The sequence below is a fragment of the Simochromis diagramma genome, unplaced genomic scaffold (genome assembly GCF_900408965.1).
Source record: "Simochromis diagramma unplaced genomic scaffold, fSimDia1.1 OVJJ01000079.1, whole genome shotgun sequence".
NCBI classification, from domain to species: Eukaryota; Metazoa; Chordata; class Actinopteri; order Cichliformes; family Cichlidae; genus Simochromis; species Simochromis diagramma.
Genome location: NW_024387075.1, coordinates 646,470 through 790,648, shown reverse-complemented (window position 1 = coordinate 790,648; position 144,179 = coordinate 646,470). Strand labels below are relative to the sequence as shown.

At 40.7% G+C, this 144,179-nt stretch overlaps 3 protein-coding genes across 4 annotated transcripts; all 3 read right to left on the bottom strand.

Moving 5' to 3' along the window:
- Window positions 1-47,382: 47,382 nt before the first annotated feature.
- Window positions 47,383-65,966, bottom strand: slc6a5 (solute carrier family 6 member 5). Its single transcript, XM_040045594.1, has 16 exons — window positions 65,086-65,966; window positions 63,610-64,083; window positions 61,707-61,857; window positions 61,099-61,230; window positions 60,758-60,931; window positions 59,156-59,306; window positions 58,135-58,267; window positions 57,053-57,187; window positions 56,845-56,948; window positions 55,840-55,964; window positions 55,596-55,708; window positions 52,205-52,336; window positions 51,847-51,946; window positions 50,546-50,646; window positions 49,391-49,558; window positions 47,383-48,207 (listed from the first exon to the last, which is right to left on the bottom strand). The coding sequence occupies exons 1-16, from the start codon at window positions 65,086-65,088 to the stop codon at window positions 48,052-48,054; spliced, it is 2,352 nt and encodes a 783-aa protein (XP_039901528.1). The 5' UTR covers window positions 65,089-65,966; the 3' UTR covers window positions 47,383-48,051.
- Window positions 65,967-69,829: 3,863 nt separating this feature from the next.
- prmt3 (protein arginine methyltransferase 3) lies at window positions 69,830-124,702 on the bottom strand. Its single transcript, XM_040045526.1, has 16 exons — window positions 124,627-124,702; window positions 124,349-124,472; window positions 122,444-122,526; window positions 122,302-122,351; window positions 122,047-122,152; window positions 121,191-121,344; window positions 120,514-120,655; window positions 118,632-118,697; window positions 116,107-116,228; window positions 113,027-113,126; window positions 99,764-99,842; window positions 92,130-92,317; window positions 88,074-88,160; window positions 80,861-80,911; window positions 80,177-80,264; window positions 69,830-70,053 (listed from the first exon to the last, which is right to left on the bottom strand). The coding sequence occupies exons 1-16, from the start codon at window positions 124,646-124,648 to the stop codon at window positions 69,944-69,946; spliced, it is 1,572 nt and encodes a 523-aa protein (XP_039901460.1). The 5' UTR covers window positions 124,649-124,702; the 3' UTR covers window positions 69,830-69,943.
- A 5,720-nt stretch (window positions 124,703-130,422) lies between these two features.
- Window positions 130,423-134,181, bottom strand: htatip2 (HIV-1 Tat interactive protein 2). Of its 2 annotated transcripts, XM_040045577.1 has the most exons (7): window positions 134,093-134,181; window positions 133,769-133,992; window positions 133,241-133,430; window positions 133,047-133,154; window positions 132,407-132,544; window positions 132,266-132,327; window positions 130,423-131,414 (listed from the first exon to the last, which is right to left on the bottom strand). In XM_040045577.1, exons 2-7 carry the CDS (start codon window positions 133,891-133,893, stop codon window positions 131,198-131,200), a joined length of 840 nt encoding a protein of 279 aa, XP_039901511.1. In that variant the 5' UTR covers window positions 133,894-133,992; window positions 134,093-134,181; the 3' UTR covers window positions 130,423-131,197. The 2 variants fall into 2 exon arrangements, with proteins under 2 accessions (XP_039901511.1, XP_039901510.1); XM_040045576.1 differs by having other exon boundaries at window positions 133,769-134,142.
- Between the last annotated feature and the right edge of the window lie 9,998 nt (window positions 134,182-144,179).

Sequence of the window (144,179 nt, the reverse complement as noted above, 5' to 3'; positions counted from 1 at the left end):
CCACCTGAAATCACCTGATTGTAGTGCAGATGAACAGGCAGAAAAAGTTGTTTATTGATTTTTTTTTTTCCTTTCTATCTGCCCATCTTGTGGAAAACTGAAGAACCTCTGTAATGCAAGTAACAACCTAAGCGTACCCGTAATGAGATTAGTGAATTAAATACAGCAATGTGTTACATTACTGTGTTACTAAAAAATGTGATGTGATTAACATGTTAATCCCATGTGTGTTGCACCCAATGATGATGATGACTTATAGCTGAAACCCTTTTATTTGTTGCAGAACAAGAAAAAAGATTATTTATCAATTATTTCCAACATGGTGTTTGTTCCCATAAGCTGGTGCTTAAACCAAGCAAGCTGATTTATTGTTTGATTTTCGAGTGTAGCATGGTGCAACTTTTTAAGGTCCACTTGAACCCTAGACAGAAAGGTCACTGCCAATCAATATAAAGTTCTTCTGAGTGATTATCCTTTGATGAAACAATACCATCCTGATTGGAGTGCTCTCTTTCAGGCTGACAATATCCCCAGTGAATAGTTTTATGACAAATTATGTCTGGCTTTGCAATCATTAGATCTCGACCCAGTTGAACATGGGAGACATGTTTGACAGCTGTTTCCACTCCCACCACATAGAGACCGTCTCTTGAAAGTGTGTGTGTGTGGGGTTTTTTTTTTTTTTTTCTAACACAGTGCTCAAACTTGGAGAATCAATGCAACTGAAGCTGTCCTGCTTTTCTGTTGTGTGGCCATATATAATAACAGGATGCTAAAATGTTTCTCCAAATATTGTCAGCTTCAGTGTTTTGTCAATGTCTTTTTTTTTTCTTTTTTTTTTCTAAATGACATCAGAAACAGCAGTATGCGACATTACGTGATGGCAGAGCTTCAGTTCATCCTTTGTCATTTTTTTTTTTTTTTTTTTTAATAAATAGGACAGGGGGAATGAATGAGAGAAAGAGGGGGAGAGAAAGAGAGAAAACCAAAGGGGAGAAGAGACGGTGAGAAGGGGGGGGAAGAGAGAGAAAAAAGAAAAAAAAACAAACTCCTGGGTCACCTGTATGGAGAAAGAAAAAACAAACAAAAAACAAACAAACAGAGGAGACAGCAAACAACAAAGAGCAACATAATAATAGAGAAAACAAAGCACCATCACAATAAACTAGCTAGTCATAGATATCAATAGTTACTAAATAATAAACGATATTGTGCAGCACGCAAGATAGACAGCGCACAATGTGCTTTGAGGCAGCAGCCAAGAAAGCTGTAGTCCGCGTCTGTGAATACCCGTGTGTACACCTGTGTGCATACCTGTGTGGATCAGCATGCTTGCATTCCAAAGGTTTCTCCATGTAACGATCTGCTAGGGAGTGTGGGGAGCCACAGCCCCGTCCTCCAGGGCATGAGGCAGGTATGGAGGAGATCAAGACTCCAGACATCCAGAGGCCCCCAGAACACAAGAGACCAAGGAAGACCAACAGAGGGGCAGCCGCGCCACTGTCCCAGTAAGAGCTGAGGAGAGTCCCAGATGAGGGCTCACTCAGCAGCCGCGGAGCAGAAGCCAGGGGGAGTTGCAGTGACGCGCCCGTGAGCTCCGCCGGCAGCCAGCTGTGCCTGAGTGACCGAGCCCCAGGCCGAGAGGCCGGGGGCACCCCACCTCCGGAGTGGCCCGAGCGAGCCCCAGGCTCCAGGCCCCGATAAGCGGCCGCCAAGGAGTGAGCCGGTGTGTACCCGGACGCCCACCCCCAGACACAAAGAACCACCAACGCACCGACACCTGAGGGAGTCCGCCACTGGCAGGGGAAGTGGTGGTGGGTGGAGATAGGCCTCCAAACCTTGGAGGGCCTGAGATGTCCCCAGAGAGGTGGCGTCTGATACCCAACCTGACATATAGACACAGACATACAGGCACACACAGACACAAACATCCATTCCCACCCTCATGCTCTCATAGGCACTTACTCCACACTCAACCAACATGGAGACAGACATAAAGAGACGCTGTACACACAATCACACTCCCCAAGCGTACTCTACAAACCGGGTCTAGGTACCCTTGCCCCTGGAGGGGGGAATTGCACCCAGACCCAGGTGGTGTTACCCTTTTCCCTGCGGTGGGGAGAGGCAGACCACCCCGACTCCGCAGCAGCAGGGAGGCCCCACACCCCAGACCGCAGTCGGACGGCCAACTCCTCCTCCTAGCCCCCCCGCTCCAGCGGGCCGCAGAGAATGGGGGTGGGAGAAGACTCCAAACCTCCCTCCACCCGCTCATTGTAGTGTTGATGCATATGTGTTCTAAGGTGCAATTAAAACCCAGGAGGGCATGGAGCTACCTGCCAAGGAGCAGCAGGTAGGCGCATAATCCCTCCTGCTAGCCCTCAATGACTAAGTGTATTTAAAATTGAGAGGTGGGCAACGACGTCAGGGGTGAGGTATACACCCTGATGGTAATTTGGACTCCGTGATTGTGCCCACCCCCAAGATCCTATATGTATGTGTAATGAGAGTGTGAATAATGTGAATGTCTAAGTTGTGGGATAAAATTGAGGCAGAGGCAGCCAGAAGGGGACAGAGGGGGGGGTAGCCTCCTCTGCACCCTGGTGACATACCCCTACTCCAAGGCCCTGCATGTGTGGGTGGTTGTGGAGGAGCGGGAAGAGGGAGGCAGCTGGAGATGGGGAGGGAAGGAAGGGAGGGGCAGGTAACCCCTCCCTGGGGCCAGCTCCCCCGCTGACCCCAGTAGGCACTCCCACCCTCCGCGACCCGCCAGGGAAAGGGGGCCCAGGCCCATCAGACCGGGGCCCAGTGCAGTAGCGCCCCCCGGCTCCACAGAGCCCTGGACAGTCCACCCAACCCCACCACAGAGAAAACTGCACCCACCCCACCATCCATTCATCTTCCAGACTACATGAGACAATAGACGCCCAGGCTGAGATCTTCCTCCACCTCTCCTGTGTCTCCCCCTCCTGCAGAGAGTTCCTGAGGAGAGGAAAGCTCCTGCAAGGTGTGACAATCTCCCCCACCAGTTGAAGAGCCCCCCAGGCGGCTCGACGCACCGGCGGCACCCCGCGCCAGGGATGGGCCCCCATGCACCCACCCGCCCACAACCCCGGCGACACACAAACCAGGACCCAAGGCCCCGAGGCCCGGCCCGGGCCCCAGCCCAGAGACGGAGCACCCCCAGAACCTCACGCCCATCCCGGACCCACCCAGGGGCAGCCAGGCTACCAGGTCAGTAACCCACGTCCGTCAGCACAGACCCTCCCCTAGCCCCGCTGCACGCAGCCACGAGGAAACAGTCACCCGAGAGCCAAAAGAGCCCCCACCCGGACATGACCGCTACCCCAGGTTGAGCCCCCCAAGGAAGATGCCTCCGGGGAACCCCCCGACGCCCTAAGCCTGTCCCTACCGCCACACCAATCACAACAGTGAAGGCGGGACCAAACTATGACCCCCCACCCCCACTAGGTGATGAAGCTGATCAAAGGAGCCCAGAGCAATTGATCTGATGTGGTGGCAGAGGCTGTATCAAGACTAATGTAATCTAATAGATAATTTCTATATTGGTTAGAATTAAGATTGTTTTTATTTTTCCAGTTCATGAGGACAGTTTTCTTGGCTATGCATAGGGCAGTGAAAACCATATGGGCTATATTTTTTTCTGAAGTAACATTATCTAAGCTGCCTAACAAACACACTAAGGGGGAAGTTGGAATGTTACATTTCAGACACTTTGATAAGTCTTCACATATCTCGCGCCAAAACTTCTGCACTGGTGGACAGAACCAAAGAGCGTGAGTGTAATTGTCTGGTGTATTGCCTTGACAGTGTGAGCAGTTGTTGGAAGATGTAAAGCCCATCTTGAACATCCGATGACCTGTATAGTGCACTCTATGTAGTATTTTGTATTGTATTAATTGCAGACTGGGATTTTTAATCAATTTAAAGGTTTTTAAGCATACCTGAGACCAGAAGTTTTGGTCTAAGCTGACTGATAAATCTGTTTCCCACTTTGCAATAGGAAGGGATATTGATTCATCTAATTTAGAAAGTGTTCTGTATATTTTAGATAATAATTTGGGGGATTTAAGAGTAAGGAAATATGCCGCACTTGGTGGTGTTTGTAATTCAACTTGACTGAGGTTAAATTTCTTTTTTACTATGGATTTAATTTGTTGATATTCTAAAAATCTTTTCTTGTTGATCCCATATTGTGCAACTAGTCTGTCAAATGGAATAAATTCTGTTCCCTCTAATATATGTTCTAAGTATTTAATTCCTTTACAACTCCATTCTGGGAAATTAATCATATTATTGTTTTGTAATATGTCAGGGTTGTTCCAGATAGGTGTACGTTTACATGGGATTAATGAAGACTCCGTTATTTTTAGAAACTCCCACCATGCTGTCAGAGAGAAGCTGATGTTGATACTTTTAAAGCATTCATGTCTTTTGATGTTTGAGCTAATAAATGGTAGGTCTGAAATCTCTAGATCCTTGCATAGTGCCTGTTCAACATCTAGCCAGGGCTCATCTAAGGTGGTATGTTTTGACCATTCTGAGATGAACTGAAGCCTGTTGGCTAAGAAGTATTGTTGAAAATTAGGCAGATCTAATCCTCCTCTATCCTTGGTTCTTTGTAGCGTTTTTAAGCTGATACGCGGGGGTTTATCTTTCCAAAGGAATTTAGAAATATATGAATCCAGAGATCTGAACCAATCTTGTGATGGTTTGTTAGGGATCATCAAAAATAAGTAATTTATTTTTGGCAAAATCATCATTTTTATAGTGGCGACCCTTCCCATGAGTGATATGGGTAAAGATTTCCATCTAGTCAGATCGCCTTCTACTTTCTTTAGAAGTGGGATGTGGTTTAATTTAGTTAAGTCTGAAAGCTTAGGAGAAACATTAATACCTAAATATTTAATATTTCCGGATTGCAGTGGGGCAGAGGAAGAATTATGGAAGGAGCAGTTAATGGGGAGAACTGTAGATTTTGGCCAGTTAATTGAATAATCTGAAACTCTTGAAAACCAGTTTATTAGAGTAATTACCTCAGAGAGGTTGGTTTGTGTGTTTTGCAGAAAAAGCAACACATCATCCGCATAGAGACTGATTTTATGTTCTATGTTCTTACATTTTATGCCCTTAATTGTTGTAGCCTGTCTAAATGCTGCTGCTAGAGGTTCGATAAAAATTGCAAAAAGTGAAGGGGAGAGTGGGCATCCCTGTCTGGTGCCCCTCAGGAGACAGAAGCTGGAGGATGTCTGGTCATTTGTTCTGATACGAGCTGTTGGGGAATTGTATAATATTCTTATCCAGTTTATGAAAGAGTTTCCAAAACCAAATTTGTGTAAAATTGCGAATAAAAATTTCCAGTTAACTCTATCAAATGCTTTTTCTGCATCTAGAGATAATATTATGGTTTCGATGTTTTTATTGTATGAGTAGTCTATTAAATTAAGTAATCTACGAGTGTTTGTTGAGGAGTGCCGACCTTTTATGAAACCAGTTTGGTCAGGATGAATTAAGAGGGGGGTTATTTTCTCTAATCTCTTTGAGAGAGCTTTGCAGATTATTTTAAGGTCTACATTTAAAAGAGAAATTGGACGATAGCTTGAGGGAAATAAAGGGTCTTTGCCTGGTTTTAGCAGGAGACTAATGTTGGCAGAATTCATATTTGGTGGTAGTCTGCCATTTTCCTCGATTTCCTGCAACATTCTGTGGAATACTGGTGCCAGAATTGTCCAGAATTCTTTGTAGAATTCTGCAGGGAAGCCATCTGGGCCTGGAGCCTTATTATTGGGCATACTTATCAGACCTGGTGCACCTAAACGCGTAGTGAGGGTGTGCTGGGAACGTCTAGCAGAGGCCCCAGTCCGCGAGATCTTCAACGCACACCTCCGGCAGAGCTTCAACAGCATTCCGAGGGAGACTGGGGACATTGAGTCCGAATGGACCATGTTCAGCGTCTCCATTGCCGAAGCTGCTGCATTGAGCTGCGGCCGCAAGGTGGTTGGTGCCTGCCGTGGTGGTAATCCCCGAACCAAATGGTGGACACCAGAGGTGAAGGGAGCCACCAGGCTGAAGAAGGAGGCCTATCGGGCTTGGTTAGCCTGTGGGACTCCGGAGGCAGCCGACAGGTATCGACAGGCCAAGCGGAATGCGGCTCGGGCAGTGGCTGAAGCAAAAACTCGGGTGTGGGAGGAGTTCGGAGAGGCCATGGAAAAAGACTTTCGGACTGCCTCGAAGAGATTCTGGCAAACCGTCAGGCGCCTCAGGAGGGGAAAGCGGTGCTCTACCTGCGCTGTGTATAGTGCTGGCGGAGCGCTGTTGACGCCGACTGAGAAAATTGTCGGGCGGTGGAAGGAATACTTCGAGGACCTCCTTAATCCCACTGACACGTCTTCCGAGGAGGAAGCAGAGTCTGGGGACGAGGGGTATGATCCGCCAATTTCCGGGGGCGAGGTCACTGAGGCAGTTAAACAACTCCTTGGTGGCAGAGCCCCTGGTGTTGATGAGGTCCGCCCCGAGTTCCTGAAGGCGCTGGACGTTGTAGGGCTGTCTTGGTTGACACGTCTCTGCAATGTTGCGTGGAGATCAGGGGCAGTGCCTGTGGACTGGCAGACCGGGGTGGTGGTCCCCATCTTTAAGAAGGGGGACCGGAGGGTGTGTTCCAACTACAGGGGGATCACACTCCTCAGCCTCCCTGGGAAAGTCTATGCCAGGGTGCTGGAGAGGAGAGTTCGTCCGCTAGTCGAACCTCGGATACAGGAGGAACAATGCGGTTTTCGTCCTGGTCGCGGAACACTGGACCAGCTCTTTATCCTCTCCAGGATACTTGAGGGTGCATGGGAGTTTGCCCAACCAGTCTACATGTGTTTTGTGGACCTGGAGAAGGCATTCGACCGTGTCCCTCGGGGTGTCCTGTGGGAGGTGTTGCGGGAGTATGGGGTGTCTGGCCCATTGCTACGGGCCATTCAATCCCTATACAACCGTTGCAAGAGCTTGGTTCGCATTGCCGGCAATAAGTCGGACTCGTTCCCGGTGGGTGATGGGCTCCGCCAGGGCTGCCCTTTGTCTCCGGTTCTGTTCATAATTTTTATGGACAGGATTTCTAGGCGCAGCCAAGTGGCGGAGGGCTTTCGCTTTGGTGGCCTCAGAATCTCATCTCTGATTTTTGCGGATGATGTGGTTCTGTTGGCTTCATCGGGTGAGGGCCTCCAGCTCGCACTGGAGCGGTTCGCAGCCGAGTGTGACGCAGCGGGAATGAGGATCAGCACCTCCAAATCTGAGGCCATGGTTCTCAGCCGGAAAAGGGTGGAGTGCCCACTCCGGGTCGGGGATGAGTTCCTGCCCCAAGTGGAGGAGTTCAAGTATCTCGGGGTCTTGTTCGCGAGTGATGGGAGAAGGGAGCCGGAGATCGACAGACGGATTGGGGCTGCGGCTGCAGTAATGCGGACGCTGCACCGGTCAGTCGTGGTGAAGAGGGAGCTGAGTGTAAAAGCGAAGCTCTCAATTTACCGGTCGATCTACGTCCCTACCCTCACCTATGGCCACGAGCTGTGGGTAGTGACCGAAAGAACGAGATCGCGGATACAAGCGGCGGAAATGAGCTTCCTCCGAAGGGTGGCTGGCCTCTCCCTTAGAGATAGGGTGAGAAGTTCGGCCATCCGGGAGGGGCTCAGAGTAGAGCAGCTGCTGCTCCACATCGAAAGGAGCCAGCTGAGGTGGTTCGGGCATCTGGCAAGGATGCCCCCTGGGCGCCTCCTGGGCGAGGTGTTCCAGGCATGTCCCACCGGGAGGAGGCCCCGGGGCAGACCCAGGACACGCTGGAGAGATTATATCTCTCGGCTGGCCTGGGAACGCCTTGGTATTCCCCCGGACAAGCTGGAGGAGGTGGCTGGGGAGAGGGAGGTCTGGACCTCTTTGCTTAGGCTGCTACCCCCGCGACCCGACCTCGGATAAGCGGATGAAGATGGATGGATGGATGGACTTATCAGGGCTTCCTGGAGTTCACTTGGCGTCAGTGGCGAATCCAGTAACATTGCTTGACTGTCTAGTAATTTTGGAAGAGTTACGTTGTCAAGAAACAGATCAATTTCATTTTTAGATGGGTTTATTTGTGGTGAGTATAAAGTTTCATAGAAATCCCTAAAAATGTTGTTTATTCTTCCAGGGTCATATATTGTGTTCCCCGATAAATCTTTAGCAGCACATATAGTTGTTTTTTCCTTATTTATTTTTAACTGGTTAGCTAGAAATCGACCTGATTTGTTACTGTGTTCAAAATTCTGCAAGCGAAGTCTTTGTATAAGGAATTGTGTTTTTTTATTAATAGTTTCATTTAATTCTAGTTTTGTCTTGCGTATTTTGTTCAATGTTTCCTGATCTTGGTCGCACGCGTAGGCTTCTTCTAGTGATTTGATGTTTTTTTCTAATTCCTGAATATTTTTGTTTTCTTCTTTCTTTTTGTGTGATGAGAAAGAAATTATTTTACCTCTCATCACAGCTTTCCCTGCTTCCCATAGAACAGAAGCAGATATTCCGGGAGTGTCATTAAAGTCTAAATATGAAGTCCATTCCTTTTTAAAATATTTAATAAAGTCTTCATCTTTAAGCAATGATGTATTAAATCTCCAGTTTTTACTTGGCGTAGTATTATTCTTGTGCATTAGTGTTAAAGATACAGGAGCATGATCGCTGACAGCTATAGGATGAATCTCAGTGTCTGAAATGTCACTCAGCAGTGAGCTGCTGACCAGAAAATAATCCAGACGAGAGTAAGAGTGATGAACATGCGAGAAAAAAGTATATTCCTTACTGTTGGGGTGAAGGGAGCGCCATGCATCGCGAAGGCCAAAATCGCTCATATACTGTTTGATTATATTTGTGGACTGCCAATTGCGCTGAGTTCCTGTTGTATTGAGCCTATCCATTTCTTCATTTAGTCCAAGGTTGAGGTCACCGCCAAGAATGAGTGTTCAGAGAGTGCACTAAAAAATCCGTGGAAGAATGAGGGTTCATCAACATTTGGACCATATATACTTACAATACATAGTTTTTGTATTGTAAGTATATAGTCAATGTCTAATGACAAACGTTAAAGAATATTTCAAATTTGATTTTCCACTATAGTGTATTTTCATTTTTGACCTGTAGCAGTAATAAGAGTTTAAATTATTATGTGCTTCATCCTTTCACTTCCCACAGGAAGCTAAAGACAGTTGATGGAATCCCACCGTTAACTCATTTCCTACCAACTGTTCAGACCATCGTGTATTAATTAAGTATTGTTTACTTCCAAACACAAGCACTCACTAGATTTCTGCCAAGGCTTTTCAAGTACTGGCAAAAATGCCATATCCAGAGAGGCAACACTCTTGTTTTGCCAAGGCAATTTATTTTGAAAGACTCATTCCAGGATAACATTGTTAATTTCCCAAGCATATTTTTACTAAACACCCCAGGCTTGCTGTACTACTAAATCATCATTCCATTGGAAAGAGTGCATCGATTTACAAGATATAACCTGTAATTCATTTGGCCAGTCAAAGTTTTAGTAACTAATGCTAATTTAATGTCTATATTCCTTTATGACTAACACAGCTTAGATTAAAGATAAGTCAAACTTTACTCAACTCTTTCTTCTTGCTTCCTCCACTTCCGTACCATTGATTCATTAGTGTTGAATTATCTCGCAGCTGCTCTATTCCCATGTTCTACTGCATCACTGATAGAGTTTGAAATCCCCTTCGTAAGCATGTCTCTTAACAGGTGCCATTCTGGGGTGCTTATATACACACAATGCGATAATATTATGTTGAAGCACGGTACGTGAGGCTCCTGACTATAGTGCGACCTAGGATTTTTTTGGCGGAACATTGGCACATTGGTGGAATGTCCCTACATCATTTCCCCTTTCTGCGCGTCTGTGCAGAGACACGCATGACAAACAAATCGATCGAACAGCAGCAGCACGGAGTCGGTGCTGCAGCACTTCAGCAGCGTGTCCAGCTACTCTAAGCAGCACCTTCATGATTGGTTTAGGCCACTATATGGGCATAATGTTGTCTGCTGCTGGCCACACAGAGGCTTTCAGAGTTGCAGACACTTTTTTTTTTTTTTACTTGAGTGGCTGGTTGCACCTAGGATTTTTTCTAGTTGCACCATTAAGAAATTTGGTAGCATTTGCGACCAAATTGGTCGCACTCTAGAGCAGTGATAGGATTTCCGGCTCTTTTGGCTCCGAACCGGCTCTTCAGGTTGTTTTGTTGCTTTAATTAATTTATTATTAACAATAACATAAAATTATGCACAAAATGAATTACTAATGTAAAAAAAAGTGGTTTTATTTATATATGTTTATATATAAATATATGTGGTGGCCCCTAGAGACAAAGCACATACAAACTCCAAAAAGCACGTACAAATTCCAAAGCACATTTCTAGCTTTAACTGAACTTCCAAAACAGAGCTACCTAGATCACTTAAATTACACAATTGAAAGCATATGTGTATGGTTTGTGTATTTATACACAAGCACTCATATATATTCAAATAATTTAAAAAAAAAAAAATGTTCATTTACCTGTTACTACCACAAACCAAATCTGGTCGTTGGTACGTCCTGGCTTGTGTAGCCACTAGGTAACAAAAGCTCAACACTGCCCCTAGCATCCTGGAGCACTTCTGTTGTGTTTTGTACGTGTTTTGGAGTTTTTACGTGTTTTGGAGTTTTTACGTGCTCTGTCTGTAGGGGCCACCGTAAATATACTTTTATTTATTCAGTCCGCATAAAATGTAATAAATAAATTGTATAATACAAAAAAAAAAACCTATTCACATTTCAACTTTTAACTATTTAAATTTTCAGCTTTTTCGTTTTAAACAAATTTAAAATGAAACAACACAAAACACTGCAAACCACAACACAATTAAATATAAATTATAATATGAAAACAAAAAGAAGATGCATATTCTCTGTCATATGGGCCTGCATGAATAAACTTTCTGAATCCTTTATCATCCGCAACTGAAAATAGTTGTGGATGATTACTATACCTTTCTAATGTGAAGTTGTTGTCCCTGGCTCTTTCTCTCAGAGTTGCCAGCTCCTCAGTAAGGAAAATCGCTATTGGCTGTCCTAGAAGTCGCCAAATGACGTCATCGCCTAATTTGCATAATTGGTCATGCTAATGTAATTGTAACCTACGTTGTTGGAGAGAGAAATAACATCGTGGAAGACACAAAGTGAGTAAAAAACGTCCTAAATGCAGTTAGAATTTATTTAAACTACAAATTAAATTTCTTTTAGCAATTATTGTTTTTTAATGTCACAATTCCAACCCTGCTCCTTTATCCGGGCCTGGACCGGCAAAAGTGACCCGAAATTGGCACTCTGGTGGAGTTACTGGTGGAGAGTGTGTGCTTATAAGTAGTTTTAAACCTTGTGATCCACAAAACAGCATAACAGTAAAAGAACTGACTGGGTTACAGTCAGTGCGGGAGCAGCGGCTTCGCTCATCCGCGATTCATTTGCCATTTGGATGCACAGGTGTGAACGTCTCCTGCCCTGATCGCAGCTGGGTGAGGACTATCCTCTGCCTGGGAGCGCTTTGGCATGGGTGAGGTGCCCAAGGCAGCACCGATGCCTGTTGAGAGTAAGAGCGATACGCGTTTTCACGTCAAAAAGTCGTCATAAATAAGTCTCCAGTAATACCAGAAAAAGTCGCCAGATTTGTCGCTAGTCGCTTTTTAGAAAAAAAGTCGCTAAGGGGGTCTGAAAACTCGCTAAATATAGCAGCAGGAGACGTTCACACCTGTGCGTCCAAACGGCAAATAAATCGCGCACGAGTGAAGCCGCTGCTCCCGCACTGACTGTAACCCAGTCAGTTCTTTTACTGTTATGCTGTTTTGTGGATGAATCGGCAAATGAATCGCACATGACCGCCTTCTCATTTGGCTCTCAGCGAAGGCGGTCGCACTTTTTCTCCTCTCCTCCTTACCCTTATCTTACCTGCTTAGCCTCTTGTGTCCTTGTCTTGTCTCGTGTGCATTACTTTCCCTCGAACAGTCTCTCACTGTCGTTCTCTAAAACCTAAAAGAGAATTATTTGATCAACTGGTCTCTGAATGCTATTGACACCCTTTTCTCAAAGAGAAGTCTGGGCTCGGGAGAGCCCGAGTGCTCTGGAGGGACTTTCCCTGCCAGATACACGATGGACGGGTGGCTGGAGGGTCATGTGCCTGGCGGGACTGTCGATCGAGGATGCTGAAGATACCTACCTATTCGGAACCATGATAACAGGGTTCTTGCTGATCGGAGCTGGCTTGGCCCTGACTTATCGGAGAAATAAGAGAGCGGAACCAGCTGTTCAAACCCCCCCAAGGCTGACCGCTGGAATTGAAGCGATGGGACGAGGCGCGACCTCTCACAATGAACGCAGCATGGTTAACACCTTGGAGACGCTTACGGCTGCCGTGAAGACTCAAAATAACAACATTGAGCGTATGATGGGATACATCAGAGAGAGGCCTGCTCAAATTGGATCACATCGCAGAAATGCTCACTGCAGTTGTGAGGTCTCAGAATCAAAAGAATGACCACACCACGGAACAGAAGTTTGATACCATCATGGGGAGGCTCGCGGCTCTCCAACGGGAGATCGAGAGACCAGTGTCAGAGTGTTAAAGAGTAGCTTGAAATTTGGAGCTGCTCGCATAAAGGAGAAATCAACAATATTCAACATATGGACACCATGGCGCCAGCTGCTCAGGCCCAAGGCTGGAGCCGATCAACAACTCCCTGATAACGACTGTGTGATGACTATTCTTCCCATCCCATGCAAGGCCACCTGGATTGGCTAGCAGACTGTTTACTTAGCCTGATAGGGCGAAGGACACTGTCTCAGCTGAACTATGGACACGCACACACATACACTTACACTGATAAGCACTCACACATCCCCCATCCCCTTCCAACGCCTTCGATGCTTGTTGCCTCCTGGGAACACGAGGCGGGTCTGGGCCCGCGCTGGAGAGTCGGTGCAGTGGCAGGTTGGCTGCTGTGTTGCCTGGGATTACTCCTTATCCCCTACCTAACCCTGTTGCTGGTCACGTGCTCTATAATGTTGTACTGTGGACATTTATGTGCTTTTCTGTGCAGAGGAGTTTTTTTTGTTTCCTGTTCTCATGCTGTCCTCCTGTAGCCCAGCATGAGTAGAGGTCTCTTTTTTTCCTCTTGTACCTTTCCCTGCTGTAGTGTACATTTCAGTGATGTCATGTCTGTGTTGTATGTGTAAGGTCGGGGGGCGGGTTCATTCCACTGCAGGGCAACCTGCCACTGCATGTGGCGAATAAACTTTGTCAAGTTCAAGTTCAAAGTCGCTAAGTTGGCAATTCTGCTTTCTCTGTCTCCCTCCCGCTCTGTTCCGGTGCTACTGCCAGTGTAACTACCGCTCCTCCCCCCTCTAGCCAGCGCAAAGCACAAGGCTCACATGAGTGAAGCGGGAAAAAAAAAACCCACAGCTCGCGATAAGGAGCCGGCTCGCGTCGTAGAGCCCTGCACCCTTAGCGGCAACAACTCAATCAAGCATTTGCAGTAACTGGCAATGAGTCTTTCACATCACCGTGGAGGAATTTTGGCCCTCTTGTCTTTTAGAATTGTTATAATTCAGCTACACTAGAGGGTTTTTGAGCATGAACCACCTTTTTGAGGTTGTGCCACAGCATCTCAGTCAGGTTCAGGTCAGGACTTTGACTAGGCCACTCCAAAGTCTTCATTTTATTTTTCTTAAACCATCAGAGGTGGACTTGCTGGTATGTTTTGGATCATTGTCCTGCTGCAGAACCCAAGTGCACTTCAGCTTGAGGTCATGAACAGATGGCCCGACGTTCTCTTTCAAGATGTTTTGGTAGACAGCAAAATTCACGGTTCCATTTACCACAGCAAGTCTTCCAGCTCCTGAGGCACCAAAACAGCCCCACATGATCATGCGACCACAACCATATTTTGCTGTTGGTATGATGTGTATTTTCTAAAATGCCACAATGACACACACCTTCCAAAAAATTTTACTTTTGTCTCATCAGTCCAAAGACAATTTTCCCAAAAGTCTTGGGGATCATCAAGATGTTTTCTAGCAAAACTGAGATGAGCCATTATGGCTCTTTGCTCAGCAGTGATTTTCGTCTTAGAACTCTGCCATGCTAGCCATTTTTTAAAAAGTCTCTTTTTTATGGTGGAGTCATGAACACTGACCTTAACTGAGGCAAATGAGGCCTGCAGTTCTTTGGATTTTCTTCTTGCTGTGAGATTCTATTTAAGTGATTTCTTGATTAAGAACAGATGTGGCAGTAATCAGACCTGGGTGTGACTGGAGAAATTGAAGTCAGTGTTCTAAAAATGTGATACACCGCAGTTCATTTATTAATGGTGGTTGGTTTTCCCTTAATAATAAATACCTTCATTTGGAAACTGCATTTTCCAGTCTAGCTTAGTGGGATAAACAGGTGCCCATATGTTTTCCTGTCTACCCTCACCGTACCTATCAAATAAAGACAAAGAAACTGCATTTTCTGTTTACTTGTGTTATCTTTGTCTAATATTTAAATTTATCTGATGATCTGAAACATTTAAGTGTGACGAACATATAAAAAATATGAAATCAGGAAGGGGACAAACAATTTTTCACACCACAGAACACTCATGTAAATTATTCATAAACTAAATGACACTGCATCAAACAAACGGCAATAGTTTGCCAAAAATGTAATGTAGACTGCAGTATTTTCTGTCATATTCAGCTGTGTGGAATGTACTGTAGTTATATTTTGAAGACTGAAGAGTAGAAAGCAGGAGACAGAAGTCAATCACAAAGCCAGTATTTAATACTAATTTAATCCAAACAACTGCGAAATCCAAATCCAAGAAAATATGCCATGTGCCTACAGTATATCAAAATATAGTAGCTGATAGAAAATGAAAAATATGTGTTTGCCATTTTCACCATCTGTTTGTTATGAAAGTATGCTACAGTTGAAGGATAACTAACTAACAAATACATTTAACCAGTCACAGCTTTATAGGATTAACGGTGGCCTGACTGTCTAGGGCCAGAACTAAAGAAACAGCCTTTGCTATAAATTCCTATTTTAAATCTACACGTGGCAAGAAAATGAGTGAGAAACAAGGAGCACTGCATGCTAACAGAGCTCACAATTTACAAAATCAATGCCACATTTTATCCAGTAAGACTCGAAACTAGCAATTGAGACTATAAATTGATCGCTACAACATTTTTTGAGTCATACATCAAGTGAACCATTCCTATTGACTTCTAATATTCGGTCTTCTATTTGGAACTAGAAGATGCCCCATGCTGACCATTAGAAAGAATGGTCAGCATTAACTTTAACCCTGCTGACCATTCCTCAATGGTTTCACTTTTCAGGCTCAGGTAAAGTACATGTAACAAACCTGGCACAGCCACATAGGGCTGCAGCAAATCAAAGCCTTTCTTTGCGAATAATCACCTGAACATGTTACCAATGTAATGTGCGATGGCCAACAAATAATACCTCAATCGTAGACAAAGAAAAGGCCAACATAAACATGATGTCAAACTGATTAAAGTGAAATGTGAACTGAGTCAAATTAGCCTGCTAATCTGGTCAGATTTCATGTTGACGCCAATTTCATCCAATTACCACATTCTGTTGCCCATGCTGTTTTCCCAGTTGTGCAGTATTTCAGATTTAAAGTCATGACTTGCATTACAAAGAGCTACGGACAATTCAGAGATGAGGCTTTCTAATCCTTTGTGGTGATACTGATCTCGATTTAAACAAGCTAACAGAATTTATAAAATATTAAAAAATGTACTATAGCAATCGTCCATCCATTCATCCCTCTAGTGCTTATCCAACTCAGTGTTGTATACTAGTCATCAACATCTTAAAAATGAGAATCTTTCAAATCTAAAATAAATAAATAAGGCATGATTTGCCACCTTTGGCAATGTTTGGAACTCTGCCAGCCAATTTTAAGTTGGACAAGCACCTTCAATAATTTGGTCAACGTAATTTGGTTTTGCTTGGTGGAGGAATCTTTTAATCTGCATTTGCATTGAACATAACTTCTTCAATTTTCAGAATGTTGCTGGAAAATTCTGACGTATTAGTTATGAAGGAAGAATGTGATGTATTACGGTATTTTGGTCGTGGACTAGCACTAGTCTCAGTAGACTTTCTGTATCTCTGCACAGCACACAGTTCACAAGACATCAACAATGTGAAGAGTAGCTTTGACCTCTGTAACAGCTCAAACTCGGCATGCCAAGATGGGCACATCTGCTCTCTCTGTTCTCGTTACTAAAGGAGACTATTGGAGATTTAATATCCTCTTGTCAGCTGAGCAGGTGCAGTCTGTTGAAGAGCTGTATTACACACAGTGGCACACCTCAGATGTTTTGTCTCTGCGGTCGGATGGATTGGTAGCAAACACATATTTTTAGCTCTGCTCTGCTTTCTTTAGGTCACTTTAAGCAGCTCAGGATTTAACAAAATATAGATGATGGAAAAAGGGCTTTGGAGTATTTTGAAATATTGTACTGGTTCCCGGCAATTGTTCGGAACGCTATTTTCCATCCATCAAAACACAATTTAATACAGCTTTGGTTATGCATTTTAGTCTTTACAGGCCAATGTCTGCACAGTTCTCTATTCTCAAAGCTGTCATATTGAGTAATGACAAATGAATTATCGTTTCACGAATTTCATCATTGAATTCACATTTCAGTTAAAGCACGAACGTTAATCTCGCAGTAGTTGAGTGCTATTGTCGGAAGCATCAGAAAGAGCCGACAAGTAGTCATCAGTAGGATGCTACAGTGGTAAGGAAAAAAAACTCAGAATCAAGTGAAAAGTGAGCGACATGAAATTTCAGCAGCAGGAAATGGGAATGTCTATTGCTTGTTCACATGGCAGTCAACTTGTAATTTCCTGTGGTTAGGTTAGGGTCTTAAAATTGGTAAATCTTTGAAAAGACAAGCACACGCTATAAAGGACAAACCCAAGACCTTTCCAGGTTATTAGCCACCTCTCCAAGAGAATGCAGAGTGCAGTCCAATAATTGTACACATGTGGCAGCTTTTGAGCACACCCTCTGTTTAACTTAAGAGATCATGTCTGCACTGAGATCAAACATTTGTGGAACTGCAGGTTCACTCGCAGTTCCACATAGTTCAGTTCCTCGAATGAAACTGATGAAAGTGCAAATTTTATATTTAAATCTTGATAAATATTACATCTCATATTAGAGCAGGGCGATATGACCAAAAATATTTATCACGATATACATTTGAAAATTTGCGATAACGATAACTGACGATATAATTGACACTAGACAAAATACTTTACAACTCCACAACTTTATTAGTGCAAAAACAAACCCAAACATCAATGTATTTTCACTTAAACAAACAGCTGTTTTTTATGTGCATTAAAGTTATATAAAAATTTTACAGTGCAAATGCAAATTCCTTGCTGACAGTTTAACCAAAAGGCATTTCCAGTGGAAATTGGCCGACATATCCTCAGCATAACCATGTATAATATCCACAAAACTTAAAAAGAGATTATACACACAATACGGTAATATTATGTTTAAGCACAGTACGTATCACTCCGCGAGGCTCTTGTCTACGATAGCCGTAATGCTCCGACAATCCATCAAGCGGTGCGGCTTCGTAGCTTATCATAGTCATACATAAACATTTGACAGATTTTCGAGCGCCGTGTACCACATAAAATTGTTTCGAGGTCAGTAAACACAACCAGAATTCATACATAAGGCACACGGGATTATAAGGGGCACTATCGATTTTCAGAAAAATCAAAGGATTGATTTTAAGTGTGCCGTATTTTCCAAAAAACACGGTAATAACGACGGCCCGCTAGCATGCTCTACCAAAAATAGTGCTTTGTTTGTGTATCTGACGGACAAATGCCAAACCAGTTCCACACCACTGAAGTTGTAGCATTTCTTACAAACCAATTCTGGTTCATCTGTTTCATTCAGCGATCTGCTTTCGACCTTCTCATTCTCCATCTGTGTGTATGAAAACAAAGGAACTGCGCATGCGCGTTTTACCCATATTCTATCGCAATATTTCATTTTCTTATCATTGCCCAACATTATACCGGTATTACCGTGAACGGTATGATATGGCCCAGCCCTATCTCAGATGTAATATTTATAACTGTTTTTGGAAACTGGGAGGCAATAACATGCTGTAACACTAACATTGCTTTTTAAGAATGATATGCCAAAACATAGTTATTTACACACACAGCAATTACAGATTAAGATTAGCTTTAATGTGGAGGCATGTTTCTGTCAGTGCAATATTTTTAACTTAATTTATAGTTAATATTTTCATTTATGCATCAAATCATCTTTTAAGATACCCAAATTTTGCACTGTTAAATGTGTTCCTCGACAACTTGCTAACTTGCGCGAGTCTGCTTTGGAGCTAGAAAGGGCAGTACTGTTAATTTTGGTTATTACAGCTTTTAGCTCAAAACAGCTGCTGAAAATATTGTTGTGAGAACCAGAATATTGAACCAGAATGATTGATTAATAAACCAAACAACTAAACAATTAGCTGAAACTGACTGTAAAGTAGGGCTGTTCAATTAATGGAATTTTAATCACGATTACGATCTTTCAACGATCATTAAAAATGACTGAGCCAATTATTAGCACCTCCCTCGTGCTTTACTCTCGCGCTGCTCCGTGTGGCAAATCGAGCGCACCTCTCTGCGTTTTGAACACACGTCACAACAATTAAGAGGACCCGAAGGAAGCTCGGAAAGCTAAGCAGAAGTTATTTGGAGAGGAGAGGATAATGGCTGCTGAAGAAAGAATGCCGTTGGTTGAATAGAGACGTAAAACAACTTCAGTGGTGTGGAAACATTATGGGTTCGCGGAGTCAGACGTGGATCAAGTAGACATAGTGTGTAAACTTTGCTACGGTGTCGTAGCTGCACCACAGAGCAACACTACAAATTTTTTAAATCATTTGAAGACCGCTCACAAAGAGATAGAGAAAAACTCTCGACAACACCTTCTTCATCCTCACAGACCTCCATTCACGCTACCCTGTACAACGCGATTAAATATCCCACCAGCTCCCAAAGACGCAAAGAGATAACAAACGCGGTAACGTTTTTCCTCGCCAAAGACTCAATTAACACAGTGAACAACCCCGGCTTTAAGAAACTAATCAACACTTTGGACAACAAACGGTATAACTTGCCATCTCGTCACTATTTTAGTCGAGTGGCGATTCCCGCTTTATATGATGAGTGTCATGATGGTGTCGCAAAGGAAGTGGCTACAGCCCAATATTTTGCCACCACAACAGACTTGTGGTCAAGCCGCACCATGGAGCCATATTTGAGCCTCACGCTACATTTCATTAACATGGATTTCAACATGAGAACGAAATGTCTCCAGACATTATTTTTCCCAGAAGACCACACAGGGCAAAACATAGCTGCAGGTCTGAAACAAGCACTGGATACGTGGGATCTGGAGGAGAGTAAACTCGTCTGTATAACCACAGACAATGCTGCAAATGTCATGCTGGCTGCACAACTGAATGGCTGGATGAGGCTCCAGTGCTTTGGGCACAGATTACATTTGGCCATAGGTGAGTAGGCCTAATTCATACTGAATATGATGCACGACTTTCCACGACTCTCCATCCTGGCAAAGAAATATCTTTGCATCCCAGCCACAAGTGCCTCATCCGAAAGGGTCTTCAGCACTGGTGGAAATGTTGTCAACTGCCTGCGTGCATCCCTGAAGCCTGATCATGTCAATAGGCTGGTGTTTTTGGCTAAAAACCTTTGAGAGGTTGCAGGAACCATGTTTTGTTGAGCCATTTTGAGATTGTATGGGACTTGGGCCTACTAGTTTTTATTTATTTCTTATAAAAGTTACTACTTTCAGTGTTTCATTTTATTTTTGTTCAGGCAGCAACTTTAGTTGACATACCTCAATGTCAATTTGATGCAATTGTGCATTGTGTGGCTACACAGCTTGCCTTGATGTTTGGTTATTTGTATGCATAAATACAGGGAGTGCAGAATTATTAGGCAAGTTGTATTTTTGAGGAATAATTTTATTTTTGAACAACAACCATGTTCTCAATGAACCCAAAAACTCATTAATATCAAAGCTGAATGTTTTTGGAAGTAGTTTTTAGTTTGTTTTTAGTTTTAGCTATTTTAGGGGGATATCTGTGTGGGCAGGTGACTATTACTGTGCATAATTATTAGGCAACTTAACAAAAAACAAATATATACCCATTTCAATCATTTATTTTCACCAGTGAAACCAATATAACATCTCCACATTCACAAATATACATTTCTGACATTCAAAAACAAAACAAAAACAAATCAGCGACCAATATAGCCACCTTTCTTTGCAAGGACACTCAAAAGCCTGCCATCCATGGGTTCTGTCAGTGTTTTGATCTGTTCACCATCAACATTGCGTGCAGCAGCAACCACAGCCTCCCAGACACTGTTCAGAGAGGTGTACTGTTTTCCCTCCTTGTAAATCTCACATTTGATGATGGACCACAGGTTCTCAATGGGGTTCAGATCAGGTGAACAAGGAGGGCATGTCATTAGTTTTTCTTCTTTTATACCCGTTCTTGCCAGCCACCCTGTGGAGTACTTGGACGCGTGTGATGGAGCATTGTCCTGCATGAAAATCATGTTTTTCTTGAAGGATGCAGACTTCTTCCTGTGCCACTGCTTGAAGAAGGTGTCTTCCAGAAACTGGCAGTAGGACTGGGAGTTGAGCTTGACTCCATCCTCAACCCGAAAAGGCCCCACAAGCTCATCTTTGATGATACCAGCCCAAACCAGTACTCCACCTCCACCTTGCTGGCGTCTGAGTCGGACTGGAGCTCTCTGCCCTTTACCAATCCAGCCACGGGCCCATCCATCTGGCCCATCAAGACTCACTCTCATTTCATCAGTCCATAAAACCTTAGAAAAACCAGTCTTGAGATATTTCTTGGCCCAGTCTTGACGTTTCAGCTTGTGTGTCTTGTTCAGTGGTGGTCGTCTTTCAGCCTTTCTTACCTTGGCCATGTCTCTGAGTATTGCACACCTTGTGCTTTTGGGCACTCCAGTGATGTTGCAGCTCTGAAATATGGCCAAACTGGTGGCAAGTGGCATCTTGGCAGCTGCACGCTTGACTTTTCTCAGTTCATGGGCAGTTATTTTGCGCCTTGGTTTTTCCACACGCTTCTTGCGACCCTGTTGACTATTTTGAATGAAACGCTTGATTGTTCGATGATCACGCTTCAGAAGCTTTGCAATTTTGAGACTGCTGCATCCCTCTGCAAGATATCTCACTATTTTTGACCTGTCAAGTCCTTCTTTTGACCCATTTTGCCAAAGGAAAGGACGTTGCCTAATAATTATGCACACCTGATATAGGGTGTTGATGTCATTAGACCACACCCCTTCTCATTACAGAGATGCACATCACCTAATATGCTTAATTGGTAGTAGGCTTTCGAGCCTATACAGCTTGGAGTAAGACAACATGCATAAAGAGGATGATGTGGACAAAATACTCATTTGCCTAATAATTCTGCACTCCCTGTATTATGCAGTATTTTGAAGTTCACTAAACATAGATGTTTACATTTTCCATTTATTTTTTATATTGCAAACATTTGCACTGTTATCAGTATTTCCACACTATTTTATATTATTTTTTTGACAATCTTTAAAGCCATTATTCAATACATTGTTATTGTTAAATAAATATCGTCAAATAATCGAGATCTCAATTTCAGTGAAAATAATCGTGATTATTATTTTTGCCATAATCAAGCAGCCCTACTGTAAAGTTCATTTGGGCTAAACATACCTCTAATTTTGACTGATAGTTCTCTATATGTTATCGCTACCACAAATTCTCAACTTGTCACATTATTATTTGATACACTAAAAAAATTTATTACATGCAGACATTGTAAATATGCCCTTTTTCACTATATAATAACTTAAAGCCCAAGATAATAGGCCCTTTTTAATGGCAACCAGGTTGGCACAAACTATTTTGCAATTGCAGGGCAACCACAGATGTAAGTAATAAAATTAAAAACTGCTTCCATTTGTTTTGAGGTGCCCCTCCCACAAATAAGCATGAACCTGGGAATGGGCCTATTTAAGTGGAACAGGCCATAATTAAATGTTAATGGTACAAATGTTACTAATTACACCTGTATTTACTCTCCATTGATGTGTCAAAATAACTGCTGTAAAGAGTATCAGTTTATTGGTGGCTTTAAAGTCCTGCACTGCTTCAGGCTGCCGTGAAACATATAAAATGACTGTATGTTCATTACAACAGGACTTGTCCCCCAAGTAATAAGAAAAACAGGCATGTAAGTGTCCTACTTAATGGAAGTGTCTGCACTTTGTTCAGCCAGAACATTTCAGCACAAGGCCTTCATCAAGGTGTTTTATGAAGCTGTTAAGAGTGTGTTTGTAAAGTTTTCAGACCCTTTCAACTTTGCCACATTTTGTTTGTTTTTTTGTGTGTGTGGGGTTTTTTTTGTTTTTGTTTTTTTAGAATCAAATGGGGGGTTTTTTTCTTTTCAATTTGCACACTTTGCTCTACAATAACAAATCCACAACTCCCATAAAAGTCCTGCTATGAGTAAGAGTCGAAGAAATTAAGATTGAGAAATTATATTTTCAAAAGGTTGCATTGCAAAAGGTAAACTGTACTAATGAATCCTAAAACAATGACACGTGTGTGTGTGTGTGTGTGTGTGTGTGTGTGTGTGTGCCAAAAGTATAATCATTTGAAGACTGGTGTTTTTCCAGATTTGGGTGTACTCTGATGTACCGCCTGAATGAATTCTAAGGATAAACTATAAAATACACAAAAGCATGTCTTTTTTTTTCCAGAGTCCCATAAGAGCACCGTTCACTCCAGCCTAATGAATAAATAAAACAAAAAGCTGCCATCTGACTCACCGGTAATGTTGATAAATGATGGTTAACAAACTAATAAACAACAAGACAACATAATAGAGCTACTTTAAAAGCTATTTTTAGTTCACCAGGAAAAACATGTTGTTAGCCTCTTTGCTGCTACCAAATACCTTTAAATAGTAAACAATTTGCATTGTGTGTTAGCTAGCACTCTGAACTCCTGATGTGGTAATATTGATGGCACAGCTAGCAAACTACACTTGAGTTCATAAAAGTAACAAGGCAAGATGACACGTAGCAAAGCTTGTGGAATTACGTCTGTTGTGTTGTGCACAAGCACTTCTTCTGTTTTTCAGAGCAGAATACCCCAATGCTAACTGTTACCATCTCTCACGCAAGCACGCTAACCCGTCTACCCTTCCTTATCTTCCTATCATCTGTGGCCTCACCCCATAATCAGCCTCAAGGTTCTAGAGAATAAACAGCAGCAAAAGTGTCACAGCACCTTCCCGAAGGGCCTGGCTATTTCTCTGCCTTGCGTTTTTTTTTGTTTTTTTTTTTCATAGTTTTGTAGTATCGTGGGTAGATTAATTAGAATAAAATGAGGAGAATCCATATTAAATTTGACACAAAGTGTGATAAACTTAAATATCAGTTGAAATATCAGTTGGGAGCAGTTTAAAAAGATAGTATTCCAACCATGCTGTCAAATTAATAATATTTTAATTATATTTTAAGAGCAACAATGCTTTTTTTATGTTAAGACTTATCAGATCTATTTTGCAGTTTCTTTTCCATTATGCTCTAATTTAATCAGGTGTATCTAAATATTAGCAAAGCAATTTATCATTTAGCAGAGTAAATCTAGCTTGGGTTATCATACCTGCAGGGCTACACATTAGAAAATGTGATCATTGAGAAGATTACACATATGGTGCCATGAGAAACAGAAGCAGTACAAAGAGAAAAGAAAAGCTACTTCTGGTGTAAAATGAGTTGGTTGTATCATTTTTCTATTTACAAGTTAACCTCTGCACAGTAAACAAAAATAATTACAGTGTATGGAGGATGACATTTGAAAGTACCATTGTGCTGGGACATAAAATGGGCCCGGGCATTTTGACTAGAAACCGGCCCACCAGGTATTAAAGCCATAAAGCCTTTGAATGAAAACAAACTTCATGCACAGTTCATAACTTCCCTTCAACTCATTCATGTCACCTAAAAGGTAAACCTGTTTCTCCATCACCTGTTCAGCTCTGATGATTCAGTAAGGACATCTCCTGGTTTCATCTTCATGTTTCCCTCTCACCACATATCCGAACCGATATCATGACCAGCAGCTTTTACAGCTGTGGCTCAAGCAAACATCAGCTGATACTAGAAATTAATATTAAATAAATTCTAACAACAGCTGATCAAGCTTAAACGTGCTGCTGTTGTTTAGCGCGACATCCGCTGGTGTGTGAGAGAAAAGCCGATCAGCTGATCATTGATCAGTTTCATGATTGAAGCAGCAACAGCAGAGGGAGGGGGAGAGGATGAGAGAAGAAGAAACAGCTGCGCAGCGTAAAGACAGAATAACTCCAGCTTTGTGTCTTTTTCCATTCTAGCTGAAGTCCTGGACAAAATACGAAACGCGTAATATTTTCTCTGAATACGGGACGATTCCTTTTCTTACGGGACGGTTGGCAACTCTACTAACTAACCTTAGGAATAAAATAAAGTTCACTATCAGTAACATCATAGCACCCACCCATCTGTATAGAAACTCCGTCATGCTAGCTAGGACGCAGTACGAGTTATTGTAACTGACTGTAAAAAGTCAGCACAACGAAAATAAACTCCACCTAAACTTGGTTTATATCTGACCCAGATAGACTGCAGGTCATAACTTCTTACCTGAAGTTCAGTTCACCTGACACTCGGACCAGCGGCCGCCTCGGGTCTCTCCTTCTCCTGCCTCCCCTTTCCCTCATCCACCTGCTGGCCTCTGTGAAAGCTCCGCCATAGCCACCACCAAACAACTGACTTATTTTTACACATCGGCCAGCATCTGGCCAATCCACCACCTTTCATTGTTTATGCTGTTACAAGAAAAAACAAAACAACAAACAAACAAAAAAACAAACCATTGGCCGATAAAAACAAAAAATCACATCGGCCCACCGGGCATTTGCCCGGTATACCCAATGACCAGTCCAGCTATGCCTCTGTGACATTCACAATACAATTCTGGTTAAATGCATCGTCTGCTTCAACTTGCAATAGTTACCAGAAATATTTTGTGGATATGTCATGTATTTGTGATACTTTTTTCAAGTACTTTAATACATCCTGAAGTTTGTAAAATTATTTTTAGTACAGAAACGAGCCAGGTTTAAGACTCAGGAGTCATTGTGTACTTGGGAAAACTTATCTTTCAGGGATTTTTACCTGAATTTTCTTGCACATAGCAAGCATTGTCTGAATGAGTGTAGTTTAGCCCAAAGCATCTCTTTTTCTACAAATCTAAACTAGTGATTTTGGAGACCAAATCAGAACCAAAACGAGTCTGGATATAACACTTAACAGGTGGATTGTATAGATACACAGTAAGCACACACATATTATAGTATAAATGAAAAGTTTTAGGCTATATATGTGGGTCATATCTAAATCATAAAAGCTTAAGCTTAGTCAACTTGGACAAAGTTGCATGTTTAGCTAGCTCCATGTTCAAGTTCCTGACGTAATCTTTGCCTAAATATAGTATTGCCATATTTTTGTACTCAGCTTTAAGACTGTGTACTGGATGAGACATTTTACTTTTTATGTTGGTAACTTAATCTGTTTCCAGTTGCCTGGTAACCAGACTGAGCTACTTTCGTTTATAAGTTTCTAAAGCATGTAAATTAATTAAGTCAAAGCAGTAATTACATGAAACACAGTATTTGCAGGTAGTTGCTAATTAAAGCTCAAACATTTGTAACATTTGCTAATGTAATACCTCAAATTAGCCATAATTTTGTGTGAAACTTTAGAGGTTTTTGGATATAAATTCCAGCTAGTTTTCTCCCATCATGCCTTGGCACATGTGCTACTGTTTAGATGTTCTTGTTTTATTGTTTATGGTTATGTTACTTTTAACTGGGGTCCGTTCTTCGTACCTCGCTTACTACATCCAAGATCAAATGACACATCCAAGATCAAATCATCGCGCTAACTTTGAGCTCGCTATTCCGGTTCTTCGAACACACGTGTTGTTGACGATTAGTACAGCTGGATGAAGTAATGTGAGATCACTGGGTGGCTTAACAGGGGCTACGCATCGATAGTAGAAACATTGATCGGCAACCCTTTGATTGGTCGGCGAAAATGTCGAAAGAGCGCGCTCGGTATTTTTCGGCAGCAGAGCAAGAACTCTTGATTGAGGGATTTCAGGAGTTTCAGAGTTTAATCAGAACGCAAGGGAACACTGCGAAGGCTGCAAAAGCAAGGAGAGAGGGCTGGCAGAAAGTTGCTGACAAATTAAACTCGTAAGTAATTTAATAATAACAATAATAATGGAGTGGATTGACATAGCGCTTTTCAAGGCACCCAAAGCGCTTTACAATGCCACTATTCAGTCACTCTCACATTCACACACTGGTGGAGGCAAGCTACGGTTGTAGCCACAGCTGCCCTGGGGCAGACTGACAGAAGCCAGGCTGCCATATCGCGCCATCGGCCCCTCTGGCCAACACCAGTAGGCGGTAGGGTAAATTTATTATATTACACTATATTATATTATATTATATCATATTATATTACATTATATCCTCTTTCACATTAGAGCCACGACAGGACCCACTAGAACATGGGAACAAGTAAAAGTGAAATATAAGAATATTCTACAGATTGGTAATATTTATCACTTATATTGCTTTTAGTCTCTTGAAAAGAGACCCTGAAATAATCTGTTTGTTTGTTTATAACAGCAACCAAGAAAAGGGCAGAGCAACAAAAGACAGGTGGTGGTCCTGCACCCCCTCGTCAACAAGTTGGTTAAGTAAATAATACCCTCACGGGAAAATCGATATATCTCTATGAGCACACTGTCGCGCTGAGCTAAAGGATCCTGTCTATCCCGCAATATACGCTGAGTTCTGAAAACTCTCCTTATCAATCTTGCACCTTCCGCAATGGGTGGCTCGCGTATACGGACAGGACATGGCTGCGACAGACTTCCCAAATCCACCTTCGCTTTTATAGCCGTGGTCTCTCATCTTGATTACACGAAGTAATTTACAATTACAACTCTAAAATATGAATTACATCTGAAATAATCAAATACATGAAATAGAATGATTAATAGTACATTTCCCTTTTTTTAGGAAATGACCTGTATGTATCTGTATGGAATCAATAAAAGAATCAAGTACTGCATTATCTTTAGTTACATTGATAATATTTATTTATGGAAAAACAGTGGTAAAATATCGCTGTTGCTTTCGTATACATGAAGCGGACATACCTGAGTGGCCGCGATCTAATCTTGTTTACATAAAGTAAGCCTGCTCCCGAGCAGGTTTACGCTTACGGATCTGTTGCTATGACAGCAAGTCCCGGATGAGCTTCGGAGAACCGAACGATCCAAGATCACGCGAAATCGTCAACAATCAAATCCAGCTAACTTACTTAGCGAGGTACGCAGAACGGGCCCCAGGGGTCCGTTCTTCGTACCTCGCTTACTACATCCAAGATCAAATGACACATCCAAGACCAAACCATCGCGCTAACCGTGAGCTCGCTAATCCGGTTCCCCGAACACACCTGCTGTTGACGATCAGTACAGCTGGATGAAGTAATGTGAGATCACTGGGTGTCGTAAAAGGGGCTACGCATCGATAGTAGAAACATTGATCGGCAACCCTTTGATTGGTCGGCGAAAATGTCGAAGGAGCGCGCTCGGTATTTTTCGGCAGCAGAGCAAGAACTCCTGAGTGAGGGATTTCAGGAGTTTCAGAGTTTAATCAGAACGCAAGGGAACACTGCAAAGGCTGCAAAAGCAAGGAGAGAGGGCTGGCAGAAAGTTGCTGACAAATTAAACTCGTAAGTAATTTAATAATAACAATAATAATGGAGTGGATTGACATAGCGCTTTTCAAGGCACCCAAAGCGCTTTACAATACCACTATTCATTCACTCTCACATTCACACACTGGTGGAGGCAAGCTACGGTTGTAGCCACAGCTGCCCTGGGGCAGACTGACAGAAGCCAGGCTGCCATATCGCGCCATCGGCCCCTCTGGCCAACACCAGTAGGCGGTAGGGTAAATTTATTATATTACACTATATTATCCAATATTATATTACATTATATTATATTATGTTATATTATATCCCCTTTCACATTAGAGCCACGACAGGACCCGCTAGAACATGGGAACAGGTAAAAGTGAAATATAAGAATATTCTACAGAATGGGATTATTTATCACTTATATTGCTTTTCGTCTCTTGGAAAGAGACCCTGAAATAATCTGTTTGTTTGTTCATAACAGCAACCAAGAAAAGGGCAGAGCAAAAAAAAGACAGGTGGTGGTCCTGCACCCCCTCGTCAACAAGTTGGTTAAGTGAATAATACCCTCACGGGAATATCGATATCTCTCAATGAGCACACTGTCGCGCTGAGCTAAAGAATCCTGTCTATCCCGCAATATACGCTGGATTCTGAGGACTCTCCTTATCAATCTTGCACCTTCCGCAATGGGCTGCTCGCGTAAACGGACAGGATATGACTGCGACAGACTTCCCAAATCCACCTTCGCTTTTATAGCCGTGGTCTCCCATCTTGATTACACAAAGTAATTTGCAATTACTACTCTGAAATATGAATTACATCTGTAATAATCACATACATGTAATAGAATGTTAATAGTACATTTCCCTTTTTTAGGAAATGACCTGTATGTATCTGTGTGAAATCAATAAATGGATCAGGTGCTGCATTATCTTTAGTTACATTGATGTTATTTATTTATGGTGAAACAGTGGTGGAATATCGCTGTTGCTTTCGTATGAATGAAGCGGACATACCTGCGTGGCCGCGATCTAATCCTGTTTACATAAAGTAAACCTGCTCCCGAGCAGGTTTACGCTTACGGCTCTGTTGCTATGGCAGCAAGTCCCGGATGAGCTTCGGGGAACCGAACGATCCAAGATCACGCGAAATCGTCAACAATCTAATCCAGCTAACTTACTTAGCGAGGTACGAAGAACGGGCCCCTGTTCTCTTAATTGTTGTGTTTATCCTGCGGTACAAAGTCACTGACAGTTATTATTTTATAGAAATAATGCAGTTCCATAAGTGAGTTCTGTTGTGCTGTTATTGACCCTCGAAGCACAGTGTGGCACAAGCCTTTTAATAAAGAGCTCCCCCTACCAGCTTGGGGTCAAACAGCAAGCTCAATTCCTGTGTGGTGCTTCCTTGTTAAGATTCTTCTGCTTGCCACAATACAAAAAGGATGAGAACCAAAAAGGGAGAAATGTGTGAACAAATGAGGGAGACTACAATCACAAATGTGCACTGTATTTTGTAGGCTGAATTTCTGTATTTCCCATGTGATTTCCTGGGTGCAGTTTTCATGACCTTTAAAGACTGCTACAGAAATCCAAAAAGGTGCACAAACCCAGAGTTAAAAAAAAAAAAAACAAAAAAAAAACAAAACCCACACACAAAAAGAAACTGGACACACGTGAGAGATAACAGCACACACCAGGCTGATTGGACACAGGTGAAAATAAGTGGATTCTTTTTTATTAACAGGTAAAACCAAAACTAGGGGAAGACAGGGAAACTAACACAAACACAAGAAACATTCACTTAGAAAGATGAGAAAGAATATCATAAATTTAAACAGATAAACAGATACTAAAACTAAAATGCTGAACACAACCAAGCCTGTGGCAGGTGTATGGTAAGCTGCAAAAAAATAGATTTGTTAAAGTTCAAAGAAACTCTAAATCTAAAGAACGAAGATGAAGAAGTCAGTTTTAAAAGGCGACCAAAGATAAATGAAACAGGAAGCATAAAGAATAAACTAAACTTAAAAAACAAAAACCTGACACAGACTTTAAATAAATTTCCTTTAGTTGGTAGAAGTTTGTTCCATTTAAGGAAAAGTAAAAGCCTTAACCTCACCAAGAGTAGCCTGGGTAGATGAAAAAACAAAAGCAGAGCACTACAATTTCATGCACTAAGCACACCTTTAATGTCTTCGTATGCTTTCTGTGGACTGGCCGGTAAGTGACTGTCAAAATGGTGTATTGTAGATTATCTAAAACAAAATTCAGTAAACAGTTTAAGCCTTGCTGCTAATTAGACTCCTGTGTTTATTACATGTGGAGAAACCATAGCAACACTGCTTCTGATAGCTGCCCTAGCAAATATTGACTGAAACTGCTGAAATTTCAAAAATGGATTGACTTACACCTTTTCTTGTGGTAAGAAGATTTGAAATGCGATGATACAAAACCCATTATATAGGTGAGTTTACTGACTTTTCTTTCACTGGTAACATGCTGAGACCACTGTTATAATTTCTGTTCACCAAAGAGGGACAAAAAGAAAAACCCACAAAACATCGAGCCAAATAAAATGAGGGGGGAAAGGTAGCTTTAACAAACATATGGGAGACAGTAAAAGAAGCAGGCAGGAAAATACATTATAACTAAAGGCAGCTGGGGAGACCCTGTTAAAAACAAGCTTTGTCAAAACAATAACCCACTTAAAAAAAAATAAAATAAAATAAAATAAAATAACAAGCAAAGAGAAATCCAGGCGGACACTTAAACCCACTGGGAGTAACACAGAGATGCAATGCTGCAAAGAATGCAGAAAACACAGGCAAAACTAGAAAGCAGCTAAGAACTGGAGCCCATTCTCCATTTCAAGATCAACTAAGTGATCCAGGATCAGCTAATTGTGACTATGTTAATCCAGTTTCTTCCTCGTTCCTTAAATCCCACAAAAAAGCCTAAATTGATTAACTCTTCAAACACTGCCTTTATTCTAATTATCTAATGTGTATTTGTCGATAACAAAAGTTATGATCAAACAAATGGAAGGCCACAAAGCTATAAGCAATACTTCATACAACAGATTCACAGTATAAGTGAAATCACAAAAGTAGCAAAACCAGTGAAAAAACTGCTGGAAAAAAACAAAATGCATTAAGAAATCATCTGATAGTAGATTCTTATTTAGTAATCCATGAACAGAGAAGTAATTGGAGCTAGACCCAAGTGAAGCCAGACCTGACTGCACCTTAACTAAAGCTGCTTTATTGACGAGAACGTGGTGGCACCTTAATGGGTCAATCATATATCCAGAGCACGATGTCACCACTAGGGGTGGGGTTTGATTATCGATTTATCTATTAAAATCGATTCTAGCTTGGATAATGTGATATCGATTCATTAAAATCCTGAATCGATTTTTTTATATAAATTTATTTTGCCCGAAATGCCAGAACCTCAGGTTAAACCTCACAAATTTTCAACAACCACCAAACAGCTAAAACAGTAAATGAGAGCAGGTACACAGATTCTGCACAAAGATGTAAACACAAAGCACGGACCCGCTGAGACGTTGCCTTTCTCACCCGACAGGGTGCACCTTTAAGACCGATTGTCTGCATGATCAACTCGGTCACCTATAACATCTCCAAGTTTCTGGCTTCGAACCTCAACGAGCTGGTGGACAGCTCTGAACACCACATCCAGAACACCCTGGATTTTGTTGAGAAGGTGAGAGATGTCATTATGGAGGCAGATGAAACCATGGTCTTGCAAGACGTTACATCTCTCTTCACTTGCATCCCAGTCACGGAAGTGTTGGAGGTAGTCCGTAAGAGATTACAGGATGACACCACCCTCAGCAACAGGACCACTCTCAGCATCGACCAAGTGTGTTTGCTTTTGGAACTGTGTCTTCATTCCACCTACTTCACATACAAGGGTCAGTTCTACAGGCAGAAACATGGGTGTGCCATGGGCTCCCCAGTTTCACCCATCGTGGCCAATTTGTACATGGAAGAAGTGGAAAAGAGGGCTTTGCTATCCTACCCTGGAACACCACCAAGCCATTGGTTCAGATATGTGGATGACACCTGGGTGAAAATCTGACTGCACTCAGACCAAAGGGGGCTGAATAATTATGCACACCCCACTTTTCAGTTATTTATTTGTAAAAAATGTTTGGATTCATGTATGATTTTCGTTCCACTTCTCACGTGTACACCACTTTGTATTGGTCTTTCACGTGGAATTCCAATAAAATTGATTCATGTTTGTGGCTGTAATGTGACAAAATGTGGAAAAGTTCAAGGGGGCCAAATACTTTTGCAAGCCACTGTATACAGACATAGGATACAATCATTACAGTAAGATGCTACTCACACAGCACAGCAGATTCCCAGCTCAAACTTTTAAAGGGGAGAGGAATGTGCCAGTCACAGAATCTGAAAGTAGTACAAATTAAAGACATAAACAAATTTTCTCAGGTAACTCCCAAGGATCATGCCCTCAAGTCAAGGAGAAACAATTAGAACTGGCTTTAAGTGTGGACAGAGCAGTATTCTCTAATGTAGTGCCATTTAATTATCTGAACTTTCAGGGGCAGAAAGGCAAATAAATAAAAGAGTGTATAAACAGACATCACTCAGTTATCTACACCAGTGGTGGAACAATACAAGTGCTCGCAGGAACAGGTAGTAAATAAGGTTGCTCTTTAACCATATGTTGTTCTTAACAGTGTTCTTATTTGTCAACATAACTTGAAATTGAGTATTTTACAGGCATAAAATCATTTTCCCCATCTGCTGGTGAAGTCTTCTGCTCACTAAGGTCAGCTCAGTTCCTGACTTATCTCATGAGTTTTCATCATCTGATGAGAAAAGTCTTAAATAATTTTATGACAGATGAATACAGGCAGGAAACTGTGTCTGAGTCTAGTGTCATCTAGCCATTGGGCAGGCAACTTTTAACTGATGATGAAATAAACAAAGACGCTGCCGGGCAGTGAGTGGGCAAGACTGCCCCAATCAGAGTGATAAATGTCTGTATGTCACCACCTACAAAGAAGGAGATAAAGTAGTGTCTAAAGCATTAAACTTTTCTTCTACTGTAAAAAAGTGTAAGACATATCTGTTGCATGAGGAGAAAGAAAAGAAAAACTTTTAATTTGTATGCGCTTTCAACAGATGGTAAATGATGCTAACCTGAAGCAAACAAAGGAAATTTCCCTTCCAGTTTGCAATAATTAGTCTGTTTGTTTGTTGTTGTTAATGTGAATCTCTCATTGGATAGTGAAGTACAAAATTCCACAGCCAGTGACATCTGATGAATTTAGTTTAGTAAATCTGGCCAGGTTGTGCAATTTAGAAAAATGTGTGTACTTTATGTTATTAATTTTGTGGGTTTTTTAATGCAAACTTATTCCAGACTTGTACTTCTGTGTCCTCTGTTTATACTATCAGTTATTACTCAGAGTGATTAAACATTTTGGAGAAAAATCATAAAAATCTATTAAAAGTGCAGAATATCAAAAGACAAGAGAGATAACATTCACATGCAGAAAAATCAAAGCATTCTGTAGTAAAACAGTTGAACTAACTGTGCAAAAGTTTCTCGTTTTCTTTACTTTTTAATTCCCTCTTTGCTCCTGCAGAGTGACTGCTGGCAGTTTTTGAAACAAAGCACTTTCAAAGAGAAAAACATTAAAGGTAATGAGGCAGATGTTGATTTTTTTTTCCTCTCTGCTTGATGCTGGACTTTTCATGCTGCAGTACAGCATCAAAAGAAGCATGTAAAATATATTTAAACTGGTTATTACAATAAATGTGTTAGTAACACTTTTGTATTTCCCTATGATTTTGCTTAAAAAAAAAAAAAAAAAAAAAAATCTATCCGGTCATTTGCCTCTACATTTGTTTTACATTATAGTTCCAGAATTATTCACTCACCCATCCAAATCATTGAATTCAGGTGTTCCAATCACTTCCATGGTCAGAGCAGACTAAGTGGATGCTAAACTTTCTGCAGAGCCAACTGCTACAGACCATAGAATTGATATCCATGACCAAGCAGCTGCCATGTCCAAGCCTTACATTACCAACTGCAATTAAAAGTATTGGATTCAGTGTAAAGCACACCACCACTGGACTCTAGAGCAGTGGAGAATCACCCTTCTGGCGTGATTGGATCTGGCAATCCAATGGATGAGTCTGGACTTGGAGGTTGCAAGAGGAACAGTACTTGTCTGACTGTACTGTGCCAAGTGTAAAATTTGGTAGAGGAAAATTATAGCGTGGGGTAGTTTCTCAGGAGTTGGGCTCGGCCCCTTAGTTCTATTAAAAGGAACTCTTCCTGCTTCAGCATACCAAGACATTTTGGATAATTTCATACTCCCAACTTTGTGGGTTTGGGGATGCCCCCTTCCTGTTATAATGACTCCCCACTAGTGAATAAAGCAAGGTCCATAAAGACACGGATGAGCAAGTTTGGTGTGGAAGAAAATAACTGGCCTGCACAGAGTCCTGACCTTAACCCAACCGAACATCTTTGTTATGAATTAGAGCAGAGACTGTTCTAATAACTGATGTTGACCTTCTCGTCCAGCATCAGTGTCTGACCTCACAAATGGTCTTCTGGAAGAATGGCCAAAAATTCCCATAAACACACTCCTAAACCATGTGGAATGGCCTCCCAGAAGAGTTGAAATTCATATAACTGCAAAGGGCAACCTGATATTATATGAAACCCTATGGGTTCACTCAAGTTCATGTCCATATAAAGGCAGAGGAGCATATTTTAGCAATATAGTATACTTGTAAAAGCCTGCAAAAAAAAAAAAAAAAAAAAAAAAAAACCCACACATGCTGTGCTCACAGCTCTTCTTGTATTTAGCCCTAATTCATGCTTAGGTGTTAGCATGTTCAGTTTGATGGTGAGCCTGACAATTCTACCAGCTAAACATGAGCAGGTCAGCAATCACCTCAAACTGCTTCTATCACCTAAGTTTGCATTCGTTTTAGTTTTAGCCAAACATAATCAAATATGGTTTTCATTTTTTTGGAAGAAAATATATTTGAAATGCAATTTAAATGAATTTTGTTCACACATAAAGTGTTTGCGTCAATGATAGTTTTGGCAATACTAAACTATATAAATGTATAAACAAAGACAGTTGAGCATTAACTTGTAGTCTAGTCTTGCTCAACATTGCTAAGGTCCTCTTAATTGTATGTGTGATACATAATAATGCACTATAATAATCAGTGTGTTGTGTTAAACTGAACAGGAACTGCAAATGTGTTGGATATGAAAATATGCAGATTATCTGCTATAGTGAGCAGCATTTGTATCATCAAAGTTGTAGAGTGTTATCAGCCTGACCCAGTGAACGGCTTTTATCAGTTTTTATCACACCAAGTATCACCCGTAGGCAACCTCATTTACTCCCTAACAGACTCAGTAAGTTGTTATTGCCTCATTTAACAGTGGTCCTGTCATGTTGCTGAAGAGAAATAATGGATGGCTTGTTTCCACTTTAAAAGAGCAGCCAAAGTCCATATATTATACTTTCCGTGGGTCATTTTTGACCCCAGCAGACCCTTGTGTACTCACTGATGCCGAAAGTGTTACACTATATAGGGTCCCACTATAAATTAGCCGAGTTCAAGATGTGTCCTCTGTTTTAAATTTTGTTTTGACGGACCCATTTCTTGATAAAGTTTTGGCACCACAGTAATTGTTTGGGGTCAGAATAAAGATAATGTGTCAGGGTTAAAATGATCCTTGCACAACATTAGCAACATGTCAGAACAGTTGACATCCACTGGAGAATTTGTGTATATACATTTACAAAACCAATCAGAGTTTTACTGAACTAACAGCAGCCTGTTATATAATCAGGGATACTTGTGTTCGAGAATGAGCATGATGGAAGATGAATCACCTATTAAAATACTAGTAGGGTACAAGAGGATGCCTATTAACCACACCTATAGAAGTGATTACATCAGATAATGCAGTGATTCTGTCAGTTTAAGGCTGTGTGCAGGCAGGAGTGGAAGTAGAAGGACCCAATGTGCAGACACTCGGAGGCGGAAAGTAACTCAAAACTCAGCTTTTATTGCTGGATGGCAAAAGGTGGCAAACGTAACAAAAATCCAAATAAACTTACATGAACAGGCAGACAGCACATACAGCATAAATGAGAGTAGATCACAACACAGACACAAAGAAACACAGGGCTTAAATACATAGAGAGAGCAATCAGGGAATGGGTAACAGGAGGGAAACACAGCTGGGGCAAATCAGGCCTGACGAGACAAGGGGAAGCAAAACCAGACACATTAACATCAGACATGGACTTTCAAAGTAAAACAGGAAACATAACACAGACTCACAGGCAGGCACTATAACAAAGGGAACAGAGACGTGGGACCAGGGCAGACACAGACACTGACTGGACATGGGAATACAGCAGAAAGGGGAGACAGCAACTATGGAACACAGACAGAAAACCAAAACACTAAAACTCTAACCAAACCCCACCCAGAGAACCTTAACTAAGAATAGTCCTAAAACCCGTAAAGCAAAGCTAGAATATATATGAAATAACAAAATCAAAGAACCAAAAACACAAAACACTGGGTCAACGACCCAGGGACCCTAACAGATTCCTGACATTAGGGACAAAACAGGTTTTAATTTTCTAAAATATATTTTTAGATTTTTTAAAAAAAACATTAACATATAATTGTTACACAAAGTTTTGGCTGTCTCACCATGTTTTGGTATAATCTCCCAGGTGTAACATTTTTTAATAATTTACGTTTTTGCTGGAGCAGTGCAAGGTTTTTGTCAACACCATCAGACACAAAGAAATGCAAAAATATATGTTTTAAATTAAGTTGTTTCAGCTATTTTGACTATTAGCAGCTTCTCTATTCTATTGTTTATGCACATATGTTTTCAAAGTAATTATACCACATTTAAAAGTAAGATTGTTTTGGCTTTTTATTATTAGAGTTACAGTCATACATATTTTGAGAAGCTTATATTTAATCTGTATAAGAAACAATCATATTAAGCAGCATGCAAATTACACATTTATTGAGAAAATTACGTATTTTTATTGGAAGATCATGAGGGAGGAAAATATATGGTTCTCCAAAAGAGAAAAATAAACAAAAACTCCATATTATGGAGTTGACAAGGTGCTGACGGTGGTGACACAAACCTGACGGTGGTGACACACTAGTAGAAAACAAGATATTATTTCTTTCAAAATGACCATTAAACCTTAACAACTTATGTAATATCACAAGACACATCTAACCATTCTGTTTTTGCACATGTCAAGTTCAACATCTTAATAGTTCACCAGCAAGTAGCTACCTACTACTCCTTGATTCCTAAAGTACTCTGTGGTTGTGTGTTTAGACCCCCCTGTACTTTCCCTCCTTTCGTCTCTCTGTGCTTGTTTCCAAAACCTTCTCTTCTGCCTTTTTTCTCTTCCTGGTGTTCTTTATTTTTCCCTCTTTCACTCTATTTCTCCATCTTTCCCTTTCCTTTATGAGAAACTCTTTCTTCAACTCAGGCTGGCTGTTAATCTTCTCTCTCCTTCTTTTTTGATCCTCCCTGTTCCTTCTCTTTCGTCCTGAGAAGGCTGCTTCTAACAGCTTGGACGAGTTTACGGACACTGTCACCTCCTATATCCACTTCTGCGAGGACAGCATTGTGCCATCACGCACCAGGGTGAGTTATAACAATGACAAACCCTGGTTTACTCCTAAACTCAAAAAGCTGTGGCTGGAAAAGAGAAAGGCGTTCAGAAGCGGAGACAGGGACTGCTACAGAGAGGCCAAGTACAGGTTCACTAAAGAAGTGGACATTGCTAAACATCAGCACTCTGAGAAGATGCAGCAGCAGATCTCAGAGAATGACTCGGCCTCTGTGTGGAAAGGTTTTAGGAATATCACAAACTACAAGCCTAAAACCCCCCACTCCACTGATGACTTGCTCTTGGCCAACACCCTTAACGACTTCTACTGTCGTTTTGACGAGCCATCAGGCAGCCTTCACACCTCCAACGGCCCCAACAATAGAGACACTTTGGACACTAATTCCCCCACCTCTCCCCCCTCCATAGAGCCATCACCACCTTCAAACCGTTCACCTACAACACCCCCCTCGTCACCCCACACAAAAGAGGATTTCACACCACCTCCTCCCACCACAACTCTTCATATTCATGAAGCAGATGTGAGGAAGCAGTTTAAGAACCTGAATGCTCGGAAAGCTCCCGGCCCAGACGGCGTGTCTCCTGCCACCCTCAGACACTGTGCAAACGAGCTGGCCCCAGTGTTTTCTGGCATTTTCAACTCCTCACTGCAGGCATGTCATGTGCCTGCCTGCTTCAAGTCCTCCACCATAATCCCTGTCCCCAAGAAACCTAGGATCACTGGACTAAATGACTACAGACCCGTGGCTCTGACATCTGTGGTCATGAAGTCCTTTGAGCGCCTAGTTCTCTCCCATCTCAGGACCCTCACGGCCCCCCTCCTGGACCCCCTGCAGTTTGCATATAGAGCCAACAGGTCTGTAGATGACGCCATCAACATGGCCCTACACTTCATCCTGCAGCATCTGGACTCCCCAGGAACCTACGCCAGGATCCTGTTTGTGGACTTCAGCTCTGCCTTCAACACCATCCTTCCAGACCATCTCCGAGACAAGCTTTCCCAGATGAATGTGCCTGATCCCATCTGCCGGTGGATCACTGACTTCCTGACGGACAGGAAGCAGCATGTGAGGCTGGGAAAGAATGTCTCGGACTCCCGGACCATCAGCACCGGCTCCCCTCAGGGCTGTGTTCTTTCTCCTCTGCTCTTCTCCCTGTACACCAACTGCTGCACCTCCACCCACCAGTCTGTCAAGCTAATCAAGTTTGCAGATGACACCACCGTTATCGGACTCATCTCGGACGGGGACGAGTCTGCCTACAGGAGGGAGGTTGAACGTCTGGTGTCCTGGTGCAGCCACAACAACCTGGTGCTGAATGCCCAGAAGACAGTGGAGATTATTGTGGACTTCAGGAAGCACACAGCCCCACTCCCCCCCATCATCCTGACTGACACCCCCATCACCTCTGTGGACTCATTCCGCTTCCTGGGCACCACCATCACCCAGGACCTGAAGTGGGAGCCCACCATCACCTCCGTCATCAAGAAAGCCCAGCAGAGGATGTACTTCCTGAGGCAGCTGAAGAAATTCAACCTGCCAACACGGACGATGATGCAATTCTACACTGCAATCATTGAGTCCATCCTCACCTCCTCCATCACCGTGTGGTACGCTGGAGCCACTATCAGGGACAAACAGAGACTGCAGCGTGTTGTGCGCTCTGCTGAGAAGGTGATTGGCTGCAGACTCCCATCTTTGCAGGACCTGTACACCTCCAGGACATTGCGGCGTGCAGCTCGGATCTCAGCTGACCCTTCTCACCCTGGACACAGTCTGTTTGACCTGCTACCCTCAGGCAGGAGGCTCCGGTCCATTCGCACCAGAACCTCTCGCCATAAGAACAGTTTCTTCCCCTCTGCTGTTGGACACATGAACAATAACCATATGACTATCCCCACCACTAACACATGACCCTACACTGTGTTCACTGTATCATTCCATGTTTGGCACTGATCACCACCTGCACTCATGTATATATCTTTCAACGTAGCACTCTTAATTCTTACTCTCATGTATATATCTCATGTATATCTCATGCACATATCTTTCCACGTAGCACTTTTAATTCTTATCCCTACTTTTATTTTTTCCATGTCTATTTAAGTGTTATTTATGACACCATGTTTGCACTGAAGCACCGCAGCAATTTCCTAATGTTGTAAACCTGCTCAACATTTGGCAATAAACCCCTTTCTGATTCTGATTCTGATTCTGATTCCTCTACTGACAGGTTCCCCTTTGCCATTCAAGCCTGAAATGTACCATCTTGTAATTACTATATTTATTCGGAACCATATCCATTTATACAGATTAAGGATGAATATTCACAACACAATTATGTATTAAGCAATAGAAATGCTATCCGGTCTTTAAATTTGATGTCATTAGCCATTTCCAGGTCCAAGCTCCGCTGCAGATCCCAAAGTCAAAGGAACTCTGCGGTATCACTGAGAGTTACAAACTGTCTAAATTCTTTCATCTTTAATAAAATGATCAGTGTGGCTGCTCTACCAGGTGTAACATCCAGGCATCCATGAAAACAAAATATATGAAATTTAACAGAGTTATAATAAATTGCTTGTTTCCACCTAAACATGATATACCAGCTCTGCTATCACTTCCAACATAAATGAAGACAGAAAACTAAACAGCAGTGACTTCTGTAGGGTTGCTAAAGTTGGGCTAGCTGGTATATAGTAATGTGATCGCTAGCGACACAGCTACAGTGGCTTGCAAAAGTATTGGGCCCCCTTGAACTTTTCCACATTTTGTCACATTACAGCCACAAACATGAATCAATTTTATTGGAATTCCACGTGAAAGACCAATACAAAGTGGTGTACACGTGAGAAGTGGAACGAAAATCATACATGATTCCAAACATTTTTTACAAAGAAATAACTGAAAAGTGAGGTGTGCGTAATTATTCAGCCCCCTCAGTCAATACTTTGTAGAACCACCTTTTGCTGCAATTACAGCTGCCAGTCTTTTAGGGTCTGTCTCTACCAGCTTTGCACATCTAGAGACTGAAGTCCTTGCCCATTCTTCTTTGCAAAACAGCTCCAGCTCAGTCAGATTAGATGGACAGCGTTTGTCAACAGCAGTTTTCAGATCTTGCCACAGATTCTCGATTGGATTTAGATCTGGACTTTGACTGGGCCATTCTAATACATGGATATGTTTTGTTTTAAACCATTCCATTGTTGCCCTGGCTTTATGTTTAGGGTCATTGTCCTGCTGGAAGGTGAACCTCCGCCCCAGTCTCAAGTCTTTTGCAGACTCCAAGAGGTTTTCTTCCAACATTGCCCTGTATTTGGCTCCATCCATCTTCCCATCAACTCTGACCAGCTTCCCTGTCCCTGCTGAAGAGAAGCACCCCCAGAGCATGATGCTGCCACCACCATATTTGACAATGGGGATGGTGTGTTCAGAGTGATGTGCAGTGCTAGTTTTCACACATAGCGTTTTGCATTTTGACCAAAAAGTTCCATTTTGGTCTCATCTGACCAGAGCGCCTTCTTCCACATGTTTGCTGTGTCCCCCACATGGCTTGTGGCAAACTGCAAACGGGACTTCTTATGGTTTTCTGTTAACAATGGCTTTCTTCTTGCCACTCTTCCATAAAGGCCAACTTTGTGCAGTGCACGACTAATAGTTGTCCTATGGACAGATTCCCCCACCTGAGCTGTAGATCTCTGCAGCTCGTCCAGAGTCACATGGGACTCTTGGCTGCATTTCTGATCAGCGCTCTCCTTGTTTGGCCTGTGAGTTTAGGTGGACGGCCTTGTCTTGGTAGGTTTACAGTTGTGCCATACACCTTCCATTTTTGAATGATCGCTTGAACAGTGCTCCATGGGATGTTCAAGGCTTGGGAAATATTTTGTAGCCTAAGCCTGCTTTAAATTTCTCAATAACTTTATCCCTGACCTGTCTGGTGTCTAAATCCAATCGAGAATCTGTGGCAAGATCTGAAAACTGCTGTTCACAAACGCTGTCCATCTAATCTGACTGAGCTGGAGCTGTTTTGCAAAGAAGAATGGGCAAGGACTTCAGTCTCTAGATGTGCAAAGCTGGTAGAGACAGACCCTAAAAGACTGGCAGCTGTAATTGCAGCAAAAGGTGGTTCTACAAAGTATTGACTGAGGGGGCTGAATAATTACGCACACCCCACTTTTCAGTTATTTCTTTGTAAAAAATGTTTGCAATCATGTATGATTTTCGTTCCACTTCTCACGTGTACACCACTTTGTATTGGTCTTTCACGTGGAATTCCAATAAAATTGATTCATGTTTGTGGCTGTAATGTGACAAAATGTGGAAAAGTTCAAGGGGGCCCAATACTTTTGCAAGCCACTGTATGTTAGCATAATATAAACACAGTGAAGCTGGAGGATGAATGCTAACTTTTTTCCACTTGATAAAAGTTAACGTGAGGGTTCCCGATGGTTAGGCTGACAGTGATCACTGACTGTTTTTAGCGGCTTGTTCAGATTTAATAGAACAAGATAAAAAGCATTAAAACATTTTAACAGCACAACAGGCTTAATAAACACAGAGTAGTTTAGGCCTGGAAGCAGGATTCATATTTAAAGAACAGCCCTCGGGGCACAGCTAGCTCAGTAGATGCCACATGATCGGAAGGTTGGGCATTCAAATCCAACGAACAGCGGCTATCCTAGATTGGTAGCTGCCCACTGCATCACTGAGTGAATGGGTTAAATGCAGAGAACTAAGCATTTTCCTACAGGATTAATAATGTATACATAAACAATGAGATTCAAGATAAGGCAAATTTGATAATATTTGACACATCTGTGAAGCAGAAATATCAGTAAAATACACAGGAAGTAATATATCTGAAATATTAGTAAAAAATAACTTAACATAAATGGTGAATAGCACACTTTTGTGGAATTTGTCAACACCATTAGAAAAAGGGTCAACACCGTCAGACAAAAATCCTGATGGTGTTGACATCTGATGGTGTTGACAAAATACCCTACTTTCTCTCACAACACATGTTTTTCTGACAAAAGCCATCTTGTTTTTCATCAGTTGCTTATGGCCTCTACAATCTACCTAAATTAAGCGCTTTTTACAAAAAAATAAAATAAAATCTTGGATTACATCGACTTTGGTGTTGACGCGCTATGGTTGTGACACAGAGTTTTATCAGAAAGGTGTGCAATAAATGAAATAAAAACAAATAAATTATCACAGCAGTGACCTTATAGCATGTGTATCAAACAGGAAGTGGTAAAGGGGTCTTCAGAGTTTTAGCTACCCAACATTAATTCCTGATTTTTTTGTTCTTTAAAAAAATCTGATGGTGTTGACAAAAACTCTGGACACGATTTTAATCACTTAAAAAATATTTAAAAATAAATTTTCAATTGCATATTTTGATATTATATAAGGTATTGACTTAAATACTTAGTGACGAGAGCCATGATGTTTAATTTTACATTACTTTTAATTTTTTTTCTGTATTTTAATATTATCACACCTGCTTCTGGACAATGGATTTTTAAGGTACTGGTAATGTATTGTACCATTTAAAATAAATATATATTTATAAAAAATGCAAAATCATACTTTTATTGTATAAACATTGCCTTGGTTTGTCTTTTGGGCAGTTGGGTTAACACTTGTATGCATATTTTTAACCACAAAATTGGGTTATATCTGCCGGACATGTTTTGTCCCTCATCTCAAGAATCACTGAATGGCCATTCAGTCAGTTGAGGGTATTCAATATAGGTCAACGAGTGACATGCTTGCAGGAGCTTTTAAATTATTATCATTATACTTTCCACTTCTTTGATTGTGATTTCTCAGTCGACAGCAAACAGTATGATATATTTTCATATGGCTATGATGCCTTCAGTACTTTAGCGGCTCAATGTAAGAGCAGACTGACAGACTGATTTGCAGAAGGGATTTATTGTCTCAGCCAAATTTCCGTTTTGTTATTGTTCATAGCTCTGCAAGCTCAGCATGTGTGCTGTCTGAAAAGAAGCCAGTGACAACAAGGAAAACAATAACATTTATTTATTGATTCATAGGGTATATATTTCATGATATAATAGCGATATATTATAATTGGCAAAGATACTATAATCCAATAGCATTTCTATACATAAATACAAAATCTGAGGTAGAGCCTCAAAGATTGATGAAGTTGAAAATAAATAAATGCATTTCACATATATTATATATATTTTCTTTCTTGGTTTTTTTTTTGTTTTGTTTTGTTTTGGGGGGTTTACACACACAACACATTTTAAAACATAATTGTTATAGTGTATATCTACTCTTAATTTTAAAATTAAATTGATGTCATGGGCTTTTGGAGGCACATATCTATATCCATAGGCAGCAGTACCTCACATAGAACACACAGAAATATATGACATTACTCAAGTAATTAGAAATTTAACCTATGCATTCATAGGTCACACAATAAAGTGCCAAAAAGACACAACAGACGTAACAATAGGAATACTGGTACCATATGAGACAGACAGCTATTGTGTGATGTTATTTCTGAAATACATATAATATTCTACCATAAGAGGACATCTATAAGGCCAATGGTTACCTGAAGATGTTTTGTAACATATTGGCAAACATCAAAGAACACTACATGTTATATGAATGGCAGTATCTCGACCTCCTATACGCAGATGACACATTCCTTTTTTCTTTTAAAGATTGCTTTCTGTTTTCACTACAACCCTTATATAAATTGCTCTTTCTTTGGTTACTTATACTGCCCAAAGTTGACTTGCAGGCTAAGCAAATTAGCAGTTCTTTTTGGTTGCTGTTGTTGTTGTTTTGATTCTTTCACCTATGTAAAAGGACAATAGCAACCTTCTGTTTCTTTATGTAGAACATAAAGTTACCTAAAGTAAACATGCACTGTATTATACTATCGGGAGGAAAAGGACAAAGATTATTATACATGGACATCAAGTTACAGCAACACAAACTGCACATGCAAGCTCTTCATTACATTTTATGGCTCCATGTGGTTTCAACTAAACCCTAATTTGTTTGTTTGTTTTTTTCTGAAAAATAAAGGCAGAGAATTTCTATAGAAATTGAACATAACAGGGCACAGAACAAGGCCCTGAGTGAAAGCATTAAAATCTCTCTCAGGGCAAAAAAGGCTTTAATCATTCAAGTCTTATAGCAATACGCAAACGGTCTACTACATCCAACATGATTTAAAATGCCAACCTGCTCATTTGGCCAGCCCTGCTCTAATTTGCATGAAAGCCATAGAGTTCAATGTTTTTTTTGGAGCAGATTAGTGTTCATAGTCTGCTTTACCCAGCTCGAGTTAATAATTTGTTCTCCAAGATCCCCACATCATCAGAAATGAGAACTAGGTGCATCAAACATCCTGTAAATCTCCTCTGCCTCTTTCAGCAATCTACTTTAAGACTGACCATGCAAACATCTGATTGACAGGTAAGTGGAAGTTCATTTGAACTAATATATAGACAAACACACACATACAAGCATACACAGACATACATTATTATCACATTGGAACAAATAGAGCTAAATGCACTACATATTACCCAAAGCAACACTGCCTAGCAAGCACACTATTTAACATCAGGGTATTTGTGCTCATTGATTGATCGCGTTTTGTTTTCAAACCATAAAACCTCTTTGATCAGAATCTGTGCTATGTACATGTCAAGTTCTTGAAAATACATGGCTTAGAGAAATAGTTAAGGAGACATTTAAACTCTTGTCTACTGTTATAGAATCTATACCTGCAGCCTCCATTAAGAACGCTTACGCCACTCCACAATTCATCACCTGCAGTGTTAAAAGCATAGTAAAGCCAATTAGGAATTTTGTCAGCATGAAAATGCATATCCAACTGGTCAAATTGTGGAAAGTACTAATTGCTTTCGAGTGGATACATGGTGTTACTTTGAAGGTAATTGGTTGGCAGCCCACAAAGTAAAAGTTGGCTGCCACACATGTGACATTTCAAGAGGGTGCAAAGCCTGTCTGTCCACCTGCTGAGCTTTACTGAACTGTTCTTCAAGTTGCTGTGGCGTTACATAAGGAGATGACTTTTACGCCCCCAGAAACAGTGGCTCATTTGTGCTGAGGATATCTTAACAGGATGAGTTAAAGGGAAATATGTGCTAAATTACAGCATTATGGCTAATTCTACAGGATCACAGTGTGAGTAGAAGTTGGTGAGAGCTCAGAATTTTCTTCCTTTTAGAATGAAACTAATCAGTGCATTGATGATCAACAAAACTGTTTCAAGAGCTAATTAAAGTTCCAGTTTTGAAATGTGACTTTCTTTTTAATTAATTTTACTCATAATGACCCTCCTTTAGCAGTGCACAGGGTTGGTCAAAACAGGCTAAATCACTTGTGTATCTTTTATATTCATTGCACCGAAGCAACAGCAAGCAAAACCAAAGCAGTGCTGCATTGAGATTATCTGACCTTTTGCAACACACTTCCACACCGTTCCCATTATAATTAAGCACTGGGGTGGCTCTGTTGTTTTCTGTGCACTGGCTGCTACTGTTCCCACAGCTACCAGAGTAGTCTGAAGGGATCGAGTATACCTGAGACCCTGTTTTCATGAGGACACACGTAGAAGCGAGGCATACGTCTGAAATGACAAAGAGGTCTCAAGAGCTCTACCACAAACAACAAGAGACAAAGTACACTTCCAGGATAGAAGGAGGCCATTTTCTAATCTTCATCTGCTCACATATAGCAGCAGTTCCTAATTTTTTGAGGACAGGACAACAACACACGCTTACTACTTGAAGAAAGTCTTTTTTTTGTACAAAATATTCCACAACTAGGGTTCAGAGAGGCATTATTGCCCCTCCCACACACACGCACACACACAAATGCGAGTCCCTGTCTTGCTACCTCTATCACTGCTAGCTATATATATATATATATATATATATATATATATATATATATATATATATATATATATATATATATATATATTTTTTTTTTTTTTTTTTTTTTTTTTTTTTACACTGTTACTCTACTGATGCGATGTATATTGGAAAGAAGGTTTCGTCAGATGGCTTAGCACTTTCACAAATACACGTCTAAAATATATGCACAAATAGCGACTACTAGGTTTTCAGACCTTAGAAGGTTAAATGGCCATGTTATCACCTTCTAGAAGAAGGCTAGACTACTCCTACGTTAGGAATGTGCTACTTTAAATTCTAGGACAATACAGCAGGAATACAACTTAATAAATAGACAAAGAGAGAGGGTATCACAAATGGTCCCTCGGGTTCAGAAAGAAAAATAAACCCAAGTTTGTACCATACTGTAGAGTCATCTGAGGCCAAAGTGTATCTACGGAAAGTAGTAATCAGGATGCATTCGCTACTCTACCGGGATGTAGGAGGCACAAATTGCAGATCTTATAATCTATTTTTGACAAAGCAATAGCGACTGAGTGGAAGCTCATATGAATATACATATATACTGCTGGATAGGAACAAAATGTGATAACAGAGCTTTTTTTTTTTTTTTTTTTCTTTCCAGGCAGTTGATATTATTTGTATTGCCGATGGAATTTTGTACACAGATGGAACCAAACAAAGATCCCCACTGAGCTCGTTGTGCCGTTTTTTGTTTTTGGGGGTGTTTTTTCTCTGTCGCTCAATTTTCTTTTTGTTTTCCTGTGTCTGCTTGCACCAAGATGATTCATTATCTGTACACACGAATTTGATGGCACGCACATACACTTAAACTCACGCGCGCACACACAGAGAAATACACACAACTCCATAGGGAGCAACTAGGGTGAGTCTAATATTGCAAGTGCAGTCTGAGCTGTGTCATTTTATGACACAATTTTTCTCTTGGAATAAAGATCCCTGGGAAGGGTTCTGGAGTAATCAGCGGTCATGTGTGGGAGGCAATGGTAGCCCATTAAGAGTGTACAAAGCAGCAGTGGAAGAGTAGACTCCACTTGGGCAGCTACTCCTCCCTGAGAGAAGAAAGGACATGATGCAGACATAAAGGAAGAAGAGAAGGAGCTTGTTTCCACATCCACGATAAAGCAAAGAAGACAAGAAGCAAACAGAGCAGGAGAGAGAGAGAAGGGAGAAGACGTGGGGATGGAGACGATTCCCACCACCCACCAGTGCCTCCTACAGGGCTTGGAAGTGGTGGATGTGGTGCTGTCAGGATGGCTGCTACTGGTAAGAACCAAGCTGGAAGTCCTTGGGGGGCAGCTTGAGGCCCAGGGAGCTGGTTCCCAGTGGGTCGATCATGTTCTGGTAGCGTTCTCCACGGTGCTTCATCAGGAAAGGACCCCAGTCAGGCTGAGGGGAGCAGACCAGCTTCAGGCGCTGCATGACAAGAGGAAACACAGAGCACTTACAGGTAGCGATAATACATGAACTGCTCTCTTTAACAAATGCTGGCCTCTTGTTAAATTACATTTGTTTTGGCTTTTGCCCTGACTTTTAACACATTGATAAAGCTACTTCTTGCACATTTAACATGTCCATAAATATTCACAGCCTTTGCTCAATACTTTGTTGATGCACCTTTGGCAGGAATTACAGCCTCAAATTTTTCTGAGTATGATTCTAAAAGCTTTGCACACATATTTTTTGTTCTTCTTCTTCTTTGCAGAACCTGGTTGGATGGGGGAGCATTGGTGCACAGCCATTTTCTGATCTCACAAGAGGTGTTCATTCAAAGACATTCATAGAGTGGTCCTGAAGCCACTCTTTTGTTATCTTGGCTGCATGTTGGGGTTCACTATTATTTTGGAAAATGAGCCTTCGCCTCAGTTAATGAGATGGGACTAAGAACTACATGTGGACAGGTGTGTACCTTTCCAAATCATGTCCAATCAACTGAATCACCACAGCTGGACTTCAGTTAAGTTGTAGAAACATCTGAAAGATCAGCGGTGGAAACAGGAAGGACCCGAGCTCAATTTTGAGTGTCATGGCAAAGGCTGTGAAGATTTGTGTATGTGCTTCATTTTGTTTGATTTTTAATAAATTTGCAAAAATTTCAAGAAAACTTTTTGACTTTGTCACTATGGGGCATTGTGTGCAGAATTTCGAGGTGAAAAAGGATTTGACACTGTGATGATTACGCGTTAATTATGATCAAGCAAAGCAAAGCAAATCAAATGTAGCGTTAGAGGTGTGTGATAGAGGCTGCTGTCAGATACAGAGCGCACAAAGATGTTAGACCAGAAAGGCCCGTTCGTCATCATCATCATCCATTAATCAAAGCATTTTAAAGAGACCCACAAGACTCCCAGAAAAAAATGTTCAAATTAATACTCAGCCTGCAGCCTTCCTCTCTCTGCTAATGAGCGAAGGATGAGACTATTGATTTCCTCGACAGTGCGCGCGCCTGTGTGTGTGTGTGTTTGTGTGTGTGTATGTGTGTGTGTGTGTGTGTGTGGGCGTGAGAGAGAAAGAGAAAGAGACAAAGATGCATGTGGGACAGTGTGTGCGTAGCAGACAAACCCAAAACATTACGTGACAGTTTTATCACAATTATTACCTCGATGATGGTGCCGGGGGCCAGGTGCATCTTAATGACGAACATGATGGGGATCCAGATTACAGAGCAGATGACCATGAGCCAGCCCATAACCATGGACCAGGTGGGGTAGGTGTAGTCCTCATATGTCATCACCTTCCACTGGTAGAGACTCAGCCCCAGGATGCCCTGCACACGCCCGGAAATCCGAGAAACATTTGTTAGGTGAAATGTCACAGCACGGTATTTCAACTGCTGTTACCTGATGCTGCTCAACTGTGCAGTGATTGTCAGCACTGACTGGTATGGACTGTGTAGTAGCTTAACTGCACTGACCTCAGGGTCCAAGGCTAAAACTTTGTCTGCTGTTCTATATCAATGAGAAAATTAGATCTTTAGTTGTATTATATGCAGAGAGTACAAAAACAGGAAAGGCAGGAGTGGGTCGGGGGGGTGGAAAAAGTATAAAAAAGTGAATTTGGTTTGAAAGGATTAGAATAAGACCAAAAGGAATACAAACAGAGAAAAGATGGCAGACAGAACTAGGTTAGCCGGAGGCTGTGCATCAATGAGCTCCCGGAGGAAATGTGATCTCGAGAGAGAGAGAGAGAGAGCAGCAAGATGGCCAGCCGCCTCGACCGCTGCTCCATTTGTCATCATCACCTCTGCTTTGGAGGTACAGTAGTTTCCATTACGACTACTAACATTAATGCTGGCCAGTGTCCAGCTCTTACGTGCCTTTGTAGTGAACTTCGACTACACAGAATTCTACTTAAAGACTCTCAGCTTTACAGAGACAGGTTTCTTTGGAGATATGTGTATACTCTCTACTGATCGTGTACATGTTCAGTGCAGATCAAACGCTGACACATTTGGAATTTGGCAGCTTCAGTTTTGAAATGACAATCAACGTGAGAACCTGTGACATGACGGGAATGTGAAGGAGGAAATCATTTTTCGATTTCTGAGTACAGGAGCAATTTCTCCTCTGTTCCTTTATGATTGCAAATCAATGAACTTGAAAGAAGACAGTGAAAATAGAGGCATTTTGGGCTGCACATGTTCATATGTGCCCATGTGTACGAGTGTCTGTGTGTGTGTGAGCGTGTGTGTGTGAGTGAGTGAGTGTGCGTGTATGCGCATACCAGGGAATGAGATGAGCAAAAACAAACATACCGTCAGAATGGTTGGAGTCACAAAGGCCCAGCACAGTCTCCAGAATCGGTTTGGCTGGAAACCAATCATCATTTCAATGTCCTCACAAAACCTCTGTAGGCCTGCAAAGGAAGAAGAAAAAAGAGAAGAAATAAAAGAAGAGAAATGGGTGGTTTCCAGAGAGAAGGCATGGAGTGTGACCTGGGTTTGAAAACGTCCCTTTAAAAAAAAGGATCGGTAAATTCAATCTGTCCTTATGAGCGCATGTGAATGCGTTTCTGTGGTCCCTGGAAAAAGTGAGTGAGCAGATGGCTTCATTCCTCTGCCTTTATTGACGGATAACTGTGAGTGACATGAAGTGGCAGAGTCACACAATCATTTCAATATGTCACCTGCACTGATGACAAACTGGAGGCGAGCTTTGCTTCTTGGTAACAGCCTTCTGATACACACCTGAGCTCTCTGCCTGTGTGTGTGACAGAGACTTGTGCATTACAACAGAGACTCCTAGTGGTCACCACAGGATTAACAAGTGAGAATTCGTTTCCAGCATGAAGGAGCTTTGGACGATTGTCCCCTTTTGCAGATACGCATAATTGAGATGCAGAAACCCGTTATTTTAACTATGCTGTTCTTTTCAGTTTGATTTTTTTTTCTTGTTAAAACTGCTACAGCCTGAAGATATTTTGATTTTATCTGTTTTACTATGACAAAGGATTTTAAGTTCAGGAATAGAAATGCCTCAAAAACCACCAACATTCTCTGCTGCACCCTGCACTGACAGTAATATTTTAGGGTCTCTCAGCTGATTATACAGTTCGACAGCCCTGCTGTCTGTGGAAATGTGTCACAGAAGCAAAGTCAAAGCAAAGAAATTACACACACAATATCAGATATCTAGATTTTCAGAAGAGAAAGGTATTCTTGCATTTATATATATACATATGCGTCTCTGAACACACAATCACGCTGGCACTGGCTTTTTATGTAAGAAATACAAATGGAAAAAAAAGTGGGTATAGGTATGTCACCTATTGGTTTGACTGAAAAAACAACAGACTTATAAAATAACAACTTGGCAACCGTAAGTTTGCCCAAAAGGCCATGAAATCATCAGAGAAGTATTCACTAGATCAAATTTAATCTGTCCTTATGATCTTATCTGTCTACATTTGCAACCAGAGCAGTCGCCCCCTACTGACCATTAAACAGAATGCAGATTAAAGGTACTGTCTGTGGAAAGAAAAAATCACAGCTGTGACTTCACATGCTGAACCTAGAGTGGCCTTAGAGTGAGCTTTCCTGGCAGCTCGTGTACTTACCATAGAGGTACGAAATCCCCACCAGCTCAAAGATAGCAATGATGACCAAAGAATAGGAGGCCGCAAACGTGTCCACCAACTGGAGCATGTACATCCCACTCTGTAACAAACACACACAGAAAATATTACAAAATCTATTCAGCCTTCATCCTGCAATGTCATCCCTCCTGTCACCCGACACTTGGATTTGTCCACGGTCACAACTTCCTTTTAATAAGACTCAGCCTACTGTTCCAATCATTGCGCCTGACATCTGAAGGCCAGAACTTTGCTTGACATGCAGAAAAATCAGAGTCAGAGGGTGCAAGGAGAATGCTCAAGTATCCACTGTGAACCCAGAGTGCAGCAGAGCACATACCTCTGTGATCATGGGAAATCCCAGGATGAAGAAAGAGACGCAGCAGACCAGGGTGAAGATCGGCTTGTGTTTCCTCAGGTATTTGGGGTACTCATCTGACACAGAGGTGACTATGGTCTCGATGGTGGCAAACTGGGATGGAGATGAGAAGGGGGAAATATTAAAGAGAACTAGGGAGGAAATGTGTTTAACCATGGCAGATGTTTAATAAACACGTTGTTCAAACATTGCATTTGCTGAAAACAATCACCAACTCTTTATGATTCCTATTTAATATTAATACTTTTGGCAACAGCTTACAGTAATCCTGCTTGGCTCCACTACAGAATCACTAACAATTGTCCACCCAGGCCAGGGCGTAGCAGCAATTCCACTAAATAAAAAGCCTCAAGTCAGCAAGTTTACCTCATCTGAATCCAAGCGGCTGCTGCTGTCATAACTTTAGCATCCAGCATTTGTCTTCGGTTCATCCAATAAACACATAATTTCATTTATTTCGCAAACAAATAAAGAACATTATTCTAACCCTGAGCAGAAGAACTTCTGAAAACAAATAAGTATGAAGGATTTAGTTTACAATGGATAGACTTTGATAGGATGAGCCTGTCTAGAGAATTGCAAATGTAACATGATGGTAAAAGGGACTCGGAACCCAGAGGACAGCAGCGGATGAATACATAAACATGAAAATTGAGCGAGGGTTGTATAGTGTGTGCGTATGCATAAGTTTATTGTAGAAATGGCGCTGCCATCAAGCTATCTGTCACTTCCCCACTTCTTCCTTTTCCTCCTGAGCTCCCAAAACTAATTTCCCGTCAACATCCCAAGCCTATTACTGCTGAGCTGCGTTCCACGACAAAACCACAGCAGCAGCACTCTCCTCTGTGCTGCTGCTGCCAAGGCAAAGTAACATCATCATTTACTGTTACTGTTTACTTGTGTCTTAATGCACCACTGTGCCCTCTGCTCCTCTGCTCAGCTCAGGAGCATCACAATGCACTTGAAGGAGTTTGTGTTTTATCAGGAACTGTTTACCCAGGATCATGGCGGGAGGTGCTCTGGACTTTAAAAACATCCCGAAGACGAAAAGTGTTTGTTCGCTGAAGCTGCGTGAGGAATAACTCAGCGCAGTAACCGATATCATGGCTAGTGGGTCCAAATGAAACAGTTTTGGGTTATTTTAGGAAAACATAGTGCTGACATGGAGCAATAATATAGTCAGTTTGAAGTTTTTCAGTATACTTGTCTTTCACTTTTACATTTATGGATCTGCTAGTGAAATTATTGTTTTGACATTAGAAGAATTAAAACAATTTCCAAATACAAATTGTAAATGATAGCTAAAGTAAGTAAATGTTACAATAGATCAATATCATAGACAGATATATAGTTTAAAATGAAAACCTTATAGGTTTTTTGTTTACTGTAATTCCTTTTTAAAATGTAAAGGCACAGGCCACTTTGTAAGCTATTGCTTTTTGACACAAAAATCTAACCATCCAATCATGTGGCAACAACTGTTCAAAACAACCTGCGGAAGTTCAAACCTAGTGATGCTGACGCTGAATGAAGCTGTCATGTTAAAATCTCTGAGAAATGTTTCCAGCAACTTGTTGAATTCATGAAAAATTAAAGCAGTCCTGAAGGGAAAAGGGGCCCAAAACTGATGTACTGCATTTTGAGTAAAATGCAAATGAAAAATATAAAAACAATGGTTTATTTACATGCTTAATTAATCATTAAGGAAAATAAGCTTGGTATGAACTGAAAGTATACTAATCAATTCAGTATTATTTGGCCAGCTTCCATTAAATGTAATGTTTCACATTATCCACTGAGAATTTTGGACATAAACATTTTTAGTGTAGAATAGCTTCCTGAAAATGAATTATATCTTAAATCTGTGCAGTTATTGTTGGCATTCTCCACACTCCATATGCTCAAACTCCAGCTGGAGTGGTTTTATTAATATTACGATTGATCTTTCCATCATTTCTGTGATGGAATGGTTAACAAAATGAATTCCTATCACCCACAGTGTAAAGCACTGTGTTCACATATCACATTTGATTGTTGTATTTACTTCCTGATGTTGCTCCAAGACTTTAAGGTCAACCTAGTTTCACTCACTCCAATCACACAGACTCCCCTCTGTTCAAGTACCTGGAGAGCTCAGGCACTTCAGGTGAAATCAGTCACAGCGGGTGCTGTGCATTTGTAATTATGTTAATTGGGTCAATGTGTGCAGTGTGCAGTGTTTATACATCAGCTACCAAACCCAAATGTTAACCTCGGAGCAAACAAAAGTCAAGAGACTCGTGTTTCTGACTGTCACAAACTTTGAGATCTTCAGCAAAATTAAAACAAAGTGGGCCTGAATACCTACCACAGCAGAAACAGATCATTTACCTGACAGACCAACATCTCACGACACCTCGTTTACAAACACATTACACATTAAAAATGAACACTGGCATCAAGGTCGAGATTGGTTTCCCTAATCTTGACCCTTGAACGAAACAACCTCCCCTCACTGCGCTTTTTATTCATATTTTTTATATTAATTATTTCTTGAAAATGTTTACAATTATCCCCAACTCTTCACTTCACAGAGCTTTTTAGCCATTATCAGCTCATTTTTTCATTTTATGTTTTAAGTGACACACAACTGGACTATACAAGCTTTGGCAGAAAGAGACTACTAAATATTCCTTTTGTATTTATAAGTTATATTCGTTAATAAAGAAAATCAAACTTTGTGCTCCTCGTTTGTGCTTGTAATTTAAAAAAAAACGAATATTTTAACATTCTTGTAATCTTGCTCAGTGTCACTTTTTCTTAAATACGTGTTGCCCTCGAGCCTTTTCTCCTCATTTCTCCTTCTTGCCTCCATCTCAGTTGGGACGCACTAAGATGTGAGGAAACGAGGAAGACAATCAAAGACGAACACACTGAGAGATGAGGTGAGAGATGTTTCTCTCAAGCACAAGAACAAGATCATCTCATCCTCTACGCAAACACTGTGGTGGACAAGGGGGTGATGATTGGTTTCATAGGTAGTGTGGAGCTCTTCTGCCACCAACTGGCTAAAAAAAAAAAGGAAACTCTTTTCTTGTTTACATGTCTTGCTCAGATTCGGGTAAGAAGACTGACATCATCTTTAGCAGATGGAGAGCTTGTGCAGGATTTTACTCCAGCAGTAGAGCAAAGACTAAAAGTGCTGTTTCATGTTCTTTAACATGTAAGTTCAAATAGAGTTACTTAAAAGTCATTTTATGGGCAAATTGTTTGCCTGTTTCCAGCTAAAACTTCCAAATGCCATAGCTCGTATTTAAACTTGGAACTTGATTTTTTTTTTTTTTCATTAGTATTAAGAGGACGTAAAGGTTACCATAGTATCCAGGCCAAGGGTCAGGAGCATAAGGAAAAAGATGATTGCCCAGAAAGGAGACAGGGGAAGTCTGGTCAGAGCCTCTGGATACACCACGAAAGCTATACCTGGACCTAACAGACACACACAGACAAACATATATACTACATGTATGGTATTTCAATAGGAATACATAGACACTGTCTCGAGTGCAGATAAAAGCGGTGCTGACCTCATGCTACTGCCGGCCAGTTTGGGAGCTTACCTTCATCAGCCACCTTCTCTATTGGCACCTTTAACTCATGTGCCATAAAACCAATGACAGAGAAGATGACAAACCCAGCAAATATACTGGTGGCGCTGTTTGTGCATGTCACTATGATAGTGTCCCTGCAATGAAAAGGAAAACAAGAAGAGAAAGGAGAAACGTGAAGTGAGCAAATATATTTGTTGTGACTTCAAGAGTTTTTAAGTATTTAAAACATAGAAATATGAATATGAAAACTGTCCAGTGGTGCCAAAGTCCTTCTAGAACCAGGTCTCGGGATGAGGAAGCCATCTTGCAACGTCTCTTGGCACTTATTTGGGCGGTTATTTTGAAGCATTGCCTAAATTCATTTGAATTAAAATGATCACTGGAACATAAAAATCTCATTACCATCGAGTCAAATCGGATTTTTTGTTTATTAATGTTTGCCAACTTTGCCACAGAGTAATGATTTGAAAAGCTTTTCATAAGAAGTCAAACTTCTATCACCATCTTTACGGCAACTGAATTCTCAAACATTTCATCGATCTGAGTGTCACATCCCTCTGATAACGTCTCTGATGCTCTCATACTTAGAGCCCTGTCTTGTGTACAATATTTAAAAAACACAACTGGCAAATATATAATAGTGGATAATACTACTAAGCTTTCATTTATAGTAATGAACCATGTGTATATTCAGTTAATGTGCTGATGTTGTGACTGCATGGAGTAAAAAAAAAATATATATATATATATTTCTTGTGAATCAAAAAAGTTTCACACATTTAGGCTTTTGCATTTTTTGGCTTCAAATGCTGTGGATTACTTTAGCGATAAAACAAAGCACAGGAAGAACAAATTGAGAGAAAATGAAAGAAACAGCTTGCTGCAAAAAGTCACATTTATTACTGACATTTCATCCTACCAGACATTCAGACACATTCAGACATAGCGTCATGCATCTGTGGTGACAGGTGGAATTTGTCTGCCAGAAGCATAGTTTACCTTTTATGTGTTTACCTGTAGCAGTTATTGTGGAACTTATTGTAAGAAGACAGCGTGATGAGGCCGCCCCAAGCAGCCGACAGGGAGAAGAAGATCTGAGTGGCAGCGTCTTTCCACACCTGAGGGAGAGAGGAGCAGCTGCAGGAGAAGGGCAAGAACTGGAAGGCCTCTTTTCTGTCTGTACTTTAGCGTTTGTAGAATTCAGTGAGGAAATTCTGGTTACCTTTGCATCATTTAGTTTCTCCCATTTTGGTGTGATAAAGTAGAGGATGCCGTCAGCCGCACCGGGGAGGGTCACTCCTCTGATCAGGAGGATGACGAGCACCACGTAAGGGAACGTGGCGGTGAAATACACCACCTAATGAGAAAAGAAAAGAAATGAGCAACATCAGCACACACACACATGCAAAGATAAAACAGTTTTTTTCATAAAACGGTCAAAGTCAGTAAACTTTGAAAGATCATTTATATCCCTCTCTTTGTGTGTGGCCTTTTAAACATTTAGTTTTTCAACAGTTAGCTGTTTCTCGTCACAAAAACACTATTATTAACATATATATTAGGATTATATTAGGATCACTTTTGATCCAGATTGTGGTGCAAACAGGAATTTGTACACTAAAAACATCCCAAGTTTGCAATTATTACAGAAAAACCTCTGACACAGGCCTGAAGCTCCACTCCACAGTGACAGGCTTATGTGTGCTGCAGCTCATCTCTATGTCCACCAGAGGGCACCACAATACAACAATCGCAATTTTATTCAGTTTCTGGGTGTTGTTTTGGTCTGAGACCATAAGACTGTCTTTTTAAAGCAGCTCTAACATTCACCTGGGCTTGAACAGCATTTTATATATTTATAAATTATATATTTATGTATTTATTTTTTCCTTCTTTTGCTTTCTTTAAACTAAGAAAATAGCTTTCAGTTATTTTAAGTAACATTTAAGTATTTCTTACGAGAAAAAAAAACTCAAACACGGAGTTTAAAAGAATTGCTGTGAAGTAGATAATTTATTAAATGCAATATAATGCACTTGTTTTGCGTTTCTCTAGACTCTGGGTATTTGCATATGAAATGTTTTCTTGGAAATAAACTCAGATCTGCGTTATTTTTACATTTTTGGAAATGACAGTTTTTCCTCATGAAAGGTTGTGTGTCATATACTTCATCACTAGGTGGCGATATTATCATTAAAGGGAACGCAATCAAAGGAAAACTAATAGCAGCATGTCTTCTGAGCTTCAAACTTCAAGCAGAAAGACATCGGAAGGCAGGTTTTAGTTTTGTTTTTAGTTTGTTACCTTTCCCGATGACTTGATTCCTTTGGCTAAAGAGGCGTAGACAATGAGCCAGGCCAAGAAGAGACAGCCGGCCAGAGGCCAGCGGATGTCTCCTGGATATTCAATCCCTTTGGAAATGTGCAGCACATTGTACCTGCAGGTGTTATTCAAACAGAAAGGTTAAGTCTAAAAAACAAAAAACAATGCAGATCAAAAGTTCATGCTGACACTTTTTGTTTTTGTTTGTTTGTTTGTTTTTTCATTTTGCCGAGTCATTTATCTACATTACAGAGTCCCAAACATGTCAGAGGGTCTGCCAGAGATGTAAGATTTATGTAAGATTTTTTTTTTTGCCCAACTTTTGACACAAATCTCCATAAATCATCATTAATTATATATTGCGAGGATAGCCTCGTTGTGTTTGAAGATATTGCGCTGAATGAGTGCAATAAGAGAGAACTACAAAGTCTCTGAACAGTTTTTTTCCTTGTATATAGAAAACAGTACGACTCCGGACTTGATTTCTTTCCTTCTGCTTTTTCTGTCTTTATATTGTTGTTAAAGTGTGCATAAACATGTTTTCATAAAATGCTGCAGGACTTTTTTTTATTATTATTGTGCTGTACTTTTTTGTACATTTTTGAGATTATTTTTGCAGTGTTTTACGTGAATATCTCCTATGTGGGTGATTTTGTGGGGTATGAAATTAAAAGATTAATTTGTGGCTTCAGGCAACTATCTGGACATGTACTTGTGTGTTGTCACATTAAAAGGAAATGCAAAATATAAAACAAGAAGATATAAAACTATAATTATTTGGAATAAACCTTATCTAAGTGTCCATGAACTTTTTACTGAAGCAAAATGATCACTTTTTTGATGGCTTGAGAACTGCAGAGAATAGTTTTAAAAAAATATCAGATTCTGTCTTTCATCCAGTCATAAATTTTTTTTTATTTTTTTTAAATCTGGCTAAAAATGCATAGATCTTTTTTTCAGGAATTGAAAACAACATTTTATTTTGGCCAGAGGAGTCACTCACTTGAAGTATTCCTCGCTGGGGCTGACATATGTCTTGTTTCCATCCATACTCATGTTTAGCAGCTTTGTCAGGTTTCCCGTTGTGTTTGCCAACGTACAGAAAGTGGAGTTCTTGATGGACGTGATGTTTCTGTCCCGCAGGATGCATGAGTCTGTTCCAATCAGAAATCAATACACGTCAGCTTGGAGAGGCTGGCAGAGAGCTGCTGTGGGACACAACTTACTGCCCGCTCAGGTACACACTCTGAATTGGGGTGAAGAGATGGATGTGAGTAAGAAGTGGGAGGAAAAGGCCAGATGGATACAGTGTACAGTGTAGTGTAGCCTCACTGGAAACTTCTTCCACTTGTATTTGTTAAAATCCTGCACTGCTGAATACGATTAAATAAATGTTTCTGAGCCCTGTTCTCACTATTTAAAATTTTTTTCATGCAAACAAGGTAGACAGAAGTAGGTTTAAGCTTTTTATATGACTCTATTTTCAGTCATTTCAAGCTTATATTAACTGGGCCTTAATGAGTCAGGACATTTTTTTTAATTGTGCTCTGCACACTTGTGCAACTGTTTTTTGTTTTTGTTGTTGTTGTTGTTGTCGTTGTTTGTTCGTTTTTGGAGGGGGGGGGGGGCACTCAGTGGACAACATGCGATAACATGACATGAATCCCTTATGACCCTAGACCACAAATATAGCTTTAAAAATTACATTGTAGTGTAATATTACTCCATATACATATTTTAATATATCCACATCTCTTTGGCATAAAAGGGAAACATTAAAGTATGCATATAACAGATTATTTTTGCAGAGCTTGTGCATTGCATTGCAAACCTGTTCAGACCTCGCTCACCCACACGATAAAATCATATATGTAAACACATTAACATACGTCAGGCTACATAGTTCACGTTTTTGCTCCCTCTTGTCTGCTTCATCATTCAAAAGACGCAGACATGCAGACCCGAATAGGCCTTCCCGTTTCATCCAGCAGGGGTCAGTCTCGGGCTCACTGCAGCACTGCAGCAGCTCAGCCTGTACAGTAAATTTGTCAAGCAAGCAGTTTTTGTGCTGAATTCACAGAATCGCTAAAGGCAAATATTACACAAAGTGAAGCCTTTTTCGACTTTTATTCGATGCAAATCGACGCCAAGACGCCTTCGATTCTCCGCTTTTATGTTTTCTTTGCTAAAACATAATTTTATCCACAGTTTAATTCAGTGTCAGACCACTAACAGGCTGCTTCTGCCCCATGCTGCAGCTTTAAAACATGAAGCAATGCTTTAATCTGACAGAATCACACAAAAGAATAATCGAAGATATAAATATAGCGTGTTTCGGGTGGGATTTTATCTCCCTGGGGCCTTCATCCCCTACTTTACTGGCCTCTAACAATCCAACCAGATCATGTAGAAAACAAACTGGGTGCTCTTAAGTTTAAGTATTTTTCAGAGTGAAACACCGCAGAGATCACAGGTCAGTATTCATTATACTGCAGGACACCTTAGCTGAGGGAGGCATGACGCATTGCGTATTGTGGAGAGTGGGGTGCTTTTCTAGTGTGTGTGTGTGTGTGTGTGTGTGTGTGTGTGAAGGTGTGTGTCTTACCTAACAGCAGCATGTCTTTGTCCTTACATTCCACCGTGTTCCACTCATTCCTACAGTTAGCCCATGGCAGTGAGCCCTTCAACGAAGCGAACAGGTAGTACAGTGTCCAGCACATTATAATATTATAGTATATGGCTATCAAGACAGATATTATCAACATGGCAATCCCGCAACCTAAAATAAATAAATGAGACGAAATAGATAAATTACTCTTAAGGAAAGTGGAGAACTCGTGATTATAAAATGTATTTATTTTTTATTTGGGTTTTATATGTTTATTTCTTTTTTATTTCTTTTTTTTAAATTAGATTTCTTAAAGATGAGGAGATGGGCCAGTTTACCTTGCAGAGCGGGGATGCATTTCCACACTGACACTGGCCCTTGGCTTGCAAACTGGCCGAGGGAAACCTCCATCAAAAAGATTGGGATCCCAGCGATGCCCAGCATGGTCAGGTAGGGGATCAAAAAAGCTCCTGCGGGGAATTAAAGACCAGGCTACAGAGCGGAGTTTCAGAAGCACCAAAGTCTGAACCTAACTATGGAATAAAGTGAAAATCATCAAACGTGAAGTGTGTACTTGGCTGCTTCTAAAAAAAAAACCATTCGGCATATGGGGAAAAACATACGGCAGCTTTTAATGACTTCTGCAACATTTAAGGATATTATTTGATAATAACTCCTATATAAAGCAGTTACAACAAGGACAAGAATGCCAGTTAAAATAATGAGAGTCGATTTTTCTTGCGATGTAAGCACATTATATCTGCGCACCACCAGAGGAAATCCCAACACTATAACCTATTTTTTTTAATTCATTTTCAACATAGTTCTCTTAGCATTCGCATGCTTACAGGCCTAACAGGATAAAGGAATGAATGGGGCTAATTCCGGCCTTGACTGAAATTTTATTTTATTTTATTATTTAAAACACACACACATAAAGTCTTACCTCCCCCGTTTTGGAAGGCAAGATAAGGAAACCTCCACACGTTTCCCAGTCCCACTGCATAGCCAACCATGGACAGAATAAAATCCAGTTTATTAGACCAGTTTCCTCTGGCCTTATTCTCATCTCCCCCTTCGTCATCATCTTCGTTAACCTGAGGGGGGAAAACACTGACTGAGTCTCTAAAATGTTTTTAAAAAGTAATAATAATCTTTCTTTTTTTAAAAAAAAAAAAAAAGCTAAGTGTAACTACAAGAAGAAGCACTCAGGCTAACTCATCTCCCATCAACAAAAAAGCATTCTCTAGTTTAAAAACAAATTATAAATACATAATTAAAAAGAGTAACTCATCATTCTGGGGGGAATTGTCCTTTACAGACAATAATATTACATGCTCACTGATCTAAGCGCGTTTTTTCCACATTCATCATGCTGACTGAAAATCTGGAACATTTTTATTTACAAAATGTTGACGAATCCGATCCGAAACACGTTTTTTTTGGGCCATCTACATTTTGTGCACTGTGTTCGTTATATTTTAATTTTGTTCCGTTTTACACACGACAATCAGAATTCCATAGCGGCTCTCAAAGCTTACACACGTAACTCGTCTCATCCTCTGCTACGCTTAAGGGCCGTTACCTCGACCAAACCGCTGGAAATCTTCGTGGAATTTCATGCGGAGATTAAAAACATTTCCTGAGGATCGATTCAGGAAAATTCAGGAGAACTTCTTTTTTTTTCTTTTTTTCTTTTTTTTTTACTACTACACAGCAGAACCTCATTTATCAGATTCAGGAAATAGACTGTGTTGAATATATAGATTCCGATTCACAAACATTGCGCTGCATGGGAATGTGTCTGTGTGTCTGCTTCTGTAAGTGTGAGCGTGTGAAATGGTAGGGGTGGTGGGGGATGCCCTCCTGGGGATTGGAAACAATCCGCAGTCTCCTGTAATACAGCGCTGTCTATCAGCCGGATAACACCTGGGCTTTTGGGCCATACCAAGTGTGGGCAGGGAACACCGAGAATACCGCGAGAGTATGATTCAGTTCTCTTTTTTTCATTAACCATGTTATCACCACCAAGCACAAATCAAGTTTAGAATTGTAACTAAAATAATAAGAAAAATAAAAACACCGGAAACAGCCATAGGTTTATGTCTAAAGGGGCGATCTAATCGTGAATAAACAAAACAGCCCAGTGTACGCGCTTTGTTTTCCTCATGTTTAGCTGACATAAGCGGTTTTTAAAGTTTTGATCAGACACCGCAGACTGCTGCAGAGCATCAGAACAGACGCTGCGCAAAGCAAGGACAGCAAATAGCTCAGGGTCCACCCAAATTACAACACATGCGTGATTCAACCCGGTATCACTGCGAAGAGGTTCACCATAGTCTGTTACACCTGTGGGCGTTCCGCGCGCTTACAATCTTTGCATACGCTGAATGAACCACTCTCACTCCCAATACAGGCTTTCCCGAACCGGTGCATGAAAGAAAAATAACTAAATAAAGACCACGAACTATGTATCAGACAATACTGTTTAAGCATCCCGAAAACGAACCCACAGTCTGTCCTCACAATGACGGCTCCCTCTTAAGATCCACTTTTAAAGAATCCTCTGATTCAGCTCAGAAGTTCTGGGGCTACAAATGAACAGCTTAACACGTCCGTCACAAATCAATGCCTGGGGTAGCTACCACATTTTTTTTTTAGAGTTCCACAGATTGTTATTCACAGCAGAGATATTACTAAAGGTCTGCATGACACTGTCCCCCTGTTTGGAGGCAGCAGGTTAATCCAGTCAGCTCTCCGATCAGCCACGAGCGGAAACACATCCACACCGCACCTGCCTCCACAGCGGCCGCCCTCCGTTAAGGTAACGGTTCATTTAGCTGACTTACCCCCGCCACGGTTCCAGGCTGAACAGACGTGTTCCCATCTGTTCCCAGTATGATGGTGGTCTGACTCATAGACGTCCAGTTGCCTGCGGTGTTGTTCTGCTCAGCGGTGGCCCGGAGCGGGTCGCCGTACTGGGCGGACCCCCCGCGGGCCGAACCGACGGAATCCTTCCTCAAGGCCGAATTAACGGCAACGGATCCGGGGACGGCCGGCGGGGTGTTTTTAAACGTCCCGTATTCTTTATTGCTGTCCGGTTCCCCCGGTTTATTTTCCGCGGGACAAAAAGTGTTGCGCTCGTTACAAGGAGGCGGCGGCTGAGGCGCCGGGTGATGGCGAGGAGTGGACGGCGGGCACGCTGCCGTGTTGTCCGGTTTGTTTCCTGTAAGTCCCGCGGCTCCGTCGGACTGCTGCGCAGGGATGTAGCCGGTGGGAGCGCTGGCCGGTTGTTTGGCCATGTCTCTGTGGTCAGACAGATCCTGGAATATGGGAGCGACAGATCAGCGAGATAAAAGGAAACAGCAGGGCAGAAACCATGAAACTAGCAGGCGTTTGCAGGCCATCGCTGCTCTGGGACTAAAAACAAACAAACAAACAAAAAATCATAATAAAAATTACGCTCTTTCGCTTTTCTGCTGTATGCTGTGGCTCTGGTCGCTCCATAGTTTCAGCTCAATGTCTGCCGGGTGTGTGTGTGTGTGTGTGTGTGTGTGTGTGTGTGTGTGTGTGTGTGTGTGTGTGTGTGTGTGTGTGTGTGGAGAAAGTGCTTGTGCTTGTTGGAGGGAGGGGGTTGCTTTTGCTTCTCCGGTTCTCGCTTTCTGCAAGATTCTTTAATTTTACGCCCCATTTCCCCCCTCATGTCATTCAGCCACACACATCCACTGATTTTTATGGGCAATAGACAAGCTGCTGCGGGTCTCTCGGTGGCTTCGCTCTCCCCGCAGGCATGCAAGATCGCCGGCGTTACCAGCGGTGAGCAGACCACGGGCGCGGAATTACAAATGACTCCCCTGAAATGTAACTTGGGGGGGAGGGCAACAGGAATAAATCCTTAAAAGAAAATAAAAATTACTGACCGGTTTGTTGTTTTCTTAGTTGTGTTTTTAGCGGGGGGCTAACTACCTGGCTTCCGTTTAAGTCTGTAGAGAGCGAGTAAATTGAGAAAAAAAAAGATTACAAAAATAGACATGATCAACCAAATGTTAACTTTCCCATTGAAATCTTTCTCTAAAAACGGAAATAAAGAAATAAAAAGGTTAGGTGACACAGAAAAGAAAAGGCGGTTAAAGTTTTTCAGTGTGAAACCACAGCTGCATTTCAGCACCACGGACAGCTCGAGCGCCTGAAAGCGTTAAACAGTGCCCCCCTGCAAGAAAAGTGCAATATTAGCATAAAAACAGAAGAGAATACACTCAGAGGACAGAGGATAGATAGATGAAACTGCAGGAGAATAGTTACACGAATTAGTTTGGAACACTTACCATTTTTTGCAGAGCTCTGCCAGCAGGCTGGAAACAGCTGTAAAGAAAAAAAACCCGATGAGGAGACGACTGGAAGCGGACTGGTTGTAGCTCCGCAAAGTACCAACTGCAAAGCTTTTCTATAGCTCCGTGGGAAAGAGTGGGGTTTGCGTCAGTGCAGAGCAAGGTGCCCTTCCTGTGACATTTTCTTGATAATAGGAGTTTGATAAATCATTGGCCTTGGATTCGGATTTTTAAAGGGACAACAGGAGAACAAGAAGACGGGGGCGCGTGTGTGCGTGCGTGAATTGTCTGGTTACGCACGTTGAATGCGTGAGCGCCGGACAGAGCCTTCCAAAACCTGATTAATACACTTGTCTCTAAGGAAGTGTGGGATGTTTACACGCATGCAGGGGAGCGTCCCACTTGATCTCACGTGGCTTGTCTGGATAAAGATTTCCAGGTTTGGGTAATTATTGGGGGGAATTTGAATAGACTGGAGTGCACCGAGGCCTAAGTAATGTTTGCATTGTGCTGAGCCAGGATAGGCCAGTAGTTCCAATTAGCGTAGCAACATCAAATACTTTATTTTACAGAAAAGAAACTAAGACTGTGCCTTAAGCTGACAATCAAAGATGAGGGAGTTCTTTATAGTTATTCTCATAAATTCACATTCAACAATTACAATTAGACACACACACACACACACACATTTTCAGAAGTTGTATGGGTGGAATACACCATGTGCTAAAAATGGCCTGAACTATAAATAGTTTTTCCACTTGGCGGGTTTTACGCACAAAGCTCTGGGCTCTATACGTTCCTTCGTGCGTCACCAATAGGAAACTGATCAAATACAGAGAAAAAAAAGTGGGCGAGGTCTTGACAAAGCTACTCATTTGTTAAAGTCTTACGCAAGAAGATCTCTGGGGTTTTTTTTTTTTAAGTTAAAGTCACGTGTTTTAAGGGGAGCCGGAGCCAACCACTGGAGCCTGCACTGGAAGCAGTGACACCCCAAAGAGGCGGAGGGGGGCATACTGTACAGTCTAAAACACTGCATTGCGTATTCTCCGAATCTCGCTGTACACGTGTCCCGTGAGTTGTGTTTTACCCCCAAACTAAAACCCCACTGGTGAACTGATGATTTAAGAATGGAGCGTTAATTATGAGCTTAAATGAAAACAAAGGCCACGGGACGGGTGGTAAACTGTGTCGGAAACAAGCCAAACTGGCTCCTCTTGACCCTTTCCGGCAACGTGGACATAAGTTTGCTCACAAGAGTGAAGTCAAGTCAGGTCAATCCCAGTGAACGGAAAAATAATTAGTGCGTCGCTGCCAGTCAAGTACGTTGTTTAACCAGGTAGCGTTCACTAACATGCGATATAAATCTCAAAGAGCCTCTAAAAACAATAAAATAAATAAACGAAAATAATAATTTATGTTTTAAACTAACTTGCTATACTGTGAACTGGTCGTTATGGCGTTTTTCTTCTCTAAGCACTCGGAGCGCTTTTAAACACGTCATCTGAACCGCTGTAATAAACTAGTACGTTGTCCGTTTAATGCCCGTTTAATGTCCATTTAATGCCCTGATTCTTTTTCTTTTTAAGTTATTAATTTATTTATTTATTTTGGACAGCTGGGGGAGTTTGGGGCAGTTTCTGCTCGCCCGCTGTGATCGGTGTGGTACCAGCAGGACACGCGAGGGTCTCACTCGGGGCCTTTCTTTCGCTTGCTATGCACGCCGGGCTGCTTGCGCTTGTAAATCTCCGTCCGTTCCAGATAAGAGTCTGGAGCGGCTGTATTAGCCACAGCCTTGAGTTTAATTATATTGTCAACAGAGAATAATTGTAATTGATTTCTGCTCCTCTTTCAGAGACCGCTGTGCGCGCGGACTGACACACATACACACGCGCGCGCACATACACGCCCACTGCCAAAAAGACCCCGATTTGTTGTATTTTCTTCAGAGACAGCGTGGTTTACACTACTTGCACACGCGCACCAAAGTGAAGAAAGTGCGCATTAGATGCGTCACATCCTGCAACTGTTTAAATTCTACTGTGTCAGCATATATATATATATATGTTTTTTCATTACTTTGAGCGGACTGCATCCTAACGGAGGATGTGAACTGCCTCTCGCCGAGTGTCTCCTCGTGCTCGTTAATTATGTGAGCTCTTGTAATTAATTGATCACTCCCCCTGTCGCCTGAGCGATAAGAAGCCGCACCAATTCTAACGCCTGGGAAGCCGTGATTCAGCGGAGGGGGGTGAGCTGGGGGGGGGGGGGGTCATGCCGAGGCGCACGACTCCCATTATCAGCATCCTCATCAGTCGGGCCTGACAGAGCCTTCACACACTGCAGTTCAAGTTCGTCCAGTGACAAAGACCCCAAGGTGTTTATAAATAAATTGGGTTCGTTTCATTTAAGGAGCTATTTCGTTGTAAGTAAAGAAAATTCTTTGAGCTTCAGGATTGTTTTCTCCTTCTGTTTGACGTTCGTTTTCATTATTATTTCAGACACAGTGATCCAACCCAAAGCAATGAATGTGTCATAAATATGTTGCTTTGTAAATGAGCGTTTAAGTGCAATAGATTTACAAAATTGATTACCTCTCAGAATGAGCGTCATTTTTTTACAGAATAATGTGGAGAAAACGAATGGCACAGGCTGTGAGACAATAAACATAATCAATTGTGAACAAAGGCGCGTTATTAGGCTCTTTTAAGGCTTTTAATCACGGCGGTGCCAGCTTTGTGAATTCTTTTTTTCGTCAGTTTTATCAAAGGACACATCAGTGCTTGTTTATTATGAAACAACACCGCAGAAAATGTGGGAATGATGCTGAACGATTTCCGTAAAAGTCTCTAGATGCAGGTCCCTCGCAGTCCAGCCAAAAATGACACTACTGAATGGAGCGTAGTTAAAGAGCTGACTCCACGCAACCAAAATCCCACGAATCCAACTTTGCAAGAAAAAATAAAACATGTACACAAAAAAGGCATTCGCCCTGTTTGATGTCACCTTGTACAGCACACTGTAGGAATAGAATGCCAGAGACGACAGGGAAGCGGTAGAAATGTGACCGTCAAATCATCATTAAGACAGGGAGCCAGGCCCAGAGTCCGCTGCTCCTCCTCACAGATGACTCCTCTTTCTCGGAGGGGGGGCTTTAATTGTAAGCAGAGCTGCTCGGTGAAGTATGTAAAGAGGCTTCAGTCAGCCTTTTTAAAGCTTAAATTCATTTTTGCATTGTCCCAGTAAACTCACGGAAGATGGATGATGCCCCTGCTGAGGTATCACACAGCTCAAAGTAGGACAATAAGGAGGGATACCTGGCAAACGCACACAATCTGTAACAAAGAGCAGCCTCCTTTGGATGAGGCAGAGATGCATGTGAGTGATGATTTGAAGAATTAGTGAAATTAGTAAAATTGCGGATTTGAAGAGAAAGACTTAAGGTTGCACCTGACGCTGTCTTTAACTGTTAAACAATCTTCAGACATCAAGGTTGCATGTACAGTGGCTTCAGAAAGTATTCAGCCTCTCTGATTGCTGAACTGACTTTAAATGGTTTAGACAAGAGTTTGGCCAGCTGATATCCTCTACTTAATGATCCCCAATGGAAATCTTTTCATTATAAAAAATATACTCTGCCTTTGGTGCTCCACTTTGTGCTTCTTGATTAACATTGACTGAATTTGATTTGAGACCCTCTGTGACACATAAAAGTCTGGATGTATTTTAAAGGCAGCAAACATTCACACTGCTTGTGCACACTGAGTCATGATGTCGATGGAACACTGTAGAACTACAAGATGACTGTGATGGTTTCCACAAGCACAGTGATTACCCAAGATTACCCCAGGACCATGCATGAAAGGAAAAAAGATTCTAATTATATTATAAGATAAATCTTAAAAACTCTTTTGGGTAGAACTCAAGCAACTTTGAGCCACTCATTTTTTCTTTACATCTTGATTTCTGGGCTTCAGACTTGTAATTCGTTTTATTGACTTGTTGACAAAGATAACTTAAGGCATGAACCAATGCTGCGTTCGCAAATAACAGACAACTTAGTAAAGAATGAATTTTAAATGGTATGTTCAGGCCAAAGCGGCCAAAACTTCATCAGAAATGGTCTTAGTGGAAGGATGGCCATCAAGAAGCCATCATTAAGAAAGGGAGGGGAAAAGGCTGAAGTATACCAAATTACACCAAAACTGGACTGGAAATCTGTGGCAACAGGTCTGATGCAGTGATGAACTCAAAAAGTGTCTATAGCTATTTGTAAAACATGGTTCCTGGTGGTAATATGATGCTACGGGCTTGATTCTTGGCAGCAGGGACAGTGACACTCATCCTAACCGAGAGAAGAGTAAATTCAGGCATAAACCTAACCCAGATAAACCTGCGCTAAATGTCCACAGAACCTGTGGCTGGTGTGATGGCTCCTGTTTCAGTATGACAGACTTGAAGCTATAACTGTGGGGGGGGAGGAAAGTGGGACATTAAAGGTGGAAAATGAACATTTTTTACTCTAATGGGAAAATGTCAATTTTATCAAGGTAAAATTAAATAAATAAAACAATTAAGTGCACAAAGAGCAAAGAAGCCTTGATCCTTTGTTAACCATTTGCAGTTACTATTTCAACAGCATGCATTTGGCAGTATGTGTAAAAATAAACACATAGTCACGCTGAATGTGCATTTTTGTGTAGTTACACTGAATGTGCACAAAAAGACACTGACAAGGAGGAAATCTCATATTACAGTATGTTTTATTTCAAAAGCCAAGAACAATACCAACATTTAAAACGCTTAAGGCATTAATTCTTTCGAACTACTCGTGGCAAGGACCATGCGATGGTTGTCCTTATTGGAGGCTATAAGTCTGCTTCCTGTCTCGGAGTTCAAAGGTAACCCACAGTGAGCGTGGATCCTTCTTGTTTTTGCGCACAGTGATCTTTCCCTGAAGCTCTTCCCCTAAAGAAAATATCAAAGACAGCGAAATATGAGTACAGTACACCTTTTTATACTGAAGTCACATTACATTTAACTGGAGGGTCTCTCCCTCTTTCTCTTTGAAGGGGTGCGTCATCATTAACTCATCTGTGAGCTGAAATCTACCCCTGAGGAATAACTTTCCACAAGAAGTAGAACTTTGCTCAAAATATAAAGGCTGTTAATAAGACACATTACAGCAAATCATCAGTTTTGATGTAATATGAATTAAAAGAAATCAAATATAAACAGTTACAGCCAAAAACCACGTAAAAATCTGCAAATGAAACTCAGAGTTTAAAGAAAGACAAGATTTTTACCATCAGTTTGTCTTAATATATTCTAGTCAGGTAGGATTACTAACAAAGGCAGGAAGTCCCAAAGCACTGAACCAAAACTGAGAGAAAAAAAAGAGCATTTTTTGTAAAACGAAGGACAGTGTTTCAGTATTTTCTACATTCTATAGTGTTAGCAAACAACAAAGAAACACCAAAACACCAAAATGCTATAAAGTATACATGCAGCTACATATGTCATATTTGCTCAAGTGCACTACTGATGTGTGTGGATTTTGTTTTTATTCACCTTATAGAAAGTTCAGGGAAATAAAACTGGACATATCATGCACTGATAAAAAATAAATAAATAAATGAATAAATCAAAAGACAGAAAACAGTTAGACTGAAATCAATCCGTGTGTCCATAGTAAACCAGAAATGAGTAACTGCTCATAAAAACAAGTCTTCCTGATGCCTTGCAGCACTACAGTGCTGCTGAGCTCAGGCCTTTGCAGTATGAGTTGAACGCACTGTCGCTTACAGAAATGATGATGTGTGTAAAGGCAATGTGGTTTAATGTATGTTAATAAGCAAGATTGTCTGTGAGCGTGCGTGTATGAATGCAGATGTGTCGCGATCCCCAGATGGCAGCAAGGAGGCAGCGCGTCTACAGTGCGATGCACGAGTGATCGGTGAGGCTGTGAGAAGGCGCTGCTGATTATGACGCATAATCACTCTGATTAACTTCACGTTTGACTGCTGGAGGTAAATGAATGTTTACCCAAATGGCAAACAAGCATCCTCTCACGCTCTCCATCCCCGGCCTGCCTCCTCTCCGCATGCTGCGCGCTCCACATAGCTGGAGGTTAGAGGAGGACGACGAGAGAAAATGCTGACAGTGGAGCTTTCTCCAGCAAACTGTCCGCCATCGCTGCTGTCATGTCTTACTCGTTTCCATGCCAACGGTGCTGTCACAGAATCTGCTGCTGGTGCTGTGCTCTGGGGCTGTCACTTCACTACAAGGAGGGCAAACAGCCGTGGCGTTTCTCTGTGGGGGCTTTTTCCAAAAACAAAAACCACTGTGTGACAAATTGTAATGGAACATAAGAATATTCCATATTTGGGTGTGGAAAGTGGGGCCACTGCTATGTTGGGAGAGAACAGTGGTGGAAACTTTCTAGTTTATTACAACCTTATTACTGAATCACTTTCAGAAAGAGTATTTAAAAACAAGTAACCAAACCAAAAGTACACATGACAAGAAATCTTAGAGGAGAATATTGTTTGGCGCTGTCTTACTAAAATAAGCAAAGCAGTCACTTGAAGGGAGTGATGCTGCTCCAAGACCTGCATATATCATTCAGCATTAACACACCAGCACTCACAGATGGTAAAGTTACCCATGCCATGTGCAATAGTGAACACTGATCCCACTGGAAATGCTCTCTTTTTAACTGTGCGTTGATAGCATATGTTTATATATTAAAATTGCCCATAGGTGTGAGTGTCTCTCTGTGTTAGCCCTGCACCAGGTTGGTGGCCTCTCCAGGGTGTACCCCGCATCTCACCCTATGGTAGCTGAGCTAGGCACCAATTGTTTTATTAAAGCTGCTCCTTTAATCTCCAAAGATCATCAACAAATAACCAAATTAATTTTCAGATGTTCCAACGGGTATTTTTCAGCAGCTTGTCCAGTCTTTTGTTGCCCTTGATCTGTTTCTAATTTGTGAATGGCAGAAAAAAAAGGGTTTACACAGCATCGCAACCTTTTTAGGAAATAAAGTTGTACTAGTTAGTTAATCATTTATTATTAATCTCTGTCTCTCTTCCATAGCACATCTTCCTTCCCTCACTCCCAACCGGTCGCAGCAGATGGCCGCTCCTCCCTGAGCCTGGATCTGCTGGAGATTTCTTCCTGTTAAAAGGGAGTTTTTCCTTCTCACCGTTGCCTGTAGCACTTACTCATAGCGGGTCACATATGATTGCTCGGGTTTTCTCTGTCTTCTTTGTATTATTGTAGGTTCTTTACCTTACAATATCAAGCGCCTTGAGGCAACCGTTATTTAGATTTGGCGGTATAAAAATAAAATAAAATTGAATTACTACACTGGTTAATAACTTTTGTAATGTTCTTTTTTCATGCCAATCATCCAGTTTTTTTTTTTATAACTAATAAAACTTTACCAAAAGATTTCTACAAAAGACAATACACAGAAATGTTGCAAACCTGAAAACAAGATACATCCCATAGTAATAAACTGAAAAACACCATTCTGCCCCCGACTCCACCCCCAACTTAATAAACTTGGTCATCGGTCAACAATATAGAAGCAAAACTACCCAACTGTGAAGGAAAAGGTCACTGACACACATGCCTAGTTTGTCTTTTCCTGTGTCTCTACAAAGGCTGAAGTCTGGTCTCTGTGCATTTGACTTATAAAATGAGACAATTTCCACAATCTAAAGCTGAAAAAGAAAACCATTAGAAATCAGTCAATGATAGCTATGAAACAAACTCTCTTTCCTTATCCTTGTTTTTTAGGAACTGAATATACCTAAGCCATAAGTTTCTAGAGGACTGGGTTTTGCCTTACTGGTAGTCTTGTGACGGACTGTGGTGGTTTTGGGAGGCTGCAGTCAAACTTCACTTGGTAAGAAGTTGATAAAGGCCAAAGAAATAATTGCTTGACCTTTGGTAACCTTTTGTTAAAACAGCACTGAAAGGAAAATAAAAATGTCTTGTGACCAAAGACTCATGCTCTCTAAGCTGTCCGTCTAATGTCAGCTGTGTATTGCAGCATACAAACAACCCATGACAGAATGTCTTTTCAGTCACGGTGTATGCAAGCAGCTCTGCTGTAATCAGTCAGTGCAAACTCCCAGTGGAAGAGGGCCTCGTGCTTTCAGTAAACTGGCCGTTCAGAACCTTGGAGAAAGAGTTAACCATGTGTGGAAATGAGTCGGGGAACGGTGTCGGGCTTTCACTGCGATGTCATACATCACCGTGCCAGTATCATTAAGCACAACCAGGCCCACAGAAAGCGCCCATGTCAGCCCAGTGCAGCGTTTCTCCATGAAATTACACCAGAGTTATATGTGATTCATTTAAACTGTTGTCATTCACATTTCACTTAGCACTCCTGTAGTCTCCTGTAGAGCTAGTACCACCATCTCCCTCTAAAAATCTTTTTCTAAAAGTGTAAAGAAAGGGAATACAAGGAGAGGAGGGAAAGTCGCAGAGAGTATAAAGAGGGACGCGTGCACAGTTAATTTAGCAACACAACAGAGCTAAAAATAGTTCATTTCAAGCACATGTTCACTCTTAAAGCTTCTGGGAATCCTTCTGTCATCCTGATGTATATTTTTATACAAAAGGGCAAGCCACAGCAGCTGACTTCACCTGACACTGATGTGATGCTCATAGCTACATTTCACTCACAATTCTCTGGCATACTCCCTCATGCTCCAATCTGCTTTCATCTAATCCTTTTCTGCTTCTCAGGTCTCGTTCAGCGCACAGCGAAGAGGCAGAGGTGCAGAGATGATGGATTGTATATCCCGAGCACCGGTCTGCACTCACAACTGGTCCATGTGTTGAATTACAACCCTGAAGAACTTTAAGCTTAGCTCGGCCACTGCTGCTCGACAGCTCAAGGACCCTCAGAGTTCAAACAGGATAGAGGGGGAGGGTTGAGGAGGTAAAGAGGTGTTTAAACTGTGCCTGGAGAGGTGAGGCAGGGAGGGAGGGGTGAGGATATTTGGAAGAGCTACGGTTCCACTCAGGACACACGAGGTGAGTCATGAAAATGGGGGCAGGAATAAAGACTACCTGACTGACCAATGAAAGCCTGGATGATGATGCACGCCCATGTTTTAGCTGCTCTGACTAGCTCTGAGCACGTAACCAGGGCACTGCTTCAGCTCAAGGTACTTTCTTGGACTGAAACAAAAAAAAGGCAAAGAAGAAAATGTGACCTTTCTCCAGTGAACATTAAGCAGGTAAAACTGTGAAAAACAGACCCTCCTCTTCAATACTAGAGCTACACAAACACACCAGAGCATGACAAATGATTTTCTGTTTAATTTATTACGCTGCCAGTCGGGAGGATTTGCAGCGATGTTTTGTTCCAGGCTGCTGCGTGCCTACTCTCTCTTGAGCAAGGGCCTCCCACAGAAGTGCGGCCTTAGAGTTAATTACTGCTGCACCTCGTACAAACACATCAAATAAGATTTGGTCCCGCCACGATAAATCACCACAGCCTGAGCCAGTATGAAACACAACCACTGGCTGTTTATGCTCAGCCCTTACTTCGGCCAATCAGAGCTAAAAGTGCTTCTCAGTCATAACCCGAGAGGAAAGGCCGTTGTGTGTGTATGTGTGTGTGTGTAACAGAGACTTTTATCATCTTCAAGGTGACTTTAGAAAGTTTTCTCTTACAGCCAGGGGGAAGTTTAGTACAGAACTATGCAAAAACAATTGTGCATTTCAGTGTGTAAAGAAGAATGTGTGTATATGGGTGTTGTAAAGTACACCATGGGAGCCTAGCAGGCAGCCGGTGAATGCTGTTAAAAACTCCATTTCTGGTTTACGGCCCCTGGAGGAGGCTGGAGACCGTTAGGGTGCTGGGGTAGAGGAAGCACATCAATAACCTGCTTCTCCCTTCATTTTATTCTTCCATTTAACTTTTTCTGCTTGCACTGCTCGGTTCAAGCTTGAGACGCATGCACAAACTGATGGATCTTTATGGACTTAATCTGTCCAATTTGAGGCAGAATCTTCTAGGCTGAAAAAGCTCAGGCTACAAACACATCTGTGTCTGTGTGTTTAATGGTGCAACATGACATTATGCCTTCTAGATAATGCAGGACTAGGTAAAATAGGCACTGATCAAAGAAGACCAGAGTGAGACAGAACATGTGTAGAGGTGGGAGGAATGAACAAGATTAAGTCTACAAACTGAGGTCTAGTGGCCTCTAGAGGTAGTCATATCCATTACACTCCAAAAATAACCAGAGCTCAGAAGTTTCTACAGGAAAGGTAACATCCTATGAAGGATTACCAGAGCCAGAAGTTGATGGCAGCACATGCAAAAGAGGAGTATACCTAGACACACCACCAGCCAGCTGTCTTAAAGACTTATATTCAAATCTGCTCCTTCGTTTTAAATTGTAATTTTTTTAACCCAAATTAGCAAAAACTATAACTGTCAGCTTGTAGATGTTACTGTTTGATTTTCTGACATTAATATGCTCAGTGAACAGACTGGCCATTGGCACATGAGGTTTTTTACATTTTTGGTGTTCACCGGTTGTGTACAGGATAGTTGTTTATTGGAGGTCGCGAAAACATGATAACACACATGATAATAAGCATTAATGTACACCGCATATTTAAAGGAAATCGGCTCTTTAGTTTCCTGAAATCTAGAAATCTACAAAAATGCACACAAATAATACTACTACTAATAATAATAATAATAATGAAGCCCTGTTTTGTCATAAGCCCATAGAACAGTTTTGGTGCTCCTTAAATTTTTGAACTTGAAATAAACAGAATTCTGCCTCAAAAAAAAACTTGACCTGATTTAAATGATCTCCTGTTCATGATCATATTGCTAGTCTGAGGTCACTCTCTGGTGGACCAATTCTGATGAATTTCACTTTGTGCCCTGAGATTTCACCTGAGATGGACCTTAGACCTAATTTTTGACTATTCTTATTACCAACATGTCTTTGACCAAAAAATAGGCTGATGCATTCATATTATCACTGTCTCTCTTCATTTTTTGGCATAAGGAGAGGGATGGGACAGTAAAGTCTAGCATTGTGCATGCTCTAAAGGATGGCACTGCTTCAGATGGTAAAAATGATCTGCGGTGTTATATGCCTTGCAGTGCATACTACAGGACAAAATCTCTTCTCTCTAAAAAAAGAGCAGAGCATATCACCACAAACATTTCATACAAACTGTTAAGCACGATAGAGGAGGGGTGATGATTTGGGCTTGTTTTGTAGCCACAGGATCTGGTTAACATGGAGTGATTGCACCTACCATGAACTCCCCCTGATTAAGATATTTTTCAGTCTAATGTCAGGCCATCTGTCTGAGAGCTACAGCCTTGCTGCAACAGGACTATGATCTTTAGCATAGCAACAAATCTCTGGCTGAAGAAGGAAAAAACAAAATCAAGGTGGCCCAGTCAAAATGCTGACTGTAACATAATTGAAATGCTGTAGTAGGTCTGTAAGAGAGCTGTACATAAATTAATGACAACAAACATCAATGAAATGAGAAAACACTGTAAAAAAAGTGTGGTCAGAATTGCTCAACAACAATGTATTAGACTGACAAAATTAAACAGAAAAGTAAAACTTAAAATTATTACTGCTAAAGGTTCCACAGACTACTAAATCATGGGTTGAACTTTTTGTGTTTTTCACACTATTCTTTTTCACATGACCATGTCATGCACTATTATGTGAAAAAATCTGGTGCATAATGCTTCTTGGTATCACTGTGCAGCTTCCTAGTTCTGCTCTGTTTTAGCATACTATTCTTCTCTGCTTTCTCTGATGCATTTATCTTCCCTAGGATAATGCAAAGCCCGTGATAGCGTCTGTGCAACATCAGAAGTTTTGACATTCTTATCACCCTGGGTGCTGGCCTCGCAGGCTGAGCACGGCTAGGAGTAGCTGGACATCAAGCGGCTCTGTCCCCACACAGGTCATTTATTACAGCAGACTAAGTCTGATATCTGGCCACTGAGTGGACAGCCAGTCTCAAAGCTCATCCATTCCCACTTCAGCAGACATATCCATGATTCCCATTATGATAACATAGAGAGAAAGAGTTTACAGCAGTAATAATTGTGAAATCATCCAGACATTATGTATTACAGTGGTGTGAAAAAGTGTTTACCCCCCTCCTGATTTCCCTTTCTTTTTTATGTTTTTCACATCTAAATGTTTCATATCGTCAAACAAATTTAAATACTAGACAAAGATAACACAAGTAAACACAAAATGTTTTTTCCAAATGAAAGTGTTTATTATTAAAGGGGAAAAAATCCAAACCTACACGGCCCTGTGTGAAAAGGCGATTTCCCCCATAAACCTAATAACTGTTTGGGCCAACCTTCGCAGCAACAACTGCAATCAAGAGTTTGCGATAACTGGCAATGAACCTTTTACATGGCTGTGGAGGAATTTTGGCCCACTCATGTTTGCAGAATTGTTGTAATTCAGCCACGGTGGAAGGTTTTCGAGCATGAACCACCTTCTTAAGGTCGTGCCGCAGCATCTCAATCGGATTTAGATCAGGATTTTGATGGTTTAAGAAAAACAAATGAAGACTTTGGAGTGGCCTAGTCAGAGGTGGACTTGCTGGTGTGTTTTAGATCATTTTCCTGTTGCAGAACTCAAATCCGCTTGAGGTCACAAACAGATGGCCAAATATTTTCCTTAAGGATGTTTTGGTGACAGCAAAATTCACAGTTCCATTTACCACAGCAAGTCTTCAACGTCCTGAGGCAGCGAAACAGCCCCAAACCATTATATGACCACCATATTTTCTGTTGGTATGATGTTCCTTTTCTGGAATGCTGTGATACTTTTACGTCAGATGTAATGGGACACACACCTTCCAAAAAATTTAACTTTTGTCTTGTCAGTCGACAGAATATTGGGGAGTCTTGGGGATCATGAACATGTTTTTTGGCAAAACTGAGACAAGCCATTACGTTCCTTTTGCTCAGCAGTGGTTTTTGTCTTGGTACTCTGCCATGCAGGCCACTTTTGCCCAGTCTCTTTCTTATGGTAGAGACATGAACACTGACCTTAACCTTAAGTGAGGCCTGCAGTTCTCTGGATGTTTTCTGGGATATTTTATGACCCCTTGGGTGAATTGTTGCTGTGCTCTTGGGTTAATTTTGGCTGGCCAGCCACCCCGGTAAAGTTCCATGTTTTCGCCATTTGTGGATAATGGCTCTCAATGTGGTAGGCTGGAGTCCCACAGCTTTAGAAACAGCTTTATAACCTTTTCCAAGCTAAGATATCTCATTTATTTTGTTGTTCATTTTTTCCTGAATTTCCTTGGTATGTTGTCGGGCTTTTGAGGATCTTTTGGTCTACTTCACTTTGTCAGGCAAGTCCTACTTAAGCGATTTCTTGATTAAGAACAGGTGTGGCAGTAATCAGGTGTGGGTGTGGCTAGAGAAATTAAACTCAGCTGTCCCAAGATGTGATATACCACACTTAGTTTATATTATAACACACCTTCATTTAGAAACTGCATTTTGTGTTTACTTGTGTTATCTTTGTCTGGTATTTAGTGTGACAAACATACAAAAAAACAGGAAATTAGGAAGGGGGCAAATACTTTTTCACACCACTGTATATAAACTGATATACTGTGATGGGAACACCATTTTTGAATGCAACACTAGCAGCAATAATCGTTTCTTTTACAATAAAGAGAAAAGAACTGGCTGGTTGAGTTTGAGAATCAGCACCGTGTCTGAAAAGGAAAACATGCTGGAACCTTAAAATTCTTCAACCATTTCTGAGATGAAAAGACTTTTTAATAAGGTGATCTGACTTTGTTTTCTAACACCAAAACCCCTGTGTGTTAAACTGAGGAAGAATGCCTTTACTGCCAGCCACTGGAGAGCCAGCTTTAAGGACCAACTTATGTGATCATAAACTGCAACTTTCTCGAGGACTGCTCATGCAAGCAACATGAGTGAGTGACTGAAGAAAAGAGTGTGTATGATTTATCTGAGGGATGAAATTTTAGGTTTAGCCAGCCCTCAATTTTTGAAACACCTTTTAAACCTAGTTGAGGCTTAAGATTTAGTTTTAGGGATATAGTTAGAATTAGGTTAAGAGTTGTACGGTTACTTGTGATCGTTAAACTTGGAAATGTTTAAGTGAATATAATAAAATAAATGGTGAAATAAATGTCCTCACAACAACAGACACACTGACACGCTTGTGTCACGCTTGTGTCACACTTTTGTGCTTATATGAGGGTTTAGTAACTGATGGCATTTTGTAAAGTGTGAGAGCCACACCACAAGGGGCCTTGACATGATAGCATAATGGCTCTGAGTACCCTGCCTTGGGCATCTGCTTGTGATTCTAATGGACACACATGACACCATCAAACAAAATGTCTTCTAATAATGTACTTCTGCGTCAGTGTCCTCACAATGAAGTGAAATCTGTAATATTTTAAAAAATATAGTTATTAGATGAATCACTGTGTGATGTTGTTAGTGAACACAAGACACAGGACAAGACGTCCAGTTCAGTTTGGTGGAGATTGGGCTTAAAGAAAGTCATTTCCATAAACAATCATACAAATACGACTCACATCAAGCTCTATCAGTTAACTGTCTTTTAACGTGCTGATACAGCGATTCCGCAGATATCTGACTGGCCAGTTACAAAACGCCTCCCTTGTAACATATCATGATTCAGAGGCCTGCAGCTGGCTATCAGATGAAGTTTTACATGGTGCCTCTGATGGCTGAATGCGATTTGTTTTGATCCCTCGCTGTCACTGTGTTTGACGGATAATGGGTGTCAACCAGCCTCACTACATCTCCACCACAGACAGATTACTGACTGCAACACGCTATGACGCACCCCAAAGGGTCCAGAAGAGTGAAATGATATCATGAGAATTACCACACCTGAATATTAAATGCAAACCTGCCTATAAAATATGTAAATAAGAGTAAAAAAAACTAAACTGAACTGAGTAGACAGTAGCACTAAACGTTGCACAGCGTCGTAGAGTGTTTCTCAGTGAAGTGTTGACTCACCGGCTTGGACAGACACAGGTTTCTCCAACAGGAACACGGTCTGTTTCCAGTGTGTCTTTGTGACCTGAGGACCAGTGGAGAACATCACCTAGTAATGTGGAGAGGGAAAAAAACATTAGCAGAGCATCCTAAAGTCAGTACTGAGTTTCTATAAAGGAGGATCACTTTGTCATTTTGTATTATTGTGCAAAAAAACACAACATTTGAATGCTTAAGGACTTCAAATCTATTTATAGGGCCAGATTTTTGTGAAAGAAATTAGCATTAATGTGAAACTATTTCAAAAGAGGAAACCATGTTTTTTTGATTCCTGTCAAATATGCCACAGAAAGCAGAAAAAAAAGGTGAGGTGAGTTTCTGTTAAAGCTGACCCACTCTTACAGCTACTGGTCTCTGAATCATTTATAGCTGAGTATGTACAATAAACAGAATCTTACTGAAATTCAAATCAATAGAATGCAACTTGAGTTTCAGGTAAAAGAGGAAGTGCAATCAGAAGGCGTGTCTGTGCTGCTCACACAGCTTGGCATCGCCTGTTCCAACTGGCCGGCTCTGCTGGGTAAGTGCTTGTATCAGCAGTTGGCTAGGACGCCCGTCGATTGCCAGCGAATGCCTCAGGGAGGAGGAACACGCTAAAGCGTGAACATAATTGAGTTTCCGTTAAATGGCTCGGTCGCTGCTTACCTTGTTGCTGCAGCCTTTGTCGAAGAAAATGTCAAAGTAGCCCACAATTGCCTGCAATGAAATATGAGCGGTGTGTTAGAATGTGACAGTACAATAAACCCCTGGATTTGTTTGACTACACTGCAACGGTGACATGCAGAGCTGAGAGAGCGAGTGCGCACGAGGCTGGAGGCAGACCATGTCTCGAGATATTAATGAGCAATATGAGCCACATGATAAGGACTGTGTTCAAGAACAAGACAGTAAAAACAAACTGGGAGAAAAAAAAACTTTCGATATGCACCCTTATCTTTGTGTTTAAAGTGCTCCTTAAAGGAGAAAGTGCAATTCAGCTTTGTCATGTTATTCTTACATGTGAGAGTTGGGCATATTGATGCAAATATCAGTAGTATCAATAGTATTGATATCAAGGCTGGTATTGCTATTGGATCAATACTAGCATGATAGATACTATCATGCTACTGCCACTAAGTTTAGTAGGAAGCCAACTAAACTACATTAATTTAAAAAATAATATAAAATAAACCTTAAACATGCACAATGAAAAATGTTTGAACCTTTTTGTGTTGACTTTCTATTTTATTTCTAGCCTATAGAACATTTAAAGCGCAGACATTGACAGAGACATGATCAGATGGATATTTACATTCCAGGCCTCCAAACTTGGTGGTCATTAAAATATGTTCAGAATTTGAAAACTGAACATGATTCATCTCATGAATCACGACACACTGCTCTCCACTGGTACTGGTATCGGCAGTACTGGCCCTCTATTTACAGGGCCAGTGAGCAGTATTGCACAGCCCTAGTGTGTGGTCTGTAGAGCCACAGTGGCAATGCCAGCTTACATACAGTAGATATCAAAATGAGTTGTATGGGAACTGCATTCTATTTTCTTCAGCCCCATTTCTTCTCAAAAACAACTTGCTTTCTCATTTAGGCTGAGTCAACAACATGTCCCCGCGTGCTCCCTCTCACCTCGCTTGAGACTTGTCACTGGACAAAAGAAACAAATTACCGTATGAGGCAACACTGGGCGAAATTTGCTGACAGTAACAAAAATATATACCTTAGCTTGTTATATGAAATTATCAAAGGTGGTTATTTTGGTGGCAGTGTTCCAATAATGTAAAAAAAATAAAATCTCAAAAGTCAGGAAAAGAAGAAAAGGAAAGGTTAAGGAAAACGAATGACGCTTTACTCCATACATTTGAATTTAAATCAACAATTCCCACAAGGAAAAGGGAAATCGGACATCTGAAAAATCTCTGGTCCAATAATGAGCTTTTAACATGTCTTACAGTTGTGTAAATTCACTAAAAGCCAGCAAGGAAGTGTGGTTTTTGCTCCAAAACATGCTCTGTAGTCCTGCAGCGCCATAAACACATTTGACTGAAAAACAAACTGAGGGAAAGTCTTTAGGTGACCATTGTCAAATATGAGGTGTAACCCCCCCAGGTTTGTTTTCCTCTCATATCTGCCCCCACTGGAGGAACAAAGCCACTCTATCAATCTCAGGAGCGCACTTGTAGTGGCAATGATGCAGAACTAATAGCTTTTAATCCTGATGCAGCTGACAACTTGGAGGCCGGCTCTCTGAGACAAAGAAGAGCTGAATCAATGCAAGAGAGGAAAATAGTATACAGAAGAGAGGAAAGGAAGCTGTAAAGGTAGGAAAACAGACAAAAGGTAGGGAGACAAAAACTGCAAGGTAATGGAAGATGGGGAATGGAGGATGGGGAAACCATTTAAATGCCAGAGGGAATGCTGCTTCTTCTTTCAAGACATAAAATACAGTACCATCTGTTCACAGCTTCTGTAAAACTCTCCAAACAATTTCAGATTTTTTTGCAATACTAAAAGTATTTGCAGCACACTCAAAGATACACATACGCAACCCTGATAATCATGCTGCTGTCAGAAGCTGCGTTCAATAAACTCCACGCACCGAGGCTTCAATCAACCTTTATCGACTGAGACAGGCAGGGGCAGCACCGCAAGTCGCAGCTAAACCGTGAGAAAAGAACCCAAAGTGGATAAAAGAGCATGTCAACCCAATGCAATTATGGCTTTTAATGAACGCTACAGAGAAGCTCGCTGCTCAGGTAATTAGGAAATTAGCTGTAATTACTCGTCAGGCAGAGCAGATTCACCTCTCTCAGCCAGAGAGGCAGAGATCATCCTCATCACGCCTCGTCGATGACAATGCCTCATAAGCGAGATTGATTGTCACTTCTTGCGTTGTGCAACTTTCACACAGCCAGCGAGACGGGCAATTAAAATTTAGGCCAGAGAAACTTGCAAATACACAAACAGCTTAGCAGCTCACAGCCCCATTAAAATCGCAACTGAAAAAACAGGATGTAACAGCCTCATAAATAAAACAGAAGAAGATCAAATGAGGTCTGGATGACTCTCACCTGATTTGTACATGTTTTAGCACTTTTTTAATTAAAGAGGAAGAGAAGAACTTATCAAACTTATCTGGGGGCCCGAAATGACTTAGTAAAAGCTTGAAAGTTCAACTTGAAAACAGTAAAAAGAAGTTTGTTTATTTTCACATGGAAAAAAAAGGTGAATTCCCTGAAATGGAAATTATTTTAGTATTTAAACAGACAACAGGCATCATGTCACAGATTACAGAGTTGTTATAGCTAACCAGAGGGCAAATATTTGCCCGTGTACTCCCATATTTATTTTGAGCCTTGTCTCTGTCCACCTGATGAATTTAAGCATGGTAATCTCTCTCTTTATTCCTCAGTTTCTCCAAAAACTGGGAAGGATGCTAAATTACAGCACGGCATATAGCGTTTTTAAGACAAATACTAATGCCGATATTTTGATAAAAGTATTGGTCTCAGCATTTATGTCAGTTTCATGAGCTTATAATGTGACAATGCTGTCACCGATAACTTGTTCACACACTTCCTGACTTTGCTCAGATTCCAAACATGTGTGTGGTCATCAGGGACACTAAAGAGTACGCTCATGTGCACAAACTATACACCATCAACACTCATAACATGATTGAATGGCGTTTCTCACACATCTTTGCTTTTTTACTTTACATTTATCGACAGTTAATGGTACCAGTACTGGCAATGAGCAAATAGCTAATATCGACCGATATAAGACCGCCGCCAATGCTAAACAGTGATCTCTATGCTAAATGTTACAATTTTCTTCACCAGTAGATGGACTGCTTCATCTACTAAGCAGGTAGCAAATAGTAGGTGTTTGCTGGAAAAAAGCTGTCCTGTTTGGCGTTAAACAAAAAAAATTTTGTGTCATACCTGACATCTTATGAAATCAGATAAAAGCCTATGTTTCCTACCATATAGGGGATGAAGACAAAAAGGGATAAAAACATAAGACAGAGGAGAGGAAGCACAGAGCCACATACACACACAACCACACACCAAAAACAGGACAAATCAGAACGAGCGCTTTTCATTTTCATCAGCGTTTAGCCTTGGGCCCCGGCTCTGTCTGTGATAAGTGATGACAGTGGGATTCTTGGCGGCCCACAGAGGAGGCTCTGCAAGACTGCAGCTCTCCGGCCCCCATTCTCCAGGAAGAACGGGGGGAAAATTAATAATTATCATCATGGATAACACCAACAGGGAGCAATTCATCATCGCTCCTCTTTCGCCTGGCTATGTGTCAGCGAGCCGCGTGGCCCGTCCAGATACTATTATACGGTGGTGGGGAGGGGGATGTATGAAAAGAGGGGGTGGGTTAAAAGGACGGAAAGGAAGGGGCGGTGAGGTGGAGGGAGGGAGGGAGGGGGCGGGAGAATAGAGGGCTAATGCGCTTTTGATGGGGTTTATCCAGGCGTGGAGGCTTCAAGCACGACCACCTCACGAGCAAGATGTTGTGAATTCCTCCCCCCTTCCCCCTACGTTTCTCCTCTCAGCCTCGCCATTCAACTGCAGCCGTGAGGCTCAGGTGGAGCACGAGTCAGCACACCTGCAGGTGGTGTTCCTCATTCGTGATGCTCTACAGTAACAGTTAGAGAAGGTCGAGAGGCAAGCTGTGCAAAACCGACTGTTTGCTCCACTGCTGAGCTTTGCTCCTGAGTGCTTGATGAATGCACGAGTGGAGGGCATGTTAAAATAGCATAGTCACACGGCATGAAGACAAACTCCAGCTTTGTCACTTTAAAGCCTTTACCTTTGGGCGTTGGTCACTGTTAATTTGTTTGTCCCAAAGTGTGGGACACAGTAACAAGTAATAAGAGAAATTCAGTTTGAAATTAAGTATATCTTGGAAGGGCCGCAGTGCTCTTGACTTTGGGAATGGCTGCTCTAAATCACTAATCAGGCCAAAGGCTCTTTTAATTATCTGTTAATTGATTACATCCTGTATTTACTGACTAATTTTATACAGGTCACAATTTTGTTTAATTAACAGGTTTACCAAATTTAGTAGATTGGTATTGCATTGGTCAGCAAATGTCCTTTTTAAATACTGAACCGGAAATAGTGCCATTATATGCTGTCAGTGCTGAATGTTACAACCACTATTCATAAATACATACTAGAATTACTACTGTTAGAATCACTATGGCTACTAATCAGTGTTAAGGACCTGGTGGATATCAGTTTCCTTTGACCTAACTTGAGGGAGCCCAGAACAAGCTTTATACAACTTTGTGATCACATATAATAATAATAAGAATAATAATAATAATAATAATAATAATAATAATAACAGTAGTAATAGTGAACTGTATCGATGTTAGACAATGCTATTTGAAGGGAAAACACATTCTAAGCACATTTTTTTCCTCAATCAAATATAATCTAGCCAATAAAAGTGCTGCGTGTATTACCCTTCTGTAGACAGACATGCAGACTTTTAAGTTTAAACTCAGAACACTTCCTCTGTAACTTTCAGGACATTTGCATAAATCAGTGTGCTGATGATAATTTGTAAGTGGAAATAACCTGCCAAGGCAGTTTTTTTCTGACAATCAACTGATAGCTTAACTCAAAATGCTGCATAGTGCTGCATTGTTAAGAGTTAGAGTGGATTTCTGAAAATTGTCCTTGAAGTTGAAGAGTACCTGTCCTGTCAGTCCAGAAGGCCACCCCCCCCCCCCCCCACCCTCCCTTATACACCCAATTCAAATTTGATGGAAAGCAGGTAAGAGATGGATTGCTCACTTTTTTTTCCTCTGTAGCGCTACAGTAGCTATGTCAGCAGCACCGAGACAGCAGTGTTAAAATTAATTACAGACAGAAACTTATTCTCTCCTGCTATGCCATCAGCATTCGTCTTTTCCACCCTTAGGAGAGGGGGTGAGATATTTTGCTACTCACTCTACAGTTTAGGTAAATGGATCATGATGGTAGCAATGCTTTAGAGGGTTAAGCCAAAAAAAAAAGATACAGATGCCAGACCAGTCAGAGTTTTAATGAAAATTTCAGCACATATAGTTTGTATGCAGCAGGTAGATTTCAACATTTGCATGTAAACAGGGTGCAAAGTGTGTGGAATTCAAGAGGGAGGAAAGGAAAAAGGGACTGGGAAAAAACAGCAAGAGTGAAAGGATTTGTCTTGTGCGCGAGCGGCGCAGACGCAGGGGTTGTGCTGTTCATTTAATGCAAGGTTAGGCAGGCTGAGCTGATGAATGGACTGTCGACAGGAGAACAAAAGCAGGCGCTCCATCACAGGACAGGAGAAGCAGCTCTCTCTCACCAATCCCTGAGCACTGGTCCAGGAGCAGTTTACCCTTCACACACCCCAATCTTAACTACTACTGAGGAGCTGTGGCCAATACTGACTACAGGTCAGTGTCTTTATGATAACAACATGCTACTCCCACAGGGCAACAGTCCGTCTGTAAATCCTGAGACAAGCAGGCTGGATACTCAAGGCAGGTATTTACAATTTACACGAGTGACACTTAGAGTACTTGCATTATAAATGCAAAAAAACCAAAACAACCCTACATGAAACAAGCATGACTGAACGATAAATTGTACACATCAGACATACACACATATACAGTATCTGTCCTCCTACATACATCACAGCAACTGAGAATAATAAGACATGTGAAACAACAGGAAGAAAGCAGGACAAAGTATTGCCAAAAAATAACAATAAACTGAAAAACCACTTCCGTAATGTATGATCCTATCATCTGTTACCTCTAACATGACTGGGCTTACAATCCAGAAATAGAAACGGGATGTTTTCAATTACAGAGCAGAGAAGACAGGAAAAATGAAAGGATGTTTACAAATCCCATTAAATCCACCAGCCTTACCCAGGGAGCACAAGCCAGATAATAACCACCTATTGATTATCCATTAAACCCATACACCAGTGCGGTAACACTGCAGCATAGCACAAAGCTGCTTCAACACAATAGGCCTTGTTATGGACAAATCACTTCTCTCCGAGCCCACAGTAGTGAGGCTCTTCTTTAGCTGGGTGGTTATTATTGGTGTTGCAGAGAGAAATGTGTCTGTGATGCTGTAGGAAGTTCATGGAATTGGGTGGCATGACTGGAGGGGCTGATGGTGGCTGCCAGAGCCAGTCCAAATAGACTCATAAAGCATTCTTCATGCTTTGGTGCCATGCACTTCAATTTTGTACTGAAGTTTTTGGTCAAGCTGACCTACTCACAGGTTCAACTAGGAGTCAGATAATGCCTCACACAGGACTACAGTTGTTCTCATCATTCCACATGTGCTTTGAGTGCTAAAAATAAATAAATTAACAGGTTGAGCAAACTTTTGGAAGGACATGCACGAATGTGGTTTGAATATTACCAGTTAACAAGGCTGGATTAGCTTTGAAATCCTTTCTTTTAATATGTGCTTACATGTTTTTAACCCACAAAGTATTTGTGGGTGATGAAGTAATTAATTATGTATGACATGGAAAGCAAAGCAGGCCATGTACACTGACTATGTTGTATGGCATGCAATACAAAATCACATTAGCCTGGTGTCTCCAATTCAAGCTGAAACTCTATTCAACATCCAACTGAGAGACAATACAGAGACATAATATATCAGCACGTGCTGACAGATATCTCTTCTGTTTGTACCACCTTGTTCCTTTCACGCAGTATTTCTGATAAATGGTTGCGGATGTACAATGTTGTTTCAGGGGCTTTTTGTGTAGCATGTGGACAGACTACAAATGAACAAAAGCCAGTACGTATATATCTGACTTACGTATATGTCTGACTTACCGTGCAGTCTGTGGTGTTTGTTATCTTCAAGTGGAAATCTGATGAAAACTCCAGCTCAGACAGACACACTCTGTTACAGTCAATTGTCTGTAGGGAAAAGGCAAAACTGCATTTAAAAAAAGATTAATAATAATAATGACAGTGTGAACTGTGAAGTAATTCAAAGAATAACAGAAAAAACTTGTTGGTATACTTTGCTTTTGAATTTTACATAGAGTCTGTGACAGAGTTTGTTTGTTCATAACAGCAGAGTTGGTCAAATCAAAGCTCTTCACCAAGTTTGGGCGAGTAGAGGTTTCTTATAATAGTGTGGCTATCTTACAAAATCTCCCCAGTAGTTCTCTATTGTCACTATGTCTGAGAGAACCAATGCTGACATGTTGGAAATAACATACCTGTACACAGAATTGTTTACTGAGAAAATTAAATGTGCTGTACAGGATGCCTTTGTTAATCTATGTTGTGTTTTAGAAGTCAATGCGAACATGTTAACATCAGTGCTTTGTTCAGGTACTGCCTGGCAAATTGAAAACTGGCATATTTTCCTGCCATCACTGTGTTTTTTTGGTACAAAGCTATGATTTCACTCACTATAAATGGTGATTTTTTAAATAAATTGCATTTCTGTTAGGAATCTCATGCAAATATATGCTTAGAAAAAAGTTGGAAAGTAATTATATTTTGACTAACTCGAGCTGGCCGAAAAAAACAAAAAATGTCTCCCTACTGGAGACAAATAGCTGACTGCAGCCCAGTTAAAGGGCGCTTTAAAGGGTACTATCGCCTACAATTGTCACAAAAGAGGAAATGATTCCTAAATCATATCCTGCACCTGTCTATTATCCTGTCAAGGGTGGGAAAAATGACTTTCCTCTACAGCATTCTGACAATCATCCGACATTATTTATATAGCAACTCTAATTAGATACACTCTCCCACTGAGCACCCAGATCAGTTAAATGAATCATGTTACTTTATAACAGTTATGGTGACTAATTAGGGCTGTGACAATTTACTTACTACAGCTCTCAATAGTAACTGGAAGCTGAGAGCCAAAAGCAGAAAATTGAGTACATGCCAAGAACACTTCTCTTTGTTCATTTTAGCGATTGCGAGGACTCAAACATAGAGGATATTGTTTTTACATTTATCACTCAGATACTAGAATTAGATCAGACTAAAAAGTAAAATATAGATTTAAATATAGAGTGATTTTGGATAGAATCTTACTGGTAGTGGAGGAATACAGTTGTGTTGGAGTCAAATTGTTAAATGTTGCCATTATTGTACTTAAATTTGTAAGTCTTGGTTCAAACTGTAGGATCAAAGACATTCCTTTGTTTCTGACCACCTCCCCAGCCAGTCTGTTGGTGGGGGAAGCTATAGTGTTTTATTATGGGACATCCTATGTGAGGGTTCTGTTTTGTTGTTTAGTAATGCTTGTGTTCTCAGAATAAAGGGCTGCAAGGAAGGCTGTTTATTTGAAGTTGGCTAGGAGACAGGTGAGGAGCGGTTAGCTCCAAGAGCCTGGTTCCAACCAGTCTCCCTTGCTAGCAAGTAAAAACCAGTTAAAGCTGTTCGTCTTGCTTCCTTGCTTCGTTAAAGGGAATAAGTTTCTAAACCAGCGGGGCCTGTGGAAGCGCAGACCCAACAAGTTGTACTGCTATAGTGGGGAAAATAATTATTTGGTCTTCTGCTGAATTTGTAAGTTTGCTCTCTCAAAAAGAAATGAGAGAGGCAGAATATCTTGGCTGCCACTTGGCAACTTGAAGTTTCAGTTCCTTGTCCAGATTTTCTACAGGACTGAGGTCTGGAGACTGGCTAGGCCACTCCATGGCCTGGATGTGCTTCTTCTTTAACAACTTCTTTGTTGCCTTGGCAGTATGTTTTGGGTCATTATCACACAGGAAGACCAATCAGCACTGTTTAGGCTGTGGAAAGGAGGTTCTCTTCCAAGACATGGTCCCATATATTGGCAGTGAAGTAATCCTGTATCCTTAGCAGAAAAACAGCCCCATGACATAATGTTTCCACCTCCATGCTTGACTTTGGGGATAGTGTTCTTTGGGTCGTACATTTCTCTCCCTCTAATCACAGCACTGTCTCACAAGCCTTCTGTGACTCATCTAGATATTCACTGACAAACTTGAGACAGGCCTGTACATGTGCCTTCTTGAGCAGGAGGACCTTGCAGATGCTGCAAGATTACAATCCATTACAGTGTAGTGTGTTTCTGATGGTGTAGTTGGTGCCTGTGGTCTCAACTGCCTTCAGATCATTAACAAACTTCTCCCGTGTAGTTCTGAGCTGATCCATCACCTTTCTCATGATCATCCTCATGCCATGAAGCAGGGAGACTGAAATTGTTTATATTTCTTCTATTTCCAAAAGGCTGCACCAATATTTGTCTAATCAAGCTTCTTGCTGATAGTCTTGTAGCCCATTCCAGCCTAGTGTAGCTCTACAACCTTGTCCCTGGCCCTTTGACAGCTCTGTGTTCTTGGCAATGGTGGTGGAGATGTTGGCATGGAAGAAACTGTGGACAGTGCTTTAAGCATACGAGTTGAGATCTGTAGTATCTGTAGTTAAGTGATTGATTGTAACCTTTGGGTACACAGCCAATCTGTGGAAGCCAGAATTCTGGCTGGGTAGTAACTTTTATGTAATGTGTTTTTTGATTTGTTTGTTTGTTTTTGTTGTTTGCATTTTTTTCTCTCTCTCTATTAAAATTAAACTATCATAAAAATTACAGAGACTGTTAATTTCTTTGTAAATGAGCAAACTTACAAATTTAGCAGGGAATTGAATAATGATTTCCCCTATTGTATGTAGCAAACATTGTGCTTTTCTTAAGAAACAATTTGGAGTACCAAGGAGCAAAATGACTTCTTAAGCTATTTATGATTGGAAACAACTGCATAACATAAGGCAGGTTTAAAGGGAGCAAATTAAGCATTGCTCAGATTGAACATTGCTATCTCTTCTCACTGAGAGTAAAAAAAACTTATCTGCTTAGCTGGAATATATAATTCCATGAAAGGGCTCTCAATTTTCCGGAGTAGCAGCCAGCTTTAATGGAATGTTATTGGATCGTATCAAAGGGAGGCAATAGATGAGAGTCCTTGTAATTTGGGCAGAGGGGCTGTCTATTTGTCACTGGAGGGGAGAAACTATCGATTAGAGGTTTCAAATTCCATTACATCAAGTTCTACCCTCATTCATCACATTCTGAGATGGGTGGAGGACACGGTACTTAGCAAACAGGCCAACTGGCAAAAAAAAATCCCACATATAAAAGGTATTAGAGAAAAGAGGAAAGAGCAATCCTTCTGAGATATATCCACAAAAGGTGTTCTTAGATATGAGACTCCTTGTGTCTTTATCTGCATATTCTCTGTATACCACTCTCCCACCAGCACAGCTAAAACTACTCTGTCCTCAGTGTGCTGAGAGTAATGAAGTTTCCTTAAGAAGAACTTAAACAAGGATTAGACAGATCAATCACCCAGCTCTACAGCATCACCACACACACACATGCACATACACACACAAACTATAAGGCCCTATCTCTCTATACGGCTAACTGCAGCTCTCGTTCTCTGTAGATGTTTTAACTGCCTGAGCCCTGAAGACTCTATTTCTCCCATTTGTGTGTACAGGTGTATTGCTGCAGAACATTTTTACTTGTTCGTGTCATCAAACGAAGACAAAATTGAATATCTGATCTCTAATTACTGCAACACAAATAAGGCAGAACAATAAAAAAAAGTCAAAGTTGTAAGCTTGATCAAAAATATCTGTGCAAAGTCAGATAAAGAGAAAAAATAGAGTTTAACTTAAAGAGACAAAAAGTTTCTAGTAGTTATTTTGGTTGACAAGTCACGTTTAATTATCTACTGTGTGTCCAGCCAAAAACAACCCCAAATAAATACAGAGACAAGCCAACCATTCAGGTTGTATTGTCATTTTATTTGGTAAAGGACATTACTTTTACTTTTAAATATCAGCCTTGCCACTGGATTTGCAAAGGAGCTACACAGAAGGTTGAATGTTTACCTGTATGACTGTAGGTTCAGAGATGAGTGTGTCTGCTTTCAACACTTCCACCACAGCCTCTGGCACCACAGCCTTCTTCATGCATGTCATGTTAAAGCCATATACATCATCCCAGAATGCAATGCGGTCTTGATGCTTCTGTACATCACCCACAGCTGCCAGGCTGATGTTACAAAGGTCTGGGTACACTGTGAGGAAGCGAAACAAACAAATGAACAAAATTAGTAAAACAGCATCACCACTGTTTGATCAGTAAGCCTCAACACTCACATCCAGCAGAGAAACTGTCAAATTTGGGCTAAAGTCAAATAGCCAAAAAACAAAACAAAAGACACTTAAGTTATATCTCTTTTCCATAACATGAATATTCCTTCAAATCCTTTCTTGACCTTGTAAAGATTGACAACAGTTGCTCATCCTTCAGCACATGCATACTTTCTCTTCCTGCCCACTTTGAGCTTTTTCATCGATCTGTTAATCTTTACTTTAAATCTTGCCTATATTTCAGCTTTCAGTCCCTTTAACTGATGTAATATTGCTTAAGGATGATGATAAAGGCACGCAATAGAGCAACACTAAAAATGAGGAGACAACTATGTCAAATAGAGATTAAATAAAATATTCTTTCTCGCTTTTAGTTTTTTAATGTAGCTATTGAGTAGCAATCTCATAAATACTGAACTATGAATATTGTAATAGTGCAAGTTCTTTATAGGTTCATTCAAAATGTACAACATACCACGATGTAATACTTTAAAATACAAAACACAACATCAATGTGTGAGGATCTTCCTGTGATGGGTGGTGCATCACTTAGGAAAACTTCATCTCCTTTACTTTGGTAAGGGATGGTGCTGTGTACCCTATGAGGTGCAGCTGAATTGACCACTTGCACTTATAGTTGTGGGTGGAGTCAGCGGAATTGATAACATTTGGCATAAGAGAGCAAACAAATGGAAATTCCCCAAATTCTTATCATGGTTGCCACTTAGATCTTTTTGAGTATTCCCACAACCAGTTCGTGAGTGGTTGCTGGAATGATGGCATTCACAAAGAGCAACACAGTGCTGGACTGAAAACCTCCTTGCAAATACTTTATTTGCAAGCAGATTGCTATGGTTTGCTCAGAGTTTTTGTGGAAGATGAAGACTTGTCTGCAAGCACTCCTAAACTACTCTTTCACCAGTAGTGAAAGTATGAAAAGTACGATAACAACCAGAAATGGAGACCGTCTACCTTCAAAGTAAAAACTCTAAAAAGGTGTTGGCTACAGTAATACATGCAACTTTTACTTTGAAGGCGGATGTTCTCCATTTCTGGTCTCAATTGCACTACTTCCAAGTTTTACTCCTGCTCGGCTGGTAGTTAACAAGTGTTTTTAGACAAGTCAGCATCTTCCAACTAAAGTTGACTGCGGCACCCTGTCTGCTGATGCTACACCCTGTTTGCAGTCTATTTCAGTCACCTTTTTCGCTCACTATGTGTTTATACACCTCGCTGTATTCAGTTATTAGTTATTATTAATCTCTGGCTCTCTTCCATAGCGTGTCTTTGGTCTTTGCCCTGTCTTCCTCCCCTCACCCCCAACTGGTTCCAGCAGATGGGCTCCACTCCCTGAGCCTGGTTCTGCTGGACAATTCTTTCTGTTAAAGGGCAGTTTTTTCCTTCCCACTGTCGCCTAAGCACTTGCTCATAGGAGTCTGTGGTGGGGCATGATCTGCGGTGCAGCTGCAGGGGAGACAGATGCAACTGAGCGACATTCGCAATCACGCCTCGCCGGCATAAAGAGTCCGTACTGGATCCCCATGTGGTAAAAAAAAACAGGATAAATCCCCCAAAAGCATTTTAAACAGTGATATGCCCCTCCTCAGTTGGTAATGCATTTAAATTGAATTTAACTGTTGCTTTAATTTTCCAAACAATACAAAACACACTCCAGTAAAATAACAGCATCAAACATATGTATCACTGTCCACAGTTTTGAAGGACACTGAATCTGTATCCTGAACACTTGGAAGGCTGCCCAAACAACAATGAGAGAATATTCTGGGATTTTATTTACTCCACTCAAAAGATCATTAATCACAACTAAAGGAGAGAGTGAAAAAATCTGCTCCCATAAAGGTCTGTTCTCAGTGATGAGACATCCTTAATGTCAGCAAATTTAATAACTCACAAACTATTCAACAAATTTAATCAGAGAACGCCTTAAGATCCTGGGGGTGTGGAGTTTTGCATCAATTTCATGAAGCTCCTTTAATGACTGTATCCATCACATGTGCACAAAACATTGGCCTGATTACCACTTTGTCCTACTTTCATTCTTCACACTTTACTTTAATACTAAATGGCTCAAGACAAAGGGTGTGGACACACATCCAATTCCAAAACCATGGCTAGCCTCCACTCTTCAGAAACGTTTCCCACAAAAATGTAGAATCTAGTAGAAATTCACTCCCCTTTATCAGTTTGAAAGCATAAAAGAAGTCAAGTACTAATGCTTTATCTCCATTAAGTATCAGCACTCAAACTGCACTCACAGTTCTGTGCACAGAGTTCCCACAAGGAATATCTTGTCAAGAAGTTAGCATTGTGCACTGGATAACTTCTGTCCACCAACATCTAAATATTACTGCTGTCCACAAAGAAACTGCATAGGAAGCATGAGCATCCAAAAAGACTTAAACTTGTGAGATTTGAGACACTCTCCTGACAGTCCAAGTTTTAATGAGTCAAGTTTCTCTACTGCACAAATTACTTTACAAAAGAAGAGGGAAAAAATAGTTAACTCATTTTCCCCTTCAAGCAGACACAAAGACAAAAAAACCCAACCAACAACTTCCTTCTGTCCATTATCCCTTTCATTACTTTAGGTGCTAATGAAAGTTCCACAGCATCAATAACAGTGTTAGTCTGCCTGCACTTGCCTGCTCTCTCTCTCTCTCTCTCTCTCTCTCATTCAGCAGCAACACTGATAACTATGCTGTGTGATAAAGAATGAGGGAGAAAAAGCTAAAATTGGTGTGATCCCAGACTACGACTGATTCATTACTTGTGGAAAAGCAGATTGAGGATTGTTACAGAAACATATGAAATGGTAGCCTTTTGAGGCAATTTAAGATTGTGGTGTGACCCCAAAACTTTAACTGACACAAAATAATTACTGATAAAAAATAAGCACATTTTTTAAATTATTTTCCAAATTTTTTTACAATATCCTGCCGCCTCATAGGAAAAAAACTCTTATAAGATGTATTATAATTATATAACACTGTCTATCAAATGAACTATCTGCATCACAAAATGAGCATTAAACATGAGTTAATGTCTTGTCATTGTATTTTCACATCTGAATAAATTTCTTTGGATGACTAATATGCTTGGTGATTAAGTTAGAGCTGAGCTGCTTGAAGCCATTGCTGTTCCTACTGTGAAGCAACATTAGTCAACACTGAGGCCTAGGGCCTAAACTAGAGTTTAAAACACTCATGAGGATATAAAACTACTCCTGCTACTAGTAATGCAAGTATCAGCCCCTGTGCTAAAGACATCTATAACAAACAACCAAAAAATAAACAATGTTTAGTACCTAACTAGAGACCACCTTGTGACTCAAGCCATGATGGACATACATCTGGGGTTTGTTTTGATGTCAACTATATACCCGTAAAGAGTTTTTGGTACAGGATAGCTGTTCCACAGACAGACATATTAATGCCTGCCAAAGTACTCAAAGTCACCTTTGAGGTAATCCCTGCTACAATAGGCGTGTCCAGCACTAGACTTTGCCAAGGGGACACACACGCACAGACACACAAATGCACGTCCAAGGACACAAAGGTCACACTAACATTATCTTCATGTCACTTATTTCTCCTCTGCAACAAATACAAAGTGATTAAAAAAAATTTGTATGATGAACAATCACAGGAAAAACAAACTCTTTGAGTTCTAAGATTTTATATGTCACGACATAATAAAAAATAATCTGGTTCTTAACAGGTCTTAAAATCAGATAAATACGACTTCAGATGGACTGCAAAACATGAATTACATCACGTATTCTTTATTTCACAATTTCTATATAGGAATCATTTCTACATGGAGAGGTGCCGCTAATCAAATGCACTTGATTAACTGATCATAGGCAAGTGTGAGCAGCTCTTTGAAAGCAAACTTTTGGTGTTTTTCGGTTTGTGCGTCTGAAGTATTCAACACAATGCCAAGGAGGAAAAATGTAGTGCAATGATCTTAGAGAAGCAAATGGGGCTATAAGGCCATTTACAAACAATTTCAAGTCCATCGTTTTATAGTGAGAAAGATTATTCCCAACTGAAAAACATTCAAGATGTGTTCCTCTCTTGCCATGAGTGGACATCCCACCAAATTCTCCCCAAGGTCAAACTGAGCAATTCTTAGAGAAACTTCTCTTCTCTCTGAAAACTACATGGTAGCACAGCTTAGGTTTGCATCTGAACAAACCACAAGATTTCAAGAACAAAGTCCTTTGAACAGACGAGATCGAAGTGACGATGTTTGGCCAAAATGCACATCGCCACATTTGGGGAAAACCAAACACAGCATATCAACACAAACACCTCATACATGCATGGTGGTGGAGGGGTGATGATTTGGGCTTGTTTGCAGCCACAGGAACTACGCAATCAGTGACTAGACCATGAACTCCACTGTATACCAGTACTAGTATTAAATGTGAAGCCATCTGTCGGACAGCTGAACTTGGATGAAACAGGGTAACCGCAACAATCACGCAATATCCTGTGCTGCTGTTCATCTCAGGATGTATCTCATTTTAGAACCTGTAATGACAATATTTTTGTTATTATGTCCCAATATGCAAAACCCTAGAATGAAACAGCACTTGGAAATGATGGAAAAAGGACAATATTTTGAGAATTTTTTTAACATAAAAACAACATGAAACAAAATCAATTTATCAAGTACTTTATGTAATAAAGGGTAAAGAATAAAATATTATAAGCAATGGATTGTTTAATTGTAATATACGTGTAATGTGACAAACCTGGCCTTGTTTTTCCTGTGAAGCATATCATAAACTTTTGCACAGAAGATATTTATAGATTTAAAATTATCACATTTGAATCATTGTTGCTGGCATACGTGTTTGTGTTCAGTCTCACATGACCTTCAACCCACCAGGCTATAAAATGCGTGAATGGATAGTGACAGCTCAGTGATGGGTATCTCATGGCTTCTCATTATTAGCTGAAGCCTGCCTGTGACCCTGTGAGTGTCACTATACCTAATGACTGTGCACACACATTTTCACCAACACATAGGCACGTAAACATTGGACTTGTCACTTCATTTTACTCTGATTACTGAACCGAGTTAGGGCCAGGTGAGGGGAGAGGTGCTGATTGGGCAGAATCTGGACTGATGGTCTGAGAGAAAGACTGAAAAAGAAATGAAGACTGAGAGATGAATGGGCAAAGGAGGGGGTATTGTGGAATAGCTGAGAAAGAAACGTGCCGGGGGGGGCGTCCCCAGATTCATGGCTTTGACATCTGCGTCCTTCTCGACTCACTGCTCGCAGCCCATTTCTCATGCCCCCTCCATGCCTACCCCCCCACCTCTCTCTCCTTCTCTCACCATCTCCCCCATTGGTCGGCTGTGAATGAGGGAAAGACGGTGTGGGAGGGAGCATGGGACAAAACAGATCCCTTTTCCCTGGACGCTGTGCTGCGCCAGGCAAGCAGGGACACATTTAAGGATGAAGGGGAGGTTAATGTAGTGGGGAGAATGAGAGAGCTGCTGTAACTCTCTTCTAATGTAGCTTAAACACACATACAGCAGCAGTGCTGCAGGGCTGGACTAATAACTCAGCTAAGACGTGCACACACACTGAAAATCTTAAAACAAACTCGAGAACAGTAGTTGATCAATTTAAGTTGACACAACAACTTTACTATTGCCAAACACTGGTAAATTTGAACAACTTAAGGTGCTGTCTAGCTGTACTTATACAGAATATTTGCTGTGTTTATTTGCACAAATACTGCCTTGGGGATGTTTACCACAGAGGGAAGCCTCCACTCATATTACTGTCACAGGTAACTAACTTCTTTTTAGTGTCTGGCACCCTGCATACCAAATTAGCCATTTATTAGCAATCTTCTGCTGACTTCATTTACAGTTTTCGGGGAAAGAACTGTTAACCCGGCTTCATAAAGGCAGAAAGCCGAGTAAGTCATTAGCTCACAATCTTGTCCAGGCTGATCAGACTGTAGTTTATCAAATCAAACATATCTGAGAGAGCCAAAAATGAAAAAGCATGAATTACTTTTATAACACAAAAATAATTACCATCATTTGTCCCTCCTAGCGTGTTTTATTATTCATTATTATTATATCTAAGCAATGAACTCCTAAAAACTCCTTTGGGAATAGTGAAGCCACAATGGGAGCAGGGAGGAACATGCTGCTGGAATTACTTTGTCAAAAGTAACATGCAATAACTTGATTGAGCTGTCTGTAGGTAAGTGTAGAAGATAATGAACTATGAGAAGTGCATTTATGGGAAAACAAAAGTCACTTAATCACGCTGCTGTTACATGCAAGTAATCTAAATGAGGGTACCTCAGGTTAACTTTGGATTTTATATCCTGTTGATGACATTACAGACAGACACTCAAATGCTCCACTGCTTTAAGTCCATGTTGCTGTCAGATGTTTTTCTTGTTTTTGAGTGTTTTCATTTGACATTCTGCAGTTCTGGTGGAGCGACGGTTCAGTAGAGGCAATGAGAGCAGCTTGTGCTATGACCATAAGGCTCATGATGAACCATACGTTATCTTGACCTTTAAGCTTTGCTTCACGTACTTCAAACGTTCACTTGTCTGATTTCTCTCACTAACAGATCTGTCTCTATACGCATTTTGGCTGTCCCTCTGTGTGTGTACATGTGTGTGCATGTGAGACCTCGCTCTCATTTCCCCAAGAGCCACTAAAGGCACTGTGGTGGAACCGTTCTTTAGCTCCCTCACATTTGGCACATGTCATTAAATTGGGACTTTGGCAGGGACGGGGTGACCTGAGAGAGAGGTCTTTCCATGTGTGTCAGGCTGTAGTTTCCATTATAAGGTCCAATCATTTTGACCCAAATATCCTAAAAACACCTAACCAAGTTGCTACTGAGGCAAAAATCGAAAGTTTGGAGGCCAAACTCTGCATCAATGTGTACCATCTGACATAAGTAAAAAATAGAAGGAAACCAATCCAAACAATCCCTGTTAATATAATAGCCACTGATGACTTCCATTAACTGGCTGACACTGATACGTCCACAGTAAAATTAAACTGGCCTGTGAATTCAATTGCATCCCTTTGGTCTCAGTCTGAAACAGGAATTACAAAGTTACACACACACACACACACACACACACACACACACACACACACACACACACACACACACACACACACACACTCAGTTTTGAGTGATTAACACATTCGCATGCACTCCCATTTCTCTGAAGAACATTTCTCAATGTAATCCTATCATTAGCCTAACAACTGGCTGTGATGTAACCATCCTTTCTGCTGTCTTGATCTTGTAATGATGACTTAACGCAACAGAAGATGTGACGTACCCGAGCCCCCGTCAGCCAAGTAGAGGTCTCTGGCATACAGGACAGAGTCCAACATGGATTCAAACAGCAAGAAGTAACCCTAGGAGGAGAGGAAATACACATCACTATCCCAACATCTTAAAGTTAGAGTTAGGGGTTAATGAACAAAAAAAGAGGTTAGAACATGTTTCTCAAGGAGTTCATGGCAGGGTTATTTTTTTTAATCTGACATGGCCATGACTGTGAATCAAGGGATATCTGCAACCCAGCATCCATGGATCTGACCTCGGGTTGACCTTGTGTTCTGCTCCAGTAGGTGGCACATTAACCGTGGTATTATTCCATTAATGCTGAAATAGATTTTTGTTCACATCTTGTTGGCTTCGACCTGAGTGGCAGATACTGCTGACAAATGGCCTTTTCCACCTACTGCCAGTCCAACCAAAGGATCAACCAATCAGAAAAGCCTGGCCACTTCAGTATGTTATTTTTCAGCATATGATTTGGGCGGGTTCAAACATATGGGGAGGTTACATCTCCATCTGGGATGTTGAGGCAGAGACAAATCAGTACATGCACATCCTGTAACTGATGATCCACGACAGTCTTTTCAAAGCTGTCAAAGCATTGACTGACTTTCTCAGGAATGAAGACGCCCATGACTGCTTTCAGATCTGTATTTTAAGCTCAACATTTTAAGGCTTACATGCCTGAGTTTGTCTTTTACCAAGTTCAATTGTGCTGTGATTTAACTGATGGGCAGTTTAATATTTCAGAAATGGCTTGCTAGAACTATAGTGAAGAGTCCTCTACAAGTGAGACAGCTGATTAAATCTGTAGTGTGAACTCAATATGATGGAAAAACTTCTGGAAAAAACAGACTGATTTATGTTTAAGAATCCAGTATCTCTATATTACCTTCAGTGGAGGGAAAGAGGGACAAGGAGAGGTGAGGTCCAGGACAGAAGATAAAAAGTGAATGAGCGGTGTGTGTGTGTGGGTTGGTAGGCATGTATGATTAAGGACAAAACAGAGGGGAAGAAGACAGAGTGATACTGAGGAAATGCAGTGGCCGGCACAATAGCAACTCACTGAGATAAGAGCCTTATTATTCAAATAAAGACAATCTCTCGCTGGAGGTAGAAGAGAGGGGGGGGGAGACAAACAGGGAAACAGCTCTGATTTATAACTGGAACTCCAAAATCGTCACCATCTCTGTCATGGGCCGACGCTGATAATGATGACAGCGATGAAACAGATATAACCGTCACATCCTCCACAAGGAGATAAACAGAGAGATTGTTTCCCTTTATCAACACTACACCAGTCTCAAACCAAAGTCAGGCCTGCGGATCGCCTGTTTGCTGACTGTTGTGGTCCAGTCAATGTCCTTAGCTGCAGAGCGAGTCGTTTTTAAACCCCTTGCACAGAGCACACTAGTCTTGTAATTTAGAGCCCAATTTCATGGGACACTGGTTCACTTGAAGGAAGGAGGACATAAGAGAGAGATGCCTGAAAGCAGTCACACCTTGTTTTTATCATCAACAATGCTCCAAAATTACTGACCCCCACACCAACACCACTGCCACACCGCCGGCCACTTTGCATGTCCTTCCAACATCAACTACCACACCTCCCTAACTTATACATCTGCGATGTTAATGACCAAATAATAAAAAATACATGGAGACACTGGTCTATTTCAGTTCACACAGGACAATAAGGCTTCAGTATTTAGGTTTGCCTGACAAGAAAACTTTAAGCAACAAGAAGCCATCGGTGAACATGTGTTAAAAGTTATCCCGGGCTATTAGTAAGACAATAAAATTGTATTATGCAGCATATGATGGGCCTATAACAAGTTAAAAGCCAGTCAGTGAAGATTATTCACTGTAATCTGCACACTAACTTAGCGTTTACCTTCCCAGAGAAGTAACTACATGTCCCTGGTCCACTAAGTAAGGATAATGCCTCAGTTAAGTGACTTTTAATAGGCTGCAGCTTGCTCAAAAAGCTAATGCAATAGCTAGTAATCTTGCAGTAAATGCTGTTTCTCTTGTTTTCACAGCTCTAACAAACACTGTATAGAGTCAACCAACTCTGAAACATTCTCTTTCCTAGATTACTGTGGTAACAGTTGGTCAGGATTTAATAGCTCCAAGAGCAACACGATTCACTCTGTTTGTGATGACAGAGCAGTGTATCCACACCAAGTACAAATGATGGCATTTCACTTCTTTCTGGAAATGCTTCACTCTAGGTGTAGGTTATTGATATTTATATTTAAGTTATTGATATTTATATTTAAAAGTGCAATACTGTAATTTTCTGCTGCTCATTCCTGTGCAATATCCCATCTGCCCTCCCGTCATATTTCTTTTCAAGATTTTCTTATTTAATCACTAGTGTACATATATTTATATTTATAGATGCATATATATTTAGTCATCTTTTCTCTTTTACCATGTCTCTCTAATATTTTGCTCCTTACTATTTTTCTATTTTTTTTATTATTTTATTTTATTATATTTTATTATATTTTCTCCTACTGTACCATGCTGCTGAGTGACTGCTGCTCGTCAAACACATTTCATTGCAATGTTGACCCTGTGCTAACTTGCATATGACAAATAAAACTGAAAACTGAAAACTGTATAATTTGTAATGACATGACTCCCCTCACCTTACCTCCAACTGGTTGCAGCAGGTGGCTGCTGCTCCCTGAGCCTGGTTCAGTTGGCAGTTTCTTCGTATTAAAAGGGAGTTTTTCCTTCCCACTGTCACAAAGTGCTTGCTCATAGGAGGCCGTCTAATTGTTGGGGGGGTTCTCTGTAATATTGTAGGGTCTTTGCCTTACAATATAAAGCGTCTTGAGGTGACCGATGACCAAGACTTACAAAATAGACTTAATTTTTTATTCAATAACCAAGAGCGAGTGACTGAGACCATAAACGTAGCAGAAAAGTGTTTACAGTGGTAAAGTCAGAAAGCTGTTTTCTCGTAGACTTCTATAGTACCCAAATTCTTTTTGTAACCACAGCTAATGCCATCTGGTGGCCTTCAGATTGAATACAGGCTTTAGGCACTTCACATTTGGTTAGTTTTGGGGTTTTTCTTTGTACCATTATTTTACACACACAAACACACACAAATTAATGCTGCATTAAGTCTGCATTAGGTCTGTGTGACTGTGGTTAAAAAATTTAGGCAACTGCATTTCATACTTTTATACTAAACACGCATGTTAATATGTATCACGACTGGAATCTATGCACGTTCTTTCCTATTCAGCTGCTTCCCATTTTCTTTCAGTTACCTCACGGTTTACAAACCAGGCTGGAGACCATCTCTGTACTAAAAACAGATGAAATTGACATGATCTCAAAACAAGTTTTCTTTTACAGCCAAAGTTCTATTATCTTTATTTACAGCACATAAAATGAGTATTGAACACATCTCCAATTTTCTAAGTAAATATATTTTTAAAAGTGCTACAAAAGCCTTTGTTGGTAATGACAGCTTTAAAACACCTGGAGAAAGTAGTTGCATGCATTGCTCAGGTGTGATTTCTTCCAGTCTTCAAATCCTGAAGGTTCTGTTTTCTATTGCTGTTTTTTGTTTTTTTGTTTTTTTTGCCTGTCCCGTTTTGCTCTTTTGCCGTTTATTGCTGTTTGCTATGTATCTGCTGCCTCTTGGTCTTCTTTTACGTTCTTTTAATGTAACCTTTCATTGTTACACTGATGACCTGCAGCTTTATGTTCCTCTAACCATTGGAAATTGTGCTGAAGTCTCTAAACTAGAACCTTGTCTATGTGCAATTAGGGGCTGGTTATCGGATAATTTCTTGCTACTAAATACTGATAAGACAGAGTTGATGGTCATTGGACCACAAAAATTTCAGCAGTTGTCCCAAAGTTTCATCTTGAAAATTGATGACAATGTCATAAATTGCAGGGACAAGGTAAAAAAAACTTGGGCGTGTGGTTCGACATGGTGCTCTCCTTCGAGTCTCATGTAAAAGAGATAACAAAGACCACCTTTTATCATTTGTGGAGCATAGCCAAAATCAGACAAGTTTTGTCAAGCGACAATGCAGAGGTTCTTGTCCATGCATTTGTGTCTTCACGTATTGATTATTGTAATGCTCTTCTTTCTGGGCTACCAAAGAAAAGTTTTAGAGGTCTACAGATGGTGCAAAATGCAGCTGCTCGGGAAATTTGGCACATTACCCCTTGTGGTGGGGCGTGGTCTGCGGTGCCGTGCGGACGCACCTGCACGGCATCCGCAATCACGCCCGCCGTGTTAAAACACGGGGACTCAGGGGTTGGTGGGGGGTTGTGGTGTGAGGTGATGTAAATAAAATGGCTCAAAACACTGATCCCTGGACCCGCCGTGCCTCCCTTCCTGGGTTTCGGCACCACTGTAAACGACCACGGCAGACCCTGGTGCACGTTCATGCTTTGCAGCATACTTTATTAACACTTTCACGGTTGCTGTACATCCGCAACCAGAGCTCAGCTCTCCCGCTGCCAGCTCAACATAACGACCACAACAACAACGCCAACCACAGGACCCAGTACAATATTTAATTCGGCAGGGCGTGATTGCGGATGCCTTTCAGGTGCATCCACCTCCTCTGCACGGCACTGCAGACCACGCCCCACCACACCCCTGTACTGAGATCTCTTCATTGGCTATCTTGTCAGGTTCCAGCAGATTTTAAGGTCCTGCTGCTCACCTATAAGGCTTTAAATGGATTGGCACCTTCATACCTCTCTGACCTTTTACACCTTTATGTTTCATCCCGTGCTCTATGATCTCAGGACTCTGGCCTTCTAAAGGTTCCTAGAGCCAGAAAAAAGACAACTGGAGAGCGTGCTTTTTCTTTTCGTGCCCTGTTTCTGTGGAACAACCTCCCTCAAGATATTAGGCAGGAATGCTCTGTGGAGGTTTTTAAAACTAAGTTGAAGACACATTTGTTCACCCTATCTTACGTCTTATCTTATGTCTTAATTCTATGACTTGTTTTTAACTTGTATTGTGTTTTTTATTTGTATTGCTATGTATCGCTTTTATTTATTTATGTTTTTAGTTTCAGATAGCTGTACAGCACTTTGTTTGAAAGCGCTTTATAAATAAAGTTATTATGATTATTATGATTATTATGATTATTATTATTATTCTGGGGGCCCTTCTGTGAACTCTGAGCTTTAGTTATTTCCATAGATTTTCAGTCGGATTCAGGTCTGGTGATTGGCAGGGCCATTCTAGCAGCTTTTTCTTTCTTTGAAACCAACTGAGAGTTTCCTGGAATGTGTGTTTGGGATCAGTGTCTAGCTGAAAAGTCCACCCGTCTTTATCATCCTGGTAGATGGCAGCAATTTCTTTTTTCTTTTTTTTTTTATCAAGAATGTCTCTGTTCACTTTTCCAATTATTCTTTCCTCAATTAAATGAAGCTTGCCAGTGCCGTATGCTGAAAAAGAGCCCCTCACCATTATGTTCCCACCTCCAACTAACATGGTGTGTATTACAGCATCCAAAGAGCATCCAATTTTGGTCTCATCTGACCAGACTATAGTCTCCCAGTATTTCACAGGTTTGTCTAAATGTTCTTCAGTAAACTTTAAATGTGCTTCAACGTGTTTTTTCTTTAGCAATCCAGTCTTCCGTCTTGTTTCTGTAGCTCTCCACAAGTGATCCTTGGCTCTTGGACAACTGTTCTGATTGTTATTTCTACTCCTCTGTCTAAAATCTTGCGGGAGCACCTGGTCATGGACGGTTCATGGTGAAATTATGTTCTTTCCACTTCTGGATGATAGTGCCAAAAGTGCTCACTGGAACCTTCAGTAGTTTTGAAATTCTTCTGTAACCAGTGCCATTAGTATGTTTTGCAACAATAAGGTTGTAAAGGTCATGAGAGACCTCGTGAGGTGTTTCTTATGTGACATCTTGGTAATGAGACACCTTTTTATAGGCCATCAGATGGGACTGAAACAGCTGATATTAATTTGCACTAAGTGGCAGGATTGCTTTCTAATTACTGATAGATTTATGCTGGTGTTATGACTTTCCATGTCTTTTTGCACCCCCTTTCTTCATATGTTCAATACATTTTCCCTGGTTCATATTTCATCATTATACACAACTTAAATATAACCTAATTTATGGACATCTATGTTTTGATCTCTTTGCATTTGCAGATTGGATGGGTTGTTACCGACATCTGGTAAGAAGTTCATGTCAATGGCAACTTTAGCAATATATTTACTTCAGTACTTATTTTACCAGCTGTATACACTGTCCCTGACAAGTTGGTTAATCAATACCAGTGAATAAAAATAGAGGGATGAGCCTGAGTTGTTTTGTTTTTTTAATAGTTCCATGAAAAGTAAACCAAGAAAGAGTTTATTTGTCCCCTCTTCATTTTTTGAACTGCACTTTATATGTATTGACTTGTGTTAAGAAAAACAAGATTAAATCTCACCACTACAGTGACTTACTAACTTTTTTATACCATTTCCACATATTGATCCACCTGTCTGAAGGGCTCAGTACCACAGACAGGCAAGCTAAGTGCGAGGAAACAGCTCCCTTGACTTCCTATCAGACAGTCAGGCTGTTTGGATACTTGACACTATAGTCACTGTGCATTTCCATAAAAGAGACTAATGAAAACCTAATGAGAATGGGCTGGAGCAGCTTATACCCATTAACCAAATTAGCATATAAAACACAATCGCCCTGAGTGGGATAATACACACGCATCTATACATATACACACACACACACACACACACACACACACACACACACACACACACACACACACACACATATATATATATATATATATATATATATATATATATATATATATACATATATATCCACTGGCATTATACACATATATACACACATACACATATATATACACACATTATATATATATATATATATATATATATATATATATATATATATATATATATATATATATAATGCGGGCGGCTTATCCTTCAAGCTCGGGTCCTCTACCAGAGGCCTGGGAGCTTGAGGGTCCTGTGCAGTATCTTAGCTGTTCCCAGGACTGCGCTCTTCTGGACAGAGATCTCTGATGTTATTCCCGGGATCTGCTGGAGCCACTCGCCTAGCTTGGGAGTCACCGCACCTAGTGCTCCGATTACCACGGGGACCACCGTTACCTTCACCCTCCACATCCTCTCGAGCTCTTCTCTGAGCCCTTGGTATTTCTCCAGCTTCTCGTGTTCCTTCTTCCTGATATTGCTGTCATTCGGAACCGCTACATCGATCACTACGGCCGTCTTCTTCTGTTTGTCTACCACCACTATGTCCGGTTGGTTAGCCACCACCATTTTGTCCGTCTGTATCTGGAAGTCCCACAGGATCTTAGCTCGGTCATTCTCCACCACCCTTGGGGGCATCTCCCATTTTGACCTCGGGACTTCCAGGTTATACTCGGCACAGATGTTCCTGTACACTATGCCGGCCACTTGGTTATGGCGTTCCATGTATGCCTTGCCTGCTAGCATCTTGCACCCTGCTGTTATGTGCTGGATTGTCTCTGGGGCATCTTTACACAGCCTGCACCTGGGGTCTTGCCTGGTGTGATAGACCCCAGCCTCTATGGATCTTGTACTCAGAGCTTGTTCTTGTGCTGCCATGATTAGTGCCTCTGTGCTGTCTTTCAGTCCAGCTTTGTCCAGCCACTGGTAGGATTTCTGGATATCAGCCACCTCCTCTATCTGCCGGTGGTACATACCGTGCAGGGGCCTGTCCTTCCATGATGGTTCCTCGTCTCCCTCCTCTTTCTTGGGTTTCTGCTGCCTGAGGTATTCACTGAGCACTCGGTCAGTTGGGGCCATCTTCCCAATGTATTCTTGGATGTTCGTTGTATATACATATACATATATATACATACATATACACACACACACACACACACACACACACACACACACACACACATATATATACACATATATATATATATATATATATATATATATATATATATATATATATACACACACACATATACACACACATATATATATACATAGATAGATAGATTGTATCTAATAGCTACACATTTTGTGCCTATCAACCCTTTGGAGATTGAGTTGCTTTCTGTTATTGCTAGCATGAAGAATTTTGGTACAAAATCTGCATCAGCAATTTACACTTTCCTCCGCTCCTCAGTACCTCCTCTCTCCTTCTGCACTCACAACACGTTTTCCTCAATTACTGCAGATCATCATCGCTTCCAGTCCCAGGAGGGCCAAGGCAAAATAAAGGAGATGGTGTGCATGAATGAATGCATGTGTGGGGGAATAGGTCCATGCTTCACTGAACACTCAAGGCAGCACCTCTACATCAATGAGCCTCTTCTGTACCATCCAGGATTGGATGACACTGAATTATCATCAACATATCACACACACAAATCCCTGTAATAGATTTTTAGGGTGTTAACGCTTGGCGAATGCAGTATAATTTCCATTTAAAGACATGCAAATGAGAGATAGAGATGGAAGATAGTGTATTTGCAGTGCAGGTACAAGGTTATTAGAGGCCGTATTAGAGACTGAAATCAATTAGGTTTTTAGATGGTGGTAAGAGTTTCACACAACCAACTAAAACTGTTTTATTAAGTTTGCAAAATATTTTAAAGTTTAGTGTTTTTAATGTATAATACAAGACTTTTAACTTCAGTTTTATAAGGTGCTATCAGCTGCTGAGAAGAGAATCTTTATCAAGTCAGCAGTATTTTTTAATATAATATTCTATAATATAATATAATGTTATTATTATATAATATACTATAATATAATCTATAATGTCAGATGTAATGAAAAAAACATTAACATTACTCTAAGATTATTTCAGGTTGGAATAACTACAAATAAGCAAAACCAGTGTGTGTACCTGAAACAATCTTAGAAATCTTGTAAATCTTGTTTTTGCATTACATCAGACAACTTAAAACAGCATCACACACTTTCCCAGGTATTGTTATCGAGTTTGAAACTCTATTATCGTGACCCTACTGAGGACATAATTTACAGTAAAGAAAACTAGTTGGTATGTTTTTGCAGCAGCAAGCAGTAACTTCTATGAGCATGTAGACATCGCCACACCACCAATGGCCTGTTATATAACAAGGAGCAGAAGTTTTTAGTTTTTACAGCTGGCTGAAAACCACCTGAAGTATTTGAAGGTCTTGTGGAAGTAAGCGCGGCCAATAAATCCTCATTAGAGCGTGGACACACCTGTGCCACTTACACTGTTGTGTGTGTCTGCTTGTTTGTGCGTGTGACAATTTTGCTGCATCTCAGTCCTTCTGTGAGTGTCTGTGTGTGTTTCTGTTGCGTTTTTGTGTAAGTGTGTGTCTGGGACTGACTGACAGACTAAAGGACAGGATGACTGATGACTACCACCCTTTTCTTGGGCAGGTGAGGCTGCCAGCACTGATAATGAGGCTAAAGAGGAAGAACTGCCTTTAATTTGACTTTACCCCCACACAGCGACTCAGACCTGATTATTGTTTAGACTGGAAAAAGTTGGTAGAATTTATTCAATAGAGTTAATAGCAATCAACTGATTTCCCAAAATGTGGTCATCTCATCTTTTAAGTCTCAATCACAGAAAAACACAATCTAATGAAAGCAGATGCACTTATTGTTTGTATCCTGCACATAACGAGTAATCACTCCCGGTCAGAGACTGTAAAGTCTATTTTGAACGTGTTCCTCATTTATTAATATAAAGAGGAGACCTTTATATACCACTTCTAACAGACCATATATACCAGCGACTGTAAGAGCCATCACGGTAGGTTCTTGTATGAAACATGTTTATAACCAGAAGAAGAGAGTTCATGACTTTCACACTGTCGCATATACAGCCAGACAAATGCAGATCATAGAACAAAATTATCCTTGCTGTGGTTTATCACTAATATGAAGATTTAAATACAAATTTTAAGACTTTTTAAGCGAGATTCAAGTATTATATAAGAAAAGTTTGTTAAAGCCAACTCTCCTGTCCCTTACAAGTCTGCATGTCTGTGCCATTAAACACCATCAATCACCATCTTTGATTGATCTCTGACTGACAATCTTCACTTAGCCTTAAAGAAACTCAGCTCTCCTCCCCCCCATCAGCTCACTGGTCTCTTATCTGCTCGGCACTGTTTGTTTTTTGGTGTGCTGACAAACACGACCGATCAATGCTCTGAGTTATGAAATGACAGTGGTGTTGCTGAAGGCAGTCTCTCAAACACTGCCACAGTAGACAAGGCACTCATTTGCCCCCTTCACCACCACCACCACTACAGATACTCCACATTCATCACCCATCTCCGTCTATTAGCCCTGCAACCACTATCTGCTCGATAAACTCTAACAGCTGGACATAACTTTGTCTCTCTTCAACCATAATTACTCGAACTTTAACCTTAGCTTAGTGAAGCTCTTTCATTAAATATGCTTCAGATAGATAAAAATAGACAAATCTTTTCTTTTAATGTAAAATTCATCATCACAAAATCCAGGTTAGGAAAAACATGTTTTGAGGTTATTCAAATATGACAGAGCCAGTCATGGTTCCTTTGCCACATCAACCACAATACGTTCTCTTGATCTACAAAGCTTGCATTTAGCCTAGTTAAGCCTATTTAGTCTACAAATTACAATTAGAGCGTGCCACAGAAACTTACTGTGGTGTGGCTGCTCTACGCTACTACTTTGTTTTTAATTCTGATCTTTTTATTCATCTTTTGTTGAATAAAAACAACACACCACAGGAAAGAACAAAAAGCTTGCAGATTCTCTGCACTACAGAGATGTTAGTTGCTAATCTATTCTTAGTTACTAAATTCCCTCCTGTGCATGTCTGCCTTTGCTTTGACCCAATTAGGGCACTCTCTGTAGTATACCCCGAGAGCCTATTCTGCACTAATGTGTGTGTATTGAGTTGGGTCAGACAACACCAGTGGTAGGCATTAAGACCTTGCCAGAACAGGGCATTACCAAAAAAATGCCCAACACATACAGATTCTGATGTGGGCTTCATTCCTGAATAAGTGGCCTGGTCACATTTCCACAGAAGTTGAGACTTTAGTCTTATCACATCAAAAGTAGTAACATTTACAACTGACTTTAAACATAACACAAGTCTGAACTCATTAACAGACAACATCTTAACTTGTCTTCTTGAGTCACTCGATTCACTAAAGTTGTGATTGTTCTGCCTCAGTCTCATGCTGCACAAAATGACCTCACTAAATGCTTTGAAAAAGCTTTGAAACCTTTTTGTGTTCTTGAGCTCCTTCTCACTCAGTTCCCAAAACACAACCCTCTCTGGCTTTTCAATGGTGAATTCAATGTCAGATTAACAATACACGCCATCTGTCTACAATGTGACTACAACACATGACTGTAATCTGTGATTTGATAAAATATCAGCTGAAGTCAGTTTGTTGCTTCTGGCTGTTATTACATCTGCAGTGTCACACAGCAGCAGGAGCCTCCCACGAGCCTCATCACAGTGAGAGTTGTGTGCATTTACACAGACAGCACAAGAGCGGTCACTCCATTAATCAATCAAATAAACATCTCTGATATGAAGACAGACATCTATCTGAATCTATCAGCAAGTTACTTCAGTTTGAAAGGTCTGAACTATTAATTCACTGTGTTCTCTCAAATTATTAATAACTATGAAAATATAGCAACTATGATAAAAACCTGTAACTTGATGCAATATAATTCACTTGATTAACTGTTGAGGCATATTACATGTACAGTATTACAGTGAAACCCTCCAACCATAATGCCAGCTTCATTATTTTTTCTTTTTTTAAAGATGTGGGTGAATAAAAGAATTCAAATGAAAAATGCATCCACCACATCTCCACACACTCTCTCAGACATTAAGGCACGACCTGGATATAAGACCGTTTACCCTAGCCACAGAGCCTACTTCCTTTGACAACTGTCATTTTTCCTTTTTATACAGGCAGATCGGAGGGCAGCTTCTCAAGTCCAAGCCACTCTGAGAAATGTCTACCATCGCTGCCCTGATGAGAAGTGACTGGAGAATTCTTAGATTTATTATCAGTCTGTGAGCCAGTGTCATCAGAGATTACGCCCCCTATCCTTCAACGGTTCACTGGCATGTCAGCCACCGAATTTCAATTTCCCCCTTTAGAGGATAGGAAGGCTCTGCGTGGCGACCCCTGCTTGTGACCCTGGGGTTTCACAGTGGATGGAGGAGGTAGTGGAGGGGGTACAGATACGGGATGCTCATGAATTAGGTATGACTTCAGCAGTGCATTCAACTTTGGCTGTCCCGCATGTATCGCTGAGCAGAATCTGTCTGATAAATGGCCATCACAGCGAAGGAAGACTGCTCCTCCAGCTCCAGGTAAGATATTCAGAGAAGCTCATGGCCGAATTTAGCCTGCCCGAGCTGTATTTAAAACATAAATCCATCCTGCTGCCACCTTGGATTCTGAATCCTTATTAGCCTGTAAACACTCACTCAAAAATTAACCTCATATTATGAGTATATTTTTTTAGAAGAGATCTGTTAAAAGAGTTCCATTTCTCGGGCGGAAAATGAGTTTATGACCTATGATGGACCCACAAATCTTAGAAACATGGTGTCTAAGGAGATAATTCCTCTGGATGGCATCACATTGGCCTCCAGTAACACTGTAAGAAATCTTGGGAGTCACTTTTTAGCAGGATATGCTTTTCAGTGCTCATATATGTAGGATATTTATAATTTAACAAATAAATACGACTGCTTTCTTGCATTTGTGCAATATCGCCCTGTCTCAGAGTGATGTTGAAAAACTAGTTCACACATTTCTGGTCTATTGTAATCCATTATTATCCGATTATCCTAAAAACTGCCTGAAAAGGCTTCAGTTGGTCCAACATGCTGCAGCAAGTTATACAGCTTACATGTACTTATTTATGTAAGGTACGATTATTGTCAACTATTGATTTAAGAGTAGGTCAAAAACCAGGTAGATAGCACCCTCAAAGTGAAATAGACCCAGTACAGTGCTCCCTGCAATTGTTGTCTGGTTTGCTAGTGTAGCTAAGTAAATGCCAATACATACTGCAAGAGCTTAGACAGAGAGGCAGTCTCCATTAAACTAGTGCATTTTGTCAAGACCTAAGGAAACTGAATATGAAGATCAGCTAGTTACAAACTGTCACTTGTGGATTTATGTGTAAATATGTACTGACCATCCATTCTGAGATGATGATGTCAACCTTCTCTACAGGGAGCTTGATATCTTCTATGCGACCTTTGATCAGCGTAATTTTATCCTCCAGCTGGTTGGACCTGTAGAAAATACAGACATATGTCTAATATTAATTTTATATCAACCTACATTAAACAAATTAAACATTTTCCACAGAATTCTGAAACCCTAACAACACCCAACATCCCGAAATTAATGGTCTTAAAGATTAAATCTTCATGAAATTAAGGGGAAAAGGGATTTTGAGGGAAGAAAAATTCCTTGCACAGCATGAAAAACCTCGGATCTAAATTTTAAGTTTCTGCTGATGCTGACAGAATATTTCCTACTGCTGCACCAATATAACTGGCAATAAATAAATAAATAAGTCAACTGTTACGTGTTTGTCAGTGAGCACTTCTTCAACGTGGCATCTAAAAACCAAGGCAAAGGTTATTCCTAGTATTTTTAAATTAAATAAAAAATAAGAATAATTCTGTCTATAATATTTTATTTTATGGTATTAAACCCCGAGGAGTCACATTTTAATATTACACAGCACTCCCACTGTCACTTCAAGTTAACTTTGATTAGGTTTGTAACCATTCTGAAACAGAGACCACAAACCGCATTACAAAGATCTGCAACATCATACTACAACTCCATTTTCCTGTACCGTGATAGCTCTGCAGAGCAGTTAATGGCAGGTTAAAGCACGCTAGTCCGGTGAAAACTGCAACGTGTAAAGTTTGACCACTGGAACAATCTGTTCTCCCTGGTCTGGTCTGGATCAAATAAACCAAAATGCAGATATAAAAAGTGCCCTAAGCCATAGATTATAGTCCCCTGTAGGTTCAGACAGCTGAAGACACCACAAATATTTAACTGTTACTATTATACAAGCTTCTAGACCAGGTGGAGGCACATTCCATATATTAGCTATAAATCTGGAAGATTTATCGCTCTTTTACCATTCTTGCTTAGACCCCAGTGACCCCTTACATAATCACAGATGCAAAACAAACAGCACCAGCTAAAGTAAATAAAACTATGGTCGACTATTTCCCCTTTTTTGAGGAACATCAAAACTTGTCGTGGTTTGTGCAGGGGCATATTCGCTGTTCTGTGTATTTCCAGCCTGTGGACCGGCGATGTGTCAGGTTCAGGTAAGCACTGTGAGATCAGTGCTGCTGTTTAAATGATCCTTCCTTTCAGACCAGCCAGTTTGGGCATCAATCTCTGTGAATATTCCATTATCATGACAGCTAATGTTACAGAGGACAGAACAATTACTCACAGCGGCCCAGAGTGCATTTCTGTAGCAGCGATCCTTATCTTGAACTGTCTCTCCCCTCTCAGCTGCTCTTCTACTGCTGCTATCACCTTCTTCCAGAATGCAATGGCCCCCACCTACACCCTACACCCCACCCGCCCACCACCACCCTTTCACAAGAAGGAAACACTGTAATCTCATTATTGGGGTAATTTAGAGGACAATGTCAGGACTCTGGGGAGAGAGTCGTGTCTGCGCAGCTTTGTAGGTGTATGTGTGTGCGTGTGTGTGTGCGTGTGCTGGAGAGAAAGAGGAAGTGAGGAAAAGGAAAAAGAGAGGCTTTACATGACAGTGAACCTAGTAATTTTTTTAAAGAATAGCACAGACCAAACGTGGCTAAAACACCCCGATTTACTTTCGTTAATACTGCATTTCTGGGCAAACCACAGGCAAATACTTGCTAAAAAAATCATCCATGCCTTCAGTTCATGCCGCCATTAACTTTGCTCACTCAGAAAAAACAGCGTCTCACATTTTTACGCTTTATTGTCAGAATAAATTACGTCTTATCAGCTAATCCATCAATTCCATCCATTTTTTAAAAGTATTTAGACAGTATCTATTAAGGACGTGACTGTGAAGGGAGGAAGTCACGTAGAGCTTTTCATTTAAACTTTGGCGATGGAGTGGAAACAGGAGATGGATGCTCCTGCCCAACCAACAGGAGCCACTTTAATTACAATCCCGATATTAACATCAGGAGGAAGTGACGGACACACACAGGGGCCAGCTCTATGTGCATATACACACACACGCGCACACAGAAATAAAATCACAACCCAAAGAAGCCATGGGTGGATTTTTGTATGCATTGCTGTATTTACGTGTGTGTGCACATGTGTGGATGTATGCTTTTTTTTTTTTTTTAAAAAGAAGAAAAAAAAAGGGTGGAGTGCTGGAGGATGTACAACATCTTTCTTTAGTTGAATTCCTCACCGCTGGCAAACCTGCAATGCAGCCTGCATGCCAACACACACTCCAACAGCTATTCAGTGGGCTGTAAAATTAAAACGTCCTCTTCCCTTAGAAAACCCTGTTGTTTTGCTTATACTGCACTGTCTTACATAACGGAAATAATAGCTGTCATAATGGCCCCCAACTCAAAAAACCATTTAGGAGGCAGGGGTATGATAGTGGCTGCAGGTAGACGGAAGGAGAGCAGAAGCTCTTGTTGAGGTAAATGGACTCCACTGTGGAGTATCAGCTGCAGAAATACAGGAAACACGCGGCACATGAAATTGGACCGAGGACTTTATTAAAAGGGAATCAACAGGGGGTTCATCTGCATGTTCATCTGTGTATCTCTGTGTGTTGGGGCAGTGTTGGGGGTGACTCTAGACTTCAGACTGGAGATACTGCAGAGGAGAGGGGTGAACGAGTCAGATCACAGGTGTAAATTATGTACATTATGGCCAGGCAGCTGACAGCAGCTCTATTGAAGTCAACCAGCTGAAACAAATAAAAGGTAGCTGGAGGTCACACAAACCTCCACTCTCACCATCTTCTGCTGCACACAAAGGGGAGAAGATCTGCGTACTCTCTTGGCTCCACAGGGGCCGATATGAGGTGAGGGTCACATGACTGACAGGGGCTTGTACCAAATCTGATTAGTACTGACTGACTATTTGCACTTAAGTTGTAAAAAATGTAATTTTTCATTGCTGTGAGCACCGCAAAGGAAATTCTGCTGACAGCTCATGTGTTTTGGTGGAGCTGAATAGAAACAGAGTGCACAGGAAGAGTCTCACCTGACTATGTCCATGGCCTGGTAGATGATTTCGGACTGATCCACCGCTATAACCTTTTTGGCCCCAGCTTGTGCAGCAAACATTGATAATATGCCAGTGCCACAGCCCACATCAAGCACCACCTAAAGGATGCGATGGAGTCAAAATGAGAAATTACCCACAAACATGGAAAGCTCTTCACAGTCAAGGGGTTCAAAAACAAACACTTAAACAGGAGCATTTAACAGTGTTTACGATTGATTTCTTCATAATTCTTGTCATGTCATGTCCATGCGCTGCTGACCCCAAAAGGTCATCCAACACAATAACAACAGAGATCACGAAGGGAAACGCGATCACGTTACAGCTTTAAGGATAAAAGATTCTAGCCTATGCAAGTTATTACAAAAGAAAAAATCAAATATAACTGGAGGAAATAAAGACATGATTCTTATTTGGATTTTCTTTGACAATCCAAATAACTGCTAAAATGACAGCTGCCATATTTTGCTGGCAATGCCACTTGCACATTTCTGAGAATTTTTTTCTACACTTCCAGGGAACAGATAAGTCAACCACGTCCAGTCTATGGCTCTGTAATAACTTAACAAAAGACTTTACACTCACTTATTGAAATTTTCAGTTTTAACATTTAACCTCATCAAATTTTCAATTCAATTTTGTTCATATAGAGCCAAACAGCAACAACAGTCATCTCAAGATGCTTTTTATTATACGGTAAAGACCCTAAAATGATACAGAGAAAACCCCAGCAATCAACCAACCCCCTATGAGAAAACACCTGGCAACAGAGGGAAGGAGAAACTCCCTTTTAACAGGAAGAAACATCCAGCAGAATCAGGCTCAGGGAGACGGCCATCTGCTGTGACCAGTAGAAGGTGAGGGGAGGAGACCAGGACAAAAGACAGGCAGTGGAAGAGAGCCAGAGATGAATAATAACTAATGATTAAAGTGTGAAAAGAAACATTGCATCATGAGAACTCTGAGCAGCCTCGGCCTATAGCAGTGTAACGAACTAAATGTTATATCAAAAAGGAACGTTTGAAGCCTAATCTTAAAAGTAGAGAAGGTGTCTGTCTCCTGAATTCAAACTGGCAGCTGCTTTCACAGAAGAGGGACCTGAAAGCTGAAGCATCTGCCTCACATTCTACTTTTTAATACCCACGTTACAACAAGTAAACCAGCACTCTGAGACCAACGTGCTCTATTGTGGTGAAATGGAACTATGAGGTCTTTAAAATATGATGGGGCCTGATTATTCAAGACCTTGTATGTGAGGAGAAGGATTTTTAACATGGAGCTAATAATGAGAAGGCAGTAATATGCTCACCTGGGCAAAATATGCTCTCTCTCTCTCTCTAGTCCCTGTCAGTACTCTCACTGCATCATTTTGGATCAACTGAAGACTTTTCAGGGAATTTTAGGACACCTACCCACCAGTTTTGGCCAGTGTGGTCAGAAGTGAGCTCACTTTAACCACATTTGACAGTGATGTCACACAGGCTCTTCTATTGGCAAACTATAATCAGATAGGAACTGATATTACATTACATGGCTACTAATAATCAAACGATTATTAAAAAAAGAAACAAAGAAACAAAAGTTGGGTTTTTTCTTTCGCTGATGTCTTGCTGTTTCAACTTCAAAGACCGCATCAACATCTGGATTACTTAATGAATTCATGTTAAGCATGTTCTAAAGAACTTGCTCAAACTGCTGTTTAAACCCTTATTTTCTCTCAGCTTTTTCGCTCTTTGCATTTTTTAATCACCTCTATTTCAGGTTCCCATTGCTTTCACTTAATTTGTTCTTGTTCATCACCAACTGAGTTAAATGACTGAGACATGGACGCAGCGACTACATGCCCCAAATGTATAACACTGTGTGACTCTGTGTCTCTATTTAAGGAAACTCCCTGGTTACAATCCTGCTGTCTTTATGGGTTCACAGAGGGTCGCCAACATAGTGCTAACACAACAGAACGCAACTCCTCGCTTGATCTGCAGCAAAAATATCCTGCTTGGTTCTGTTACCGGTTACTGAAGAAGGAGACGCTTCAACTCTCTGCCGACTGCTTCAGCCTGACAGGGATAATGGACGTTCCCATCAACACATCCTTCCTCCCCCCTCTACCGCCTCATCACAGCACTAACCAGCAGCGACCCATATAATGGATGGTCATGATACAGGCCACTGCTTCCCACAGCTAAAAGCAATGGAAAAGAGACGGATAGGGTGGGGGGGTGGGGCGGTTAGTTGGAAGGGTTTGTGCAGAGGGGGTGTGTGCTATGGGGTTGGTGGTGGATTGCATGTGTCTGTTATCAGGACTGTGCAGTCCATATTTAGACATGCTAATAAAGTCATGATGTGTTTTAAATCGGACACCGCGGCGCATTATTAATGTCTTTTTCTGGAAAATGCACATTCCTGTTTACAGGCTTGAGTGAACATTAAACTGGCTAACTCATACATGTAAACACACATTAATGTGTACACACGCAATTTCATTTGCTTGGATGACTCACCTTATCTCTGAACACTTCAGGGTTGCTGTACATGAAGTCTCGGTAACTCTCCGTGCGTACTTTATCCTGTGGATAGAATATACAAGCTGCTCTTGAATTAAAGAAAGGATTGCTTGTAATCTACAGTCATGTTTATGTTGTAACAAAGCTTTGAATTCAAGGTTGTCTACAAACTTAAAAAATAAGTAAATCCAGGCAAGTAAAGCTTTTTCCATATAGGGGTATATAACAGCAGGTTACAACAGTCTGTGTTGGTTTCCTGAACATTTATGAGCAAAACGCTGGGATAATAACAACTGGAAGGACACTGGAGGTCAGGTCAGGACTCGCTGATTAATCTGCCAATCATATCTGCCCACAAATCCAAGCACCTTCGCTCTGAGGGAAAAGCTATATACGAAATACAGTAACACGGCTTAATACATGTTAGAACAGATATGAATCTGGACTTTTGACTTTGAAAGATTACAAGAAACAGATTTTAGAACCTTCAGTTCATGGAGTTTGGCAGAAGTTAAGCGGTCCCCAAGTACCGATATACCCTTCCGATTTTTCCTGTTTCCATTAGCAAAGCTAATAGTAACTCTGATTTTGTTTCCTGAAGAAAACAAGACAATAACTAAATAACAACTAATGCATAAGGATGAAAACTATGATGAAATGTACTGACACTTGAATCAGTACATTTGATGAAAATGTTCTGGAGAGATGAGATCCAATCAGATCTAATTAAGTTGTACAACTAGCTCCCATGCTCCCCGTTTATCATGAAAACAATACGGTGTTGGCTTTTGTGCAGCCATTTCCCTCATTACCAGGTTTCAAAAATATATTTTATTAATTTGGTGAAGAAGTGGCTCTGGTGACTTGCCGAGTGACATCACGGACCGGCCAATCAAACCTAATGAATAACTCTAAAAAGCGAGTTAAGTTGAGCCAAGCCAAGTAGGTAATAATGGAGAAGGGCTAAAAATATCCCAATCAACACAACAAAGTTAGCATTTCATGCCTGATTACTTTAAGATATTTAAGATAGATTTAAGATAATGCCCTTTCAAAACCAAAATTAAATGAAAAACTAAAATGATCAAGAAATACTGAAGATTTTAATCATTCAGCTTTTTTGAAAAGCAATCCAGGCTAATGTTGTTTGTGGCCAATTAAAAGTTGTTTTAAAAATTAAACCCTGACACTCATGAAATATGTCACTCTCTTTTACATGACATCTCTCACTCTCTGTCTCTCTTACACACTCACACACACACACACACAGAGACTGCGTCATAGGTAATTCACTTCATGCCAACCTGTGAAACATTCTACTGCAAAGCCCCCCATCACGTGCTCCTGGCCCCTCCTGACGCTTTGATGGACTTTAAAGCTTGACGCAAAAACATGACGCAAAACTTAACCGTGCTTAGCACCAATCAGGACAGCCAAAAGGATATGTAAGCACTGCGGTAAGTAGAACAGGACTTGAGGAGAGGGAGAACTCTCTCTCTCTCACACACACACACACACACACACACACACACACACACAGAGCTTGCTTTCAGGTTTCAGCACTTCAGGAGTGTAAAAATTAATTTGCACACTTAAAGCTCCGCTATGCAGAGGCATGAGTGCTGCTTCACATGAGAGATCAGCACGTACTGCTGATTTGTCACTTTGGAGCGCTTGTGTCGTCCTCAGTATTAATTCATACATGAAGATGATCGTTTTCTTTTATAAGCTATATGAAAATCTTTTAGCCAAGATGCACGCCAATGAACCCGGCTTCATTTCTGTGCCCAGGGGAAATTATTCCAAAGACTGCAAAGAGACCTGCAGGCCTGGTCACTGTGTGTGTGTGTGTGTCTGTGTGTGTTTACACAACTCAGACCTTCAGCATCTCTTCGTGGATGCTGTAATGTCCATAGGAGCTGAAGTAGGCCTCGTCCTCGTCCTCACGGAGCTCCGCCACAGCGCCCAGGGTGCCAGACCTGCTTGTTTCCGCATTCAGCACCAACCCCTGAGCCAGCACCCTGAAAGAACATCGCACAGATCGCCATTTAACTTCTCTTATTAGCACAAGGGACAAGAGCAGCGACCAGAAAGGAGAACGCACACACAGCCTTCATGCAGGACGAAGCAGTAAATGGAGGAGATGGGGGGCATTCATCTTTCTACCTCTCATCCAAATCCCCCCCTCCCCTCCAAACCCCTCCTCCCCCACAGCTCACCCTTTCTGCAATATTCCCTTATTGCTCCCCTACCTACCTTTCCTCCTCACTTTAACCTCCATGCTGCAGTGGAATTTTCCCTTCCGTTTTTTTTTTTATCTTTTCCCTTCCTCCAAACTTCTTCCACAAGGTACTCTAGTTAATGTTTCTGCAATACTGCGTTCACTGTGTCCCCCTGCTGGAGCTCAGAGAGCAGTGCAAATGCAACGTATTACACTGACTAAACTGCAAGTTCTGAATAATGTATTAAAAAATAAATAAATAAAAGGCCACAATTTAAAACCTAACACAATCACCCTGACATTAATGAAGATGAAACTGCAGAAAAGTCACTGACTTGAGTTTGTGCAGGTCATCCATGGCTCTGGCCAGTGCCTCCTCCGAAGAGCGGGCTCTCTCCTCCGCAGCCTGCGCCCTGTGCACAAGTGCATTATGGGGATCGGCCCCAGATGCCAGGCATGACCTCTCGCTGTCACAGAGCTCCTCGGGGTCTGACAAAAACACAGACAGAGAGATAGATATGTTTGGATGTTAAATGGGGAAAAAGTTTTCCTTTTAAGGACAACTGAGTGAAAACATGAGCGACAACACGTAGTGATCAAGCCTGTGGCATACAATAAGAAGTATGCAGGACATGGCTGTTGTTTTGGCTTAGAGTGTGCATTTTATGTATTTATGTGTTTTTCTTGCATTGATGATACAGACAGAAATAGAGCATAAGTGCAACTATTAAAATAAGCATTAACATAAGCAAGTCAGGACTTTGCAATAGAGCTGACATTTCACAGTCTTCTGTGTAATACTGTTAATCATGCAGAAGAAGCAGTCCTAAAAGATGAGAACCAGCAGATGAAACTGAATATGTTGATACTGTGCTGGGAGACACAGCAAACCTTCTGGAAATGGCATGTTATTGATGTGCAATGGTTATTCCAGCAGTTTCCAGTAGCCTTATGCCCTATTATGCAATAATGATAATCACAAATAGTTTATATTTTCGTTGCTGGTGTTGCGGTATGAACAGTGACCAGCCGATTCTCCACTCAACTGAATATCAAAACAGCAGAAACAGCCAGATATGTTCTCTGACCTGTGCATAAAAGCCGCGCTAACAGAACAGAGATCTGTTGATAGAAAATGCAGCTACTCAAAAATCAAAAACTAAGATCTGTGTTTTAAAACTGCTTCTGTACCTGTTTGCAGCAGCGGGTCATCCTGAAGGACTGGCTGCAGGAAGTCTTCGCTCTCCCAGGGTAAAGGAGCATCTGGCAACCCATTCAGACTGGATGCTTTACATTTCTATACACACAAAAAATGTATATAGTCATAAATCTGAAAACTCTCAATTTTGTTTTTAGATATTCATTCTTCACACATAAAAAGTAGAAACATTCACATCCTGATATTTCACAGCATGATGTTCAATTCAGTTTGAAAACAGCACTCACTGTTGACCGTATAAAGTTGATCATTTTTATGTATCCGTAGTCATCTAAATCTAATGAGGGACAGAAAGTTGAGACATTTCATGAGAACAGAACAGCCATCTGCTCCTTTGGTGATGCAAGAAAAAAATCAATATCTACTTACTGTAATTTCTTATTAGATCTACAATGTTGACCTGGTGCTCAGCTGTACAGTGCTGCAGGGTGGCATTTACAGAACTTAGCAACCTGAAAAAAATAAGACAGACAGGAAGACTTGTTTAGTTATAAGCTATAAAAATCAAAAACTGAATCTTTGATTGTTTTTTTTCTTTCATAGTAGAGTAGTAACTTGGGTATCCAGTTATTTTACATAACAGCAAACAAACCTGACTGAAAAAGCAAAAAAAACAGAAGACACGGGGTGGAGATTTGCGTCAATAACTACCTTAAAAGCTGGAACCAGTACATACATTACTTTTACAACAATCAGCATAATATTACGATATTTGTCGTGTCAATACTATATCAATACATAGACACCAAATATCATTACTGTATTAAATTAAATTAAATACTGGGAATAATAAGAACAAACGGGCTCATCTCATCTGCTAGGAGGCAACCTTTCTGCAAATAGTTATGGTCTGACTCAGACTGACTGTAGTCACTCTCAGAGAGATTGTCGAGTGTTGTCAAATAATTGCTGTGTAATTTACAAATGCAGACAGATTGCCAATATGTTTCCATCTGAATGAGTCTTTGTCAATGAGCACAACTCGAGGGGACACAACACAACTCAGCTGGTTCCATTTTGGTCATATTCCTACAGAACAGGAAGGCTACTGAGCGCAAACATAATTATTAAATGCAAATTTCTGTTAAATGTGAATTTCTGTCTATGCATACCACAACAGATATACGACTTCCGTTGATTTATCACAGTTAGGGGGTGACCGTGGCTCAGGGGGTTGGGAAGCGTATCTGTAACCAGAAGGTCGCCGGTTCGATCCCCGGGCTCTCTGTCCTGGTCGTTGTGTCCTTGGGCAAGACACTTTACCCTACTGGTGTTGGCCAGATATGGCAGCCTTGCCTCTGTCAGTCTGCGCCAGGGCAGCTGTGGCTACAACCGTAGCTTGCCTCCACCAGTGTGTGAATGTGAGAGTGAATGAATAGTGGTATTGTAAAGCGCTTTGGGTGCCTTGAAAAGCGCTATATAAATCCAATCCATTATTATTAACTGATGTATTGTCAGAAACAGATTGTATGTAGTTGCCAACTTGACCCTATTCAATTGTCGACTGAGTATCTTATGGCAGGATTTAGTGACAGTGTTGATGTGCTTGACAATCTCGTTTTGCACTGAACAAAAAAAAGTTGCAGTATGTGAGATAACGTCATCTTATTGGACAAAGCAGAGGCCATAATTTTGCATTAGAAAAGGGTGATAAATCTTAAATACTTAAAAAAAACAATACTATTGTATTATGGGGCATCTGGTGATTTCCACCTCTACAATGTAGTAAGGTAGCCTTGGAGATATGTAGCAATATGTTAGTGGTTCTTCTTTTGTCTGCTAGTGCAGGTGCTGGGAACTTGAGTACCTGGTTGTGTCTCCAGGTGTATCTGCCACGCGTTACACTGGTACTACAAGTAACAAGTATGTGCTTAAGGCTGACTGAAGCTGAACATAGCTGACAGGCTGCACCCTCCCCTACTCAAAGGTTTAAGATTTCAGGTGATGGAAGGACATCATATGTTGCACAGCTGAGGTAGTACTCAAAAACAGCTCTTTTGATGGTGAAGCTTGCTGAGGTTTGCATAATGTCAAAGGAACTTGTCTTTATTCTGACCATGAGTTATTCGCACTGACACAAAAGTACAATTATTACACATGAATTGAAAGTTTAGGGCCACTTAGTGTGTGAAAGTTATATCTGTAGTGTTTTGTTACACGATCTCTTTTAGGTAAAACATCTTCAGATCTGAGAAACTCAAAATGCGTGTAAACGTGTCGCCAATCATTCTAAGAAAAGCAGTGACAGACAGGTCCAGAGCAGGCTGATCTCACCTGTCACAGAACAAACAGGTAACCGGCTGACTGTCCTCCTCCATCCACTGCCACTGCTCTTCATCATCAACGTCATCATCACCGTCTGAGAGCTCAGGCATCTCCTCAGCAGCTCCATCGACGTCTGCCAAAGTTAAATCTCATGAGTGTAAACGCAGATGTAAAAGCAGCTGTGTGACGAAACTAGAAACACGATTCTTCACCAAAGTCAATAACACAAATGAGCTAGCTCAAAGAAGAGTATGTGTGTTTGATTAATACAGTTATTTCTCACTCACGTGGGTCTGTGTACTCTGCCATGATGTCGCTTTGAGTCCGGAGGACTTCCTGGTGACGTTTGGTGACGTAATAAATGGGACGGGCCCATTCCAAAGAAGCACTTCCACATACAAACCACCAGATGTCGCCAACGTTTAACTAAGGTAACACGTAAATAACGTGGTTTGTATAATGTTTTGTTGGGTGTTTGCAGGTACATTACAAACAGGTATATGCACTGGTTTAGGTTAGTTTTAGCTGTGGGTGCTACCAAAGCGGTCAGGTTATAGTTATCTGAAACTTTTGAGGTACTTTCTAATGTCAAAATATCCGTTTTTTTCTGTTTTTTATCCATTTAAATTCAAGGTATATAACTGCAGGAGTGATTATGGCAGCATTATTACACACATGGGTGTTTTTTTTTACCATAAACAGTGTGACCTCTCTAAACATTAAACACCATGACAATAGGCAGAGTGATAACAAAATCAAACTATTAGGGTAGTGTTATTATGTCAAAGGTGGGGCCAGGTTTCACAATGAGCTCACCCGAAACCCTGGCTGATTGGGACCCACACCCAGTTTCACACCTTGGCTCAGGCGATTAGAGGATCATCAGGGGGTCCTTTTGTCCCTCTGTGGGTGGATACTCCCACTAGGTTTAAATCTGGGACTCCCCACCATTTGACCTTAGAACTGAAGAAGCTTCTCGGATGAGAGGTGAAACGTCTTCAAGCAACTTAAAGAAGTCCAGACGCTTTTCTTTGCAAGCTCATTTGACTACGATGACCTGGATGACTGAGAACCTTCACAGACGTAGTGTTATTATGTTTTTGGACCCCATCTGGGCTGTTTAGAGGGTTGAAAGCAACTGGGACACCACTATTAAGGATGCTATTTTGGTTTGCCATGGGACACACCCATTGTTCCAGCACTAAAAAAGGACCGTGGAATCTGAATCTGTGGATACTCTTTAGTAACACTAACTACAGTGTTGGCAGCAGGGCAGTACCCCCAGATTGATGATTTGTTTGCTTGAATGAATGGAGGACTGAAATTCAGAATTCAAAATTTTTCTCTGTCAAGCTTACTTATAGATCCATGTAGAAGAGCAGTCGTGTGAAATGCTGACTAGTATCACACATAAAGGGCTTTTTTTAGACACTGCCTTGTAGCAGTTCTGCTGAGCTCTGTCAGCACTGTTCCAGTGAACAATGAATCAAATCCTGAGTGAGTTATTAACAGTGTAGAGTTATCTCAATAATATTCTGCACACTGGAGCAGATGAGGACCAGCACCCGCACAACTTGGATAGAACCTACAAAGAAAGAATATGTCTTGAGTGTCCATGAAGGGAAATGTTTTTCCAGTCATCTGTGGAATGTTTGGGATATGTGATTGATGCTAATTGACTACACACTGCTGCACTGAAACTCACAGCCATTGCTGATGCACTTCCACCTCAAAACATTACTCTGTTGCCAAAATAGAAAATCAAAGATCTAAATGGATTCTTTCATTAGTGACTCTAGGTGTTTCCCTAAGAGTTTGTCAGATCATTGAGTTATTTTTAAGGGTATTTTGTCCTTCCTTCATTTCTGCACACTTCTGCTCCACAGCCTTTTCTATTTTATTTGTCATTTTAAGTTCCTTACGTTTCTTTTGTCAACTGATGTTCTCCTTTTCAATATATCAGGTTAAAAAGGGTATCCCTTTGAGTTTTTTACGGAGCACTGTAACTTCAGCTTGCAGAGCCAGATTTGACATGCTGAAGAAGAATGAAGTTAAAGGAGAAAAAGAAGCCCTTCTTTTCTCCTTTAACTTCATTCTTCTTCTTCTCCAATGTTTCCTCTTTTGAGAACTTTGACTTCGGCACCTCAAGCTTCATCTGCAGTGGTATTTTAGTTGATAAGAGACTTTCTCTCTGCTTTCAGTCACATGTAATTTACCATATAAGCATTCAGATCTTCTACGATCTCATTGTGCATCTGAATTTCTTGAATCACCAATTTTGGACCTCCTCACAGAGCGCTTTGATTTTATTTTGAAGGGAAATACATTATATAGCTGGTATTCTGCCTGTTTCTTTTTGCAGAGGAAGTGGGGATATATCGCACTGTGTACATTGAGATATTTAAATAGTTTCTCAATCCAATATACAGAATGAGAAGTGACCTATAGGTCACTTCTCATTCTGTATATTGGATTGGATTGATTGGATTCTTATTATTATATATAATAATAACACCAACTGCTATGGTACTAAGGAGATACAGTCAGCATTTTTCATTTATGTTTATAAGAACAAAATATTATAATGTAGGTTTGAGTATGGTTAAAGTAAGTGTAATCCAGTAGTTAGTTAGTTAGTTCGTTGGTTGGTTAGTTAGTTATTTGGCGGTAGCCTGCATTTGACTTTAAAAAATTAATGTCAGTGTATATTTGCAAATACAGGAGTCTGGTTTTAATTATTTCATAAATATTTTTCATTCACCAGTTGCCCACATTATCCCACTTTCCAAAAATATCAACCTTATCTGGAAACTCTAAACTCTAAATATGACAGGGATACATCTGATGGGACTTTCCTCAGAAGTTGTTGACAGTAAATCTAATCAACCACTAGAGGGCGACAATGACCATGACATGCACTGATTTTTTTTTTTTTATCTTTTGTGATTGTAGATTAAATTCAATAGTAAATGCCTTACTGGATATTAAAATCAAAGGAACTTCAAACCCTGTAGATGGAGCAGTTTTCCCTCAGTGTCAAATGCCATGATGCAGCAGTTCTGCTTTGTTGTTGTTGTTTTCAAATTATATTTGATGCATAGATGGTGGGAGATGGAGGCAGTCATGTGCAGAAGTGCACAAGCGTGAAGTTGGATTCAAAGGGGCTCTGCCCTGGAAGTGTTGCTGGATATGATGAAGGAGGTGGACCAAGTAAGGAGGCTTTTTCCCAGTGAGACAACTGGTGAAACGTGATTTCTGTAATGGTGGTTTCAAGACTGCGGCATGTGTTGTATAAGTGGGACTAATACCTTGGGTTTAGTTTTAGTATTTTATTGGCTTGTAAACGTTTAGAAATACTAGATAATAGCTAGACTCTGCAAGAGCTGCGCTCAATGCGACATACTCCATGCTCACCTAAACCGGAAGTCCTATTGTAAACTTTTAAATGCTAATCTTGGGTTTGTACTCCTTGGCTACCACTGCCTTTTTTTTCTTTATTATTATTTTTTCTTTAGATGCTCTCCTACCGATGGAAAAGGACCCCCCCCTCCCCCCTCCCTCCTCACAGTTATGTTAACATTAATGTTAGTTTATCTCTTTTCACTGTATATTTCTGTCATCTGTCAATTTTTCTTCCTTTCTGTGACTCCACAAAAAGCAAAGACATCCCAGGCGCTCCTCGTGCTCATGGTGACACACGGTGAAGGAAAACTGTGTATATTTAAAAAAAAAGTTTGCACCTTAACTGAACACACATAAGAGAAACGTATATTTGGTTCCCATATCAAGCAAAATCCGGCGATTGATTTATCTCTTTAGTTCAGAAAAAAAAATCCCTGCAGTTTAATTATTGTTTGAAAAAATAAGCTGCTATCTGCAGAATAAATGATCACATATTAGCCATATAGAATACTTATTGCTTTCTGTGCTGGAGGTTTCTGTACATTATGTTATTACCACAGGAGGCTGAAGTTAAAACACAATGACACAGCATAACTCACATTTGTTGGTACTGATGTAATCCTAACTGTGGATGACTTGGAGGTTGATACAACAACGGAAGATCTCAAGAAGTAAATTCATTTTAAACGTGTCTGTGATAAAACCATTTTTGTGTACTTGGAATGACAATTCATGAAGAACGAAATGGAAGAAATGTTGACATAAATCAGATTTGTCTCAGTCTGATTCATTAATGAAGGTATCTCCCTGTACATTTTTTTCTCTTGATTCATATTTAGATTTTGTTGCCTGACTAACTTATATAATTATTTAAAAAAAACAAAAAAACAATGCAATACATGAAAAAAACATGAACATCCCAACAGCGGAGGCTTTATTTCCACAACAATAAATCTTTTACTGATATTTTGGGTCATCACTGTAAAGCGGATCAGTCTCCTTTCCTTTTTTCAGTTCACAAAAGAAGACGGAAAGAGCTGTCTAATTTTTCAACTCTGAGCTTTCTTTTCCAGAACAGCTGATCAAAGTTGGTTCAATCAATTGTCAATCAATTTAGAGTACCTCTGAGGTAAGGGTGTGTAATTCACACCTGCTGATGACAAAATTAAAGTGAGATAGGGAGACCCGCAAACACAAAAACAACTGAAGACATCTGTGACAAAGGCAATTAATCCCATTCTCTGGTGATGTCCAGATGAGCTATTAAAAATGAAAACTAAATTATGATTGTTGTTTTGTCCAGTCACATTTAGCCTCTAAAAGAATATGAGACTGTGTATTTAGACTCCCATTTGGCCTAGAAGCATAGAAAAAGCAGCACCACCTTACACCACCATATGAGTAAATTAGGCTGGAAGCAACCTGATGAAACAGGCTTTTAAGACCCATAAACATATTCTGAACTCCAAACGTTTATAGAGAGATGCATGTGTTTGTCATTATGGACTAATTACTTCAGGGTCATGATGGCAACACACACAAAAGTGCAGGAGGGATTAATGAATGTTTCTCAATTTCAGAGGTAAATTCCCTTTCTTTATGTCACCTTGTGGCTAATTTTAGTCATTTTGGTGGTTTGTTAAAAGGCACACTTGTGCAGTAGCCATACTGCAGTTTTTTTAGATTAAAAGAAAGGAAGAGAAATACCCAACATTCAAGTCTTTATGGGAATTAATATAAAAAGCAAAATACTGAGTACACATTGAAGTTATTACATATCAAATGTGACAGTGAGCCAAAGCACACAACAGCAAGACTCTAAAACGGTCTAAATTTAATTCAGCTGCCAATAATGTCAAAGTATTCATCTGTGTTTCTGTGACCAAAATGTATACCGACCACCGACTGCTGATCCCAACAAATATTTCTAGTGAACAAATCCTTGTCTGTAAGATGTATTACAGCATTTAGTCACAAGAGGGCGCTGCTGCAACAAAGAGGAAAAGGGGGCGATTCATCCCAAATACAAGCGTTTCACTGGATTTGCATTTAGCTTGAAGTCCAATACTTCAAGTCCAAAACGAAATAACGAGGAGGCAAAACCGAAAACTGAGATAAACCTAAGACGTGACAGTGACACCGCTCTGTCACGCATGTTCAAATGAAGTTAGTGTCTCTTAAAAAGGGAAGTGGGGGTATCACCTGCTTTATCAACTTCAAATAAATCTGCAACTTTCAATTCTAACACTTGTGAAACGGGTGTACGAAATTCAGTATGCAAAATATATCTGTTAAAGATCACTTTACATATAAAAAATAAACATGTGATATTGCATTGTACTGTTAAAATCAAGAATATGACATTTATTATGCGGCAAAAAGAAAATGTCTATAAAAAAATGCAGGAAAAAGAACAAACACAGATTTTACCTTTCTGTTTCTTGGAAAATACACTGCACTAATAATGGAGGTGTGGAGAAACCCTGGAGTTGTACAAAAGCACACAAAGAGGTAAACTGGTTTTGTGGATTCATTACATGAAATCAATTTGCGGATCATTTGTTTTTAATAAGCAGTTTTTGCCTGGGGGTCACTGTGGCTCAGGAGGTAGAGCAGGTCATCTACTAATATTAGAAAGAAATTAGAAATAGAAAAAACTGAGAGAGCAGGTAAATGAGACGTGTTGTATAAACTGTCATGAGTACATTTATTGTAAATATGACAATTATGCAGCACCTCCAGTACAGAAATTGTAATACATGCATCACACATTGGGATCTTGGTGTGTGCAAAGTAAAACCTATGCACACAAGATATCTTTACATTGATCCATACATTCATCCTGCAGATATGGAAACATTTCCCTGAATTAAACACATAGTTACATTTGTATTATAATTTAATGAACAGGTTAAATGTCATTATCTCAATCTAGTGTTCAGTAAACGTTTACTTTAAGGCAGTGGTTAATATGTTGGAGCACAAATGATGAAGACTGAAAGGCCTGGCACTACTACTTCTTTTTCACTTCTTTAAAGACAAAAACCTTTGGATTTCTGACAACTGCAAAACGACATGATGTTGGTTTGATGGGCATTCGAGGATATAATAACCCTGAAATATGATGACATTTCCTTAAATAAAAAAGAAACTAAAGTTAATATTTATCTTTAAGCAACTTCTCATACACACCTTTGAGTTTTTTATACTTTTGGAAAGTTACTTGGCTTCAATTTCTTACAAGTTTATAGGACTTGAAAATATAGAGACACCCCAAACATTTTTTAAACACAGATGATTTTTTTTAAATACAGATGAATTATAGATAACCACCCACTTAGGTTATTCACAGCATCACAGGTGTCTCCTGTCAAATGTAAAGGTTTATGTGTCTCTCTGAAAGTTTGAGTGCAAACTGAACATGTTTTTTCCCACCCCTGTAAATTTCCTGCTCTCTTATTTCCCTGCACTTTTCCCCAGAGTGGCGATGTCTTTATTCTCCAGGATCTCCGTCTTCTGCTCGGGCTGAAGCACAGTGTTTGACACCATTGCTTTGGCCACCTCTTGGATTGGGACAGACATGGATCTATATCCCACAGCAGAAACGGCGCTAAAGAACTTCCTCGCCATCCACTCAGCGGGACGACTCTCCTGCCTATCCACCAACAAAACCCTGTGGAGGAGAAGTACAAAAGGTGAGACTGAGAGATTGTATTTGGTTAGATCACACTGACTGATGAAATGCCACTTCAACTTCAGAAGAATGAATTTACAAGAGTTTAATTACAGAAAAGTCACACTGTGCCATGTTCATTGTGAGTTTCCCTAAGTTGTTGCCACATTAGCAGAAGTCACACACGACTCTTCTTTTAGAGAATGATCATCCCAGATTTTACTTTTTTATTGTTCTAATCAACTCTATGCAGCCACAGCCCTGTATATTTTCTAGGTAGGTGTTCCTCATCCCTTCAATTCATGTAATTTGCAGCAGCCTATTTACTAGGTATACCTCGCTGATACCTGGTTGTACCCGCTTTGGCCTTTAGACCTTTAGTTATTATTTTTTAATACAAGGCAGAAAGGGTCCATGATTTCATCTTGTTTATGCGATGAAAAATGTCACAGTAGAAATAAAGACTAATTTTTCCCATCTTCCATTATCCAGCTTTGGTGAGCTTGTGTGAACTAAGGCCTCAGTTTCTGAAATACTCAGACGAGTTTGTACAAACAGCCATGTTCATACTCAATTTACCTTTCGTCCTCATTCTGATGCTAAGTTGAGCAGTTAAATGTACCTAATAAAATGTCTTGTGAGTGTATATTTACAGGCTCTGTAACAGCCAGTACAATCTAGTTTCTAAGAAAGAGGGTTTGTTTTGTGATGACTCGTGTAATTTTGGGGGGCTATGTGCTATTTTCAAATAAATTTATGGTTTAAAAAGCACTCCATCCTGCTCCTGTTTACATTTTTTACACAGCGTCTTGCTTCTTTTTGAAAAAGAGGCTCTAAGTGAGATCACTCACCCTGGTCTGTAAATGGCGAATCTGTCAAAACCAAGGGCCTCGATGTCTGCCTCTACTTGTCCCTGGAAGAACAGTCATTAATTTTAGGACTCCAAGAAAGTTTAGCTAAGGAAATTTCAGGATGTTAAGTCAATAACATACTTTGACTTTGAGGTAAAGGAAGCCGCTTTTTTTATCTGCTCCCCTGGAAGACTCCAGGTGGAACTGTGTGCAGCCTCCAGCCTTGGCGAGCTCAGCTGATTTTAGAACATAGTCATGATCAACTCTGATGAATCCTTCCTGAAACAGAAGAATGCAGTTAATGAAATAGGACCCCCAAAAAAGACCAACATTTTTTACATTTTAACTTTGGTGATTGTCACTGATGTATATCATTTCCATATGTATAATATGGGTAAGTATTTTTCATTAGGAGCTCTTAAATAAGTCATTGTAGCCAAATAATACCTCCATGATTTAGAAGTGCTCTGAGAGACATGATATGTAATAACATTGCTGCTTCTAAATTACCTCAAAGCAATGTTTTATAACTTAGTGGCATAAAAGATATTACAAAATAAGCTAGTGTCTATAAAACAGCCCATGAGCCTTGTCAATTTATTAGCTGTGTTAATGGAAATGTTAGCCAAATTAATGTGGGTGAAACGGCTCAGTTATTGTTACTGTTGAGTCATAGTTACTGTTCACAAACTAAGGTTTGGCTATGGCCGACAGCCACAGTGAAACAGTAAAATCTTATCATTTGGTTGTCAAGTTCCCGTGCTGGATTGAGACCACTCACAGCTCCTGCTTTAGCTCTGGTTGTTCCCAGACAGCAGTATCCAACATCATGGCCCTGGAAGGCAGCAGCATAATCATCAAGCTTCTCAAAGTCGACCACCTCTTGGACCTGGGGCCACAGAAAACAGTGCTTAAGAAAAATAAATTTTACGGGCCTTATTATTGCAGGTTTGGTCAACTGATCAGCCCACTAACCAGGTTTTCATAAGTTTTGCCCTCAAAGGTGAGCTGCCTCCTTCCAATAAGAGTAATCTTAGAGAAGATATTATGCTCCAGCAGCTCTTGAAGCAACAGCTTGCCAGTTTCCCCTGAAGCGCCTAGGATGAAACAGCTTTTGTTCTGCTGCCTGAAGTTTTCCTCTAGGGTCTTGATGTCCTCAGCCATACTGTTAACAACAGAGTCATGTAAATATCACGCGTTTAATGCACATGTAAATCTGAACAGTACCGTTTAGCACCTCGGTGGACAGCTATAATCGAGGGTGAAACAAAGTATTAAATACTGGTGGACTACCAGTTATGATTATTTGCGCTAAATTTACGGAATTCAGAAATCGGTGTTAAGGGGACTGCGACTACCAAGAGGAAAGATCACTTTAAATTCATCTACTCCCAAATGGACTTTGGCTTGACCGATCTGACAGTGGTATATTTAGCATGTATGTACAGCTCGGTTTTGAGTATAAATTCGGTAACGTTAACAAAGACGAGTGCGTGTCATTACCTCGTGTATTTAACCGTTTCGGAATCTTCGAAATAATTTAAGGTCGCTGCGATGAAAACAACCAGGACAGTGAAAAATCCTAACGTCTTCCCCAGGGTGGTGCACAGCAGTTTAATAACAGGCATCGCTGATAGCAACGATTAAAGTGCTGCAACACTTCCTGGTTGCTTCATAGTTACACAAACGGCTGTCTTCCTGCTTCGTTGATAGGCCGAGGAAGAAATCTGAAACGACAGCGTGCCGCTGGTTAATACACGAAACCAACTCACAGCAGACTGCTAACTTTATGTTTGTATTAAACTGTAGCATGATATATAAGCAAACCAAAGGGATGCTATAAACACGCCTCGCTCAGCTCCACCGCAGACAACGATTTACGGACAGCGCATGCGCATGCGCTCTAGAGATCTGTAATGCATCCAACTGTTAGTTTGTGCGCAATCTTTATATCTCCTATACCATGACGTGTGTGTGTGTGTGTGTGTGTGTGTGTGTGTGTGTGTGTGTGTTTGTATGTTTGTTTGTTTATTTGTTTGTTTGTTGTTGGTTTTGCGACAAAAGTGTGTCTTTGCATTGCCCCGCACAGTAAAGCGGTTTATGCTGGAGAAACTGGAGGTGTACAGTTTAAGGGTGTGACATTCAACGTTTTCAAGCTCTTGGTAAACTAATGTTAATTAGTTGATGCTGATGTTAATCGCATCAGCATCATATTTTTGCTGTGTAGCAGAGGGAAGTATCCTGCTGAAAGAGGCCACAGCCAAGGGCAGGAATATCATTTCCATGAAAGGGTGTAGATGCTCTGCAGGACTTAGGTAGGTGCAACGTGTCAAAGTACATCCACATGGATAGCAGTACCCAAGGTATCCCAGTAGAACATTGCCCAAAGCAACACCCTGCCTCTGCCAACATGCCTTCTTCCCATTGTGCATCCTGGTGCCAGGCGTTTCCCAGTTAAGTGACATACATGCACGCGGCCATCCACATGACATTAGAGAAAACATGATTCATCAGACCAGGCCATCACCTTCTTTTGCTCCATGGTCCAGTTCTGATGCTCATGTATCCATTTTTGCTGCTTTATGTACTGAACAAGGACTGGTCTGCGGCTAGTTAGTTAGTTAAGTTTATTTAATTAAGGACAGCACATAAGACAATGTTATATGATAAAACAATCCAACCGTTTGTGGCCCGAGTTCCACAAAGGTCTTCTAGCTAAAGGCTAGAAAACCCAGTCTGTGTTTGGACTTTTTTTTTTTTTAAATACAGCAGAAATAAAACTAATCTGTCCACAAATACATGCACACACACACACGCACATGCACACACACACACACACACACACACACACACACACACACTCAGAGTTATTATACCTAATAACGGGGGATACATGGCGATGTATCATGTTATTCAGCCACAGCAAAGCAGGCTGGTTTACATCAGTGTCCAGAGATTTGTTTTTGTTTCAGCTATTGTTTCACCTGGGAATTAAAAACTCTAGGATCTGTTAAACATTTTTTATTGCAGATGGTAAACTGTTCCAATAATCTGAGGACCTTTGAGTGAGAATGAGGATTGACCAAATGATGTTTTCTTTTGGTAGTTTGCGGTCTCCATGAGCTACTCTTCTTGTTACTGCTGGCTTTTAGAATCATTCTGCTCACTAACTCTAGGACAAGACCATTGTTGCATTATACAACGGGAACAGTTTATGTTGATCTTAATGGTTCTGGATATCTTTCCTGTTTTAAAAGTTTTAAAATTAAGATGGGAACCTAAGATGACACCCAGATATTTAAACTCATCCACTTTTTGGATTTCTCTCTGATCAATCACAGTGGAAAAGTTATTCCAGACTTTACACCCGATTGTAAAACACATGAGATTGTTTTGTTGCAGTTCAGAGTCAAAGAGGGATTCTTGAAACACTTAGACACTCCCACCATCCCTCTGAGCTAGACCCAGGTTTAATTTAGTTTCTGACCCAGTCGGTTAGCCATGTCAAACTCACTCAAATCCTTCAGCTTCCCCATTTTCATGCTTGTAACACATCAACTCTGAGCACAAAATGTTCATTTGCTCTCTAAAATATCCCACCCATTAACAGAACACCATAAAAGACCAAAAACGGTCAATTAGACCTATGTTAGCCCTAGACCAGTAAGCTATACATAGGTAAATGACTATTTAACTGGAGCTGAACACACTTGTAATCACTCAGTCAGAGTAGCTCATGCTGTTGAAAAGCATAGAAAGTTACATAGAAAATATGCTTGCAAAATGTTCAACCTCATGTCGTGCCAGTGCTTTAGAGGAAAATTAGGTTAAAAGAAACCTTCACCTCCTAGGACCTGGCGTCCACATACGTGGACATCACATTTTGGGTTGTCTATACCAAAATACAAAATTTTGCTCTACAAGGGCCTGATATCCACTTACAAGGACATTATACTGCCACTGTTCTATCAAAATTTAAAACAAATGTCCTCATATATGGATCTCATTTTTCTCAGAAACAAAAATCAGGTTAAAAAAAATCAGGTAATTCTTTGTTTTTACATTCATCAGCTCCCAATCAGCCAAAATAGTAAAGAGAAATGCATGCCAAGAAAGAGTTCAGGTCTTAGGAGGTTAAGACAGAAGAAGAGGGGCAGGGGGAAGATATGCAGTAAAGGGCCTTGGGGTAGATTTGAACCTATAAGGCTCTGCATTAACCTTGTAGCATATGGGTCACCTGCTCAACCCATCAAAGCTAAACTAGCTCTCCACTACGTGTATTCTTACATCGGTCAAAGGTATTTACACAGCAAGTGCTGTGAATCAGGGGGAAAAATTGTAATTGAAATATAATACACCAGGTCTCTTCTCCAAAAAGTGGAAGTTGTAGAGAAAAGCAACACTTTAGTCTATGGTGAAGAAATCCAGCGTGGTTCCAGAGTTGGACCAAACCTTAAAAAATGTCTTTGCCTTTTATCAGATCTTCAGGGGGTTTCATTAGTCAAAACCTCCACACAAAGAAAGCAAGTCCAGTCACATGCAATGAATTCATCAACACCCCATGTTTTTAACACTCCTGCCACTTTGAACACAAGGCATCGACCCAATCTAATAGAATATGATGGAGCCAGGGATGATCCTTTAAAGATGTCAGCAGTAAGAGACAGAAAGAAAAGAGGCTGAGGTTGAGAGAAGAGGCCTTAAACTGGCACTCTGCTGAAATGAAATGTCGCCTCTTTGTTCCTTAGCCACGGGTGCTAATTGGAGCTAGCGGCAGGGAAGAAAGCTGCTGCTGGGCTCCTGTCTGTCGCACCTGTTGAGTCATTGTCTCTCACATTGATCAGACAGGAAGTTGGAGTAAGAAGGCTTATGCCTCGGTGGGTGCGTGGCAGAAACGTGGTTCAATTTCCTTTTAGAACTCCGCCGTTGGAGGTGAAAATACCAATGGTGGTCAGTGGTCAATTGCATTTGACCATTGATTAGTCTCTAAAAGGACATATGGATCATAAAGAGTTGGTTTTCCGTCAGTCGTTTGTTTTACTTTACACTTCAGTTATAGCATTTACCCAACAGTGCATAACAGGTTTGTTATGCAATGTTAACAAAAACATTTTTGTGCAAAACTAAGTTTTACAATAGTTGGTGGGTAAGCATCATGATTTATTATGCTCTATGTTATATAATGGCCCCTAGCCATTGATGTCAGTACTTAAATTAATACCCAAATTCTCAATTTTTTATTTTGACTTTAGATGAAGGTGGAAAATTTGGTTGGCCAGAAATATTTAAAGACTTTTTTGGCTTATGCAGTTAGGAAACTACAGTTTTCACCTCATATACATTTTATTTGTGTTCAAAATGAGATATAATATAACTGTTTGAGCCTGCAGGTGTCACATAAAACATCTGCAATGCTTACATCAAACTGAACTTATCTGAAGTCTGCCAACACTTCAGCTTCAGAGTGCAATTTAAATATCGTAAAAAGTAATCTTCTGCAGAAAATACAATGTTTTAAAAGTTTCATTTCAAAGTGTTAACTGCTGACATATGATTGAACCCCTGGACACCAAACTAAAATGAACATATCTAATTATAGTTAAGATTTTGTGTGTGTGTGTATTTTCTGAAATGTATATTTCTTTGAAGCAAATAAAACAAGTGATACAACCAATTAAGACAAATAAAAAGCGCATACATGCATGCCTGCATATACACGTCACATACAGACACACACACACACAATCTGTACACCAACACGGCTTAAGGCTTAAGGCCCGAGTTCCACAGACTCTGGAGTGTGATGCTAATGATGGTAATTAATGGAGCCTGACAGCACAATCTGCTGCCCATTGTCTCTCAATAAACAGCTTTACAGTCCACATGAGCCTCAGAGGGGATGGGAGTTTTAAGCTGAGAGCTGAGACAGTGAGAGCAGGAGGCAGCCAGAATGGAGGGTCAGACCTCAGGGGACAGCGCTCAAACTGAAGTGGGGGATTAGCTCAATTAGAAAGGCACTGTCTAATCAAGATGGAGGGTTCAGTGATATATATGGTGCGTCTGTGAGGGAGAAATGTGAGCGAAGCTCCATCATTAAAGCCGACTGTTGCCATCAGATGTTGCGACGTCTAATAATGTTAACAGTAGTGAAAAAATGTGTCTTTTGTCTTTTTGCTGACCTTACATTCATTTGTTGCCATACATTTCAATGGGAAATCATCTCCACTGTGTTCTGTGGTCCAAATGATAATATATCCATGAATACTTTAGGATGCCTAAAGTGACCTTGTTACTGGTCAGTGTCATTAGTTAAAAAAATCATATGGATTTTTTTTCTCCCCACTTGATTCATTGATTTTATTAATCGACAGTGTTTTGTCACTACACATGTTTTGCACTTTGGCATGATAAAGACATATACACTTCACTGCACTATATATAAAAACATAAAAACATATATGTAGTACAGAGAATTCATTGTGCAGAAGTTATTCTGTGCAATGCAAAAAAGTTTTCCCCTTGCAGTTCCATCTAAGCAAGAAAAGCATGTGTTTTCTGAACTAAAATCCCTGTAAATATGTAGAGAAGATATAAAATATAACAAAAATCAAGTCACACAAAAACAGCCGGCCTATGTTTTACAAATTTTACAGAGTGCATCGAAATTTAAAAAGAGAAGGTTTAACTTTAAAGGCTTAAAAGGTCGGACCTGCCATCAAATCATCTGATCAGTTTTAAGTTTTAAAAATAATGGCATAGAAAGATAAAGGCCCAGTCTTCTTCAGGCTTGGCTTTGTTGCAGGCTCAGACAATCGCAATATGTTTGAGCCAAATCAAGGTATCAGCTGGACTCAGAGGAGCTTTCCTGCTCAAAGAGCCACAGCTAAGCAGCAATGACACCTGCTTTTTCCTTCTTTACGGAACAATGAGCTCATTAGAAGAGCAAACAGATTATCTGTGTTTTTCAATAGATGATCCTAAGGAGTCTGGGGGACCTAGCAGCTCCCAGCAGGTAGAGTTAAGATTGCCCATGCACATCTGGCTGACCTGCTGGTTACTGCTGTCTTAAAACTGTATATCTTTACTTTGCATCTTTTTGCACTTAAATAAGACAAATCGCAAAATCTATTATCTTCTCTGAAAACAGACTTCACAGTATGAAATCTAGGTTTAAACAAGACAACAACATGATTTATCTGGACCTTTGAACATCAAAGTATCTCACATTGCTTGAAGCACGAGGCCATGTTTCCAAGTCTGCCAGTGCTGAAACTGAATGTTAACAGCGAAGTTATGAGGTAACTGCCAAAAGGGTCTGAGCTTTTGGCTAATTAACCTGAGAGGTTTTGCATCTGCTTGTCTGTCAGGGTTTGCTGGAAAAAAATAACAAATAGTGGACTGTATGCATGCGTGCGTGTAGCATAAACAGAACCATGAGCAGCGATTGCATTCATTTTTATAATGTTTTTAGCCTATATTGTATTGTTTCAACAATACAGTTGAAACAATATAGTATATCTAGTAAGCATTCATTTAGCTAATAATTAATAATAACATTTTTCAAATAATAAACAAATGGTGCTATTGCCATATGCTGGGATTGAGATGTCATAAAGAGACATAAAAAGGCAGAAAGGTGCAGAAAGACAGTCCTATGATTTTTTTAAAAGACATAATTTTCAATACTTTAAAGAGCAAGGCTGATACCAAATGCACTTTTATATTTATTTCCAATTTTATTTTCAGGTTATAATATTTATTTCAGATTTTTTTTTGTCAGTAATCTGCTGATGTGCTGTATTGTGCCTTTTGGTCAACATTTCCATTCCCATTTACTAAAAGTTGTTTCCTTATCAAATGTTTTCTGCTGCCTTTGTCTGAATGGATGTGTATTGGCCTTTGAGCCCATTTCACGAGTCTGGCTTTGTTAAAGTCAGACAGCTAACTGGTAGGGCCTTCCTTTTCCCTTGTTGCACGTATATTAGCTAGGGTTTACTAACCCTTTTCCAATATTTAATGCATTCCAAATGTATAATTAATTGAGATGTGGATTTATTTGAGTGTCTAACCTCCAGAACTCACTGAAATAGCAAATTGTAATTGACTGTCACTGACATTTTCTATTTGCCTTTTTTTTTCTCAATATTAGTTAACATGAAAAAGACAGATGATCATAGGATGGGATTTTTCCCAGGAGAAAATTAAACTTGAAACTGTTAAATCTATTTGGTCTTGTATGTAATAATAGCATAATACACCAAAGCCTCTTAGAGGATATCTGTGTTTGGCTTTGAGTTTTCACTATCAGATCTATTTGCTGTCTTAAATCTCCCTTTTGTGGCAGGACGGATGAAGCCTAATGACTCCTTTGAACTGCCGACATCCCCGGCAGATTGGATTCGGGAATGTCAGCCAACTAACCTTTAGTCTCTTTCCCACATGAAGCAACAGTGAAGGGCACGTAATACCTATCTTTCAATTCCTGTCCCTCTCCTGTATTCTTAATCAGTTAATTATTTTGTATATCACACACGCAGACATGAGGCTTTTATGGTAATAAGCCTATTGAGCTAGCCTACCACATTTTTAATGTTTTGTACAAATTACAACTTTATCTTTGGGAGAGAAAATACAAAGTCGCCAAATAGTTGCAGGTGATGTGATTTTCAACTTCTTTTGAACCTTGTAGGATTGTATTTGCTTAAACTACATGATCACTAATAAAACATGTTATTTTGACATAGTCATGCTTTTAAAAGTAGTGCCATGAATGAAATTCAACCTTGTATTTGCACACTGTCGTATATCCAAAAATTCATTCATCCCCAAAATTACGCTTAATAATAATAATAATAATAATAATAATAATAATGGATTGCATTTATATAGCGCTTTTCAAGGCACCCAAAGCGCTTGTCCAATTCAGGGTCGAAATCACAATTCACAACAATTTAAAACTATGTGTAATGGGCTGCTCCCATACATTTATATTCATAGACTAGACTATATGCATATATATTTCTTTACATATCAGTACTGTAATTTAAATTAAGGGTCTGGTCATGTAGTAAGATGATAGAAATCTCCAGGTTAGACAAAACTTACTTGGAAATAAAAAGTTAGAATAGTAAAAGTTACAAATATGATCCAAATTCTATGCATCCATCACGTTCCCTGTTTCAGCTTTAACCTACTGCAGTTACTGTAGTGTGCATAAGCTATGTGATTGGTGGTTTTTCCAGGTGCACTCACTTCAGAGTTGTCTTCAAAGTGACTCATATACATTTTCATATACTCTGTTTTTACTGGTAGGATATGCTGGCATAGTGTGAAGGGAAGGTAAAATGTGAAGAAAAAGAAGCATTGTCAAACTCGTGCTTTACCAAACTCATGCTGTCAAACTCTGTCCTCCCCTCTGTTTCTCTATCTTAGCGTCTTATAAAACTGCCTGAATTTCTCCTTTGGATGGGCCATGCTGTCTTGTGGTGGTTTAAAGGGAGGGAAAAAGGGAGATCATGCTGGATCATGGCAGACCCACCACAGCACAGAGACCTCCCTGCCGATGAGCAAACACCACGACAAATGGCAGAGCTAGCTGGACAATCACTTGCTGAATGGAAGCTAATTAGCTGGAGTCTAATGCCAGTTTACTAACACCTGTATTAGCGTGCTCGCTCGGCAGGGAGTAAGGGCTGGCCAACAAGTGCTAATCCCTCATAAGCCCAAAGTACTCCTCCCAAACAGTGGCATTAACATATACTTCTCAAGCCAGCTGTTGCTAACCTGAACCCAAAAGAGATAGCTTCAGCAGTGATGTACTGCTAAAGAGGAGGGGAAAGATGTTAAATGGTCAATAACAGGTTACCTTAGCATTCCTGTAGACGTCCCCCACCCCCAAAATGCTGTGGACCACAAGTTATCCCCCTTTTTTGGGAATTTCCCCCACATCTCTCAAACCTACATTTTTCAGTCGCTTGGCTTCCTTGGCTGTCTTGCACTCTCCCATCCTCTCCCACTGCATGGGTGGTGGGCTGATTACCCAGTAGCCATGTGTGTATCAAGGCGAGTGCGAAGCCAATGTGTGTGTAAGGGATTAGTGAGCTTTAGCATTAACATCATGACTGGACTGGCTACATTCCCTCACTGCACTAATAATTTGAGGGGAGGAGAAAGCGGCTGGTCCATTAGTTCACTCTGTTTGCCCAAGAGTAGGCCGACTCTGATCCCCTAATTTCTCTCACCGATTCCAAGAGGATCTCTAGCTTTTGTGACAGAGGGATGCAAAGATAAAGGATGGGACTGAGGGGCACATTGATTCAGAGATCACCATCCTTGGGACATTCTGTGCACTTACCAAACTAATCAGTGTGTGTAAACACAGCGAGAGATGTTGAGAGTTGGTGGCTAAAAGACTGGGGTCTCTGAGGTTGATTAGGAAGACCTGTTGATGGACCACACTCAGTGTTGGTGTCCTCTGATCTGCAGACATCATGCAGAAAAACTGTGAGCCCCTTGGCTCATGTGTCATACTAGTTCTGACTGTGGGTGGCTCCAAGTGGGCCTGTTGTGGCCTCCAGTGCGCTTACAAAGTGTTAGCAGATCAGGTATCTGACGCTTCTCCCAAAGTCCTTTAAAAAAAAAAAAAAGTGCCTTGCATGCTTTTCAGTTTGTAAGAAAGCAGGAGTAAGATTATTGCGAGAAATCTGTTTTGGACAATACCATCATGTGCATCCCCTGACCTGTGTGTGCACAGGAAACCAGACACGTTTCCATGTAGTAATACTGAGACAGTGGAGTTTTTTGTACAAATTGTCCAGCTTTTTTGTTGTAGAACTCTCCTTCATTGTAAAAAGGCATCTGTAAACCTGGTCTAACTTTGTCTGTCTCCCTCCGAGGTTAAAATATAAAATAATTTTCAGCACTCATATAAAATCCCATGTTTGATCATACACTAATAACTAGTGACAATTTCTGAATCATTATATTTCACAAAAATGCAGAAATAAAACACAATATTTTTAACATGAAATTCTTGTAACACAGAAGGAAAAAAAAATGTTATTGTTGCTCAACTTTCATGTTGAATTGAGCAAACGGAAATATTAACAGATAGTCTAATTTAAATTAAACAAACTTCTCGAGTATTCAGATGCTACTTTTGATGGTACAAAGGGCCGGTGAAAAATTTTTGGCTTTTAGCTTTAATAGTTTTTGAGATGTTCATGTTCAACCATTACTTCAGATTTCAATGTGTGAAAAAATGACCCAAAGCGGCCAACGGTCAACGGCCAATTAAAAAAAATAAAATAAAAAATAAAAAAAATCACAGCATTTATTATATATGTTCAAACTTTGGACCATAAAATGTTTGTGCAAATCAAAAAGAATAAAGAAGAAAACAATCTAAAAGTTTGCTTATATCAGATGAATATATAATGGAGTATTTATTTTTACCTAATTGCTTAAAAATGTGAGTTTCCCAAGCAAACAGAGAGGCAATAGGAAATGACATCATAAAGCTGTTTACTACTGAATTTAGAGAGCTTATTTTAAATTTCACAAGAAAAGGACATTATGCTAGTTTGTAAAATTTAGCATAGTATCCCAGCATGCAATGTCACACATCATAGTTGGTTCCTGCGACAAAGCTGTCCCTACACAAACACAAAAAATGTTCCAAATGCTGGGTGCAGATTTTGTATCCATCATAATTGAGTTTATCAAATGGCTGTTTATTAAGCAGAAACATTTTTAAATCTGTCCAGAATTTCTCACACACCTGGGTTACTTTTATATGGTTAGAGGTAATCTAAGAAAAACAGTAAAGTGAAGATTTTAGCTTTTGTAAGGAACACGGAAAATGAAGCAAACATAAAATCAGTTTTGACAAAGGGGGCTTGTATTAGAATATCCC

Excerpts from the sequence above, each read along its gene's own strand:
- prmt3 (XM_040045526.1), bottom strand. The coding sequence starts at position 124,648 with ATGGCAGAGTACACAGACCCAC. Across the intron at positions 120,656-121,190 it reads GATGACCTGCACAAACTCAA|GGTGCTGGCTCAGGGGTTGG; the intron begins GTCAGTGACTTT and ends ATGTTCTTTCAG. Across the intron at positions 80,912-88,073 it reads CAAACACCACAGACTGCACG|GCAATTGTGGGCTACTTTGA; the intron begins GTAAGTCAGACA and ends ATTTCATTGCAG.
- slc6a5 (XM_040045594.1), bottom strand. Across the intron at positions 57,188-58,134 it reads GAATCAAGTCATCGGGAAAG|GTGGTGTATTTCACCGCCAC; the intron begins GTAACAAACTAA and ends TTTTCTCATTAG. Across the intron at positions 55,709-55,839 it reads AGAGAAGGTGGCTGATGAAG|GTCCAGGTATAGCTTTCGTG; the intron begins GTAAGCTCCCAA and ends TGTGTCTGTTAG.
- htatip2 (XM_040045577.1), bottom strand. The coding sequence starts at position 133,893 with ATGCCTGTTATTAAACTGCTGTGCACCACCCTGGGGAAGACGTTAGGA. Across the intron at positions 133,431-133,768 it reads GAAACGGTTAAATACACGAG|TATGGCTGAGGACATCAAGA; the intron begins GTAATGACACGC and ends TGTTGTTAACAG. Across the intron at positions 132,328-132,406 it reads TCCTTTACCTCAAAGTCAAA|GGACAAGTAGAGGCAGACAT; the intron begins GTATGTTATTGA and ends CTGTTCTTCCAG.